Here is a 107,084-nt window from a genome sequence, read left to right on the forward strand (position 1 = left end):
TTCTGCACTAGATGCCCCCATTCCTAGAATGTTCTTCCCTTTTGCCTTTGTCTCTTAGTCATCCTGGCTTCCTTCAAGAAAAGCTTACATCTTACCTTCTGTATCTTTCTATTCTTCTCTCTGCTAGTGACTTCCCCTCTGACTATATTTCTCTTTTTTTCTGTAAAGACATAATTTCTTTTTCAGTCATGTTTGACTCTTTGTGAGCTTATTGGAGATTTTCTTGGTAAAGATACCAGTATGGTTTACCACCTCCTTCTCCAGCTCCTTTTACCAATGAGGCAAATGGGATTGTAACTTGTTCAGGGTCACATAGCTTATAAGTGTCTGAGGCCAGATTTTAACTCAGGAAGATAAGTCTTCCTGATTCCAGGCCTGGCAACTCTAACCAATTGCCACCTAGGCTGCCCCTTATACCTAATTGTTTACATTAGAATGTAAACTAACCCTAACCCTAACCCTTTGTTTTTCCCTTTTCTTATATCCCTAGTGCTTAGCACATACAAGTCTAAGAGTACCTGCCTGATTACTACTGCTCCTTTTGCTCCATCAATTATCTTCCACTTCCTTTGTCTTTCCTTAATATCCATACTTTGTATCATATTTTCTCTTTTGCTTTGCCTATGTCTTTTTCCCCCAAACACTTTCCTATCCTACTGATTAATTTTCATCAAATAAGCAAGGTAACTTTTTAGACCAACATTTCAAAAGCTCATTATTTCAATGGCAAGCCTTCCATCAATGCAATTGATGAGGTTTGTATCCCCTCGATTCCTGGTGATGAGGTTAGTGGCAATAAGAGAGTTGTTAAAAATCCCCTTTTGGTCGATCGCTGGTTTAAAGTGAAAGAATTCACTTATCCAGAAATATTAATTGCAAAAAAGAAAGTTTATTGTTAGAAACCAGTTTGCTAAGAGACTTACTTGTATATTGTCAAAGTCCTATCAGGGAAATGGATTCCGGCCTTGAGAAGAGAATGCCTTTTCAGTGGACAGAGGGTCCTAGCAGCTGAGCAAGCTACTTTAGTCCTTCTGCAAGAAGTGAGTCCAGAAAATGCCTTTTAAAAGGAGTCTTGAGATGTCAGAACTCAGGTTCCCAAGTTTAGATGTTTATCAGTATCTAGCCCAGATCTCCTACTGGAATTAACACTTCAATGGGGTGCTTTTTGACCAGGATTTCTAATTGAATCAAAGGGTTTGATCTTCCCGAAAGAGAACTTATCTGGGGGGATATGCCTTCCCTAGGAGGGGCTGAGACTCCAAAAGGAATCACAGATCAAAAGGAAATAGTTTCAGAGTGATAATCTCAAAGGGAACACAGGTTCAGTAAAGGGAACTTTCCCTCCCACTTCATAACCACTGTCCATTTTAAGTACATACTCAAAACTTTACGGGATGTGTTAAGAGTTTAGGTTGTATCTAAGTTTATTTTCTTCAAACCCTCTCTTCTTCCTAACCCCTTTGTTTTGTAGAGTTCTATCATCTGGTCAATCATCCAGGTTTGAAGCCTTAGGCTTTCTTTACTCTTCACTTCTTAACTCAAATTGGCTGCCAAATATCATCCCCTCTAGAGCCTCATAAGTTGACCACTTCACTTAAGACAATCATTTATATTTGCTTGAAATTAGTAGAATAGAATTTAAGTTTTTTGAGGGCAGAGATAGTCTTTTGCATTTGAATTTCCATTATCATAGTAACTACAGAATAGATCCTTAATTCTTATTGGCACTTCAAGTTCTTCATAATCTGATTCCAATTCACCTTTCCTAGATTATTACATATTTTCCTCTTTGAAGACTCATAGTTTCAGCAAAAATGACCTGTTTTTCCTATTAACATTACTTCTACTAAACTTTTTAACAGGTTAGATTGTCATGCCTGGAATACAATTCTTCTGCTTCTTATCCCTTTCAAACTCAATTCAAGTATCTCCTTCTTGAAGCATTTTCTAATCCCCTTAAGTACTCATCTACTATTAAAAATGCATACACACATATGTATAAACACACTTTATATTCACATTTGATACATAAGTATAAACATATTTTGTTATCTATTTATATGTACTGCATCATCTGAGAGAATAGACTTCCTTCAAAAAGTGGGAGTTTTGTTTTTGCCTTCACAGTCTAGGCAGGGGTCCTCAAACTACAGCCTGCCGGCCAGATACAGCAACTGAGAACAATTATCCCCCTCACCCAGGGCTATTAAGTTTCTTTATTTAAAGGCCCACAAAACAAAGTTTTTGTTTTTACTATAGTCCAGCCCTCTAACAGTCTGAGGGACAGCGAACTGGCCCCCTATTTAAAAAGTTTGAGGACCCCTAGTAGAGTTTAGTACGATGAATGATACAAAATACATATGTACAATGTTGTGATCTTTTTCTTCTCAAAAAGCAGCCAGGTGATAAAAGTTCAGATCTTTTATTATCTCCAATATAGCCCGGTTAGCTTAGAGGCCTATCTCTCTGCTTGGTTCCAAGAGCTCTTGCCGCTTTGTCCTTTGCTTCTGCCTCTGCTTTCTTCAGCCTCCAGAGCCAGTACCAAGTTGAATCTGTCTTGCCTTGAAGAGAGGGCTTCTGGCATAATTCTGCTGAAATCCCGACTTGTAGCTTCTTCACTCTGAAGAACTTCTTCGACTGGCCCATTGGCCTATTTATGCTCCTTCCAGAGAGAGGGATTATGGGTTTTCTCCCATAGTGCTCTCTGGCCCAAAGAGCTTCAAGGGAGGTATGAACTCATTGAACTCCAATGAGTAAAGGTGTGAACACAAGCCTTGTATTAATTAGTTCTACTTAGTACCTTGTTTCAGGTTCTGCCCAAAACATCTTCTTGTAAGATTAGATCAACTCTAAGGATTCCAACATCTCCCCCTGTCTTTTGTTTTAAAACATAGGGGGTTTCTGAGGGGGTACACATAAATCCATCAATATGGGCCAGAACTTTGTAACAGATATACATGGTATACATAAATCCATCAATATGGGAGGCATTATACATAATTTACATAAGCACATAGCAATATAACACAGGCTAGTAGTAATGTAACAAATAACATGAATCATCCTGAAAATTTACACATGTCCATAAGTCCTAGAAACAGTCCAATAGGATTCCATTGTCCATTAGTTCATGTGCCAGGAATCTAATAATTCCTGTAAGCTCTGAAGTACTGCAAAAAGTCTCATCAACAATTTTTCATCTCAGGGAACCCAATGATTCTTGCTGGTTTTTCAGGAACTGAAATAGTTTCATCTTGTGTTAGGAAATCCAATGATTTCTGAAGATTTTAAGAGTCCTTTTGACAGTCTCATTGTCAGCCATCTGATTCTTTCTTCATCTATGGAAATATAAGCAGATCCTCTTCCCCAAGCAGTTAACCTAATTCCCTTCTATTTACCAAATTTGGGATTTCTCCTCATCATCTGGTAATTACATTGGAGCTGTTTGCACTGGATATTGCCTTGTTGTCTTAAAAGGCCTGTATTCTTCCCAACTGTAATCCTGATTGCTTTTCTGTTGTCTGTATTCTTCCCAACTGTAATCCTGATTGCTTTTCTGTTGGTTGATGACATCAGAGTTACAACAGCTCCTGTTTGCCTATTGCGTTGGGCTTGAATCCTACATAATTCATGAAACTCTGAAAGCCACAATAAATTTTGTCCCGATTCAAGACATGTTTTAGCGATGGATTTCCAGTCATTCGGGGTTAAGATTTCATAAGACAAATTATCCAGTAACATCTTCACATAAGATGATGTAGCCCCATAAAGAGTGCAACCCTTTTTCAAATCTTTAATTTTTCCCAAATTAAAAGGAGTGTATTTTCTCTCTTTTTGACCTGAGGAGTTGAGCTCTTCAATCACAGGATATGCATTTATAAAATCAGATATATCTTTTCCTTCATTTTTTGCTTTAATTAATGCTTTTTCTAATCTTGTCAAATTCTGCTTTACAGGAGAAGCTGACTGTGTTTCTGTCTCTCTCCCTCCCCCTTGTTCCACCCATGAAGGGTTAATTGCGGGGGGAGGGTCATGAGATGTGGAATCACCTAATTCCTCCTGCTGTGAAGTATCATACTCAGAATTGTAATTAACTCCATTCTCATCTGATTCGTCCTCCTTTTCACCTAGTAAAGTTGGCACTTCTTCCTCCTGTACTTTCCTTTTCATCATTCTATCATTTAAATAACTTCTTATAGCCAATTGTATTACATTATATGTATTAATTATGTCTTTGGAAATTGAGTCAGGTCCATTTCTATTATAAAAAAGATCCTCTCTTTCTAATGTCCACTGCATTGAGTTTGAATTAGATCTGTAGCATTCACCCAGTTTTTCTCCAATTAACTTCCATTCATCTAAATCTAATTCCTTTTCTGTAGAAAACCAAGGACATATGTACTTATCTTCTGCCTCCAACCAAGACAGAACAGTACAAAGTACTTATTTGTAGCCAAAATTTTTGAAAACCCACCATACAATGTGATAAAACAATGGAATATAATGTTAGTGGAGGAAAAGAGTTTATAGGCCAGTAATATAATGGAATTTTAAAATGCTATTATTGTAAAATCAACACATAAAACATCCCGAATTCACTCTGAAGTTTTAGCATTTATTTTTATGATTTTGTTCATATTGAAATGAGCCATAAGGTACCTTTTAGTAGTGAAGAGTTAACTATTGAAACAAAACAAACCTATAATTAAATGCCGAAATGAAAGATATGGAGTTAATCAGCGCCATAATTCAAAAAAGATAGACATCTAGTGTAGTAGGAAAAATACTTTTGAAGGAAATAGAACTTTCATGAGGCATTAATGTAAGCTTTAGATGCTTAGAAGATAGGGCAAGGTATTCTAAGTCAAAAGGAAAAAAAATAAACAAAAGCTTGGAATCAAGATTGAATATGTGGTATTCAGGATCAGTAAGGAGTCTTTGGTTGGGACAGAAGGTGGTATTAAGGAACAGTGAGGTAAAATTGGACGGGTAAATTAGGGCCAGAGCATGGAGAATATCTCACACCAGACTCAGAAAATGAAGCTTTATTTTATCCTATTTTTCGAGCAAGAAAATGATGTGACAAAATCCATATTTTCAGGGAAAAATTAATTGTAGCAGTGTAAAGGATATATATTTGTTCCCTTTTTTTTTTTAAATAGGATACATCATAGTATTTTAAATAGTACATTCTCTCAATGCATTTAAAAGTTTCACTCATTTAAAAATGAATTTTTACAAATTTTTAAGAGTACCTCATACAAAATGAGGACTACTTATATTTTGTAACATAAGGAAAACTTGTCACTGTGGTAATTTGCATTTTATTTTAAATCCATTTTATGTTCATTATGCATTTCACACTTGTAAATTTTCATGCTTCTAACTTACATTTTATATAGCACCTTAATACTTACAAAGCAATTTCCTCCCAACAATCCTATGAAATAGGAAGAGCAAGAGAATTTCTAGTTTGATCATTCATTGTGTCTTACTCTCTCCTGACCTCATTTGGGTTTTTCTCAGCAATGATGTAAAGTGATTGGCCTTTTCCTTCTGCAGCTCCTTTTATAGATGAGGAACTGAGGTAAACAGGATGAAGTGACTTGACCAGGGTCACTCAATATGTGAGAACAGCTTTGAACTCAGGAAGATGAGTCTTTGACTTCAGGCCTGGTACTCTATCCATTAAATCACCTAGCTTCACAAATAAACATTTTCCAGATGTGGAAACTAAGACTCTGAGAAGTTCAATGATTTGGATCATTAGCATAATAAGCATCTTTGCTCCATTTCTCCCCTGGGATGTATGGAGTGTTCTGCATCCTTGATTGAAGCCTTATCAGCCCTTTTCAGGGCTGCTCATGTACCTTTTGTCCACTTGTTACTCAGCTGAGCAGATGGGCTAATCCGTGGACCAGGACTTAAGTGAATTAAGAAGGGTGTCTACTCTAAATTTGAGTAGACTTCCCCCAAGAGAATGGGCAGATAAGAACAAGCCTATGAAGGGGTTTGGCGAAGCAGGTGCTGTGGAGCACTCATTGAGAATGTCAGGGTCATAGACTGCATCCTGGGCCACTGCCACTTGCCTTACCATTGGATTTCAATGATTCTGGAAGAAAGAGTGAAGCTAACTGAGGAGTCTGTCAAACTCTGACTCACTTACATTCAATTCAGGAGCAAGTGATGTTCCTAACAATAGCATTTCTCTTCTGAAAGGGCAATTAGCATTCTTATCTAAAAGAAATAATAATAAACTAACAAGCTTAAGGTTTTTCTATGTTGATATTTCTAACAAAGTATTATACAATACTTAAAATAACAAAGTATTCTGATCCACATGTATTTATTTGCCTGATTCTGATTTTCTTAAGAGTAGATAACTTTTTTTTTTTATTCAGGTACAATATAGTGGTATCACATTTTAAATATACTGTCTTATAAGCATTTAATATGTATGTATAAGCAAGCATTGAATGAAATAATTTGTATATCTATTTACAGGCATTGCTGTGAACCTACAAGTTCATAAGATTCCATAGTTGGAAGGCTCATCCAATCCAATCCTTCATTTTATGGACGATGAAAATGAGCCAAAGTAGGGATCTGCCCAAAGTTATACTAGTGGTTAAGGAACAGTTGAAATATCCAATATTAGAAAGTAGTTTAAGCAGTAGGATGAACATTTATGACAGGTTTTATGCATTTTCAGTTTTTGACACTATTGATATTTTAAACAAGAACACCTAGTCCATTTACTGCTTCCCACTCCCGCGGTAGGGATTATTTTATTTTGTACTATTTATAAGCAAAATCTCTTAGCTGGTATTTTGAGAATCTGGATTTTCTGGTATATGCCTACTCCCACAAATTTGAAATTGATACACTATTCTTATTGCTATATTCACATACTCAGATATATTCCATGTAGTATTAAAAGTCAACATATTTTGATTATTGTGAGAGTAGTTAATAAGTGAACTCAGCTATAAATGCCACACAGATTTTTGTCAAATTACTTTTTAGAAATCTAAATATTGGATGACAAGAATGTTATAATTTTTCTGAATTCTCTAGACTTTCATTTAAATAATTCTGAACTTTCTTATGTGTAGTCCAAAATTCTTAATAATACATGGTATATTAACTTTTATAAATACATTAACTTTCTTGGAAATAGATAATGGTTAACAAAATGAATATTCTTTACTGTTTGATTTACAAAGCTCCCATGTCATACTTAACATACACCCATGATGATCAAGGCTTAAACAATCTGGTCACCAGATTCCTGTTGGCAACTGAAGAGTTCTATCTCATTATTTTGGTATGAAACAAGACCAGATGCTTTTTCCTAAGTGCTTGGCTCTTTCATAAGGCCATATTGATAGTATGCCTCAGGCACTGCCCAGTGCTGGAGCTGGATATATAGTAATTAACCTGAGCAATTAAAAATAGGTTCCTTTGAAAAGAACTCTAATCAGTTTCAAACCCATCATCTGTAACACTTAAGTAAAATTTTGTGGTTTAGATAACATGTATAAGACTTGGGAGGTAGGACAGTCATAGTAGGAGGAGCCAACCATTTGTGCTGAATAATCTACATTTTTTCAAGCACTGATAATAGCTGGCTGTTTCTTTTGCTAAGTTTTGCAATGTTTATGAGCAAAATGTAAATCATTAATCTATGTTAAATACCTATGAAGTTGGATAAACAGAATCTGAAATACTTAGGGGAGGATGGAAACACAGTTTAATTAAGAAAGCTCCAGAATAGAAATTTCTTGAGCAGGAACTGTTTTATGTTTAAGACCCTTATTATCTAACACAATACCTAAGGAGTAGTAAATACTTAATAAATGTTGGTTGATTAATATTGGTCCTTCACTTTGGAGAATTTACAGTAAAGTGGAGATTTATTCTTTTATCCCTTGTATGCCTTCAAAAGAATGTAAGTTTCATGAGGGCAGACAATTTCACTTTTCATCTTTTATCCCCAAAGCCAGTGCCTTGATGAAGCATTTTTTAATTGAAATAAATTAAATAACCAGATCAATGTAAAGCATAATATTACATGTAGTCAAGAATCCTGAGTTCAAAATTTCAATCTCTGACACTAACAAAGCACTGTGATCAATTAATCAATTAGAATGATTTCCTGTATTTTAAATGAACAAATTTTAAAATAAATTATGGTATATCAATGTCACGATATACCATTGGGTTGGGAGGAGTAAAGAGATAGTTTTAAGGAGATTGAGAAAGACTGATGATATAAACTGATGTAGTAAAATAAGCAGAACCAGAAAAGTTTTCTTATAACACCAATATTTAAAAAACAAAACAAAACAAAAAAAAAACCCTCTTTCTGATCAATGCAACAACCAATTATTATTCCAGAGCAATGATGGATATTGATCACTTCACAACAATGAAATGAATTAACAGGCAAAATGAGAAATATTTTAAAACCTGGCCAAGATAGTCACTTGTTTAACTTATCTTATTTTCCCTCCAGGGTGTGAGGGTGAGAACAAAAGCATAACTGATTTTATAACTTATTTTTAAAATGAGATAAGGTTGGAGTAGATTATTTGAGGTAACTTCCAATTCTAAATCTATGATCTTGTAAATCAATGTCATAAAACAGGTATGTGAACTAAGGGGGGGAGGGATGTTTTTCTTATTGGCTGATTTCTAGTATTTTTTTAAAAGCAAAACCCCTCTAATTTACTTAAGTATGGAATGGAGCTTTTTCTAGAAATATGTGAAACTGCATTTTACACTGCTTTTTTCTTTGCTCAAGAACTTCAATGGCTCAATACTAGTTTATTTATGTGCTGGTACATTCTTCTGAGGATGACTTGTTGTGCCATGGGGTGAAAGCCATTATTTTGAATGTTCCCTTTATCCTAAGAACATTTCAGTGACTTTACTAGCCCTCCAGATAGAGGCAGTTACTTCTGAAATTAGAGTGGAGGACATGTCAAGAAATAAGTGACACTATCACATAATTTTTCCCTCCTCTGAAACTCATATTTCTCTGTGATGTGGAGGTGAGGTTTTTCACAAGCATAGCAACAATGAGATAACATCTCTAATTCATATTTTATTCCAACAATAATGCCTCCTGGCCTCTATGATGCGTAGTTCTAATAAAAGACTTTTTCTTTTTTTTTCTTTTTTTTTTTTTGCTGAGGCAATTGGGATTAAGTGACTTGTCCAGGGTCACACAGTCAGTGTGTTAAGTATATGAGGCCAAATTTGAACTTAGGTCCTCCTAATTTCAGGGCTGGTGCTCTACCCACACCAGGGATCCTCAAACTTTTTAAAAAGGGGGCCAGTTCACTGTCCCTCAGACTGTTGGAGGGGCGGACTATAGTAAAAACAAAAACTGTTTTGTGGGCCTTTAAATAAACTTCATAGCCCTAGGTGAGGTGGGGGGGATAAAAGTCCTCAGCTGCGGCATCCGGGTCGGGGGTCTTAGGTTGAGGACCCCTGCACTACACCAACTAGCTTCCCCATGAGTTTTTATTTTCAAAGCTCCCCCAGAACTCCGTTTCTTTGACTCAACTCCTTTTTTTCTTAATTGACTCAACTATTAATTCTCTGTGTGGTACTTTGGTCTCCTTCTGGAAGTAAAATTCTTACTCTTTTTGTTTTCGTAATTGTGTGTGTGCGTGTGTGTTTTGGTAGAGTCAATGGAACCTTTTTCAGAACGGTTTTAAAGGAATAAAACGCAATGCCCGAGACTGAAAATTAGGCCGATAAAAGTGGGGAAGACCTACAAACGTCCCAATTTTGCCTCAGGGACACTTTTAAGTCGGTCTGGCTAAATCACTCCATCTCAGCCTCACTTTGCTAAAATGGGAATAAAAGTATGTAGACTACGGAGTTTGGAGAGGATAAACTAAATGTAAAATAGTTTTGTAGGCATTAAAGATCCATATCAAGATAATACCTAGATAATAATACGTTAGTGATAATCTCATTCATTTAGATTTTTGCAAACATAAGTTCGTTTGACCCTCAAAGCGAAGCCGGGAGGCAGGCGCAGTTAGGAGTCCCATTTTTCAGAGAAGGAAACTGAGGCAGATGGCAGCCGCGTGACTCGCGAGATAGTGTCAGGACCCTGCGTCCAAAGCTCGATTTGAATTGTTTTCAGTCAGGTACGACTACTTCTTAGATTCGAGCGAGGCGGCTAGTTCTGCGCCGTTCCCTCAGCACGCTGTCCGCGCCCTACAAGGTCGTCCCATTGAATTCGGGATCTCCGGTGGAACAGCGGTCGGGGAATCGGGCTTCGACCTCCCGCCTCAGAGGAGATGAGGTCGCAAGAAACGGCCGTCGGGGCCGTAGGTCTCAGCAGGTCGGAAACCCTAAAACCCGAACCAGCCCGGTAGCCGGTCCTCTTGTACTTTCTCCGCTGGGCTGGGAGCGTACCCGCGTGGACCAGCTGTCCGCGACGCGCCTGGAGGACCTCGCTCTCCTGGGAGCCGGCTCCCACGCCAAAGGAGAAAAATACAGATTACGTTCACGGTCAAGGACGGTTGTTTAAAAATAAGCTGAGAGAGTCGGTCAGTGGAAATTTTTTTCCGAGCTGAGATTGGGAGCCGGCAGCGCGTGGGCAACCCCACCTCCCGACATGCCTCGCAGCCAAGGCCCCCTGCCTCCCTACTGCCCTCGTCGCTCCTCCCCATCCGCGCCTCCCCTCTGGGCCCTTGCTACCTCCACCGCGGTCGCCTTCGCCGGGGGAGAGCCAAGGAAGCAGAGGAGGCGCTCACCGTGTCCGGGCGTCTCCGGGGAGGCGCCGGTGCCGCGGAGATGCCTCTCTTTGCCACCAACCCCTTCGACCAGGATGTGGGTAAGAGTCTCCAAGACCGCCCTCGGACCCCGGCGCCGGGCCCTAAGCCCCGGCCTCCGGCCCCCGCAGCTGTCACCGGGTCCCGGGCGGGGCGGGGGGCGGCGGCCTATCCCCAGCGCCCGGGCCTGGCGCGCACCGCGGAGCTGCTCCCGGCCTAGGGAGGAACCGCTTTTTGGGCGAGTGTAGACGGCCCCGGGGGCTCGAAAGTTGCTGCTTCTAGTCTCGAGAAGGGTGCCGGGAAAGGCTTTCTTTTATCGTTTATCTCTTATTTACCTTTGTGTCCTTCATCTCCTTCCCTCTGGGAGCTCCTGGAGATCTGGGACCATGTCATTGCTTTCTCCGGATTCCACCGCCTGGGACAATGACTGGCGTATCCTAGGCGCCTAATCAGTGCTTACTGACTAAATGGGTTGGGCTCCTGGCGTTTTAGGCTTGGGAAATCGCGTTGGGAAGGGGGCTTTCGGATCCTGACACTATCCCATAGAACCGTCCGTCTTATTCGTTTCTTTGTTTGTTTGTGATTTATTAAGCGCCTGCTGTGTGCTGGATATTGTGCTTAGCGCCGGGGGTACAGATGGAGGCAAGACAGCCTCGGACTCTTACAGCGCAACGGGGGAGATGACATGCAAACAAATACATACGAAACAAGATAAATCTATCAACGAACATTTCTATAACAGGTGTTTACTGTTCTTTGTCAGGCTCTTCGTTAATCGACCGGGGTACAAAAAGAGGCAAAAGATGGGCCCTGCATTAATTTGCAGTCTAATGGGGATAAATAGTATGCCCATGAATATATGCAAAATGAACTATATGCAGGATAAATGGGAGATAATTAGAAGAGGGAAGGCACTAGAATTTAAGGCTTCCTGTTAAGGTGAGGTTTTGGTTGGGATTTAATAAAAAAAAGTCTGGGAAGTGAGTGGTCAGCAGAGAAAGGACAGCATTCCAGACCTGAGGGACAGCCCCAGGAAATAAAAAAACATGAGGAAAAGTCTGTGTAGAGCTAGCAAGATAGGACTTGAGAGTTAGGAATTAGATTGAGAAAGCTTCTGGAAGGTAGAACTAGGCAAGATGGGAATTGAGAGTTAGGAATTAGATTGAAAGCTTCTGGTAGGTCGGGACTTCTGCCTCTTTGTATACCCAGTGCTCTTAGCACAATGCCTGGCACGTAGTGGTTGATAAATATATGTTGATATATAGATTGTAATTTGTGTTTGACCATGGTTAATTACTTACCTTAGCCTATTTCCTTATCTGTCAAGTAGGGATACTCTTATTGGGAAAGAATTAACATTAAGGAAAAGCTTCTTGCACAAAGTGGAATTTTAACTGTAGCTTCAGGAAAGCCAGAAGGCAAAGAAGAGGACTAGAGCATTCCTTGGCATGGGGAGCCAGCCTGTGAAAATGCAGGGTTTCTGGGGATAATATCATGTAGCATATATAGGACCTTATAAAGTGTACAAAACCTATTAAGGACCTTATTTTATTTTGTCTTCATGACAACCCTAAGCAAGGTAGGGGCTATTACTACCCCCATTCCACAGATGACAAAACTGAGGCACAGAGACATGCTTGTCAGTGGTCACATAGCTAAGGAGTGTCTAAAGAAAGATTCAAACTCAGCATTGTTTTAAGAACAGCCAGGAAGCCTGAGTCACTGGATAGAAGATGTGGATAGGAATAAGGTGTAAGAAGACAGGGAAGATAGGAAGAGCTTAGTTTATGAAGAGCTTTAAAAGCCAATAGGAAGATTTTTATATGCCATCTCTTCTTGGAGGCTGTTGTAATTTTATTGAACATCAGTGACATTGTCAGACCAAGTAAGCTTGAATAAATGCCTTCTAAATGTCAGTTAATTTGTTGCTTTTTTATTACTTAAGAACCCAAATATGATAGAGGGACTTTGGAACAGATGATAGCAGAAATAAAGGCAGATGGGTAGTAATTTGGGGGTAGAAGCTCAGACCGTGAAAGTGTTGTACCTTTGATAGGAGATCAGTAGAGAAGATCTTTTATGTTGGGGAGTCTGAAACGTGCTCATTTTTGTGTTATTGTGTGGGTGATCTTTCATTGTTGCTAGCAGCTCTGCTAGTTCTCTGGAAGAGAGTTTATAGTCTGATTTGGGAATGCCTTTGATAACTACACTTTGCACATAATTTCTCTGTGAGGGAACAGAAACAATACTAATATAATGACAGCAATCCTATAAGATAGAGTTGGATATTGCAATACAAAAAGTTAGATGTAAGGAAGAGGTTTGTGGTTCTTTGATGAAACTATAAAATACAGTTATTTTATAAAGGACTTTAATGTTATACTCTGTACCTCTGTAGATTTTAGGTGTTGAATTTTATTAAATTCCTTGTAGCTATATAAATACCCTTATAGGGTAGTAGTTCATATAAGGAGGGTTCAATTTTAAATTTTGAACTAATTTTCTACTCATCTTGATTTTAAGCAGCTACTTGATGATGCTTATCAAGCTTATCAAGAGTCTAGTGGACTCTTGAGAACTATAGGTACCATGTTTCCCTGATAATAAGACACTTGTCTTATTAATTTTTTTGGACAGAAAAACACCAGAGGGCTTATTTTCGGGGGAGGACTTATTTTAGAGGAATATTACACAGTAAGGGGAGGGCTTATTTTCGGGATAGGTCTTATTATTGGGGAAACACGGTATGAAAAAGTTACATGACTGAAGACCTACATTATTAACTACAGGCTTAATTTTTCAGTTATCAGTAGTGACCTTTGGGGAAAAGCCTTTGAAGAAGTTATCCACTTTGTCAAATGATATTTATTTTGGTCTTGGCACTGTGCTAAACTCTGGGGAAATTAGGGAATAAAAACACCAGTCCCTTCTCTCTAACGAATGAAGACAACACCTAAAAAGAAACCAAAAAGCAAAGAAATGGGGGGATGGGGTAGGAAATTTCTGTCCTTCCTTATCTCCAAGATTTGGGTGAAGCTCTCCATTGTCCACATCAGAAGGAGAAAAGGGATGTGTGCCAAAAATTCATTGAGTAGTGGAAGTGTCACGATCAGGTCTGTTCTTAGGAAAAACCATTATAACAGGTAAATGGAAGATTACCTTGGAGAGAGTCTTTTGTCTGGGAGACCATCCAGTAGGCTGTTGCAGTAGTCCAGTGGGAAGTGATGAAGGCCTACTCCAGGGTAGTAGCAGTATTGGAGGAGAGAAGGAGACCTGTTGGAAAGATCTTTGGAAGGTAAAACTGACAGGCTTTGGCCATGGATTGGATTGGGGGGAGGAGGAGGTGTAGATAAGGTCTGAAAGACAGTTAAAGAGTCAGGAATGGTACCAAGGTGTCTCATGCAGACCTAGGAGAATGAAAGCATGTTCTTTTCAGTAATAATAGGGAGGTTAGAAAGAGGGGCTAGTGAGGTTGAAGAAAAAGATAATAGGTTCCGTTTTGGACACGTTGAATTTAAGATGTCCACTGAACAATCCAGTTGGAAATGTCTAACAGAGAGTTGGAAATGTGAGACTGGAGGTCAGCAGGGAAATTAGGGCTAGATAAATAGATTTAAAATCATCAGCATGGAGATAATAATTGAATCCATGGGAGCTGATAAGATGATCAAGTGAAATAGAATAGAAGAAGAAGAGAAGAGGGCCTGTTGAAAATCTGGACTTAGCAGGCAGGATATGAATGAATGAAGATCCAGGAGAGAATGAAGAGGAGTTTTCACATAGCAGGAGGAAAACTAGGAGGGAGTAGTGTTATGAAAAATCTTGAGTGAAGAGAGGATCAAAAGGAGAGATTGATCAACAAAAGTTAAGTAATCCAAAAAAGATCCTAGAGGCAGAAAGCCTGTCTAAGTAGAGAATCAGGTTATTTGACTCAGAATTAGTAAATAATTCTATTACACCACAAACTGTGGTCAATTAACGAGTATTATTTTAATATTTTTCCTTTGTATAGTACTATTCTAGGCAATATAAGTGTGAAATACAGTTCTGTTTTATATTTTATAATAAAAGTTTGTCAGGTAAGCCTCCTGTTCTTAACTGTCAAGAATCCAGCATCTCTTTATTTCTTATTCATTTGTGTAAGGATTTAGTGAAATTAAACTCCCTCCAGTGGGAAATGCCTCATGGAGAACTGAGACATTTGGTGACTTGATCTTGGTCACACACATAGCTCATATGTGTTAGAGGCATTTGACAAACTCCCTGACTCCATGGATTTATATGTTAGAATTGATATCCATAGATTTAAATACTGGAAGAAATCCTGAGATCAGAGATCATGCAGAAGTTGGAACCATGGCACTCTGTCAGCCCCTAAGATTGGTTTTTTACATTTTTAAATGCAATAAAGCCTTGTTTAAATGGGTTTAAAAAAATTAATTTGGCTGTCCTCAGGTTGTTTGCTGATCCCTTCATCCAATCTATTTGTTCTGCCTATATGTACCTGAGATCTAGGGAAGTTAAGAGTCTTTCCAAAATCATACAAATAGAAAGTGGCAAAGTGGGTTTCTGAGCCTTGGTCTTCTCACTCCATATCCAACACTTTTTACTATAATATGCTGTGTATGCTTTGAGATTTTTCACAAATTGAAAATACATAAAAAAATTTTTGGAATGTATTTTGTGAAATTCACTTTCAAGAAGCAATTGTTTTAGCTTTAGCTTTTGAGGAAAAGTAACATTTTCTGAGAAATGCTTTGAAATATGTATTGAAATAGGACTTATTTCAAAGAAGAGGCTTATTGTTAATTGAGCACTAAATTTAGAGCTTTATAGAATATACTTAAAAGTTCTTGCTCCCCAAGTTGCCTGTATGTCTCTTCCTTTTGAAAAAGGATCATAACATCAAGGTGATGTCATGACTTGCAAATAAATTGAATTGAAGTGAGGGAAGGCTGTACAAAGTCACCAGCCTCATTTTTTCCTCCAAAGTCTTCTAAGTCCAGTGACAAGAAAAAAATCAGGATGATTAGAGATGACCTTAGATACAGTGAGACCTTTTTCAGCTAAGTCTCAGTTTGACTGAAGCATTGCCCAATCAATGATTAAGACTAGGTAAGAACAGAATCAGAGTATGCATGAAGGTTTATATTCTAAAGCTACATTGGCATTTTCTTATACTTTCCCTAGTATTTATTCACAAAGTATAAGAATAGAAAATAGGGAAGATGATGAGATCATCCCATTATAAAGATGGACTCAAGTGTTATCATATTACAAAATACTATGGTTTGTAATAAGAGTATTTTAGGGGATTTACCAAGAGATCACTATTTTGTTTTCTATTGGTAAAGAAATTAAACCAGCAATAGTATATATTCCAAAGAGTCAGTTTAGAATAGTATTTAGAGGACCAAGCTATAGGACAGAGAATTGGCTTCAGATACTGCCTCTTGGCACATACTAGCTGAGTGATCAGCAGCAAGTCATTTGATCATTCCTTGTAACCAGGCAACTCTTTTAAAACTCTAGATTGTGAAACAGTTGTCTTTGTTTTTTTAGATTCTTAGTGAGGATTTTCTGAGAGTTCCCTGTACTGATGAAATCAAGAAAGAATTTTGTTTTTGGTCACAGGACTGTCTCCTTACCCCTTTCTCTTCCAAAAAAGAAAATTGTATTCAATTTAACAAATGTTTATTGAATGCCTACCATGTCTGAGGCACTGGGGATTAAAAAAAAAAAAAAAAACAATCCTTTCCTTTAGGGAGCTTATTGGGGAGAAACAATAGGCATTTGGAAAACTGAAAACATGTGTCTACGACTTTTTTGGGGAGAGGACAATAACAACTGTAGAAATGGTTTTGGACTTATGTAGCATTTGAGCTGAGCTTTGAAGAAGATACAAATTCTCTGTGATTTGAGGAGAAAGCAGAGATGATATGTCATGTGAATAGCAAGCAAACTTGTGTGGCTGTATTTCGGAGTGCATGTAAAACAGATATGTGGAACCAGGTTAGTTACTACCAAGATAGTTAAATACAGTATATGATAGTTTGGGAGTTTGGGGATCAGGCAAGACTTCATGTTGAAGATGGTGCTTGATCTGTGCTTTAGGAATGAGGGGGACTCAAAGGCAGAAATGAGAAGGGAATATATAGGTTTGTGGACAGCCAGATCAAAGATATGGAGAGAGATGATAAATCGAGTTTGGGGTGTGAGACCAGTTTGTCTGTATTGCAATTTTAGAGAGGAAATAGAGAGGCTGGGAAGATAGTTGGGGAAAGCAAAATAGAGGAGTTTATATTTTATTATATAGAGAATTGAAAAGCCGTTGTTGGTGATTGAGTAAGGTAATCACTTAAAGAATCTTTGGCAGCAATTCATAGAATGGGTTGAAGTGAAGAGATTTGAGGTCTTTATTCAGTAGGCCTAAATTAAGATGGTGGCTTTAGGACTAGAGAGGATTTGCATTGGAGACATATTATAAAAGTAGAAAAGGAAAGATTTGGCAATTGATTGAATATGTAGAGTGAGGAAGAGTTACAAGTTGAAGATAATGCTGAGTTTGCAAACATGGGATATGACGATGCCTTTGAAAGAAATATACAGTTGGCAGGGTTTGGGGGGAAAGATGAGTTCAGCTTTTTATATGATCAGTTTATGATGTCTTCAGGAAATACAGTTTGAAATGTCTGTCCAATTCCTGGAATTGAAGCTTAGAGGAGAGATTGGGGCTAAAAAAAAGTGCATTATTATGTTACTGATAACTATATATCTTTTAAAAAAATCCATATTAGAAAATGAGACAGAAGGAGGAAGAGGTGGGAAGATAGGGAAGGGGAAAAGGGAGGAAGGGAATAAGTTAGGGAGCAAATTCCTTGCTCAATGGGGTTGAAAACTATGAATTTGTAATGTAACTAGTAAATATGGTTGTGAGTTAGAGCTGAGGAAGGCACAGGGTGGGAATAAACCAGTTCTCTGGGGTTTAGCAAAAGAAGAGGATCATTAGGACTAGAAAGTGAGAGATTTGAGAGCACAGAATAGTATAGAGTTACATGGCTAACTAATGTTGAGATTTAAGGAGGAACTAAAATGAAGTCAGGTCTTGTGTTCTGGAAAAATGATGGTGATAGAAGGATAGAATGAAGGTATAAGCCATGAGATTTAATACATTTTATTTGGTGTATTATTTATATGCATTTATACACATACACACACATTTATATGAAAGTACTTAGACTCCTAAGTCTAAGTCTAAGAACATGCTTCCTATAAGCTTTATGATGTACAGGCTAATGTGTTCAAGTGAAAGAAGTTTGCTATAATCTAGTTGAGGAGATAAGGCTAACAAGAAAAATAATTTTATTTATAAGTTGTAGAGTGTTAGTAAAAAAAGGACTTAAAGTGCTTATTTGGAACTGTGCTCAAAAAGTTATCAAATTGTGTATATACCCTTTGATCCAGCCATGTTTCTACTGGGATCATATCCCAAAGAGATCTTAAAGGCGGGAAAGGGAGACCCACATGTGCAAAAATGTTTGTAGCAGCCCTTTGTGTAGTGGCCAGAAACTGGAAACTGATTGGATGCCCGTCAATTGGAGAATGGCTAAATAAATTATGGTACATGAATGTTAATGGAATATTATTGTTCTGTAAGAAATGACCAGCAGGATGATTTCAGAGAGGCTTGGGGAGACTTACATGAATTGATGCTACGTGAAATGAACAGAACCAGGAGATCATTGTACACGGCACCAAGAAGATTGTACGATGGACATGGCTCTCTTCAATAGTGAGATGATTCAAACCAGTTCCAGTTGTTCAGTGGTGAAGAGAACCATCTACACCCAGAGAGAGGACTGTGGTCTCTGTTGTTATTTGCTTGCATTTTGTTTTCTTTCTCAGTTTTTTTTTCCTTCTTGATCTGATTTTTCTTGTGCAGCAAGATAACTATGTCTATACATACATTGGATTTAACATATATTGTAACATATTTAACATGTATTGGACTACTTGCCATCTAGGGGAGGTGGGAGGGGAAGGAAGGACTTATTCTTAAATGATAGGCAGGTTCTATTTAGGGGGAATGGAGTATGAAGAAGGAAGTACCTAACAATAGGAATTATTACTCTGAATGTAAATTTATAGTATATCATCTTCTAGGAAAAGCTAAGTTAAAGCCTTTCCTGATCCTGTCAACTATTAGTACTTTCTATTTCCTCAGATAATCTGAATTGTCATTTGTTTGGTTCACTGCACATCTTGTATTGTATCTGTCCCTATATTATTCCTCTAGTGAATGTGAGTTTCATGAAATCAGTGACTATTTCATTTTTGTCTTTGTATCCCCAAGGCCAAGCATGGTGCAGTTATATAGAAAATGCTTACTATTTGTTAAATTGACTTAAAAAATGAGGAAGCCAGAAGTGTCAAATACAAGAGAAATTTAAGAAGGATAGGAACTGAAGGCATTGATTTGACAGTCAAGAAATCATCATTACTCTTACTCTAGGCATCTTAATAAATTTAAACTTTATTTTTCACTTTCATTGGGCTATTTTTTGGTATCGCTTTCATATGTGTAACTTAGCTATTTAGAGAGCTAGCCACCTCAAAATTTTAATAGCCTTTTCTCAGTTCTCATTAGTGCTTCTATTTTAGGCAGTAAAGCTAGATTAGAAATGGTTTTGAAATGTACAAGTCAGTTTGCTTGGGTAAATTATTTAGTTTCAAAAGAATCTTGACTGTAAAATGAATAATTGTGATGCATTTTAAATTATTTTGAGAAAGTATTTAATATTATTCCAGCCTTATTTTTTGTCTTTTGTCTTTTCTATGTTAAAGTATAAATCAAATACAATATATGTATACATGTCCTTTTCTTTTCTTGTTTATTAGAATGTTATCTAGCAGTTTGTGTTCTAATTTAAAAAAAAATTTAAATTTATTTTTGATGTCTGAAAAAATCTGTTTTATTGTCACCTCCTATTTTACTTTCCTTGATAATGATTTCCTTGATATTACTGACAATAAGACGTTATTAAGTAGCTACTTAATAATATGGATCTAGAATTAGAAGCAAAACGGACTTTCTACTTATGCCTAATTTCCCAGTTTGATTAAATGCTTTCTTCACTTAATGCATAGACCAAGGAAAGTACCATCAAAGTTCTTGTTGCTATCAAATGGTTTAATATCAGAAACCAATATGGATTTACTAATGAAAATGAAATTAGGAAGTATTACCATCTAGTATTACCATTTGAGCTCCAAACTAGAGGAAAGGACCTAGTCCTTATTGTACTACAGGTCCTTTTCTTTGGTTTGGAGTTCAAGTCTCCTGTATTCCTGTGTGTATTTTCTGCCTATGTTAGAGAGATAAGACTACCTTGCAACTGTAATGCTTAGCACAAAGTAAGTACTTAATAAATGCTTCCTTACCTTCCCGCAATGTATTCCTGTATGACTAGACTCAGACAAAAGACATCAAATCATCATCAGGTCTTTTTTGCTTCTAGCAATCTAACATAGCTTGCATTACACTGGAAAAGCCTTTGCAAACCTAAGCTAATATCTAACCAGGCATCTGAGTAGGACTTTAGAAGAATAGGATCTTTAGCAGATCCTTTCCTTCCCCCAAAGGAAAAGAATAGAAATTACTCTTTAAAAAAATGAACTAACTACTTCAGCTAATTTCTTCTGAATTTTTCCATGCTAAGAGTCAAACCACCATGATCATACTTTTTAACAACGATGGATAAGCTCAGAAAAGAAGTCTGCTTACAGGTGAATGTACAATGACTTCAGGATGCCAGGACTGATTGTATAGATTTGAGTCATTTACAAAGAAGTGAAAATTGAGCCAATGGGAGCTGGTGAAGTCACTAGGAAAGAATAAAAGAAAAGAAGACGACCCAAGAGAAAGTGGGTAGAGTGTTGTTGGGCATGACTTGGATTATGAGCTAGTAAATGAGATTGAGAGGAATGGCCAAATGAGTAGGAAAAGAAACAATAAAGCAAGGTCCCAAAAATCCAACAGGAGAAAGTCTTCAGGAAAAAAGGGAAAGTCAGTAACATCAAATACTGCAGAGAGGTCAAGGAGGAGGAGGAGGATTGAGAAAAGACCATTAGATTTGGTCATTTGAAAATCAGGAATAACTTTAGAGAGAGCAATGCTAGTTTAGTGATGAGATTTGGAAGAGGTTGAGAATTAAGAGCAAAGGAAGTAGAAGTCAATGACTATAGAAGTTTGTGAAAGGGAGAAGAAAAACAGGAGTGTGTGTGTGCACATGCACTCATGTTTTAAACACATATATATTTAAAAAATATTTTTCCCTATTACTTAGATGTATATAAGAAAACTAAAAGTGCCTTCAACAGTTCAAACTACCTTGCTTTTCAGCTGTGGAAATTTTTTTTTTTAATTATGAGAATTCACACACACACACACACACACACACACACACACACACATCCATATATGTTATATAGAGAGTATATGTTTTTTTTAATTTTCTAAAATATTTTCTTTTTTATTATATAGCTTTTAATTTACAAGGTATATGCATGGGTAATTTTTCATCATTGATAGTTGCAAAACCTTTTGTTCCACTTTTTCCCCTTCTTCCCTCCAACCCCTTCCTCAGATGGCAGGTTAACCAATACATGTTAAGTATACATGTTAAAGTATAAATCAAATACAATATATGTATACATGTCCATATAGTTTACTGTATAAAAAGAATCGGATTTTGAAATAGTGTACAATTAGCCTGTGAAGGAAGTAAAAAATGCAGGCAGACAAAAATAGAGGGATTGGGAATTCTATGTAGTGGTTCATAGTCATCTCCCAGAGATTTTTCACTGGGTAAAGCTGATTCAATTCATTACTGTTCTATTGGAACTGATTTGGTTCATTTCATTGTTGAAGAGGGCCACATCCATCAGAATCGATCATCATATAGTATTGTTGTTGAAGTATATAATGATCTCCTGATCCTGCTCATTTCACTGAGCATCAGTTCATGTAAGTCATTCTAGGCCTTTCTGAAATCATCCTGCTGGTCATTTCTTACAGAGCAATAATATTCTATAATATTCATATACCACAGTTTATTCAGCCATTCTCCAATTGATGGGCATCCATTCAGTTTCCAGTTTCTGGCCACTCCAAAGCAGGCTGCTACAAACATTCTTGCACATGCAGGTCCCTTTCCCTTCTTTAAAATCTCTTTGGGATATAAGCCCAGTAGTAACACTGCTGGATCAAAGGGTATGCACAGTTTGATAATTTTTTGAGCATAGTTCCAAATTGCTCTCCAGAATGGCTGGATGTATTCACAGTTCCACCAACAATGTCTTAATGTCCCTGTTTTCCACATCCCCTCCAACATTCTGCATTATCTTTCCCTGTCATTCTAGCCAGTCTGACAGGTGGATAGTAGTATCTCAGACCTGTCTTAATTTGCATTTCTCTGATTAATAATGACTTGGAGCATTTTTTCATATTGCTAGAAATAATTTCAATTTCTATGTCTGAGAATTGTCTATTCATATCCTTTGACCATTTATTAATTGGAGAATGGCTTAATTTCTTCTAAATTAGAGTCAATTCTCTATATATTTTGGAAATGAGGCTTTTATCAGAACCTTTGATTATGTAAATGTTTTCCCAGTTTATTGTTTCCCTTCTAATCTTGTCTGCATTAGTTTTGTTTGTATAAAAACTTCAATTTGATATAATCAAAATTTTCTATCTTGTGATCAATAATGATCTCTAGTTCTTCTTTGGTCATAAATTCCCTCCTCTTCCACAGGTCTGAGAGGTAAACTATCCTATGTTCTTCTGATTTATTTATAATCTCATTCTTTATGCCTAGGTCATGATTTGGTGTAAGGTGTTAAGTGTGGGTCAATGTCTAGTGTCTGCCATATTAATTTCCAATTTTCCCAGCAATTTTTGTCAAACAGTGAGTTCTTATCCCAAAAGCTGGGGTCTTTGAGTTTGTCAAACACTAGATTATTAAAGTTATTGACTGTTTTGTCCTTTGAACCTAACCTGTTCCATTTATCAACTACTTTATTTCTTAGCTAATACCAAATGGTTTTGGTAACCACTGCTGTATATAATTTTAGATCTGGTACAGCTAGGCTACCTTCATTTGATTTTTTTTTTCATTAATTCCCTTGAAATTCTTGACATTTTGTTTTTCCATATGAACTCTGTTGTTATTTTTTCTAGGTCATTAAAATAGTTTTTTTAGGAGTCTGATTGGTATAGCGCTAAATAAATAGATTAGTTTAGGTAGTGTTGTCATTAATAAAGGTGACTTGCCCTATCCAAGAACATTTGATATTTTTTGTAGTTTTGCTCATATAGTTCCTGAGTTTCCCTTGGCAGATAGATTCCTAAATATTTTATACTATCGGTAGTTACTTTAAATGGAATTTCTCTTTGTAACTCTAAGTGTTAGATTTTTTTTTTAGTGATATATAAGAATGCTGATAACTTATGTGGGTTTATTTTGTATCCTGAAACTTTTCTAAAGGTGTAGATTATTTCTAATAGCTTTTTAGTAGAATCTCTGGAGTTCTCTAAGTATACCATATATCATCAGCAAAATTATCACTCTTTGCCTATTCTAATTCCTTTAATCTCTTTCTCAACTCTTATTGCCAAAGCTAGCATTTCTTTTTTTTTTTTAATTTTATTTTATTTAATAATAACTTTATATTGACAGAATCCATACCAGGGTAATTTTTTACAACATTATCCCTTGCACTCGCTTCTGTTTCGATTTTTCTTCTCCCTCCCTTCACCCCCTCCCCTAGATGGCAAGCAGTCCTATATATGTTAGATATGTTGCAGTATATCCTAGATACAATATATGTTTGCAGAACCAAACAGTTCTCTTGTTGCACAGGGAGAATTGGATTCAGAAGGTAAAAATAACCCGGGAAGAAAATCAAAAATGCAAATAGTTCATATTTGTTTCCCAGTGTTCTTTCTTTGGGTGTAGCTGCTTCTGTCCATCATTTATCCATTGAAACTCAGTTAGGTCTCTTTGTCAAAGAAATCCACTTCCATCAGAATACATCCTCATACAATATTGTTGTCGAAGTGTATAATGATCTCCTGGTTCTGCTCATTTCACTTAGCATCAGTTCATGTAAGTCTTTCCAAGCCTCTCTGTATTTATCCTGCTTGTCATTCCTTACAGAACAATAATATTCCATAACATTCATATACCACAATTTACCCAGCTATTCTCCAATTGATGGGCATCCATTCATTTTCCAGTTTTAGCCACTACAAACAGGGCTGCCACAAACATTTTGGCACATACAGGTCCCTTTCCCTTCTTTAGTATCTCTTTGGGGTATAAGCCCAATAGTCAAAGCTAGCATTTCTAATACAATATTAAATAGTAATGGTGATAGTGGGCAATCTTGTTTCACTCATGATCTTAATGAGAATGGTTCCAGTTTATCCCCATTATACATGATGCTTACTGATGGTTTTAAATAGATGCTACTGATTATTTTAAGGAAAAGTCCCTTTATTCCTATACTTTCAAGTATTTTTAATAGGAATAGGTGTTGGATTTTATCAAATGCTGTTTCTGCATCTATTGAGATGATCATATGGCTTTTGTTATTAATATGGTCAATTATACTGATAGTTTTCCTAATATTGAACCAGCCCTCTGCATTCCTGGTATAAATCCTACTTGATTGTGGTGTATTATCCTGGGGATGATTTTCTGTAGTCTTTTTGCTAATATCTTATTTAAGATTTTAGCATCAATATTCATTAGGGAGATTGGTCTATAATTTTCTTTGTCTGTTTTCAACCTACCTGATTTAGGTATTAATACCATGTCTGTGTCATAAAAGGAATATGCTAGGACTTCTTCATTCCCTATTTTTTTCAAATAGTTTATATAGCATTGGGGCTAATTGTTCTTTAAATATTTGGTAGAATTCACATGTAAAAATCCATCTGGTCCTAGGGATTTTTTCTTAGGGAGTTGATTGATAGCTTGTTCTATTTCTTTTTCTGAAATGGGACTATTTAAGCAATTTACTTCTTCTTCTATTAATCTGGGAAGCTATATTTTTGGAGGTAGTCATCCATTTTACTTAGGTTATCAAATTTATTCGCATAAAGTTGGGCAAAATAACTCCTTTTTGCTCTAATTTCCTCTTCATTGGTGGTAAGTTCTTCCTTTTTCATTTTTAAGACTAACAATTTGATTTTCCTCTTTCCTTTTTCTAATCAGATTGACCAAAGCTTTATCTATTTTATTGGTTTTTTCATAAACCAACTCAGTTATATTTATTAATTCAACAGTTTTTTTTTTACTTTCAATATTATTAATTCTCCTTTAAATTTAGAATTTCAAGTTTTAGTACTTGAGAAGTTCTTCTTCTCAACATCAGAAGGGGTTCTTAATTTGGTCTTTTTCTAGCTTTTTAAGTTGCAAGCCCAATTCATTGATCTTCTCTTTCTCTATTTTATTCAAGTAAGCCTCTAAAGATATAAAATTTTCCCTTATTACCGCTTTGGCTGCATTCCACAAATTTTGGTATGATATCTCATCGTTTTCATTATCTTGGGTGAAATTATTAATTGTGTCTATAATTTGCTGTTTTACCCAATCATTCTTTGAGATGAGATTATTTAGATTTAGATTATTACTTTTTGGTCTATTTACACCTAACTTTTTGTTGAATGTAGTTTTTATTGCATTGTGATCTGAAAAGAAAGCATTTACTATTTCTGCCTTCTTACATTTAATTTTGAGATGTTTATGTCTTAATATATCAGTTTTTGTGTGAACTGCTGAGAAGAAAGTATACTCCTTTCTGTCACCATTCAGTTTTCTCCAAAGATCCATCAGACCTAATTTTTCTAATATTCTATTTACCTCCTTAATTTCTTTCTTGTTTGTTTTGTGGTTTGATTTATCTGATTCTAAGAGTGCAAGGTTGACATCTCCCACTATTATAGTTTGGTTGTCTATTTCTTCTTGCAACTCTTAACTTCTCCTTTAGGAAGTTAGATGCTATACCACTTGGTGCATATATATTTAGTATTGATATTGCTTCATTGTCTATGCTACCCTTTAGCAAGATATAGTTTCCTTCCTTATCTCTTTTAATTAGATCAATTTTCGTTTTTGCTTGATCTGAGATAAGGATGGCTATCCCTGCTTTTTTGACTTCACCTGAAGCATAAGATTCTGCTCCAGCCTTTTACCTTTATTCTGTATGTATCTCGCTGCTTTAAATGTGTTTCCTGTAAACAGCATATTGTAGACTTTTGATCCAGTCTGCTATCTGCCTCCGCTTTATGGGAGAGTTCATCCCATTCATCTTCATGGTTAAAACTACTAATTCTGTATTTCCTGCCACCTTATTATCCCCAAATTATGCTTTTCCTTTTTTTGCCTCCCCTTTCCCAGTATTAAACTTATAGGCTCCACTTGCATCACCCAGCTTTCCCTCTTTAGGATCCCTCCCATCCCCTTTGAATCCCTTCCCCTTTCTTGTACCCTTTTCTTATTACACTTTTCCTTTTCTCTTTTCCCTCTCCCACTTTTTAATGAGGCGAGAGAAGTTTCTCTGTAAACCATATATGTCAATTATTTTCTCTTTGAGCCAACTCTGATGAGAGTAAGATTCACACAATGTTCCTACCCCTCTCTAAATTCCCTCAGATATGATTGGTTTCCTTTGCCTCTTCGTGGGATGTAATTTCTCTCTTTTTATCTCCCCTTTTCCCTTTTTCTGCTGCTATCCCCTTTCTATTTCTACTTCCCTTTTTTTTTTTTTTTAATGTTATATCAGTAAAACAAATTATAGATGTACTTTTTATGTATATCCACAGCAGAAATACAGGTCTCAAGAGTTCTTTTTACCTTTTTCTGCTTCTCTTGAGTCCTATGGTTGGAGATCAAATTTTTTATTTAGATCTGGTTTTTTCCTTAGAAACAAATGGAATTCATCTGTTTCATTAAATGTCCCTCTTCTTCCATGGAAGAAAATGCTCAGCTTAACTGGGTAGTTTATTCTTGGCTGCATTCCAAATTCTTTTGCTTTTTGGATTATCAAATTCCAGGCCCTTAGATCCTTTAATGTGGAGGCAGCCAGATCTTGAGTGACCCTTATTATGGCACCATGGTATTTGAATTGTTTTTTTCTGGCTGCTTGTAATATTTTTTCTTTAATCTGATAGTTCTGAAATTTGGCCAAAATATTCCTTGGAGTTTGTATTTTAGGGTTTTTTTCAGAAGGTGTTTGATGAATTCTTTCAATGTCTATTTTACCTTCTGGTTCTATTACTTCTGGGCAGTTCTCTTTGATGATTTCCTGTAAAATAGTATCTGGCCTCTTTTTTTCATCATAATTTTTGGGAAGTCCAATAATCCTCAGATTATCTCTCCTAGATCTATTTTCCAGGTCTGTTGTTTTTCCAAGTAGATATTTACTGTTTTTTTTTTTCCCCTAATTTTTCCTTTTTTTTTGTTTTGTTTTTTTTTTTTTTTTTGTTTTGTTTTGCTTGACTGATTCTTGATGTCTTGATGAATCATTTCTATTTGTTCAGTTCTGAGTTTTGATGAGTTATTTTCTTCATTAGGTTTTTTTTTTTTTTTTTTACTTCTTTTTGTATATGTCTTTTAAAATGAATGGTTTTGTCCTGTGGAATTTTTTTCCATTTCACTAATTTTTTTTTTTTTTACTGAGTTAATTTCTTTTTCCAATTCACAAATTCTACTTTCTTGGGAGTTACCTTTTCCAATTCACATTTCAGTAAGTTGTTACTTTCTTGCATAACTTCTCTTTCCTTTCCCCACTCTCTTAAGATTTTTAATAGTCTCTTCTAGGAGAGCCTTGTGTAATGTGGACCAGGTTTGATCCGCTTTTGGGTTTTTATCTGGAGACTGTCTGCTATTAGTCTCCTTGGGGTTGAAAACCTGCTCTCTTTCTTATAGAAGCTATCAATTGTCCTTTTGATTTTTTTTACTCATTTTTTTTTAAAGCCTGTAGAGTCTATCTTCAGGGCCAGGAGGTTACCAGCTTCCTCTGCAGAGCAATGACAGGTGTATGGATGGTAGCTGTCTTGTAAACAGGCTGCAAAGAGCAGTTGAGGTACGGGAGTTCTGTGGGAAAAAGTTCCCCACCGGAAGTGACAAGGCCTGGCTATCACAGCAGAACTGCTGAAGTTCCTAGTGAAGAATCCCTCTGTGTGGATTAAAGACTGCCCTGGGGCTAGAGGCTGAGCAGTGAAAGTGTCACTATCCCAAGCCAAAGCCGGCCCTGGGGCTGTGGGTATTAGCAGTTGCCCAACAAATAGTCCTCCAGGGCACTGGAAGTGGCTCTGCCCTGGGAAGTGCAGACTGCAGAAGTTTATTGCCCCAGACTGAGCCCCGCACTGTGCAGATTAGAGGCTTCCCTGGGCTGTGGGGCCCTCCCCCTCCCCCCCACGCCATGCAGATGTGTGACTGCCTCAGCCGTGCTGCAGAATGTAGCTGCACAACTGTGCAGTGGTCTCTTCTGAGTCATTTCCAGGTGGGTATAGCCAGATCTTGTTAGGTTCTGGTGTTTTTAGAGTATCCTCTATCTTTGGCTTTAATTTCTCTGCTAGTCTGCTTTGCAAGCAGAGCAGAGCAGTCAGCCTATGGCAGAGTCGTCTCTGTAAATTTTCTAACCTCGGAGGCCACCCCCCCATTCCGGCTGCTCAATATGCTAGCCTTTAATTCTCTATTCCTGTTTGCACTGATATGTTCCCCCTGCTCAGGACAAACCTTTCCTGGCGATGTCCAGATTATCTTTGGCTGGTAAGTTGTTGTGCTTCTAAGCTTCGTGGGTTTTACCAGTCAAGAGCTATTTTTGAGGCTGAATTTTATAATTGGTATTGAGGGTATGAGAGAGCTCAGAAAGTTGCAACTTTTGACTTCTGTAAAATAGTTAGGAAACTGAGGGAGGTGTCTTGTATCCTTTTTGGAAAACCATGCTTCTTATTTGTAATTTTTCAGCATTCATTTTCATTTGCTGATTTTAGTAGTCATTGTTTATATTGTTTTCCTGGCTCTGCTTGTTTTACTTTACATTAATTCATATAAGAACTAATGCTTTTCTGTATTGATCATTTGTTGTTTTTTCTAACAGTGATATTCTGTTTATGACAGTATTATGTTCTGTTACATACATGTACCACAATTTGTTTTAGTCATTCCACAGTGGATAAGCATCTACTTTGTTTCCAATTTTTTGATACCACAAAAAAAGTGCTATTATAATGACCTCACAGCATATTGGTAGTACTAGAATACTCAGAATTGGTAGTAGTAGAGTCAAAAGGTATGATCATTTTTGTTACATGATTTGCATAATTCCAATTTGATTTTCAGAATGGTTGTGATATAAGTTCCACCAAAAATTCAGTAGTGGGCCTGTCTTTCCGCAACCACTTAGACATTGACAGTTTCTTTCATTTATCATCTTTACCAGTTTGGTAGATACGAGATGAAATCTTAGCATTGTTTTTTTTTTTTTTTTTTTTTTTTTTTAAATTTTTTTATTTAATAATTACATTATATTTACACTCATTTCTGTTCCGATTTTTTTTTCCCCTCCCTCCCTCCACCCCCTCCCCTAGATGGCAAGCAGTCCTTTATATGTTGGATATGTTGCAGTATATCCTAGATACAATATATGTTTGCAGAACCGAACAGTTCTCTTGTTGCGTAGGGAGAATTGGATTCAGAAGGTATAAATAATCCGGGAAGAGAAACAAAAATGCAGATAGTTCACATTCGTTTCCCAGTGTTCTTTCTTTGGGTGTAGCTGCTTTTGTCCGTCATTTATCAATTGAAACTCAGGTCTCTTTGTCAAAGAAATCCACTTCCATCAAAATATGTCCTCATACAATATCGTTGTCGAAGTGTATAATGATCTCCTGGTTCTGCTCATTTCACTTAGCATCAGTTCATGTAGGTCTCTCCAAGCCTCTCTGTATTCATCCTGCTGGTCATTTCTTACAGAACAATAATATTCCATAACATTCATATACCACAATTTACCCAGCCATTCTCCAATTGATGGGCATCCATTCATTTTCCAGTTTCTAGCCACTACAAACAGGGCTGCTACAAACATTTTGGCACATACAGGTCCCTTTCCCTTCTTTAGTATTTCTTTGGGATATAAGCCCAATAGAAACACTGCTGGATCAAAGGATATGCACATTTTGATAATTTTTTGGGCATAATTCCAGATTGCTCTCCAGAATGGTTGGATTCGTTCACAACTCCACCAACAATGCATTAGTGTCCCAGTTTTCCCGCATCCCCTCCAACATTCATCATTATTTTTTCCTGTCATCTTAGCCAATCTGACAGGTGTGTAGTGGTATCTCAGAGTTGTCTTAATTTGCATTTCTCTGATCAATAATGATTTGGAACACTCTTTCATATGAGTGGTAATAGTTTCAATCTCATCCTCTGAAAATTGTCTGTTCATATCCTTTGACCATTTATCAATTGGAGAATGGCTTGATTTCTTATAAATTTGAGTCAGTTCTCTATATATTTTGGAAATGAGGCCTTTATCAGAACCTTTAACTGTGAAAATGTTTTCCCAGTTTGTTGCTTCCCTTCTAATCTTGTTTGCATTAGTTTTATTTGTACAAAGGCTTTTTAATTTGATGTAATCGAAATTTTCTATTCTGTGGTCAGTAATGGTCTCTAGTTCATCTTTGGTCACAAATTTCTTTCTCCTCCACAAGTCTGAGAGATAAACTATTCTATGTTCCTCTAATTTATTTATAGTCTCGTTCTTTATGCCTAGGTCATAGACCCATTTTGATCTTATCTTGGTATATGGTGTTAAGTGTGGGTCCATGCCTAATTTCTGCCATACTAATTTCCAATTATCCCAGCAGTTTTTATCAAATATTGAATTCTTTTCCCAGAAGTTAGGGGCTTTGGGTTTGTCAAACACTAGATTGCTATAGTTGACTATTCTGTCTTGTGAGCCTAGCCTTTTCCACTGATCCACTAATCTATTTCTTAGCCAATACCAAATGGTTTTGGTGACTGCTGCTTTATAATATAATTTTAGATCAGGTACAGCTAGGCCACCTTCATTTGATTTTTTTTTCATTAATTCCCTTGAGATTCTCGACTTTTTATTGTTCCATATGAATTTTGTTGTTATTTTTTCTAGATCAATAAAATATTTTCTTGGAAGTCTGATTGGTATAGCACTAAATAAATAGATTAGTTTAGGGAGTATTGTCATCTTTATTATGTTCGCTCGGCCGATCCAAGAGCACTTAATATTTTTCCAATTATTTAAGTCTGACTTTATTTGTGTGGAGACTTTTTTATAATTTTGCTCATATAATTCCTGACTTTCCTTTGGTAGATAGATTCCCAAATATTTTATGGTATCAACAGTTATTCTGAATGGAATTTCTCTTTGTATCTCTTGCTGTTGGGTTTTGTTGGTGATGTATAGAAATGCTGAGGATTTATGGGGATTTATTTTGTAGCCAGCTACTTTGCTAAAATTATGAATTATTTCCAATAGCTTTTTGGTAGAATCTCTGGGGTTCTCTAGGTATACCATCATATCATCTGCAAAGAGTGATAGTTTGGTTTCCTCATTGCCTACTCTAATTCCTTTTATATCTTTCTCGACTCTTATTGCCGAGGCTAGTGTTTCTAATACGATATTAAATAATAATGGTGATAGTGGGCAACCTTGCTTCACTCCAGATCTTACTGGGAAAGGTTCCAGTTTTTCCCCATTGCATATGATGCTTACTGATGGTTTTAAATATATGCTCCTGACTATTTTAAGGAAAAGTCCATTTATTCCTATGCTCTCAAGTGTTTTTATTAGGAATGGATGTTGGATTTTATCAAATGCTTTTTCTGCATCTATTGAGATGATCATGTGGTTTTTGTTTGTTTGGTTATTGATATAGTCAATTATGTTAATAGTTTTCCTAATATTGAACCAGCCCTGCATTCCTGGTATAAATCCTACTTGGTCATAGTGTATTATCCTGGTGACAATTTTCTGTAATCTTTTTGCTAATATTTTATTTAAGATTTTAGCATCAATATTCATTAGGGAGATTGGTCTATAATTTTCTTTCTCTGTTTTCAGCCTACCTGGTTTAGGTATCAGTACCATATCTGTGTCATAAAAGGAGTTTGGTAGGACTCCTTCAATCCCTATTTTTTCAAATAGTTTATATAACATTGGAGTTAATTGTTCTTTAAATGTTTGGTAGAATTCACATGTAAATCCATCTGGTCCTGGGGATTTTTTCTTAGGGAGTTGATTGATAGTTTGTTCTATTTCTTTTTCTGAGATGGGACTGTTTAGGATATTTACTTCTTCCTCTGTTAGTTTGGGCAAGCTGTATTTTTGGAGGTATTTTTCTATTTCATTTAAGTTGTCGAATTTATTGGCATAAAGTTGGGCAAAGTAACTCCTAATTATTGCTCTAATTTCCTCTTCGTTAGTGGTGAGTTCTCCCTTTTCATTTTTAAGACTAACAATTTGATTTTCCTCTTTCCTTTTTTTAATCAGATTTACTAAGGGTTTGTCTATTTTGTTGGTTTTTTCATAGAACCAACTCTTAGTTTTGTTAATCAATTCAATAGTTTTTTTACTTTCAATTTTATTGATCTCACCTTTTACTTTTAGAATTTCAAGTTTAGTGTTTGACTGGGGGTTTTTAATTTGTTCCTTTTCTAGCATTTTTAATTGCAAACCCAATTCATTGACCTTCTCTTTCTCTATTTTATACAAATAGGCCTCTAGAGATATGAAATTTCCCCTTATTACCGCTTTGGCTGCATCCCATACATTTTGGTATGATGTCTCATTATTATCGTTTTCTTGGGTGAAGTTATTAATTATGTCTATGATTTGCTGTTTTACCCAATCATTCTTTAGTATGAGATTATTTAGTTTCCAATTATTTTTTGGTCTACTTCCCCTGCTTTTTTGTTGAATGTAATTTTCATTGCATCGTGGTCTGAAAAGGATGCATTTACTATTTCTGCCTTACTACATTTGAGTTTGAGGTTTTATGTCCTAATATATGGTCAATTTTTGTATAGGTTCCATGAACTGCTGAAAAGAAAGTGTATTCCTTTCTGTCTCCATTACATTTTCTCCAGAGATCTATCATATCTAGCTTTTCTAGTATTCTATTTATCTCTTTGACTTCTTTCTTATTTATTTTCTGGTTTGATTTATCTAATTCTGAGAGTGCAAGGTTAAGATCTCCCACTATTATAGTTTTACTGTCTATTTCTTCTTGCAGCTCTCTTAGTTTCTCTTTTAAGAATTTAGATGCTACCCCACTTGGTGCATATATGTTTAATATAGATAGTGCTTCATTATCCATGCTACCCTTTAGCAAGATATAGTGTCCTTCCTTATCTCTTTTAATTAGGTCAATTTTTGCTTTAGCTTGATCTGAGATCAGGATGGCTACCCCTGCTTTTTTGACTTCACCTGAAGCATAGTAGATTTTGCTCCAACCTTTTACCTTTAACCTGCATGTATCTCCCCGCTTCAGGTGTGTTTCCTGTAAACAACATATTGTAGGATTCTGGCTTTTAATCCATTCTGCTAACCGCTTCCTCTTTATGGGGGAGTTTACCCCGTTCACGTTTATGGTTAGAATGACCAATTCTGTATTACTTGCCATCTTGTTAACCCCGGTTTATGCTTTCCTCCCTTCTTTCCCCTTTCCCCCCCTTCCAAGTATTAAGCTTGTGAGCACTCCTTGCTTCTCACAGCCCTCCCTTTTTAGTGTCCCTCCCCCCGCCTTAGAGTTCCTCCCCCTATCTTACCCCTTTCCCTCCCAGTTCCCGTATTCCCTTCCGCTTAGCTTATTCCTTCCCTTTCCACTTTTCCCTTCTCACTTTTCAATGAGATGGGAGAAGTTTCACCATAGATTGAATATGTCTTAAGATTTTTCACTTAAAGCCAATTCTGAAGGCAGTAAGATACCCACTATATTCATCCCCCTCCATTCTTTCTCTCAGATATAATAGGTTTCCTATGCCTCTTCATGAGATGTACTACCCCCACTTTACCCTTTTTCTGGTACAATGTCCTTTCCACATCAATTTCTAGAACAAGGTATACATGTATTCTTTATACATCTATATAGTCAAAATATAGTTCCCAAGATTAATCTTTACCTTTTTAGATTTCTCTTGAGTTCTATATTTGTAGATCAAACTTTTTGTTAAGTTCTGGTTTTTTCATCAGAAATAGATGAAATTCGCTTACTTCGTTGAATGTCCATCTTCTTCCCTGGAAAAAGATGCTCATTCTCGCTGGGTAAGTTATTTTTGGTTGCATACCAAGTTCCTTAGCCTTTCGGAATATCATATTCCAGGCCCTTCGATCTTTTAATGTGGATGCTGCCAGATCCTGGGTGATCCTTATTGTGGCTCCTTGATACTTGAATTGGGTTTTTCTAGCCGCTTGCAATATTTTTTCTTTCACCTGAGGGTTCTGGCATTTGGCCACTATATTCCTTGGTGTTTTGATTTTAGGATCCCTTTCAGTGGGTGATCGATGAATCCTTTCAATGTTTATTTTTTCCTCTGTTCCTATGACTTCTGGGCAGTTCTCTTTGATGATTTCCTGGAAGACAGTGTCCAGGCTTTTTTTTCATCATGTTTTTCTGGGAGTCCAATGATTCTCAGATTGTCTCTCCTGGATCTGTTTTCCAGGTCTGTTGTCTTCCCCAGAAGGTATTTCACATTTTTCTCCATTGTTTGATTTTTTTGGATTTGCTTGACTGATTCTTCTTGTCTCCTCGAGTCATTCAATTCCACTTGTTCAATTCTGATTTTCAGTGAAGTATTCTCTTCACTCACTTTTTTAAAATCTTTCTCTAATTGTCCAATTGAGTTCTTTTGTTCTGTGGAATTTTTTTCCATTTCGCCAATTTTGTTTTTTAGAGAGCTGTTTTCTGTTTCCAGTTCACTAATCCTATTTTTCAAGGATTTTACTTCTTTATCCACTCTCTCTTTAACTTTCTCCAGACTCTTTTCCCATTTTTCTTCTAGCTCCCTTGTGAGAGCCTTTTTAATCACTTCTATGAGGTTCATCTGTGCTGAGGAACAGATGATTTCCTCCTTTGGGGATTCACCTGGGGACTGCCTGTTTTTAGTCTCCTCAGGATTTAGAGTCTGCTCTCTATCTGTATAGAAGCTGTCAAGGGTTAAAGTCCTCTTCAGCTTCTTGCTCATTCTGTCTATTAATCAGAGATAAACTACCAAAGAAAAACAGAAAAAACTGGAGTCTTTCTTTGGGGGGGGGGCTGGGTGTGTTATCGAGCTTCCTCTACAGACTGCAGGTGGCAGTAGTGAGGCACTAGCAGGACTGTGCTGCGCCTGCGCTCTGAGATCCCAAAGCGTGCTGAGTCACTGAGGGGGGGGAAGGGGGGGGGGCCAGGTCCTGATAGACTCCAGCTGTTTGCGGTTGTATTCTTCAGCCCCGGTGTTTTTAGCTTCTCTGCTGGGCTGTTGACTTGCTGCAGGTTCCAAACCTGTAGCGAAGCTCTCCCCGCAGAGACGGCTACGATCACTCCCCACCCCCTCTCAGCTTTGCTCCCGTGCTCTCACTGCCGCTGCCCTCAGCCTGCGCCCGATCTAAAACCGCCCCAGCCCTCCAGTAAAGACAGACCTTTCTTGGCGGATCTCAAGGATGGCTTCTCTTGGTAACTATTTGTGGGTTTTTTTCAGTCAAGCATTGATTCAGAGGCTTGTAATGAAGTGGATAGTGAGAGAAAGCGCGGAGCTTATGCAACTGTGAGCCTCCTCTCCGCCATCTTAACCGGAAGTCCCTTAGCATTGTTTTGATTTGATTACATTAGGTTGATTTGATTTGATTGTATTAGATTTGTAGCTCCTTGAAGGCAGGGAAATGTCTTTTGCTTATTTTTGTATCCCCAGTATTTAACAGAATGTCTGGCATATAGTAGGTTTTTAATAAATATTTATTTTATTTTTTTGTTAATGATTTGTAGCATTTTTTCATATAGTTGACAGGAGTGTGTAATTGTGCTTTTGAAAACTCTTTGTGCTATCTTTTGAAAAAATGCTCTTTCTCATATTTATTATTATTTATGTCTTCTACTGCAATGTTCAATAAATGTTTCCTTTGCATTGATTGAGGCAGTGTAATATGGTGGATTTGATAAAAAGGGTTCAGCTCAAACTCAGGCTCTGCTACTTACTAATTGCTGATGTTCAACCTTTCTTAGCATTCAGTTTCTTCTACTGCAATTGAAAAGATATTTTAATTTATTTTGAGAAAAATTCAGGATTCCAAGGTACAATACAAGGAGGGGTTGGACTATCATCAGACATAATAGCATAAGACAGAAGCTAGTAGAGAAAAAGTAAAGTAAAGCAAGAAAGCTTTATTAAAAGGAAATACAATAATACAAGGAGAGGAGGGGGCCATTAGGGATGATGGAAACTGATATGATATGCTGGGGAATCATTGGAAGGTGTCACCAAAACCAGTAAATCCTGATAAGTTTTTATAGGATTCAAATACAACCAGATTTTGGATAGCAAGGAGGAGGGATGAAGAGCCTGGCATGTAGGTCAAAGATCTGAGACTAGTGCTGATTCATGTTATTTCACATGAGGAGGGGAAAGAGGGAAGGCAGGGGAGAATCTGGAGAATTGACTGTTGATTTTTAGATTCCCTGAAATGGAGCTTTCATCTTTTACAATGTGTCTTATTTTGGTAAGATAACTTAGGGAATTTAATTCCCGGGTTTAATGCTACTGAAGTCCTTCCAATAGAGTTTAGGTGAAATAACCTCTAAGTCACTAGATATCTCTAAACCTATGACCTTATGATTCTCTAAGCTACGTTTTCCAAATATGTTATATGCATATATCCAAGAGTACAAGAAGCTTATCAAAGAGGATACAGGGAATAGTTGGTAAATAATTTATTAATCTGTTGAAATGTTTCCATGAAGTGCTTATTGTGTGCCAGGTATTATGTTAAGCACTTACTACTCAAAAGTAGTAATAGAGAAAATAGATAGCTTCTCTGTGAATTAGGATTTGCTGATACTATACAAAGAATTACATTTGACAATAATTGAAAAATTGACAATAAACAGAATCAAGGATCTCATCCATTAATTTATTTGACTTTGCTTTAAAAAACATTTAATAACTATATGGTACTAAAGTATTTATATGTTGAAGTTTTTAAATTAAAAATTAATACTTTAATTTTGTTTCTTGTGTGCATGTGCATGGTAAATTCTAGAACTTTCATTTTTGAGTAGGGAATACAGAAAAGGCATAGCAAAAATCAAGTCAGAAAAAAGTTGGGATGAGCACTGTCAGTGGAATATTTATAAGTGCCTTTTCTGGATAAGACACTGTTACATTTTATAATTAAGAAATGAATTCAGTTATGTGTGGAGTTTTGTTTTTTTCCCCCTCCATATAGACATGCATGTCTGAATAAGTACCATAATTTAATGGGAAAATAGCATTTTACATAAAAATTTTCATTTACACAAAGAACACCTAAAACTATTATATTATTAAAACTATTGTTTATAATTTTATGTATGTAAAGTACTTGGGGAAATGAAAAAAAAAGAATTACAAAGATGTTTAGAATGATTGAAATTGAAACCATTTTGAGTTACCATCTTCATTCTGTCAATTATCTTCAATCTCTCTCTGTCTGTTGGCTACTTTCCTACTGCCTTCATTCAAAGCCATGTTTCCCCTATACTAAAAAAACTCTCACTTGACTCACCCATCTATAGACCCATCCAACTATCCTTGCCTCAGTCTTGCCTCGGTGTCTTTTCCTTTTATTCTCTCACAGGCTGTCTTCCAGACACAACATTCAATCAAAACTAATTCTCTTTAAAGTTATTAAAATCTCTCAATTGACAAATTTAATGGCTTTTTCTCAATTCTCATCCATCTTATATCTCTACAGCTTTGGTGTTCATAGTCCTTTTTTCTCCTTGATATTCTCTTCTAAGTTTTTGTGACACTGCCCTCATCTCCTATCTAACTAAATCTCTCCTTTGAGCTAGATCTTTATCTAGTCATGTCTGATCAGCCTAGATTTTTCACACGGGGCTCTTCCTGGGTCCTCTTTTCTTCGTCATCTATACTATTTCAATTGGTGATCTCATCATTTCCCATGGATTTAATTATTATCACGATCCTGATGATTCTCCAATCTACTTATCTACCCCTAATTTCTGCTGATCTCCAGTCTCACATTTCCTACTACTTATTACACATTTCAAACTGGATTATCCTGTAGTTATCTTAAATCACTTTATCCAAAACTAAATGTATTACTTTTCTTCCAAGTTCTCTCTTCTTCCTAATAGGATATATATATAATCCTATGTAGGATTATAGAATCCTATATATAATATTTATGTATATATAATCCTATATAGGATTCTATAATCCTATATATAATATATACATATATATATATATATAATGTATATATTATATATATATATATAATATAAGTTCCCTATTACAGCTGAGAGGACCACCATCCTTCTGTGGGGCAATCTTTTTTTTTTTTTTTTTTTTTTTTTAAATACCTTTTAATTGACAGAACATGTCTGGGTAAATTTTTTTACATTATCCCTTGCACTCACTTCTTTCCAACTTTTCCCTTCCCTCCCTCCACCCCCTCCCCTAGATGGCAAGCAGTCTTATATATGTTAAATATATTATAGTATATCCTAGATACAATATATGTGTGTAGAACTGAACAGTTCCCTGTTGCACAGGAAGAATTGGATTCAGAAGGTAAAAATAACCTGGGAAGAAAAACAAAAATGCAGTTTACACTCATTTCCCAGTATTCCTTCTCTGGGTGTAGCTGCTTCTGTCCATCATAGATCAATTAGAACTGAGTTAGATCTTCTCTTTGTTGAAGATATCCACTTCCATCAGAATACATCCTCATACAGTATCCTTGTTGAAGTATATAATGATCTTCTGGTTCTGCTCATTTCACTTAGCATCAGTACATGTAAGTCTCTCCAGACCTCTCTGAAATCATCCTGCTGGTCATTTCTTTTTTTTCTTTTTTCTTTTTTTTAATTTTTATTTAATAATTACTTTATATTGACAGAATCCATGCCAGGGTAATTTTTTTTTTTTTTTTTTTTACAACATTATCCTTTGCACTCGTTTCTGTTCCAATTTTTTTTCCCCTTCCTCCCTCCACCCCCTTCCCTAGATGGCAAGCAGTCCTTTATATGTTGCAGTATATCCTAGATACAATATATGTTTGCAGAACCAAACGGTTCTCTTGTTGCATAGGGAGAATTGGATTCAGAAGGTATAAATAACCTGGGAAGAAAAACAAAAATGCTGATAGTTCACATTCGTTTCCCAGTGTTCTTTCTTTGGGTGTAGCTGCTTTTGTCCATCATTTATCAATTGAAACTCAGTTAGGTCTCTTTGTCAAAGAAATCTACTTCCATCAAAATATGTCCTCATACAATATCGTTGTCGAAGTGTATAATGATCTCCTGGTTCTGCTCATTTCACTTAGCATCAGTTCATGTAAGTCTCGCCAGTCCTCTCTGTATTCATCCTGCTGGTCTTTTTTTTTTTTTTTTTTTAATTTTAAATTTTTATTTAATAATTACTTTATATTGACAGAATCCATGCCAGGGTAATTTTTTTACAACATTATCCCTTGCACTCATTTCTGTTCCGATTTTTCCCCTCCCTCCCTCCATCCCCTCCCCTAGATGGCAAGCAGTCCTATATATGTTGGATATGTTGCAGTATATCCTAGATACAATATATGTTTGCAGAACCGAACAGTTCTCTTGTTGCACAGGGAGAATTGGATTCAGAAGGTATAAATAACCCGGGAAGAAAAACAAAAATGTAGATAGTTCACATTCGTTTCCCAGTGTTCTTTCTTTGGGTATAGCTGCTTCTGTCCGTCATTTATCAATTGAAACTCAGGTCTCTTTGTCAAAGAAGTCCACTTCCATCAAAATATGTCCTCATACAATATCGTTGTTGAAGTGTATAATGATCTCCTGGTTCTGCTCATTTCACTTAGCATCAGTTCATGTAAGTCTCACCAGTCCTCTCTGTATTCATCCTGCTGGTCATTTCTTACAGAACAATAATATTCCATAACATTCATATACCACAATTTACCCAGCCATTCTCCAATTGATGGGCATCCATTCATTTTCCAGTTTCTAGCCACTACAAACAGGGCTGCTACAAACATTTTGGCACACACAGGTCCCTTTTCCTTCTTTAGTATTTCTTTGGGATATAAGCCCAATAGAAACACTGCTGGATCAAAGGGTATGCACAGTTTGATAACTTTTTGGGCATAATTCCAGATTGTTCTCCAGAATGGTTGGATTCGTTCACAACTGCACCAACAATGTATCAATGTCCCAGTTTTCCCACATCCCCTCCGACAGTCATCATTATTTTTTCCTGTCATCTTAGCCAATCTGATAGGAGTGTTATGGTATCTCATAGTTGTCTTAATTTGATTTCTCTGATCAATAGTGATTTGGAAAACTCTTTCATATGAGTGGAAATAGTTTCAATTTCATCACCTGAAAATTGTCTGTTCATTTATCAATTGGAGAATAATTTGATTTCTTACAAATTAGAGTCAATTCTCTATATATTTTGGAAATGAGGCCTTTATCAGAACCTTTTAAGTGTAAAAATGTTTTTCCAGTTTGTTGCTTCCCTTCTAATTTTGTTTACATTAGTTTTGTTTGTACAAAGGCTTTTTAATTTGATGTAATCAAAATTTTCTATTTTGTGATCAATAATGATCTCTAGTTCTTCTTTGGTCACAAATTCCTTTATGGGGCAATCTTGATGTTATTCTTTACTCTCTTTCACCCAGTTTCAACCCATCTGGACTATTGAAATTTGTTAGTCTCCCTGCCACAAGTCTTTCCCCATTCCAGTCCATCTTCCATTAAGCATCAACATGGTGCTTCCTAAAAGAAAGCATAGCCTGACTATGTTGTCCGTTATTGTTTTTGTTATGTCCATCTTGGCATAAGATACTGGGATACTTGCCCATTTTTTTCTCCATTGCTTGATCATGATAACCTGCCCTCAATAAAATCTAGTGACTTTCACTAATTGGATCAAATATAAAACCTTCAATTTGGTATTCAGAGCCCTTTATAACTCCCTCTGCCTTAACTTTCTTATTTCTTATAAGTAATTATGTAATTCTGTAGCTCATGATGCTGGTGTCCCTTCTGTTCCTCCAACAAAACACTTGATCTTCTGATTCTTGGCTTTTATATTACCTGTACTTTTTACTTGGAATACTCTCATATCCAATTCCTAACTTCCTTGAAGTCGCAGCTAAAATTCCACTTTTTATAAGAAATCTTTTTTGGTCCATAATACTGCTAATTGTTGATTTTCTGTTGATTTTCTCTAGTTTATTGTCTATATAGTTTATTTTATATAGTTGTATTTATGTTATCTCCTCATTAAATTGTGAGCTCCTTGAGAAGATAAACTATCTTTAACCTTTCTGTATATCCTCACCTCAATCACTTAGCACGTAGTAAGAAGTTAATAAATATTTATTGATTTAACTTTTTATTTATTGCTGTTATTAACCATATTTGAAACTTGAAAGGAGTCAAAGAACTATAATCGACCATAAATTGTGAGCTTTACTATTTCAGTAGATGAGGATTTCTAGTCAGTTCTTAATAATGAAATATAAGTAAACTAGTGTTGATTATTCCATTTTGGTAGTAATAGATGCTTTATGTATCTTTTTTTTTTTAATATATATTTTATTTTATTTTATAATAACTATATTGACAGAATCCATGCCAGGGTAATTTTTTTTTTTTTTTTACAACATTATCCCTTGCACGCGCCTCCGTTCCGATTTTTTCCCTCCCTCTACCCTCTCCCCTAGATGGCAAGCAGTCCTATATATGTTAAATATGTTGCAGTATATCCTAGATACAATATATGTGTGCAGAACTGAGCAGTTCTCTTGTTGCACAGGAAGAATTGGATTCAGAAGGTAAAAATAACCTAAGAAGAAAAACAAAAATGCAAATAGTTTACATTCATTTCCCAGTGTTTTTTTTTTTTAGGTGTAGCTGCTTCTGTCTTATCATTGATCAATTGAAACTGAGTTAGGTCTTTTTGTCAAAGAAATCCATTTCCATCAGAATACATCCTCATACAATATCGTTGTTGAAGTGTATAATGATTTCCTGGTTCTGCTCATTTCAGTTAGATGCTTTATGTATCTAACAAAATATGTTGTAACAACTTGATTACAAAACATTAACTATTGATAGATTTATTCTATTCTGTTTTTAAATTAACAGAGAAAGCAACCAGTGAGATGAATACTGCTGAAGACTGGGGTCTTATCTTGGATATTTGTGATAAAGTAGGACAGTCTCGTACTGGGTAAGTATAGACTTCCTGGGGATTTCCATTCATATTTTTCTCATATTTAGGGTACTACAGTAACAACAGTGATTAAATACTGTAATGTAGGTAGATTAGACACTGTAATATAATTTGATTTCTAAGAAATCTAGGAATTTTTAAAATGTCTATTAGAACACTGAAGGACATTGATTTTAGTCTAAATAAAGATAAGAATTATTTTTCACCTTTCTTTGCCTGGCACTATGATTGTTTTAGTGAATAATAGTTGTTTAAGATAGTAACACTGGACTGAATGTACAAAGAAATAAGTATTGTGTTCTGGGTTTGAAAATTAATGTAATCATTAATTCCTCTTTCCCTTCCCCTCCCCAATAATACTGTCACCATTTATTAACTGAATTTATCTATCACATTTGTCTCAAATAAATTGTTTTGTCTTGATTTTGTAGAACCATGAGACAAGAGAAAAAATTGTTATATATTGGATTCATAGGATGACTTTATCCTTTTTGAATTAAAGGACTGTCTTTAGTAATAATAGAATTTGCTATTCTAATCTGTAGTTGTTTTTTTTTTCCCCTCCCTTTCAAATCCCAGATCTGTTCATCATAATCAAAAAATAATTTTTATATACCTTTTTAATGTATTGTTCATCATTTTACTCTGCTAGGCCTGAAGACTGCACAAAGATAAAATTTAATAGTGTTAATAGTTTGAAGAAGCTTTTACTCTGACTGTTTGGACAGATCATAGGTCCAGAAATTCGTGAAATTATGTTTTTATTTTGGATGTATATGTGATTGTATCTTTCAACAACACATTGCAGTTTAGTTCAATTTGAAAAATACTTTTTCAATACCTGTGAAGTGTCAGGTACTGTGCACTGGGGTTACTTTTAAAAATGAAGCAGTCCCTGTGATCCAGGACCTTTTTATATTCTACTGGTGACGGGAAACCACAGAAGCTCATATAAGAAACATGAGCACTAATAACTGGGGGGATTGAGATGAGTTTCTTGGTGGTAGTGTTTGAGCTTAGACTTAAAGGTGAAAGCAGAAGTGAACAAGGAAAAGCCCTTGCAGGAGAGATGTGATCATAAAGTAGGCCAGTTTGATCTAGAGTATGCTTGAGGGAAGTGAGATAGATTTGAGTCAGATAGTAGGGATTTTAATTGTCAAACAGGGAGATTGATATATTTTTTTCAAAGCCAATGTCACTGAATCACTGTGATGGAGTAGTTACTGAATATTCTTTGCTGGAAAGGTAAGAGGATCAGATTTTTCTTTAAGAATATTTTGCCAGCTTTGTAGAGTATAGATTGGAGAAGGAAGAAAATTGAGGCAGGTTATGTCAAGTAGGAGGCCAGAATATTAATTTAAATGAGAAGTGATGAGGTCCTAAACTAGTCTGGTAGATAATTGAATGGAGAGAAGAGGATGGATGAAAGAGAATTTATGGAAGTAGAATTGACAATGCTTACCATGTTAGGTGGAAATGTGAAGGTCTTATACTGAAAGACATTTGGTCTATGTCTTTTCCTAAGTAAGTCTTCTACAGAAAGTCCAACTGATATTGTGAGAGAATTTCTGTAGAACAAAAATTTTTAGCTTTTTTTTTTCCTATCATAGACTTTTTTAGCAGTCTAGATAAAGCCTATGAATTCCTTCCCAAAATTATGTTTTTAATGTTGAAGGAAATGCCAGCTTTCACTTAGAGATTAGTGAAAATAAAGGTATAATTTTTTTCTCCATCAAACTTCATATATATCCTGAAATCTATCCATGGCACCTTAAGGATCTCATTCCATATTAATAATCCCTGACTGAATCTTTTTATATCTTATAAGAATATCAATGGAAAAAACAGGGATGTCCGTTAATTATCTTCCCTCATACTACGTGACCAGTCCACATGTATTTCCATTCTTATAGCTCTCTGATAAATCTCACTTATACCTCTCCTTTGCTCTTTTGGTGACCTTTGATTTTTAGTTCTTGGGAGACTGTTAATAGTAAAATATTAGCAAGATAATATTAACATTTTAAAAAACATGGGCTTTTGTCTGAAAGTAAATCTTGGCATCCTTAAAAGTACCATATAGGTCTTCAAATGAAACTAAGTTCCCCTTGCCTTTTCTTGTCCTCCCTACTTTATTTATTATCCATGTAAAGTGGATATCTAGTTCACTGGACTGGACAGTATATTTGTCCAGATTTCAGGTTTCTAGATTGTCCTTTCAACCATATAATCAGGAAAATAGAAAATAGGCATTCTTTATTCCTTTGGTGTTCCTTGTATGAACTTATTTGTCAGATTCTGGCTCTTATTTAGAAGATCTGTTTTGGAATTTGATGCAATTAACACAGTGATATCCACAAATAGGGGCATCTGAAGTACTTGTCACCTTGTATATGGAGTCCCTCTTTTTTTTTTTTTTTTGGACTCTATACTTGGGCATACTCCACTCTAGCAATGAACACTTTGTGATGAGCATATGTCTTTCTGCTTAATTTGATCTAAATAATCTGAGTATTGTGAAACAGCATGCTCTCTGATGGAATATCATTTGAAAAATGATGGAAAGGGAGATACCTTTTTGTTTGTTTTTTAACTTTTTAGTAGTATTTTTTTTTTCCGGTTACATGTAAATGTAGTTTTCAGCATTCATTTTTATATCACCCTTTGGGGCTTCCTCTGGAGATGATCTGCTTTTAGTGACCTCAGGGTTTGAAATCTGTTCTTTTCTTTCACCATAAAAGCTATCTATGGTCAGTGTTCTTTTTACTTTTTTGCTCTTTTCTTTCTTTTTTAAGTTGAGGTCTGCTTTTAGGGAAAGAGATTGTCCAAGTTTCCTCTACAAGCTGCAGTGGCTGTGCAAGGTCAGTACTGACTGACTTCCCATGCTGGATGGACATGGTCAGGTCCTGTGAAATTCTGGCATTTAGGGGCTCACTATTTGCCTTTTGTGTTCATATGCCAACTGATGGGCATTCTTTTAATTTCCAGTTCCCTGCCACTACACAAAGGCTGCTACAAATATTTTTGTTGCATATGGGTCCTTTTCCTTTTATGATCTCTTTAGAATAAAGACCCAGTAGTGGTATTGCTGGATTAAAGGATATGCACATGTGTAATTTGTCTTAATTTAACTTTTAAAACTTTTAATATTTGAAGCAACTAGGTTTTAGCTGATTGTTGTTGGGTTTTTTTCCCCTGAGAGGGGAGGCTTAAAATACTTGTGTGATTTTTTTTTTTTTTATCTGTAATTACAGCATATGGTAAAAGTTCTCAAAACTGCAGGCAGCTAAGTCACATGAAAGCTTAAAAATTATTATTTGTTAAATTGAATTGTAGAACTCAAGAAAACTTTAAAGTGACAATAACAAATTTAATGTGTGCTAATATACTTTAATGATTGAATGAAGCTGTGATCTCATTGATACAGATATCATCCTACCAGGACAGGTAAGCTAGTTTAGTTAGTGTCATGGTACCCTGAGGGAGCCAGTCACATCTCAGTAGAGATCATACACTGAAGAACCTTGGGAATAGCAATGCCCTCTGAACTACCAAAATAGCTTCTGGACTGGGCTCCATCATTATGGGGGATGGGAATAGTTATTTTGGAGAAGAGGTGCAGCATCTTCTTTCTTACCACAAATCTCAATTACTAACCATTTGTATAGGAAGTAAACCTGAGTCCTAGAAGCAACAGCATCTCCAGATTACTGTTTCCAACACAGGCCTTATAATCATCTAAGGTACCAAACCTGTAGAAATGTTTTCTGGATGCTACAGATTTTTGCAGATGCTACAACTATTAGCTATTGACTATTCAGAAAAGAAAGTTCTTGACAAAAAAGCCATTGGTGTTTTCAAATGTTTTAGTATCAGAAGGTGCCATGATTTTATCATTGAAAATGACATTAAACAAAATGCATTTCTTACTTTTGTTTTGCCTCTGTGCCATAAGGAACATGGAACTTTTCATTTGACTTACAGTCCAACTTTCCTATATGATTTTTCTTTTGCATCAGAATATGATCTCCTTGAAAGCAGAGTAAGTCTCCTTTCTATTTGTGTCCCTAGGTCTTTGTACATGTGCTTGCTTGATCTTTATCTTATTTTTCTTGCTTCATTCTTTCTCTCCTCCTCTTCTTCTTCCTCCTCTTCTTTTCCACTTTTGTAGGTGATAACTCCTACTGTGTGATTTTTGTCTCTTTTTTAATAAATCCAATATGTAGGATCCATCCAGTTGACTAAAGGCCCTTCTTTTAGTTTATTATTTTGTATATACTCATACAAAATAATAAATAATGTATTTTGTATATACTCATACAAAATAATAAATATATATTTTGTATATACTCATACAACACATGGACTGTCCATACCTCTTGTATATCTAGCCCCCATTCCCTTTTAATCTTATGTCATTTGTACTGTTTTTAGTAGGATATGATCTTTAGTAAGAGTTGGCTAAAATACATCAGATAAAACACATCTGTCATGCATTGACAGATAGACGGCCATATTTACAAATCCAGATTCCAAAATAATATAGGAGCTGATGTTGTCTTATTGACTGCTCATGATCTTCAAGCTATGTGGATTGGAAAACTATTTAAAATATAGATATGTAGTGGAACACATGGGCACCTACTTTTTTTTAAGAATATGAGGCCTGGATACAGGAATAATCATCTTCCTTAAGTCAAATCTTGTTTCAAACATTTATTAGTTGTGTGACCCCGAGCAAATTATTTAACCCTATTTGCCTCAGGCTTCTCATCTGTAAGAGGAACTGGAAAAGTAAATGGCAAGCCACTCTAGTGTTTCTGTCAAGAAAATTACAAATTGGGTTGTGAACATCTGGACACAATTGAAAAAACTGAATTTCTTCTGACAATACCTAATATTTATATTGGCTTTTTTTTTTTTTGGCATATTTTTTGTTTTACAAACTCTGTATCTTGTGTAGTCCTTATAAACACCCTGTGCTGCAGCTACTTTATCTCCTTACAGATTAGGAAACTTCCACTTAAAGAAGTTAAATGATTTGCATGAAATAGCAAATGGTCTAAGATGGAATACCAAGTGGTTCTTTCTTATTTTAAGTCCAGAAACTTGACCACTATACCAAATTGCTTTTTAAAAAATCTAGAATTCCTAAGTGTTCTTTTCATTATACCAATCTACCTTATCTAAAATACTAGTTTGTTTGAACAGTGATTGAAAATTTGATGTGGCATAAAATTGAGATTTCTCTCTCCCATTATCAGGGTTTATGGTACTTTCTCACAATTAGCTAAATTGTAATGTTTTCCATGATTAAAATAAACTTTCATCCTTCTGTGGTCCATGAACTTAAATTTAAGGATCTAGGAGCCATTATTAGATATCTTGTATATTAAATACTCAAATTTCTTTTTTTCTTTTTTTTTTAGTTAAGAAATTTTGTTAATCCCTTCTTCCAATGAATTCTCTCTGGATCATGAACTTGTCCTCTATATTTTGATGTGTATTTGTCTAAATTTATTCATAATTTATAGATTTCTTGAGTATAAAAGTTCAACATTAAATAGTACAATAGCATTGAACTTCATTGAAAGTAACTTAAAATATTTCATGCCTTTTTATTTCAGATACTGAATATAGCATATGGCATATGTTCAGTTACATTTGCATTTAGAACATTGGTGTAAATCAGGATTTCATTATAGACTTTCTTTTCTGTATTTCTTTGTTGCTGCTTGAAGCTCCAGTCAATGGATCTGAACATTTGAAAGTCATTTATAATATATTTAAAATAAGTTCTCAGTATTCTTGGAGCATTTATATCAACAACCAGTGTTTTTTTTTTAATTTAAATTTTATTTTAGTTAATAATAACTTTGTATTGACAGAATCCATGCCAGGGTAATTTTTTACAACATTATCCCTTGCACTCGCTTCTGTTTCGTTTTTTCCCCTCCCTCCCTCCACCCCCCCCCCCAAGATGGCAAGCAGTCCTATATATGTTAAATATGTTGCAGTATATCCTAGATACAATACATATTTGCAGAACCGAACAGTTCTCCTGTTGCACAGGGAGAATTGGATTCAGAAGGTAAAAATAACTCGGGAAGAAAATCAAAAATGCAAATAGTTCACATTCGTTTCCCAGTGTTCCTTCTTTGGGTGTAGCTGTTTCTGTCCATCATTTATCCATTGAAACTCAGTTAGGTCTCTTTGTCATAGAAATCCACTTTCATCAGAATACATCCTCCTACCATATCGTTGTCGAAGTGTATAATGATCTCCTGGTTCTGCTCATCTCACTTAGCATCAGTCCATGTAGGTCTCTCCAAGCCTCTCTGTATTCATCCTGCTGGTCATTCCTTACAGAGCAATAATATTCCATAACATTCATATACCACAATTTACCCAGCCATTCTCCAATTGATGGGCATCCATTCATTTTCCAGTTTCTGGCCACTACAAACAGGGCTGCCACAAACATTTTGGCACATACAGACAGGTCCCTTTCCCTTTTTTAGTATCTCTTTGGGGTATAAACCCAATAGAAACACTGCTGGATCAAAGGGTATGCACAGTTTGATAACTTTTTGGGCATAATTCCAGATTGCTCTCCAGAATGGTTGGATTCGTTCACAACTCCACCAACAATGTATCAGTGTCCCCGTTTTCCCGCATCCCCTCCAACATTCATCATTATTTTTTCCTGTCATCTTAGCCAATCTGACAGGTGTGTAGTGATATCTCAGAGTTGTCTTAATTTGCATTTCTCTGATCAATAGTGATTTGGAACACTCTTTCATGTGAGTGGTAATAGTTTCAATTTCATCATCTGAAAATCAACAACCAGTTTTTAAAAGTTCTATTCTTTCTCATCCCCCTCCATTTTAAAGCCCATGTTAATTACTAATTTGAAACATACATCTTTAAAATGTGTGTCTTTAAAAATGTATATTTTTAGAATAGTATTTGAATATAGTTTCGAGAATACATAAATTCTTTTTGTTTTTAGCACCTTGCAGCACAGTTTGGCAAGTTATTGTTTGTAAAATACTACATTGCATGCCTTTTAGACTTTTTCATTTCAACTTCATTTCTGAAGTTGACTTATTCAGGAATACTTTATTTCCTGTTATATGTATTCATTTTTCCTAAAATACAATGATTTATTTATGTTTTTATGAACTGAGATTAATTGCTAATTGTTATAATTTTTAACCTATTACTAGGAGGAAAGAAAGAAATAGTTGTCCTCATTTTGGAGAGGTTGTTTTGCTGAAGTAATAGATATAAACAGTAGTAGGACCATAAATCGAATTGGAATGGTTTAACATGGAATTTACAGTTTATATTCCATAAAAAGTACTCCTGTGAAATTTAAGAATAAAATTAAAAGCAGTCCTTTTTGTAAGATGATGTCTTGAGTCAAGAAAAGTCTTTATATAGCTATATATAAGACTATATATAGCTTTGTAAAATTTATGATGTTGTTATTACAGCTGGGCCCTGATTAATATTATTGTTAGGTTTTCTAAAGTGGTCACATGCATTCAATTTTGCTTTACTTGAAATTATACTTATATGAAATATGGTAGGTAATTGGTTCTAGCCCAGTGGAAGTATGTTATGCAAATGTGAATAATTTTAGGGGATCCATTATTCGTACTAATCTGAACCTTGCTTGATATCTGGGCCTTTTAATACAAAGTTTTCTTCTTTGCTACTTTCAGTAATACTATCCTTTCATTGGCTCATAGATCTTGAATCCCAAACAGAAAACTGTTGCACACAGTAATGTGAAGTTTCCTCTGCATTGTAGATAAGTATTTCTTCTTTAACAAGAAGACAAACTGTCCATTTTATGGAATCAACTTTAGTACCAATGAAATAAATTTAAAGTTTTAAGAAGTTTGAGTCAATCAAGAAGTATTAATTAAGTTCCTCCTATGTGCCAGCACTATGCTAAGTGATGGGGATGTACAGATACAAATGAAATTCCCTTCTCCAAAGAAGCATACATTCTTTTCAGAAGGGAATAAGCGCTTATCAGAACTTGATAAAAAAAAAAACACAAGAATCAGAACAGTGAAACCTTTGGAAAGTCCTTGTGAGATATGTAGTATTTGGGAATTTCTTTTTGAAAATATTGATAAAATGAGATCTTTGTGAAGTTTTGTAAACATTAAAGCACTATATAATACTAGCTCTTATCTTGTTCCTTAAGGAATTCTTTGACAAACTGACAGCTCGTGAAACATTGGGCAGCCTGCAGTCATGGGCTGTTTGAGTTCCTCTCTGGGCTCAGATACTCCTGGGCAAGTCATTACAGCTTTGCTGTCTTAGTTTCTTCAGCTATAAAATGGTGATAATAATGGTATTCAGAGAATAGTTCAATAAGATAGTAATTGTAAAATATTTTGAAACTTTAAAAATTGCTGTGTGTGGGCCACAGAATTCCAATCTGTAACAAGTCACTTAGACCTCTGAGTATATTCGGTTTATTAGGGATACTCTAATTAATTGCATCTAAGAACTTCCTCATTTTGAGGGACCCCTGCACTTGAGTGCTAGCAACTTTTGTACATTTGGGAGAACCTTTTATTTTTAGTATAAAAGGAGGCATTATATAGTTCACTGATTGGTTGATTAGAAGTGCGGAAATCTTATGGTCCTCTAAGGGAAATGTCCATCAATTATAACCACTTTGTCAACAGGCCTTTCACAAGTTATGATACCTTCCACCTATCATCAACTCCAGGTTATCTCAGCAAAGACTTTCCAAAAGTCAGAGGATCCTTTCAACAAAATCTTAGGGCCTTTCATAAGTCCTAAGATCTTGGTGTTTGATAAATAATGTGCAAAAATCCAAGGAAGTTGTGGGTTTAAAGCATAAGGAATAGATGGTAGTGATTCATCAGGGTGAGGGCTATTGCACCAATAAATGAACCTTATTATAGCACATTACTGGGAGTTGACTAATATAAATCTAGCTGATAAATCACACATGGTGGATTAATCATTCATACATTTTATAACATAAGCTAACATATAACTAACCAAAGATTAATTTTCTTCTGCTTAATTCATTTATACAATTACTGATACCCATCAAATGATAATATTTATGATTAACATACATAGATAGGGATATCAATTATCATTATATATATATATATATAAATCATATAACTATTATTATATGCAAAGTGTTGAGAAAGCTAACATTAATATCTAAATGCAATTTGACTGAGATTTGTGTGTTGGAATCCTAGTGTTAACTCAACTTGAAACAAGGTGATAACTCAAGGGAGATGTTAGAATCCTAATGTTAACTCAATGGAATTGATACAATGCTTTTGTTCACACCTTTAGAGAGCTCATATAAGCAAGAAGTATTTAAGTATTCATTGGAGTTCACACGTTTGGGAGATTTCAGGGTTTAGTATGAGATATCTGAATTCACACCTCCCTTGAAACTCTTAGGGCCAGAGAGCACTCTTGGAGAAACCCATAATCCCACTCTCTCAGAGGAGATCATATATAAAAAGCAGATAGAGGCTCTCTTGTGGACTTCAGCTGAATTAGATTGAGAGGGCTGTGTCAAGTGAGTTCAGCCAGAAGCCCTCTCTCCGAGGCAAGAAAGATTCATTACAACTTTTACATTGGTACTGGCTAGAGGATGAAGAAAGCAGAGGCAGAAGCAAAGGACAAAGCTTCAAGAGCTCTTAGAACCAAGGAGAAAGATAGGCCTCTAAGAAAAACTAACCAGGCTATTTTGGAGGAAACAATAAAAGAGCTGAACTTTTAACACCTGGCTGCATTTGGGTGATTATTACTTTTAACTGAAACTAAGGCTGCCTCTAGAAAACCTCCCCAAGAAACTTGCTCCCAGAGAGAACCATTATTATTTTAAAGAAGAAAAACACCACATTTGTGCTATTTTGTTTTTAGTAAATGCTTACCACAAATGACTGTAGTTACTCATAAGTATAAGTAAAATTCTTAAGTTTTGTGGAGTTGCTGCTAGGTAAAATGAAAGCACAATGTTTTCTAAATAATAATAGAAACAACTCACCTTTTATGCAACTAAGGTTTGCAGAGTATTTTTCATTTTAATCTTCAAAATTTATGAGGAAGATGCTGTTATTTATCACCCTTCTTGGGAGGCAACTGCTATTTCCAATTCCTCACCAAGGTCATAGAGCCCTCCTGCAGGAGCTAAGTCAGAATTAGAACCCAGGGCTCTCTGATTTCAAATTCCAGTACTTTACTTGAGTATACATATAGAGCAAATCTAATTACAGATGCAAAAGTATTAATTTGAAAATTTAAACATATTAGTATTATTGTATTTTTAAAAAATGTCAATACATGATATAAACTGTCATGATCATTTTAAAAATTGCTATTAATTTTTTTTTAGCAGCACCATAATTTGTAGAAAATATTAAGTGCCCTACATCACTTAGACTGACTTTGAGTTGTGCTATTGTTATACATGTTTATTTATACTAGCAATACGGAGTTTATACTGGCAGAAATTTTGATTGGTTGATTTCCATATCTAACACTCCATTTGTGTACTTCTTTCTGGATGCCATTGAGAGGAAACTTAGTGAACGATTAATTTTCTCAATAAACTGTGGTCTTTCAAGAGAAAGCTGCCATTAATCCTACCAAATGTTGTTTCCCCTCTACTATAGAATTGCTCTGCTGCTTTCCTTTTTTTTTTTTTTTTTTTTTTTAATGGTGTCAACTTGTTAGGGCTAGAAAATTAGTGATATGTTTCTATTTTTGCTTTTTATCCCAGGATCAAAGGTGACTAAAGGCAAATTTTCACTACCTTTCAAGTAAGAATTAGAAGAGAGATTTAACTCATCACCACCATGGTTTGAAAGATAGGATTGAGGGAAGAGGGTTGGACCAGGATAGAGAACTAGGAAGAGAAGAGGCCTTCTTTAAAGCTTTGCATCTTTGAAGCTGATGGCACACACTATAGGAGTAAGGTAAGGTAAAGAGATTAGTTAGTAGCTGAGGAAATTGAGCTGAAGTTAATTTTAATTCAGGATACAGTCATAGTTGATATATGAAATCAATACTAAAAATTTTTGAAAATTGTGTCCACTGATTATTCTTTTTAAGACTATCAAAATTAAAAGTAGTCTTTGAACAACTTAAATTTCATTAAATAGAATTTAATAAATTGAAAACATATAGATTAAATGTAGGAGGTATGAGAAATGGATAATGCTTCCCTTAATTTATTCCTTTCTGTATGAATATTGACTTATATAATTCTTTAAGATTTACAAAGCACTTTCCTCACAAATAATAATCCTGTGAGATTAGTAAAGCATCCCAGATTTAGAATTGATGGGGAATTTAAAGAGGCCATCTTGTTTATGCATTCATTTTTCAGATGAAGATTCTTAGGGCCATCGAGGTAAATTATTGCTCAATGTCCCAAGGTAGTAAGACATTTAAGTGAAGTAGACATTTAAGTGAAGTGCTCTGATTCCAGAGCCAGTATTCTTTCCTGTGCATCAAACTGATAAGTAGCAAAGTTTTATTCTCATTTTTTACAAATGAGATGCCTCAACAATAGAGAAGTTAGGTGACTTTCCCTGGAAGCTAGTGAGTGTCAGGGTGAAGAGGTTAATTAGGTTTTCTTAATCTTGGGCCAACGTTCTCTCCATTATGACATGCTCATCGGTGCAGCAGTTTTGAATATAACAAGTTCTTAGATATCCTTGAATCATTACAGATAATAATATTTTATTATATATATATATATATAATATAATATTATAATAATATTACAGATAATACTAATTTAATTTTAATAAAGTCAGACTTATGAGATCCCATGGGGTCTTGTGGAAAAATAACTGATTTGGCATCAAAAGACCTGGGAACCTGGGTTTAAATACCTAATGTATTGCTTACTATTAGAGTGATTCAGGGCAAATTGCTTAACTTGTCAACTTTTCAGTTTCTTCATCTGTTAAATGAAAGGTTTGGACTTTCTGTTGGAGAGGGAGCCCTTATCAATGAGTTATCTATTGAAGTATAATCATACTGATTTTTTTCTCATTTGTAATATTGACTCCCCCATATAACTAGATGGTTTCCCCAAATTGGCTTATGAGGTTAGAATGACTTTACCCAACTATAGGTTCAATTATTCTTCTAAACTGTTCACTTTCTTGTGAAGAATAAGTGAGAAAAACCATGGAATAGTAAAAATGCATGCCTAAAAGAAGAAATAGGATGAGGTTCTGGGATAAATCAATTAATCTGTTTCTGCATAATTGAGAATTGGTGTTTTGGCAAGTAAAAATACCAGTAGTTTTTATACACTATTTAAAAAGAATATTTAAACTGTGTGTAAGTCTATGTACATACACACATATATGAACACATACATACATATTCTTAAAAATTAAATTTACATTTTTCAGTATTCCATGCTGAGAAATAGAATGTTTTCATTCTTACATTTTGGAGCATTCTAATTTGATAGGTACCTGTGAGTATTAGGAAGAAAATCATTGGGTTCCAATGTCAAAGGCTAATTTATTTTTATGCAATCACTTTGATAAACCAAAGTTAAATCATTGACTAATAAATTGACTAAGACATAATTAATAAGTAATAACCACAAGGTACAAGTTTTTAAGAAATTTTTCTGTTGAGTTTGGTCAATTCAAATTTATTCTTTTTCTTGATTCATATTTTAATATCTAATTGTGTATAAATCGATCTTTGAAATGAACATTTAAAAATTTTATAATTTGTATGCATACAATTATTAATTTTGTTAATAACTTTTTACTTAATTCATTTCCTAATTTTCCCTCAAAGAAAAATAATTTAATAAGTTCTACTGAGAGCTGTAATCTGAAAGGGTATGCAACATTTCAAATGCATAGGCTTTTTAAATTTTTTTACAAAGAGGAAGGAGAGTTTTATTTTCTCCTGAAGCAAGATAATAAAAATGATCTTAACAGTTATGACAATTTGGATGGGACCACAAATTCTGCATCTTAAAAAATTTTTTTTCTGTGTGTGGAAAATAGATAATTTAAATGAAAAATAAAAAATCATAGTGATTGTTACCAAGTTACTTGAATAAGTTTTTAATAATTATAGACTTCAGTTACATCTGTATTGCAACTTAAGTGTGATGTACACAATAAAATATTTTTTACATACTAATTTTAAACCAGGTTAGTCTTGTAGATAGTTTCAAAATTGACTTTCTTAATTTTCAATAAGGTCATTGACTTTTTTAAGGAGATGGAAACAATATTTGTTTTTTTGTTCCCTCTTCTACCTCCTTCAATTAGATTTGCTTATGCAGTGCTATGATATTTTACCCATCTCTCTGGATTGAAAGTAATTATATAATAATTGTAAGGGACTTGCCCAAAGTCACACAGCTAGATAGTGTCTGAGACTGGATTTGAACTCAGGTCCTCCTAATTCCAGGGCCAAAGTTCTATCCCCTATGCCTCCTAATTGTCCCATTCTTTTAATTCTTACCACTTATTCCCTCTTCCCCCTCCTTTTTTTTTTTTTTTTCTTCACATTTTTCCAAGTTTTTCTTTTCTAGGACCAGTGCAACCAATACACTTTTTTATTGATTATCTCATTTGATTCATGCAGCAGCCATTCGAGAGTTTTATTCAAGTCATTAAGGTTTTACAATTTTGTTTTAGGCTCATGGATTTAGAACTGAAAGAGACTTCGGAGATCATCCATTCCAATTTCTTTATTCATGTCTTTAAAAAATATGTAGATATAGATATAGATATGATAGATACCTCCTAATAAATAACTAACTAAACTGCACCCTCAACACCAAAAGTATGTTACCTAAAACATTATTGTGACTTATGATATGTGATTCTTAATGGAAAGGAGAGGAATGTAGTTTTAGTTTTAAATTGGGTACCAGTATTTTCTATTGTATTTGATAAATTGCTGCGTTTTACAAAATATCAAACATTTTAATGAGACTAACTCTGATACAGGGATTCCTAAACTTTTTTTGTTTGTTATGGGCTATGTTGACAGTTTTATGAAGATGATTCCCAGACTGATTATAAATGTAGTTATCAAAATGCTATTTTAAAAACAAATTCACAATTATCTCTTTAAGAATACCTGCTTTGGTAGAACCTCACATTATTTATCAATAGATAGAGTGATCTAAAGTGAAGTGTTGACAGAGAGACTAGTGATGCTATTTCAATAATCTTGATGAAAAGTGATGAAGAACTGAAATAAAGGTAGTTGCTGTGTAAACAGAGAAGAGGTCAAATGTCAGAGAAATTTTAAAAGTAGAGATGGCAAGATTTAACAAACTGATTTACATATATGCCGTGAGGGAAGAGTTGAAGATGTTGCAGAGATTCTGAATTTGAACCCCCCAAAGAAGTGTTGGTTGCTTTTAAGAAAAAGGGAAGTTTAGAAGAGAGGAGAGTTGAGGGGGAAAATAATGAGGTCATTTTTAGATATGGTGAATTTGAGATATCTCCATGACTTGCAGTTTGAAGTGTCCACTAGGCTGTTAGTGATTTTAAAGTGAAATTCATAGCAGCTGAAAATACAGATCTGGAAGTCGTCTATTTTTAAATGCATAGAAGCTGAGGAGAAAGCAAAGAAAGACAGGAGAAGAAACAAGAGGTGGAAAGAAAAAGAAGAGAAAGGTTGATTAGGTAGTTAGGGGACTGAGCAGAAGGAATTAGAGTCATAAAAACCCAGAGGGGAAGGAGTACCCTGGAGGAGAAAATGTGGTTGGCAGTGTCAAATGGAGCAGCATGGGCCAAGAAGAATTAATGCTGAGAAAAAATCTTTTTTTTTTTTTTTTTTGCCATTTGCCATTAAAAGATTATTTCTAATTTTAGAAAACAGGAGTTAAGGGTTGAAAAGTAAATTTCTCCTCAGAAAGAGGAGATACTGAATGAAGGCTATTTTGAGGAGATAATAGGGATGTAGGAAATTTTTTTTTTTTTTTTAAGAATGAGTGTTACTTGGATTACTAAGGATGAGTGGATATACTTGAAAGGCATTGGAAAGAAGCAGTTTGTTCGGGAGAGGTTGAAGATTTGCAGGGAGAAGATTGAGGAAACAATCTGCTGAAGAAAACAGATTATTGCTCATCTTAAGATTCAGTGGAGAATTAAATTTGACTTTAGGATCTTATTTGGATGTAGGTCTTCTCCTAAGAAGAAAAGGTGATGGTAATGGAGTACAAAGGATTACTAATGGGCAATTCATGTTTTACATCGATAGCCTCAAAATGGCAAAATAAATTTGAGAAAGGCCTCTAGAATATTGCATGGACTCCCTTCATTGAACTTACTGGACATATATGAGTGGTTGGTTTAGTCAGCAGAATTAGAAGGGAGTGCTTACTTCAATGATGTCCATTGGCGTTTTGGAAATTGTGATATATACTATGTTTTTAAGCCATAGGTTTTTTTGTTTTGTTTGTTTCTGTTTTATTTTGGCAAGGCAATTGGGGTTATGTGATTTGCCCATGATCACACAGCTAGTAAATATTAAGTGTCTGAGGCCAAATTTGAACTCAGGTTCTCTTGGCTTGTGTTCTATACACTGTGCCATCTACTTGTCCCCATATAGTAACATGAAAGAATAAATTAGTGTTTAAAAAAAAAGATAGGGGAGGCAGTGAGGTTTGATCTAAGAATTGCATAATTTGTAAACATTTTATAAACTATTGGCAATTTAAATGTGAAATCTTTGTCAAGTGAACAGTGTGTACTAATGTACTGCTGGAGAGAACATGAATCTTGTATATATTGGCATTCTTACTTTAAATGAAACCAGATGAAACCCAAGCAATAACTAAATGGAGGGATAATGCATAATTTCTCTCCAAAATAAGAGGGTATACTCTACAAAATTCAAAACTGAATTGATTGCTTGATTAATTATGTCACATCTTAAGGTGATATCTGTTAAGTAATAATTTGCCATAAAGCCTGAAAACATTCAGCTTATCTCTCTTGTTAGTTAAGTGGTCTGATGGTTTTGTTAAAATATTTTAAAGGGAATTTTTAGAAAAGTTTAAAATTAAGTATCTCAGTTATATCAAATACTAGCTTTTTGTATGACAAGTTACTTTAAGTAAGAAAGAAAAAGCAAAGGAGGGTGACTGAGTGCCCCTTTTCTCAATTTTTAGGCCTAAAGACTGTCTTCGGTCTATTATGAAGAGAGTGAATCATAAAGATCCTCATGTAGCAATGCAAGCACTGACTGTAAGTATTTTCTTTCAAAGCTATGTTACAGATTTGCTAACTAAAACTAAGCCTTTTTAAGCTTATTGATTTTTTTTCTGCATTAGCTTCTAGGAGCATGTGTATCGAATTGTGGCAAAATTTTTCATTTAGAAGTATGTTCAAGAGATTTTGCTAGTGAAGTCAGCAATGTATTAAATAAGGTAAGTACTTATTTCAGTAAAGAAAGTTCTTTTCTGTCCTTATTTTTCATGTGTGTGTTTTATTTATGCTGAGTTAAAAAAAAATTACAGAACTTTTAGATTACTTATCTAATCACCAAAAAAGTAGTTATTTCATTTTGCTGAAGAAGCAGAGTATTATAAATCTTAGCCCCGAACTTGTTGCTTTTCTAACTGTTAGTATGATCTTTCTAACTAACTCTTTTGTTTCCATTGTTCCTCCAATTTATTGAGAAAGCATGGAGAATTCCTTTTTTTTTTTTTTTTTTTTTTTTTGGTATAATCAAATAATATTAACTTTATACAATTCTCATATCTTAACAAAGAAATTTTTATCTTAAACAATATCTATCCATATTCCAAGTAGCTAGCAAATGTTTACCTTACTCTATATATTATAGATTGTGAATCTGGCAGTGCAGAGTATTGTGGAAATCCCCTTTTGGTCAACACAGGTTCTTTGTGAAAGAATTCATAAACCCAAAGAGTTTTAGATGGCAAAAATGGAAGTTTATTGTTGGATAGGAAGTCAGTTTTGCTAAGAGACTGAATTCTTTAGTGGCAAAGTTCTATTAGGGAAATGGAGGCTGGCTCTGAGAAGAGAATATCTTCTCAGTGGGCAGGGTCCTACTTTGGACATTCTACAAAGAAGTAAGTAAAAGGAAATCTAATTTATGAGCAGCTCTTGGCAGGGGATTGGGGCAGCCTGAGCTGATTAGACCAGGATCTCTCAATTGAATGTGAAGTCTTTTCTGACACTATGACATCTGGGAAGATCAATAGGAGTTTGATTTGCCCTTGAATGATATTGCTTATCTCTCTCTTGAGAGGATATGAAACTATTTGGAGTCTGGGTTTTTGCAGATTAAAGGGGACATGGTTTTTGTGATTTCACAAGATTTTTACAGAGATAACTCAGGTCATACAGAGTTCACTCACATCAAATCCTCAGTACAGAGCACATTATTTTTTCTAATGTAGTAACTATAAGTAAAAAAGCTGAATGATATTTATCATCTCACTACATGAAACTTTGGATGATGGGGGTTTTGTGCGTTAGTTTTTAAAGGGATCCTTGAATTGACATTGTGGATAGGAGTAGTGGTGATATGGAGAATACCGAAACTGTCTCTCTCTCTCTCTGACTTTGGGGGGAACACTTGATTAAACTCCTTGAACCCTCAGAGAAGCTCTCCCCTGAGAGACCCGCCCCAGGGAATCAAGATAAAGTGGTTTCATTCTGTTATCTGGGAGGGACTAGTTGAGTCCAGGACTATTTCTACTTAGCCTGAGCTGGAGATCTAGATTTCTATAAACCTCTATTGGAGATTAGTCCAGGGATACTCATTCAAATGGAATATTTCTACTCAGTTTAAAGATTTAGATCTGATTTCAACTCAAACTGCACCTGGCCCCTAGTTAAAGTTTCAGATTATAAAAAGGGGCAACTTGGGGCTCATTCCTTGCAGAGGGCCAAAAGCAGGACATGCCATGCCAAGGAACCTCTCTCTCCTTGGTATAGCTGCCTTCAGGACTCTGCCCACTGAGAGGATAGTCTCTTTTCAGCTTTAATCCCTCTTTATCTCTCTCACCTATTTCCTAACAGGACCACACCCCTCTTCACTTCTCTGTCTGGATTTCTCTGTAAGGAACTTTACCTTGCTTCTGAGGAAATCAGCCTTCCTAGCAAAGGCTGTCTTCTCAGTTCCAACAATAAACTATTTTTGGCAGTCTAACTATTCTGGTTCGCAAATTCTTTTACAAAGTAACCTGCGGGCTGACCAGAGAGGATTCCCACAACTCTCTGCCCTGCGCCAAACCTCATCAGTGGGACTATCAGTAGGTTCTATAAGATGGAGTTTGTTAGAAATTATAAATGTAATATTTTACCTTTATTGGCAAGAACAACATAAATAAAGAGTTGAGATACATATAACAAAAGGTAAGGATACTAGGCTGCTGCTGATGGTATGTGGGGAGGGGGAGTAAAAAAAAGAGAGAGACAGACAGACTGACAAACATACACAGCCAGAGGCAGACAAAGGGAAAGGGAGAGAGAGTTGGGAGACTCTTGTTGGAGAATCATGAGGGAAAATTGGAACTAATTAATAGATAGTCTTAAAGAAAAGAGTGAAGAATTTGGGTATAATGTAATAAACAATAGGAAGTAGGTGGGTGCAGTGCATAGAGTTCTGGGCCTGGAGTCAGGAAAAAATATCTTCCCAATTTCTAATCTGGCTTCAGACACTTCCTAGGTATGTGATCCTGGGCAAGTCAATTCACCCTATTTGCCTCAATTTTCTCATCTGCAAAATGAAATGGCAAAGCACATCTTTGCCAAGAAAATGGGGTCCCAAAGAGGAGGACTTAACTGAAATGCCCGAACAACAATGACAACAACACAGTATAATCTTAAAAGTTCTTAAATAGTGTAGAGTCTTGAAAATTGCATTTTAAGAAGAATAATGAAGCAGGATATCTTAAATTGCAGAGCTTATAAAGGCAGAGACACTACCCAATGGGCTGTTAAAGTAATTTAGTTCAGAGATAGTGAAAGATTGTCTATGGAAACTATGGAAACAAGATGAAAGTCGTTTAAAAAATTGCTGGGGAGAATCTACAGGAAAAAAAAAAAAGATGTAGCAAGAAAGGAAAGTATGAGCACCAAAATTTATACCTATTTGCCTTAGTTGATAGCCGTAGAGAAGATTCAAAAGGATACCATTTTGGGGGGATGGGGTAAGGAGGGAAACTTCAAAAATTTTATTTAAATTGAGTTTTAGTGATGGGACAACTTTGTGTACCTATTCTTTAAGTTACTAGAGATGCAAATTTGGTAATTATCATCATAGAAGGCTATATTGAGAGGTAGTTTCTTTTACACATAATACCCCACGCTCTTGCTCTAAAGATCTAGAAAAAAACTTTTTCTTTCTTCTTCTTCTTCTTCTTTTTTTTTTTTTTTTTTTTGAATTTTGGTACTTATTAAGAAGAATGACAAAGGAAGACTAGCCTAGAGCCCCAGAGAGAAGAATCATCAAAGGAGGCCCCTAGAGGTCCCAGAGGTAAAGTGGTAGAATAAAGTCTGAGGGGCTGAGAGGTAGTTTAGAGGGAAGTGGAGGAATGTTAGTAATGGCTGTTTCAATAGGAAGACTGGAGAAGATTAAATCTGAGTTAAAGAATTCTCTTCAATTATAGTTTTAAAGTTTAGATCCATTTCATCATTTTAGTAGTAACTAAACTACTAGTAGTTTGGTTGCAATTCCAGCTTTTTTTCCCTTCATATATGTCATCTGTTTTTTCCTTAATAGACATAAATAATAATAATAATAGTAGCTAACATTTTATATTTTTTTAGCTTTTACAAAGGGCTTTACAAATATTATTTCATTTTTATAATCCTGGGAGTTAGATACTCTTTTGTTGGAATCCTTACTAACTGCTAACTAATTAGAGTTGATCTAATCTTACAAGAAGATGTTTTGGGCAGAACCTGAAACAAGGTACTAAGTAGAACTAAGTTCAATGAGTTCACACCTCCCTTGAAGCTCGTTGGGCCAGAGAGCACTATGGGAGAAAACCCATAATCCCTCTCTCTCGTATCCCACAATTCCTCCCTCTTGGATAAAAGAAACAGACAGAAGCTCTCGGTCAGATTTCAGTAGAGTTACGCCAGAAGCCCTCTCTCCGAGGCAAGGCAGAATATTTTCCACTTGGCTGGCTGGTGGCAGAAGTGTTCTGGAGAGAGGAAGACGCTACAAGTCGAGATTTCACCGGAATGACATGAAGACTGGAACTGGCTGGAGGCTGAAGACAGCAGAGGCAGAGGCTGAAGGACCAGACCTTTGGATTTAAAGACATTTGGAGAGAGCTCTTGGAACCAAGCAGAGAGATAGGCCTCTAAGCTAACCGGGCTATATTGGGATAATAAAAGATCTGAACTTTTATCACCTGGCTGCTTTTTGAGAAGAAAAAGCTCACAACATTTTGGCGCCCTGAACGTGGGACAAACAGACCCCTCAGTGGATTTCAGTGGAAAAGCTACGATCCTGATTCAAGTGGAAAAGCCTCTGATCCTGATCCAGTGGAAAAGACTCTTCAACCCAGAAATTAGAGTGAGTACAACAAAGAAATTTTGTTAAAAGAGTTAAAGTAGAATTTCAGCTAAGATGGGACAGATATTTAGAAAAGAGCCTGTTTCTGTTCAAGGAAAATGTTTAGAGAGCATTATCAAAATTATGAAAAGCCAAGGTTTAATTATAAGTTTACAGCAAATCACTGAATTTTTACAAACTGTAAAGGACATATGTCCTTGTTTCTCTCTTGATAAGGAATTAGATCTAGATGAATGGAAATTGGTTGGAGAGGATCTTTGTCAATTCTATCATAAAAATGGGCCTAACTCAATAATTAATACATATAATGTAATACAATTGGCTATAAGAAGTTATTTAAGTGATAGAATGATGAAAAGGAAAGTACAGGAGGAAGAATTGCCAACTTTACTAGGTGAAAAGGAGGACGAATCAGATGAGAATGGAGTTAATTACAATTCTGAGTATGATACTTCACAGCAGGAGGAATTAAGTGATTCCACATCTCATGACCCTCCCCCCGCAATTAACCATTCATGGGTGGAACAAGGGGGAGGGAGGGAGACAGAAACACAGTCAACTTCTCCTGTAAAGCAGAATTTGACAAGATTAGAAAAAGCATTAATTAAAGCAAAAAATGAAGGAGAAGGTATATCTGATTTTATAAATGCATATCCTGTGATTGAAGAGCTCAACTCCTCAGGTCAAAAAGAGAGAAAATACACTCCTTTTAATTTGGGACGCAATAGGCAAACAGGAGCTGTTGTACAAATCACTTTTGACCAACTAGCTGGTGAAGGTCAGTATGCAGAGAGTTCAGAACAGATTTATTATCCCATAACAGTGTATGAGCAAATTTCTAAGGCTGCAATAAAAGCCTGGAATTCTCTCCCTGGACAGAAAGATGGAAATAATGCTTTCACAAAAATAGAGCAAGGTCCCAACGAACCTTTTGCAGATTTTGTGGGACGTTTACAAACAGCTGTAATAAGAACCATTGGAGACAATGCAGCAACAGAAATAATGACTAGACATTTGGCTAAGGAAAATGCCAATGAGATTTGCAAGAGAATTATATGGGGGCTAGACAAAAATGCTCCTTTAGAAGAAATCATAAGATGCTGTGCCACAGTGGGCACAAATGCTTATTATGCCCAGACTATGATGAACATGGAAAGACAAGGTCCTTCTTGGCAGAGGAATTCTAGAGAAACTCGTCGATGTTTTCAGTGCAGAAAAATTGGACATTTGAGAGCTCATTGTAGATATGGAGATAGAGTGAGAAGACAGGGTGAGAGAAAACCCAAAACCCCATGTCCAAAATGTAACCAAGGCTTTCATTGGGCCTCTAAATGTATATTGACCCAGAAGAATGAGAGGCAGGCCCAGCTCCAAAGTATCAATCAAAGGACAGGTGGGGCATGATAGCAGCTGAGGTTACACCCAGAGAGACTTTAGAAATTCAGGATTCTGATGTCATCAACCAACAGAAAAGCAATCAGGATTACAGTTGGGAAGAATACAGGCCTTTTAAGACAACAAGACAATATCCAATGCAAACAGCTCCAATGTAATTACCAGATGATGAGGAGAAAGCCCAAAAGTGGTAAATAGAAGAGAATTAGATAGGTTAACTGCTTGGGGAAGAGGATCTGCTTATATTTCCACAGATGAAGAAAGAATCAGATGGCTGACAATGAGACTGTCAAAAGGATTCTTAAAATCTTCAGAAATCATTGGGTTCCCTGAGATGAAAATTTGTTGATGAGACTTTTGCAGTACTTCAGAGCTTACAGGAATTATTAGATTCCTGGCACATGAACTAATGGACAATGGATTCCTTATGGACTATTTCTAGGACTTATGGACATTTGTAAATTTTCAGGTCGATTTATGTTGTTACATTACTACTAGCCTGTGTTATATTACTATGTGCTTATGTATTTTAAGCAATTGCAAGAATCATTGGATTTCTTGAGATGAAAGATTGTTGATGAGACTTTTGCAGTAGTTAAATTTTCATGTTGATTCATGTTATTTGTTACATTACCACTAGCCTGTGTTATATTGCTGTGTGCTTTTGTAAATTATGTATAATGCCTCCCATATTGATGGATTTATGTATACCATGTATATCTCTTACAAAGTTCTGGCCCATATTGATGGATTTATGTGTACCCCTTCAGAAACCCCCTATGTTTTAAAACAAAAGAAAGGGGGAGATGTTGGAATCCTTACTAACTGCTAACTAATTAGAGTTGATCTAATCTTACAAGAAGATGTTTTGGGCAGAACCTGAAACAAGGTACTAAGTAGAACTAAGTTCAATGAGTTCACACCTCCCTTGAAGCTCGTTGGGCCAGAGAGCACTATGGGAGAAAACCCATAATCCCTCTCTCTCGTATCCCACAATTCCTCCCTCTTGGATAAAAGAAACAGACAGAAGCTCTCGGTCAGATTTCAGTAGAGTTACGCCAGAAGCCCTCTCTCCGAGGCAAGGCAGAATATTTTCCACTTGGCTGGCTGGTGGCAGAAGTGTTCTGGAGAGAGGAAGACGCTACAAGTCGAGATTTCACCGGAATGACATGAAGACTGGAACTGGCTGGAGGCTGAAGACAGCAGAGGCAGAGGCTGAAGGACCAGACCTTTGGATTTAAAGACATTTGGAGAGAGCTCTTGGAACCAAGCAGAGAGATAGGCCTCTAAGCTAACTGGGCTATATTGGGAAGAAAAAGCTCACCACACTCTTTTCTCTCTGTTTTACTGATGAGGAAACTTAGGTAAACAAGTGTTAAATGACTTGCCTAAGGTCATACAAGACTGGATTTGAATTTTGGTTTTGATGCCCAGTCTGCTTTGTTGGTCAAAAGATACTATGGCTTTCTTTATTGCCTTTATGATGAAAAGCATTTGTTTTTTCATTAAAATGTCTTCTCTTTCTTAGGGTCATCCAAAAGTTTGTGAAAAGTTAAAAGCTCTTATGGTAGAATGGACAGATGAATTCAAGAATGATCCACAACTTAGTCTAATATCTGCAATGATAAAAAACCTTAAGGAGCAAGGAGTTACATTTCCAGCTATTGGCTCACAGGTATATGAAAAAGCATTAGAAATGTTCTTTGAATATAATAAATAACCTTTATTTGGAAGCTTCTTTTTAATTATGTAGTTAAAACAAAAACACACTTTACAGTAAAGTTAACAACTTAACATGTGAAAGTAAGTTGAAAGGTAATTTGCCTGAGAATATCAACCTACAAGAATCCCTATTTCCCATCATTTGCCTCCTTCAAAAAATAAGTATTACTCTAGACATCTATTCAGGGCTAAATAAATTTCAAAATCCTGAAAAGTTTTAGTTTTATTATTGTAATTTCTATATATTAATCCATATAGCATTTAAAAACATGCTATAGTTTTAATTGAAATAATATACCAGGTATGGGCTTATTACTATACAGCACTGGTTTTCATGATTCATAAATTCCTTGGAGTTCTCAATAATGCTTTGAGGTAAAAATTCTCTAATGGGGTTTTTGGTAGTAATTAGTGAAGTCTCATTATTCTCATGTTTAATTTCACAACTTCAGTCATTCACATGATTTTTCAGTAACCTCATTTTCACTTTGACATTGGCAACGATTTACATTTGCAACTATTTGTAGCAGAGAAAGAAATGAGAAAGTGGGATGTATGCAGGTTTGTGGAGTGGCTGTCCTACCCCTGCATACTTCCCTGGTCTTGTTTACTATTGTAATGTCAGAGGCGGCATTAGCAATCTCAATGTCTTCCAACAACAGTGACTAAAATCTTAACAAACCTTAGTTTTCAAAAGGTGGCCACAGTAGAGAAATTTCCTACCAGTATAGTATTGTCTGAAATAATTATTTTTAATTGAGATATTAGCACAAAAGGACACAGAATTCTAGAGAATTACTAATAAGTATTGCCTTTTGCCAATTCTGTGTACTGTATTTTTTTCAGTTATTTCATGGTAACTGTATTAGGGAAAATGTATATTATTAGAATTCAATGTTCTAAAGAGATGTCGGCAGAAAAGTGTATTTTCAGCAATCTCTAGCAAATGCTTAAGCTTTTGGTCGTTGTGGGAACCTAACTCCCTATTTTCCAAAGGTTCAGAATATCAACATTTGTGTTTTTAACTTTTACTTTGTATTTTAGAAACTTTGCTCCTATGAAAGTTGAGTATTGACAGCAACTACAAAATATTATGAGTAGTATGGTAATTTATCACTAGGGTTTCACAACATAATTTTTTGTTGTTGTTGTAAGGTATATGTGGAACAAAAACTTTGGAAACCATCATTTATTAAAGTAAAAGGGGGGGTTGGGAATCTTTCATTGAGCTCTTCATTTTCTCTCATAATGACTTTCTAGGTTTTCTAGAACCTTTATTAGATGCCTCTAGAACCTTTATTAGATGCCTATGCCTCCCATTTACTGAGCTTGAAGCTTTCTGATATGAACTCATTTGTTTTTTGATCTTTATAAAACTCTCCTTATTGATATTCTTTATCTTTAATTAGAAAAAAAATTTTTGCACAAACTTGATCATTTCTGTATATATAGCAGAATACAAAGAGAAGATTGCACATGAGTTTTTATTTCATTTTGCATATTTTCCTGTATCACTATTGCTAAGTCTTCCTTTCCTCCTTCAAAACATTAAAAACAAGTGGGGGAAATCCTTGTGATAGAAAAAATAAAGAAAAAACTTAAGTAAAATGTGCGCATGGTACCATGTCCAAAAAGGTATGTCTTTCAATTCTGAGATGCCACTACACATCTCTCAGATTGGCTAAGGTAACAGGAAAAGATAATGATGAATGTTGGAGGGGATGTGGGAAAGAAAACTGGGACACATACATTGTTGGTGGAATTGTGAACAAATCCAACCATTCTGGAGAGCAATTTGGAACTATGCTCAAAAAATTATCAAACTGCATACCCTTTGATCCAGCAGTGTTACTACTGGGTTTATATCCCAAAGAGATCTTAAAGAAGGGAAAGGGACCCACAAGTGTTAAAATGTTTGTGGCAGCCCTTTTTGTAATGGCAAGATCTGGACATTGAATGGATGCCGTCAATTGGAGAATGGCTGAATAAATTATGGTACATGAATGTTATGGAATATTATTGTTCTGTAAAAAATGACCAGCAGGATGATTTCAGAAAGGCCTGGCGAGACTTACATGAACTGAGGCTGAGTGAAGTGAGCAGGACCAGGAAATCATTGTACATGGCAAGATTGCAATTCTGATGGTTGTAGCTATCTTCAACAATGAATTGATTCAGACCAATTTCAATGATCTGAGGAAGAGAGCCATCTACAACCATAGAAAGGACTGTGGGAACTTAGTGTGGACCGCAACATAGCATTTTCACTCTTTTTATTGCTATTTGCTTGCATTTTATTTTCTTTCTCTTTTTTTTTTCTGTTTGATTTGATTTTTCTTGTGCAGCAAGATAATTATATAAATAAGTATGCATATATTGGGTTTAAAAAATAAGAAAATAAAAATTATATAATAATATTATATTCCCATGCCACAGTTTGTTCCACCATTCTGTAGTTGATGGTGGCTCACTTTGTTTATACTTCTTTGTTATGACAAAAAGTACAAATTTATTTGTGTGCTTATGGGGCTTTTCCTTCTTTGATCTCTTTAGAGGCTAGGTCTATGATTTTTATGTATCTAGTACATTAGAATGACTTTAGATTTGTAAGGGCCCAAAAAATTCTTTTAGATCTAAAATTTCTTTCAGTTTTATAAAATGTGAAAAGTAAGCTGCAAAGCTCTTTTCCATCTGAAATGTACAAAAGCCAATTTTAGTTGGCTCTTTTAGTTCAAATTTTTCTCATTTGTGAACTGTTAAAAAGATTTCTTCCAATTTGGAGAGTTGTTTCTAATTTGTTGCCTCCAACTTTGATCTCTATTTTCTTGCAATGTGGATATCAATTATCCTTGGTTTGCTTTTTTTTTGGTTGCATTTTGTTAAAGATAAATAGGAAAATCCTGTCAGAGCATTTGGTATATAAAATAATGTTTTAGGACAATTATGAAGCATTTTGTTTGTTTCTTTGGATTAGGCTGCAGAACAAGCAAAAGCAAGCCCAGCTCTTGTTGCCAAGGATCCTGGTACTGTGGCTACCAAAAAGGAAGAAGAAGATCTAGCAAAAGGTGAGTGCACTAAGTGATTGCTAATGGAGAGAATATCATTTTTCAAATGAGATCTAGCATGTCTTTATTTATAATTAATTCATGTGAAACTTCAGAATCAGTGATTACAGCTTAATTTTAAAATCAAAAAGGTTGTTTTGTGTGTGTAAATAATGAGTACATTTTTCTTTCTTTTTTCTTTTCTTTTTTTTTCTTTTTTTTTGGCTGAGGCAATTGGGATTAAGTGACTTGCCCAGGGTCACAAAGCTAGGCTGTGGTAAGTGTCGGAGGTCAGATTTGAACTCAGGTCCTCCTGACTATAGGGCCGGTGCTCTATCCACGGCACTACCTAGCTGCCCCAAATTCATTTTTCTTAAAAAATAAACACCAGTGCCTCAAATATTATTAGTGATAGAAATAAAGTGTAATTGCATTACAAGTACATATATATTTTATGACTTCTATTATATGTGCTATTTAGAGAGCAGGAAGAAAAAAACAGATAAAAGTAAACATCAATTCAAGAAACATAGACTGTTCTCAATCTTTCCACTTGATGAAAATATGCCTTGGCGTAAACTCAAAATGTGATAAGTAAATCTTTTCTGTCAGTTTGCCTTAATCACATGCTTCTTGATGTTTGAAGATCTCACTTAAATGAGTGGGATTCTTGAATCTCTCGTTTATCCACAGAGTCTATTTATTGACTCTAAGCTGGTAGAGCTTTAGTTGACCTTTCTAGCATTCTTGGTCATCTAGAGGATCCCTTCCATGTTCCTCTAATTCCTTTTGTCTGTCTCATGGCAAAGTTGGAGGAAGAAACAATTATATGTAATCTACTATGATCAGGGTACAATGTGAAGCAATTTTAAGATTCTATTTTTACCTGATCTTCAGTTTACTTTTTTTTTCCTTTCTACCTGAATAGAAAACTTCTTATAATCAATAGCTTAACTGGGTATTGCCCAAAATAAAAAGATTTGCAAGCATTCCTTTCCATGGCAACAGTTCCAGATCATATTCTTTTGACTAATAGCTGCTTTTTAAAAAAGAAACCCTTTGAGTATACCTGTTTAGAAATAATTATTTTATCATAGTTGTTTTAAAGAATTTTAAAGTGTAATTATAGCAATACTAATTTTACTTTTATTAGGCTGACTTTAGAACCTAAGCTCTATTAGCTTCAATCCAGCATGATTTGGAAGGTGGAGTTGGGGGCAGAATGTGTGTGTGTGTGTGTGTGTGTGTGTGTGTGTGTGTGTGTGTGTACACACCACACATACATGCATATATATGTAATTCTTTGATCTTTATGTTATTTAGTTAAGCTCAGTGCTGTGATGCTGATTATATGCAGTGGCCTCAGTGCATGAATATGAAATTAGAATTCTAAGTTGTTCCCAACTGTTCTTTGTTTCTTGATTTGGCATGCATAGGAAATTACTGAATAATATTTCCTCTTATGGAATTGTAGATATTTAGAAACTTATCTTTTTCATTACTGCTTGACCATCTACTTCCTACAAGGTCAGGGGAAGAGGAAATGTATTCTTGATTTACTGAATTAGAAATCATAATATATTTTCTCTATAAAAATAGCATTTTAGCTAGTTGTTAAAAATAGCTAAACAACATTGTTAACTGTGCTTTAGGTGCATTATGGATTAAATAGGAGACAGTGGCTGACCTGAGAAGTTACCACTGAAATATGTTTCCAGGGTCTGCAAAAACTTACTTAGGATCACTTATGTCATGGTGACTTACCTGTATAGTCTAAAATTTGGAAGTGTGTATCTATAGTTTTATTTCTCTGACGACTATTGTAGAGGACTATTAGGGAAATGGCTTTCCACCTTTCTTCATTTTAATTTCCAATTATAAAATACCATTTCTTTTAATATAATATTCAAGTAAGAACTTTGGTTAACTAACTAATAAGAAAAGAGCTTACCACCCTATCCATCAGGAAATGGGCCAAATCATTTCTCTGGTACTTCATGAAGGTTACTTAACCTTTTCACCTTTCCTTATCTTTGAAATGAGTATTATAATACTTTTGAAAGTTGTTACAAATTCTATTGTAGAAATGAGAAAACGTATTATAGAAATCAAATTGTAGAAAATTTGTTTCTACAATTTGATTGCCTTTCTGCATTGAGGTTTAAGGCACTGACTGGATTAATTTCAGAAATGAGGGTACTGTTTATCATATTAGCAAAAAACCCAAATTTCTTTTCATTTTCTATTTAAACTTTTGTCTACGATAAATGTGTAAGTCACCAGTGAGCTTCAAAGATATGATGTACAGGTTTCAGTGAAGGAGCAACTTCTGCTCCAGACATGTGGGGAGCAACTCAGATTCTTGCCAGATGCTCCTTTTTTTTCCTGCTTGGCTGTTCTTCATTTTAAGAGGCCAGAAATGCTTCTGAGAAGGTCTCCCTGGGTCACTGATGGTGACTGTCTTTGCTTTTGAGAATCTTATGAGGATTATCATAAAATCAGGATCAGCCCCAAGCCAAAAGTGGCAAAGGAAAGGATTTCTTGTCCTCCCTCTGGATAGACAGACAGAAAAGGTTCACTCTCTTTCCATCTTTACTTCTATACTTCATACTCTTCACAGGTTTCCTCCATTTAGTGCCACTATGCATAGTTGAGGAACATATAGTTCACATAGGAACTATGATTGATCACATTTTATGGAAAAATTCAATAATTGCTAATAGTTTAAAGAACTAAAGAAAACCATGTAGGGAATTAACTGCATTTACAGGTACAGAGAAAGAAGAAAGGTTCAGCCTTTTTCGACTCTTAAAACTGAGTTCATCATAGGTAACTTTTAATATTTCTCTCCCTTTGCTAACTCTCTTGCTAACACAACCCCAAAACAAGGCAGCATGGTATAGATAATAGAATGCTGGACTTCATTTCATTAAATGAATTGATTTCCGATCCCATCTTGGACACTTGCTAGGTGAAAATGGGCAGACACGTAACTTCTTACCTTCTTTCAGTTTAGTCATCTCTAAGTTGGAGATATAATTTTACTGTCATAAGGAAAGTGTTTTCTAATCTTTTGTGTAGTCAGAATTACTCTTCAGGATGCCTTAAATTGATGACTTTGAATTCCTTTTCAGTGAAAGGTTATATTTCATTGCAAAAGCTAAGCAGTTTTTCTTGCAAAGGTTATATAGTTCATGTCTTCCTGCCAAATTGTGGCAAAACAATTCAACTCTACTGTAAATGTGAATGTTATAGCAAGGATTGATTAATTCTTCATTATCTGTCTAGAAAAAATATAAGAAAGAGAATGTTTTAAAATTAAACAATGAGATCAAAAAGGTTTGATATGAGGGTCTTATTTTTGATTTTTATTAATTTATACTTTGTGTAAACATATGCCTTTTGTGGGTGGTATGATTTTTTTTTTTTTTTTTTTTTTTAGTTACAGTAAAAAGATGTAATATTGCAAGGACTAATCATGAGATAATTTAAGCATTGTAATTGGCTAAGCTATTTGCTTTTCTGAAAGGGTATAATCACATATTGCAAAATTTCTTATTTTGCATTGAATTGTCCTTTTACTCTTTTTTATCATCTGTGTGACCTTGAGCAAGTCAGCTAACTCTTCTGTATCTTAGTTTACTCTTTGAATGGAGAAAATTGGAATATAGTGATTTACAAGAGTCCTTCAGACTCAGAATCCCATGTTAATATCAAATTCAAATGACCTCCTGATATGTTTAGGAGTATATAAGCCAAATATTTTTAAAAATTTAATTGTTTTTCAGCCATTGAGTTGTCATTGAAAGAACAAAGGCAACAGCCAACCACACTTTCCAATTTGTATCCAAGTACATCAAGTCTCTTAACTAACCACCAACACGAGGGTAGGAAAGTTCGTGCTATCTATGATTTTGAAGCTGCTGAAGATAATGAACTAACATTTAAAGCTGGAGAAATCATTACAGTTCTCGATGACAGGTAACTCAGTTAAGTTTTTATATATAAATTAGAGTGTTTTGGACTTAAATGTTATGTCTTTATATTGAGAGGCATAGTGGCGTGTTAGAGAACAGACAAAAGAGTCAAGAAGATGTGGCTCCAGGTCCTGCCTCTGATACATTGGCTGTCTTAGGACATTTAATTCCCTTAATCTCTTAATGTCCCCTAGCAACTCTCCAAGTCTATAAATTCTTCTCTCTTGTTTTCTTACTTTACTCTTTTTTCCATGCTGGAGCTATTCAGAATCCATCCATTGATGTAACCTACTTGAATGCTCACATGGCTTGGGGAGAGATGGAAATCACCAATTTATGCATGAAATGGAGGATTCTCAAGCACATCTACCATGTTTCTTTCATTCAAGTTTCTTCAGACCTTACCATCTGTCCTACCTCTCTATGATCTGCATTGTTCCTCTTTCCCTGTACTATCATTTAAATACTATTAAAAACTTAAGGACTTACTTCTTGCACCCTTGAAATTTAACTAGAATTCCTAAACACCCCGCAACTGAATTTTCTTCTAATTACTGTCTGTCCCAATTAGAATGTGAACTTCTTGAGAACAGGGACTGCATAATATTTTCTATGTCATCACTAATGCTTGGCACTTAATAAGTATTTTTTTATTTGTGTTCATTCATTGATTTATATCTTTTTGAGTGAAATCATAGGTCTTGACAGATATACCTCTTTACATTTTGTTGTGTGTGTGTGTGTTTCATTCTGCATAATCTGATTGAATATAATTGTCAGATGTTACATTTAACAATTTTCATTATTAACTAAATCATTTGACTACAAGTTTTGTCTTAACAGCATCTCACACATCTTTGTTTCTGCTTCTGCTGATGGTACATGTTAACTTTTATAGAAAATCTTTTGTCTGTTGTATATTTTATTTTTTGTTGTAATTTTATTTTCTGTTTCTTTATATTTGTAATTTCTTTATTTCAAGCACATTTATTTCACACAGAACTGTCAATTACTTTGTCACAATGTTTAATGTTTTTATATGTGCTTTAAAGGATCTTTTTTTTAAATTTTAGTGATCCTAACTGGTGGAAAGGTGAAACTCATCAAGGTATTGGATTGTTTCCCTCTAATTTTGTGACAGCAGACCTTAGTGCTGAACCAGAAATGAGTGAGTATTACATAAAATACATATTAAGGGTGCTGTTTGTTGTGTGTAGAATAATCTTGTATATAATAAGGAACTTTTCAATTATTTCTTTAAATATTAGAACTTTTTTCTTTAAAGAAAATTCTAAGTATCTAGTAACCAATCAGAAGTAGATATATACTGTTTGAATTCACAGGGGTAGAAATTTGTGCTAGGTCAACTATTACCACATAAAGCCTGAATGATTCTTTCTTTTAGGCAAATATCCAGTGCATTGCTTTTCAATTATATGCTTATTAATATCCTGTAAATACTTTCTAATACTTTTTTCAGGTAATATTTCCTTTAAAATTTCTTTGTATTTTAAAATTTTCATTAGCCAGATGTTTTAGTGATATTGGGATTATATAGTCATTACAAACAAATCTAGGCTAGAACAACTACATAGTTTTCCAATATCCAGGTTAATTAATATATTTTTTTCTTAGGGGATGGTGGGGTGGATTCATTTATTGTTTTTTCTAGAAATTTTTGATGTTTTATTTTAATCTCACTATATGAATGTATTCCTCCCCAAATCATAGTTATATTGCTTGTAACAAAACATAACAAAATAAGGAGTTCACCAAAACTAACAATATATCAATTGAGTTTGACAGTATATGTAGATTTTCATAATCTTCCACCTTTGCGAAGAAAGAGAGCTTCATTCTCTTGCTTTCTTTTTTGGGTTAAGTTTGGTTATTATAATTATAGAACATACTGTGAATTTTTCTTTCCAGTTACATTGTTTATACACAGAGATTGTACTGGGCTGAATATCACAACCCTGAGCTGATTAATAGATTATTTTGTGGTCAGGAACTCCAGAAAGTGTTTCTCACTTTCCATTTGCTTAACAGTATAAGCAGAGAGCCACATATTCTTGACATGTCTGTTTTTCCAGTGGTCATTTTAGTGGAAGAACGTCCCTGTGGCTGCCTAAAATTTAGCTTGTGTTTTAAAAAGAGCCAATTGCAATACAGAATTTTACTTTATAATCAACATAGCTTGAGAGGGTGGGATAGGCGTGGGGCAGGGAAGAAGAAACAAGCATTTATTAGATACCTACTGTATGTCCAGAACTGCACGTTTTGTTTTCCTTGTTTTACAAATAAGAAAAACTAAACATGTGACTGGCAGGGGAAAAAATAACTGGCAAAAGTTCTGTTGATAATTTTCTTGTGGAAATTATCCACTTTATAGCATTTTAGTAATGTGAATAAAAATTCTGTTGGTCAAGGCTTTGTTGATTCCCTAGTTTGTGTAAAATAGTGGGATAAGCGGGGTGGGCAGCAGGGAATGTCTAAGCCTCCAGGCAGATGTCAATTGTTGAGGAGACCACAGGAGGTGGTGAGCTGAAAGGTAGGTGCAGCAACCTGCCACTGCTTGGCTTCTATGAGTTGGTAATTTTGTATGGCCAAAGAATGATGCTATAGATCCAAAAGGCCCTTGGAAGAATAAAGTTCTCCCATCTGGGTGTAAATCATTGGGGTCCTAGGGAATAGCTCCAGGAACTATCCCTTCTAGGGGATAGCTGTAGCACATGCACATACACACATAAAGGTGTGTTTACAAATATAAGTGTGGGTAGGTATTTATGTATGCTTATGTATCTGTGTGTGTGTGTGTGTGTGTGTGTGTGTGTGTGTGTGTGTGTGTGTGTGTAATACAGAGAGAGAGAGAACAAACAGAAAAGAACAATTAGCTTCACTGAGGAGAGAGCAAGTGATGGAATTCTTGAGGCTATTTAGGCAGCTTTTCCACTAATCCTAGTAAGAACATATGTTCTGATAACTGCATTTTCAGTACTATATGTACTATATAAGGGAAGTAACCTAATATGTATAATTTACCAGTGAATGTAATAGTTGTTTTAGACAGAAGATTTGAGTGGTAGGAAAGAGCAAGATGAACTTTCTGCTTCCAGCAAGTGCCAAATGGCTTTTAGGTAATTTAACTGAGTTGCTAAAATGTGGTTTGACAAATATAAGCAGATAGATTAGCACACTGTTACCATATCCTACCAAAAGAGTTCATTCTTTACATGGAATTTTCATGTACTCTTCATCCATTTTGGTAGCTACATAGGGGTTTTATTTGGTTATTTTTCTTCCGGCAGGGCTCATGCATTTACTTAGTACCCTATATTTTAAGAGTATATTTAAAAAATTTTGGTTCCTAAGTAACATTTTTACATTTAACTGTTAATAGTATAAACAAATGAGCATGTAAAAGATCATTATGATTTGAAATTGCTTTTTCTTAGTATCTTATAAATTGTTTAGTTTCAAGATTAAAACAAAACAAAACAAAACAAAACATGGGAAAACAGACATTTACAAAATAAAATGAAAAAAGTTAGACAAAATCATCACTTAGTATGAATTTGTCATTTTACCTGGCTACTTGATGCAAATTAGAAATTTATGATGCCTCTTCAAGGACTATAAGGAAAATTGTAGCTATTTTTTAAGTTAAATGCTTCTGAAAATGGAATTTTAAGATTAGTAAGAAATAGTGAATTATCATAATTGTTCATATTATGCTCTAAAGCAGGGGTCCTCAAACTATGGCCTGCCAGCCAGATATGGCAACTGAGGACGATTGTCCCCCTCACCCAGGGCTATGAAGTTTCTTTATTTAAAGGCCCACAAAACAAAGTTTTTGTTTTTATTATAGTCCGGCCCTCCAACAGTCTGAGGGACAGTGAACTGGCCCCCTATTTAAAAAGTTTGAGGACCCCTGCTCTAAAGAATTAGAGGTTCTCCTTAGCCTTGTTGCCTTTTGTGGTAGAGTTTCAATTTGAACAGCTAATACTTTTGGTATAACTGAAAATATTTTCTAATTCATATGTTAAAAAAATGTTTATATATTACAGTTAAAACAGAGAAGAAGACGGTACAATTCAGTGATGATGTTCAGGTGGAAACAATAGAGCCTGAACCTGAACCAGTGTATATTGATGAAGTAAGTCATATCATCTTCATAACTTTGTTCCCTTTAAAATGAAATTAATTAATAAGGTGATTGTGTATAACTAAAACTTGTTTTTAAAAAATAACATCTATTTGCTGAATATCATTGAAGAGAATCTATTTCTGCCTTAGGAACTTAACATCTACCAATAGATTATTATAAAAATAAAAAAAATTAATAAAAATTGAAACATTAAAAAAAAGACAACTTTAGAAAATTAATAAAAGTGGAGGAGAATTTATGGAGAAAATATTTTGTTATCATACACACACACACACACACACACACACACACACACAATTTTATCCTCCAAATGATAAAATATGTTTTTCTTGAAAATACTATAATTTCTGACATCCCCCACAAACACACATGCATGCAACCATGTGCGCGCGTGTGCACACCTCTCCCCACCAATCCCTTGTGTGTGTTTTGTACACAAAAAGCAATGCATACTTTGAAATGCCATTTGAAAGCATGTCTGTTATAATGGGAATTCAAATTTTAATTAGTTAGAATTAAAAGCTTAATTTTTCTATACTTCAGGCATTCTTGAAATGCATTTTAGTAATTTCTTGTTATAATTTTAAGAATTAGCATTGTAATAGTTTTATCATATAATACTTTCTCAGTGATTTGTCCTTCTTAACTACTCCATAAATTTGGATTTTTTTTAAATTTTCAAAATAAGTGAAGTATGCATCTCCCTTGGATTTAGGGAATTCAGAGACTTAGGGATTTTGTGGACTAAGCCAAAGTCAGTATGGGCATAGTAATAGATGACATTAACTATTTACAAAATAATTTACGTATGTTATCTCATTTGATTGTCATGACCCTCTGCATGAGTATCATTGTGATAATCCCCCATCTTACAAACAATAAAATTAGCGTTTAGAGAAATTAAACAATTTGTCCCTCATCATGTAACTGGTGTCATAGGAAGGAGTCATACTTAAGTTTCTGCTCACTCTTAATTGCAAAACACTTTCTTTCAAGAACTTTCCACTACGTCCTATTGTCCCCAGAAGATCAATCCGGGCTGATGTGGGGGCATGTATGTGTGTATACATACATGTATAAACACACACAAAAACATATACATACATATACATAGCTATCTATAATCATACATAATTTTACCTATTTGCTTTCATATGAATCTTTGTAATACCATGCCATGTTTGTTTGTCCTCTATTTTTCTGAGATGGAATCATGTCATCCTTCGGTCCAGGGCTTTCCATGTTTTTCTGATTCCACAATTCATCATTTTCTATGCCATTAGCAATATTCCAGCTCTTTATTTCTTTATAAATTTAGAAGATTTTTATTCCTTTCTGAATGTATATGTTCTCTTTTTAATCCAGATCTGATGTGAAGAGGGTTCCCACCCTTATCCTCTCCCCTGTTCCCATTCTCTTCCTTTTTATTTCTTTCAGAATTTAGAAAACTTTTATTCCTTTCTAGATGGATATGTATTCTTTCCTTTTAACCCTCTTTAACCCATTCCTGAAGGCAATAGAGTTCCAGAACTACTTGCTTCCTTCCTTTCCCATGTAATTCTTGTGTCAAGATAATTACTTTTTTTTATCTTTTCTACATGGATTTTGTTTTTTAGAATAACATCATACTCAGCTCTACTCCATTCTTTCTTTTGAACCTCCCAATTACTTATGACAATCTTATATACATGGTTACATTTCCATGTATTAAAAATGAAGTTTGTCCTTATTGGATCCCTTGTAATTAGTCTTTGATATTTACTTTATATTCTCTTGGATCTTGTATGTCAAATTTTCTATTACGTTCAGGTTTTTTTTTTTTTTTTTTAATAAAAAAATCTTGGAAATCTGGCAATTTATTGAATGCTTCCATCCCCTTCCCCTCCTCCCTCCTTTTTCATTCTGGATTTTGCTTAACTTTGCTGGATATGTTATTTTCAGCCACAATCCCAATTCTTTTGCTCTTTTGTACAGTATTCCAAGACCTGTGGCTTTTTAATGTAGCTATTGCCAGGTCTTGTTTGGTTTTAATTGTGGTTCTACCATATTTGAATTGCTTTCTTCTTGTTGATCATAGTATTTTCTCTTTGATCTAGGGATTCTTGTATATTTTCTTCATACGTTCTCCTTCAGGTGGTGATTGGTGTTTTTGCGTTTTTATTGTTTTTTTTCCTTCTCACTTTCCTCTCTTCTAACACTCTGGGATAATTTTTAAAAAAATGATTTTTTGTATTATTGCATTAAGATTCTCTTTTATTATAGTTTTTAGGTAGTCCTATTATTCTTACATTTTTTTCTTTTTGATCTGTTCTCCAGATCAGGTGTTTTTCTTATGAGATATTTTACATTCTCTTTTATTTTTTCCCTCTTTATATTTTATTATTTCTTGGTCCCATAACTTCTCTGGCTTTCCCTTGTCCAATTCTAGTTTTCAAGGAGCCATTTTCGTCCTTAAAATTTTAGATTTCTTTATCTAGTTGATTGACTTTGATCTTCTTGTTTTCTATGCATTGTTTTTAACGTTTAAAAAATAAATTTTCTCCTTAATCTCATTTGAATGTCTTTGTTGAGTTCTATGAATTCTTTTTGGACAGGTGACCATTTGACATTACTTCTTGAGGTAGGAAAGGCTTTTTTTTGGGGGGGGGAGGGAGGGGAGGGCAGCGCTTAAGTATCCTCCTCTGAAGGTGAATCCTGATCTTTATTCCCATAGTAATTTTCTGTGGTTGGATTCTTCCTCTTTTGCCTGCTCATTTAAAAAAAATTACAGCAGCTTGTTATTGTAATCACCTTTAGTTCCAAGGTATGGGGGATGGTGCCTCTGTTCTCACTTTTCCCCTCTGACCTAGAATCCAAATCTAACAACTCCTCTAAGTATCTACCACTAGCAGAGTCCCTGCCCCAGTGCTTCTGCATTCACCAAGTATGTGCTGGTTCCTTTTTGACCAGGATATAGTTGGGCCTGGCTTCTTTTATCAGTGTAGGTCCCTTAAGCCTTCCTCAGCTAAGAGGCCTGATTCCCCATACTCTCTGGCTGAAGTTTGGGCAATTTCACAACCCAGCTATCCCTAGGGCTTGCTATTTCAGCAGAACTACCCTGGAAGGTGTTTACATTTTAACTGTCTCCTCTCTTCCTGGCCCTTCCTCCCCCCCAAAAAAAACCCCCTCAACCCCTCCAATCTGGTATCTTTTTGGGGATCTTATTTGATTGTTCCAGGAGGACTACTATTCTTCCCCAGCTCTTGTTTATTTTAAATTCTCTACATTCATCCTGAGGCACTATTTTGTCTTGTTTGTGGCAGAAATCTGGAGAGTTTGGACTATTCTGACCTACTGCCCCATCTTCCCAGAATCCTCTCAATTCTTTTGACTTTCTAAAAATGTAGACAATGAGAGGTCACTAAAATTTGAGGATACGTGTGCACTGTCCCTAAGAACTATTTTTGATGCTGCCACTAACTAGCTGGATATTCTTAAACTTCTTTGTTACTTAATTTCTTTGGGCTGATTTTGTCTTTGACAGAAAAAAATGGGTTGGCTTAGATGATCTCTAAGATTTCTTTTGCTATGACATTCTGTGGTCTTTTTATAAGAAATGCTTATTTTCATTTTTTGGGAGGCAATTGTGGTTAAGTGACTTGCTTAGGGTCAAACAGCTGGTATCTATATCTGCCCAGATTTGAACTCAGGTACTACTGAGTCTATCAACCCATCTAGCTGCCCTTTTAAATAATTTTTTGCTTATATTTTGATGACTTATTTAAGGCTTTTTATGGTGCAAAAGGATTCAGGAATCCTTTCAAAACTGCACAGGGGAAAAACAGTATTCTGTTTATAAAATAAAGTATTTTTCATAGGAAGGCAGTCTTTCTAGCAACTTTTTAAATATAGGATAGTGTGTCAGAGGTAGTTTTGATGATAGAAAGACAGTGATTCTATGATCACCCATTTGAACCTGCTGAGTTTAAAACCTTTAAAACTAGGCTGAGACACATAGTAAAGATACTCAAAATCGTCAAAGACATTTAAAATAAGAAAATGGCTGAAAATATCTGGGCCAGTACTTGCTGAAGCAGATGCCAAAACTCAGCTTACTACTAGGCACAGTGGAAAATGAACTGATGATCAAGGCATTGGTCAACAGAATTGCTGTCTTTAGTTAGAAATGTGCTTACTAAGTGTTAGCAGTTCAGCTGTTCTCACACTAAAAAGCTGCACAAAATCTCACTACCTTTATAGGGGATATAGATATTATACATCTGCATTTATTTCTACTTTCAAGAAATTGCATTTTTAGTGTTAAAAATAAGTGAAAATTCTAAATGACTTGGTAATCACATGATAATATATTGGGTGATACTTGGGCATTATAAAGTTATAGTGAAAATATCACTTACACTGGCAAGAAACTGGAAACTGAGTGGATGCCCATCAGTTGGAGAATGGCTGAATAAGTATGAACATAAGGTTTTACAAGAGTTAATGTTGAAAAATTATCCATGCATATGTTTTGAAAATAAAAAGCTTTAATAAAAAAATAAGAATTTAAGTATATGAATGTTATGGAATATTATTGATTTGTAAGAAATGATCAGCAGGATGATTTCAGAGAGCCCTGGAGAGACTTACATGAACTGATGCTAAATGAAATGAGCAGAACTAGGAGATAATGATACATGGCAACAGCAAGATTATGTGATGATCAATTCTTATGGACATGGCTCTATTCAACAATAAGATGATTCAGACTAGTTTTGATGATCTTGTGATGAAGACAGCTATCTACACCCAGACAGAGGACTGTGGGAATTGAGTGTGGACCACAACATAGCATTTTCACTCTTTTTGTTGTTGCTTGTTTGCATTTTTTCTTTCTCTTTTGATTTGATTTTTCTTATGCAGCAGGATAATTATATAAGTATGCATATAATGGATTTAATATATATTTAACATATATGTTTAACATATATTGGATTGCTTGCCATCTAGGGAAAGAGATGGGGGAAGAGAAGAGGAATTGGAACACAAGGTTTTGCAAGGGTTAATGTTGAAAAACTATCTATGGATATGTTTTTCTTATTTGTTTATATTATAGCTTTTTATTTACAAGATATATGCATGAGTAATTTTTCAGCATTGACAGTTGCAAAACCTTTTGTTCCAACTTCCGTCCTTCCCTCTACCCCTTCCCCCAGATGGCAGGTTGACCAATACATGTTAAATATGTCAAAATATATGTTAAGTACAAAATATATATATATATATATACACATGTCCAAACAGTTGTTTTGCTGTACAACAAGAATTGGACTTTGAAATAGTGTAAAATTAGCCTGTGAAGGAAATAAAAAATGCAGGCAGACAAAGATTGGGAATTCTATGTAGTGGTTCATAGTCATCTCCCAGAGTTTTTTCGCTGGGTGTAGCTGGCTCAATTCTTTGCTGCTCTATTGGAACTGATTTGGTTCATCTCATTGTTGAAGAGGGTCATGTCCATCAGAATTGATCAATGCATATTTTGAATATAAAAAGCTTGGGGTTAATGTTGAAAAATTATCCATGCATATGTTTTGAAAATAAAAAACTTTAATAAAAAAAGAAAGAATAAGAAAATATTACTTACCTCAGATAAGGAGAACTCATTGTTACTATGTTCTAATTAATTTATTACTAAAGGATAAAATGGACCAGCTTCTGCAGATGTTGCAAAGTGCAGATCCAAATGATGACCAGCCAGATTTACCTGAATTGCTTCATTTGGAAGGTAAATATTATTTTTTCATTAGAGCAATAGTTTCTTATGAATGGAATTTGGGAACATCATTATGATTGGTCAGTATTATCCTGCTACACTATATCACATATTAAAATAAAATGGAAGCTAATGAATAAAAAAAAAAAAAAAGATGAAAGTGTTTGGTTAGAGACTATTTTGTATCTGATAATATCTTGTCAGTCTTTTTATGGTGTAATTTGGTTCATTATATTTTTTGTTCCTTTTTTTTTTAAAATTTAAGGAAAGTGTATTATTCTAGGTCTTAAGCTATTTCATTCATAAATCAAAGAATCATGATTGTTTTCTGTTTCGACATTTTCTATGTATATGAAACTCACTTGACTTCTATGATTAAGATCTCATCCAAACTATTTTTAGTCTATCAGATAATTTTAGTTAAAATTTTGGGGAAATAAATGCTTCAACAAGCATTTATTAAGCACATTCTATGTGCCGCCCAATGTATGAGACACTGGGGATAGGTGAAAGGATGAAAAATAAGTTGGTCCTTGGGAGGGGAAAAGAAGCATGGTAAAATGTGGCTATGTGATATGTGATCATATCTTTAATGAATCTTTTATTCTCAGCAATCTGTCACCAAATGGGACCACTTATTGATGAAAAACTGGAAGATATTGACAGGTAAAGAACAAGTACTTTTGTATTGGCACTATGTTTTTTCCTTTTTATGCTCTACCAAAATTGGGTAGTGTCATATCTATTTATGTTGCAAAATATGAAATAATCATATTCTTTACCAGTATCTACTAAATCTTTGCAAAGGTAGTGAAGTAGGTTCAAAAAAATAATAGTTGATGTCACATAGGATTTTTAAGATTTGGAAGGAATGTTCCTCACAGTCAAATTCTGTAGGAATTATCCCCATCTTTCAGATGAGAAAATTATGACTCAGAAATATTAAATGACTTAACCTGTTTTCATATTCCTACTATATAATAAAGTAAGAATTTGAATCTAATCCTCTGCTGATTCCAAGTCGGACACTGCTATATTGCTTAATCCACTTGGGACTTAAGAAAGAAAATTCACTAACCTCTTTTTCTTATTGAAGTGAGAATTTAGTTGGTTTTCTTCTTAGCTCTTCAGAAATCACTTAAGAATACTGTTCTTGTTAATAAAAGACTATTTCACTCTGGTCATTTCTTTCGCTAGTAATTAGGGAAACCCTCAGTTGTGGTTGCATAAGCCCATAAACCACAAGAAACTCCCAATTAGGCTTCTGTAGCTTTGAATTTAACTTGCCATAGTGTCGGACTATGAGAACAGAGATTCTTTGCTAGTTTGTAAGAACCACAGGCTAACTTTTACAGTACAGTTCCCTATTGTATTTTATTGTTTATTTTTAAAGGTTATCATTTAAACAGCTTAGTTTTTAAGTAACACCTTGGTTTATAATTATATATAATATTGCAGGAAACATTCAGAACTTTCAGAACTTAATGTTAAAGTGATGGAGGCTCTTTCATTATATAACAAATTGATGAATGAAGACCCAATGTATTCCATGTATGCAAAATTACAGAACCAGCAGTATTATATGCAGTCACCTGGTGTTTCTGGTTCTCAGGTATGGTTCAATTTTTTAAATAGCTTGCTGTTTTTTGCGTGATTTAAAAATTGATTAATGAAATTACTAAAGAGTTGTTTTCATCTCTATTGTTAGTTTTTTATTAGATTCTCACCTTTTAATGCCTGTAATGTAAAAAAATTAGATACAGGTTAACATTGTTAGGATAAATTTGAGTACTTAGTAACATACACTGTTGCTTTTGAGTATTATAGTAGAAAATGCCATGTTAAAAAACAGGCATTTTGATTGCCTAGAATATTCTTGGTCTGTGGTCTTGGTCTGCATTCTGTGGCCTTGTAATTCTTGGTCTGAGATGGATCAGGAGGTAACTAGCTGCATTATTCTGAATTTACTTAATTCCTGTGAATTTAAAATAAAAATATTGCTGTTGAATTTGTAAGATAAGTAAAATTTCTGCAAAATTAAACACTTGCTGTGCTATTATAGATTTGGCTACAACTGTCCTTACTAGTGCAAATAATAAAACAGACTGGGAATCATAGCTGTAGAACTAGAAATGGCGTCCCCTCAGACATGCCCTGGGCCTACTGCTTTTATAGATGATCAAACTCAGTTGCAGAGAGGCTAGGCTGCGTGCCTGAGCTCATGCTGATTACTTTAACTATAGGTGGGCCTAGGGTTTGGGCCCAGGCTTTGGGCTTCACTCAAAATATAGTGTCCTTCTCCCTGGTTCCTCGCAGTCAGAGTAGGAGAGAGAGGTCTGTGTCTCCTTGTCACATAGTTAATTGTGAATGTAGGTAAGAGACCTCACTCGGGCTTTGGCAGTTAGAAGTCCATCTCACTGCCATGTGTTAGCTCTTTGCCAGGTGGAACTCAGATTCATTCATGTGTCATAGACACATTGACTCTTTTGAAACACTTTGTCTCTTGAAAATATTTTTAGTTGTTCCTAATATTTTAAAGATAATGATGATTAAGTTATGGTCAAAATGGATCTTTTGGATGTCTAATATTTTTATTATGTATATTTTTTCTAGGTATATCCAGGGCAGCCTCAAAGTGGTGCTTATTTGGTGGCAGGAGGTGCTCCAATGGGCCATATTCAGAGCTACAGTCTTCCCCCAGAGCAAATATCTTCTCTCAGCCAGGGAGCAGTTCCTCCTTCAGCAAACCCAGCACTTCCTAGTCAACAAGCTCAGACTTCTTACCCTAAGTAATTGCAATTTTTTGTTTTGAATGAATTCTAGGAAGAATTTTACTTAAATTTTCTGTTTGCCATCCAGATAGGTACATTTAAATGATTAGATTAGATTTAGCTTTTTGGATCAAAATTTCTCTGTTGAAAAGTAATTAGTTGCTCCTTTTGAAAACATACCTAAAAAATGTCTTTCTGAAATTTAAATCTACTAGTATTTATGGTTTAAATTACATTGTTCACTTAAAACTTCAAGTTGACTAGAATTTTTTTTTAAACATAAGAGTTAAGATTCATGGACTGTACATCAAGAAGCATGGTCAGAAATCAAAGTGGATGAATTATTTTCTTTTTCTTGGAAATGATGTCATTATAACAGGGAGATTAAGTACCTCTGGACGAAAGTGGGAAATGAGTTCCATTCAACAAATTCCTTTGACATAGATGATGAAACTGGTGTAGCTTTTTACCTAGACGATGTTTTTGTAGTGCTAATACCTTGATAAGTGTCCTGTACATAAGACAGGTTAAGTAAACGTTTTTACCTAGCTGCCTTTTCAAGATCTTATGAGAATTTAAAAAGCCATTCAATTCAAGTATGCATTAATCATACACTTTCTATGTTTAGGACACTATGTCTTGTATAAAGACATAGCAAGCCTCTTTCTTCCTGGAGCTTACATTTTTCTAAGGTCTACACCATGTGAATAAACAAATAAAAGATAAAAAATAAAAGGAGGGAGAAGACACTGATCACCTGGGGCTGATCAGGAGAGAATTCCCTTAGAAGTAAGCTTGAACTGAGCTTTGAAAGAGAATAAGGATTCTGAGGAGCTTGAGTAAAGAAGGAATTTATCTCAGGCCTTTCTGTGCAGTCAATGAGGAGGGCATTGGAGGGTTACCAGAAGTCCTTTCATTGGCGTTGAGATGTATATTACATCTGGACACACATACTATGTGAAAACATTGTTGTTGCATTTGTTCTGGGATAGCCACACATGCTCTCTTCTACTAAGGTCATAGAGAACTTGGTCCTTGAGATATTAAGTAATGGCCAGCTGTTTTCTCTACAAGTTTTTTTGAAATGACTTTTTGTGTTCCCAATATTTAAAACTTCAGAGAGTTACTGTAACAGCTGGGATTTAAAGCACTGTATCAGATAGGTGGGAAGGCATTTCATTGTAAGCTAACTTTAGCTCACATTAAAGTGAGCTATAAAACTGGTCCTACAATCCACAACACACAAACATGCTTTCAAACTTACTTTAATCTAAATTTTTATCACCTTAGGTCAACGTGTCTCAGTCCTTGCTCAGAGTACTGAGAAAATGAGCATGGATTGAGATTTCATTTTCTGACTTTTGACCTTAGAGAATGAATTTGTTCTTCCATTATCAAGTAGAAATCAAACATTGAGACCCAAATGATGAGTTGCCCCTTAAAATATGCTTAATTGCCTTAATAATTTAAAACTCTGCAATTTAGGTAAATGCTTGAAAATAAATTTTGTGGGTTTTTTTGCTTCTCCCCTTCTCCCCCCCCCCCCTTTTACATGATTTTTACTTACTTTTTTTTTTTTGAAAAAAGGTTTTATTTAAAGCCAGTTGATATATATTATAATGGTTTCTCAGCCCTACAATTAACATACATTAACAACTTTGTATTTTTTCTGAAATGGATCTAATATAGAATACTAATGGAAAATTCAACCAAATTTGTTGATCAAGTTGATATCAAGGTAAAAACTTGGCCCTATTTTTAATAATAATTATCTTGGAAATGGTCCTGTAATTTTGTTTATGTATAGCATTTTAGCATTTAGCATTTATCACCTCTAAATGATATATAAATTAATATTTGTCTAATTTTTTTTCTTTTTCAGCACAATGGTCGGTTCTGTACAAGCAAACACATACCCCAATCAGGCTTCAGTATATAGTCCTCCTCCTGCTGCTGCTACTGCTGATGTCACAGTATACCAGAATGCTGGAACTAGTCTGTCCCAGGTGCCAAACTATAACTTAGCATCTTCTACACTGCCTCAGCCACCCGGTAATCAACAACCACCTCAACCACAACAAACATATACCCAGAAGGCTCTTCTATAGGACCCGAAGTTGAGATTCCTAATTATGGCTAACCTCTGCTAAGTCCAGCTGACAACATTAAGAGTTTCTTCCTTTAAAATCTTAAGATTTGTTTATCCTCCACTTATAGGAATCCATCTTGAGAAACAAATGCAGTGCTTGAAGAAGGTAGAACTATGTTCAATTTGCACTGACTTTTTAGGGAATTTTCATTTTTTGCAGAGGAATGAAACTATTTAGAACATTTAATTCCTTTCAAAATGCCTGAAAATTGGTACAAGATTATTTATATCTGGTAAAATTGGCTGGTCTGTGAGAAACCCAAACTTGCAAAACTTGTGGGATATATGTACATAGTATTGTGTGTGACTTCATTAGTGACCATTTTGAATTGTAATGGTGATCATGTGAATATATTTAACACTTAAATTAATTTTACTTCACTATTTTATTTTTGTCATAAGCAAACTACCATGTTTCATAGAGTTTTATGTGGACTTACTGAGATTGCAATATCTTTTTAAAAGACAAGAGAATGAAATGTTGTAACATTAATATTTGAGAGCTTTATGTTGTCTGTATTTTGTTTCACACTAATTGAACCTACGTTTTGCTAATTGTAAACAGAACATAAATGTATCATGGCTTCCTATAGCCTTTGATTACTATTAACTGTCATATCAAGATGAATTAGCCAAATTTTCAATGTGGTCGTAGAAAATGATAACCCTCTTTTTAACAAGTTATTAAATTTAATTTTGATATTTTGAAAATACTCATCATATCATGGGACCATGAGATAAGTTAAGTAGAATCTCATACCTTACATCTTATTGTTTAAAATATATGTTGTGGGATTTTTTTCTTAGTGAAAATATGTAATTAGATTTCTGAATTGTTTTCTGTGTTTATTGGTGGCAATGACACCAAAGACGAAGGGGAATGAATGGAAATTTTTAAACTGGAAAGAAAACATAAAATACACTACATTTTCCATGTGTCGTGTAATTATTTAGAGGTTCTTTAATCTCTTGGAAGTTGAGAACTTATAAACGCTTTTGGAAATTAAGAATTTGATTCATCTCTTTTATCCTTTTTGACTATTTAAAAATCTTATTTCTTTCCTTTAACAGTGTGTTCTTTAATTCATTGAAGGGAGAAGAAAACATAATTCAAAGTAATTTCTATTCATAATTTCCTTAGTATCTTATGTATTTACATACAACTATAATCTTTGGACTTAATTTTTTTTTTAGTTTTTTGTCTGGATTTTTTTTTTATTATATTTTGCTTCTTCTTTGTAAATAATGCCATTTTATTTATTTCATAATTTTGTGATTTTGAATATTAGATTGAAAAACTTTGGCATTAATAACATCCCAGCTCTCCTTATATATTTGTGGTTACTCTGGTTGTATTACATTATATTACTAAGCATTAGTACATCACTGATAATATTCAAACTCATAGATTTTTCACATCTATATGAATATTATTATATTTGATTTGTATTCTTCATAGCATATTTTCACTCCTTGACATGGCTTACTAAAATTTCAACAGATTTACTTTATCATTCTTGGAATGCTGGAAATCTTAATGGTTTTAAATTTCAATATTTTGTTGCAGTGGTATGCTTTTACTACATTTGACATTCTGTTGGTCTCATGACAAATCTATTTTTAAATTTATTCACTATTTATTCTTGACATATGTTATCATTGTCTTTCTTGATATACCTTGATACCTAAAAGATGTTTTTTTCTTTCCCACTTGAATAGTTTAACTCTATTGACAAACCATCCCCTAAGTTAGAAATTCTTATTTTACCTAGTATGTATCTGGTAAATTCCAGTTAGCTCTTTGTGAATATTGACTTCCTTACTGAGTTTGTCTTTCATGTTTTTGGTAGCCAGCCTTTATATCTTGTAATCCTCAATCTCTCTGTGGTAATATTTATACTTGTAACAGACTCATGCAGATCATACTCCTCATTAGAGTATTAGGTTCGTAAATTCAGCAATGATTGTCTATCATAGGACAGAAACATTTTAAATGGTAAGTACTTAAAGCTAAAAATATTAATCTTTCTCTTGTTTATTACATTTATTAAGAATCTAAATATGAAATCTATTTAATAAGCAAAATTTAGCTTTTCCTTCTTCAGTTTAATGTTTCATGAGTTCTCTTCGATTTTCCTCTTGCTATTAAAATTTCAAATATCAATTTCCAAAGAATTTGAATAAATTGTTCAAGTAACTTAGTTTTTCAATTAGCTTTATACTTATTGCTGCTGTTGCTTTTCCTGCAGAAATGTGTATCGAGCTTGGCTATAAAACTATTTAGAAATCCTTAATTTAGGATGTCCCCTATATGATAGATTAGTTTCTTTTAAAAAGTGTAAATTAAATTGTCTGTTAAGCAAATTTCTTTAAAACAAATTCCATATTTCTAAATTTATAAGATTCGAGAGAGATTCCTGAGGAAATACCCTCTTCTAATTAAAACCTTTGGAGGAAGGTTACTAGACATAGCTTGCTATGCTAATTCAATAGTACTATTTTCATATAGGAGCATCTCTGTAGTAGCCAGTAGACATCTTTGCATGAGTTTCTAGTCCCTTTCACTGTTCTAATCCTGTTTATCCTGACAAAAATATTTTTATCATGTCTATATAAGAACTATAGACCTTTCCACATAGCAACTTGCAAATTTTTATTTTCTTCATTAGTGCTTAAAATACTGATAGTGCTTGGTTATAATAACTTGACATAAGTACCAGGTACCATGTTTTATATCTGCCTCTTTCAGTCTGAAAATAACTCTTTAAGTTTTAGGTTTTGTCTTCCATAATATTTAAGCAAATCCAAAACTTTAAATATCAAATTTACTTAAGAAACTGGGTCATTTATGGAAATTTTAATCTTTGTTTTAATTAGTGTTAATCAAACAGGTGGAATTGTCTGTTTTTTTCTTATTAATTTACTTAAAAATCCCACTTCATATATATATATATATATTTCTGATTATATTACTCTTTATTTTTGATAAAAAGCAACTATTTTTGCAAAATTTTCATTATTGAGGCCTCATTTTTTTGTAATCCTTCTCTTCATTGAACTAATGTCTTATGGTCTTTAGTATGAAGATTCTTTTACTTTAGAACAAAACTTTGCTAAAGTACCCCCTGAAAGTAAGTAAAGTAACTAAGATCCTCCATTTTAATATTGTGATCCACTTGATTATAAGTTGTTTTTAATTGGTATTTTTTTTCCATATATTATATGTGACATGTTTCAGATTTAGAGGTCTTATTTTTTCTGTAGCATATTCATCTTTTAAAATAATGACAGGTTTCAGCATGCTCCACTATATCTTATCTCATTTTCCAGACATCCTTTCTCCCTCCCCTCCCCGGACAGCTACCTTGCCATTCTGGGGAATGCTGTTCTCTTGATTGCAGACTGCTTTCTTAGTTCCTAGCTCATTGCCTGGCACATATTAAATGTTGTATCTATTTTCTCTACATATTCCCTAGATACATAAATAGTAAATATAGGTAGCCTCTTGTTCATTCTAAACATGATACTTCATTAGTAATAGATATATTAACATCTTACTTAGATGAGATATTGAAATCACTTGAACTGCATCATTAAATTCTTTAATTTGTGAATTTGTAAATAATTGAAGTGTGTTCTGTTTTTACTTTAGCCAATCTTGATAAGCAAGCTTTCTAAGCTATATTTTATTCTTCCTTAGAGGGTTCTAATCATAATTTAATCTAATCTTTTTTTTGATGATTTCCAGTGATCAGTATAAATAGCCATTTTACCTTTGCATAAAAGTAGCATAATTGATCTATTTTTGAAATTTTGTCTTTTTTCTTTTTATTCAGTGTTGTAGGTTTCTGTTAATTTTGTTGCTTTTGTTATGCAATCTGTTAAGAAACCAGATAATTAAGCTTGTGAATTTTCAAGCAACAGCCTTTTCCTGAGTGAGAACTTGAGAATGGTAATGGCTACTTAGGGGCTTAGAAAACCTTTTTTTTCCACTGCTAGAGTTATATCTGGGAGGATTCTGGCTTTGCGTCTGACCCAGTTATTGTTTATTAGACATAATTTTTACATATTAGATTTTGTAACAAAAATCTAAAATAATTTTTAAATAAATTCTTCAGATTTAAATAGCTATCATCCTACATAAGCAGCATGTGATGAATAGAATTGTGGCCTGAAGATCAGAAAGGATCAAGTTCTGTCTCTGATATATCCCAGCCCTTTGATTCAATTCAACATCATTTATCTAATCCCTCAAGGCCATTGGCACCTCTGCAGTTCAAGTTCCAGGGGAAGTATTGATCTGCTTTCCCCTATCTTGATAAAAATTACAATCTTCCATAAATATTTGGATAACTTCTCTTTACATCATCTTTAAGTGGTGGAATCCTTACAAACACCACATTTAAGTCCATAGTATTCTTCTTTAAGATAAATAGGATCTTGGATTTGGAGCTGGAAGAAAACTTAGAGACCATCAAGTCCAACACTTTCATTTAATATATGAGGAAACTGAGGCACAGAGAAATGAAGTGAATTGCCCTGAGTCCAGTTCCACATCTTCCACGCCAGGGTTTATTAAACTTTGTCCACTCATGACTGTCTCGAACCTGAGCCAAGTTGTTTCTGGCAGCGTTCGGATGTGTGCAGTACGGAATGAATCTATGTGTTCAGAACCAAGGCTGTAGCAAAGTCATGTGATATAGGCAAGTACTGCTAGAAATAGCTAGGATTCATTATGCATTTATTCTAATTTTTGGCATTTTGTTCAGAAACCTTTTATGATCCCACATTCATCTGGGATTAAGACCTACAGGTTAGGAAGCTTTGTCTGGGACCACACTGCCCCACTATGTTTAAAAGCTTCTTTTGGTTTGTTAATGCTTACGATGTCAAGGTAAAGATCCTGGATATGTTTATTTTAGATGAGCTTACTCCCATGGATAGTAGCAACATTTCTAGCATTTTAAAATTTTATTTTTTATTTTGAATAGATATATGCATATTTTAAAAATATAATTTGTTTTGCTACTTTTCATTATTCAAGCCTATTTCCTAATCTCTTGGTGACTGTACCTTAATTGCCCCAGGCCTTTACAGTTATTCCTTTGAGATCCTTGGGCTACTATATTCTATAAGGCCTTGTAATAGCTTTAACAGTTTTGTGTTCTTTGTCCTGTGTAATACAATGACCTTTATTAATAGGCTATGCTGACCTTTTCCCCATGTTTATTCCCTAATACAAGCTTATTGTAATATATTGTCCTTGAAGTGATTTGACTTGCTCTTCAAGATACTGTTGTAAATCTCTTCATTTGTCTTGAGTGGATTGAGAGCAACTTTATAAGGTATGACTAAAGTAATGTGACTGAATTTTAAAATTTTCCCTTATATGCCACAGAATTTAAGAGTTAGAAGGGCCCTCGGAAACTATACAGAGCAGACCTTATATAACACATAAATGCATCTTGTATCCTTTAAAATAACCAGCCTATGGTGTCTAATACACCTTTCAGTTATGTCTTGACTTCTGACAATTTCAAGAAACCCACTGGCCATTTCCATTGTGAAGGATGTTAGCAGTTTCTTAAAAATGTTTTGAACAATGACAGTTTAGTTTGGGGTAAGTATACAAACTGTTTTCTTTGAAAGGATAAAACACATTTGTATATATGTTCTCTGTTTAAAATTGTGGTGTTCTCTTCTTTTGTATATAATGGTTCTCTCTGGGAGCAGGTTTCTCAGGGAGGTTTTCTGGAGGCAGCCTTAGTTTCAGCTCAGAGTAATAATCACTCCAAATACAGCCACCTGATAAAATCCAAACATTTATTTCTTACCTCTTTCCTTGGCCTTGGGTAGCTTTCTTAGAGGCCTCAGCTTTCCTTGGTTCTAAGAGCTCTCCTTGCTAGTCTTTTGCCTCTAGCTCAACTCCGAATGTCTTCAGCCAGCACCAAGGTGAAAGTTGGAATGAATCTGTCTTGCCTTCGAGAGAGGGCTTCTGGCTCTCTCTGTGTCTGTCCCAGAGTGCTCTTTGGCCCTGAAAGCTTCTTGCTTATAGGAGCTCTATAAAGGTGTGAACACAAGCATTGTTTCTATTAGTTCCACTTAGTACCTTGTTTCAAGTTCTGGCCCATAACATCTCCTTGTAAGATCAGATCAATCCTACTGGACCATGCTAAATTAGATAATTATTGTCTCTATCAACTCTAATGAGTTTACGCTTTGTGAGGATTCCAAAATAAAATAATTTTTGTTTCTTTATAACTACACATTATATTCCTATCCTCTTGAAATAAGTCTGAGAAAAGGAAAAGAATGAAAATACTGTCCTTTACTTGCTAGTAACTTTGAATGTGTATGAATTAAAACATAGTCATCACACCTGATAAGTATCATTAGCACAGACATTGCCAACACATTGGTTATCTGTGAAGTTTATTTAGTTACTATGTTATTTTCTTTGACATCTTGAAAAGTTTATAATTCTGTGCTGTTATAGCAGAGAATTAATAGATTTTCCATATGGGTATCTAATAGATAGTTTGTTAGTTAAAATAAAATGTATTTGAAGTGTTGAGTCTATAACTCTTAAACATTGAACCAGACCTATTTAAAATATTTCTAGACAAACTAATGTTTTTTCTCTTTCTAGAGAGGAGATTACATGGGTAAATTTTATCCATATAATCCAAAATATGTTGTATTATTCTGATTCATCTCTAATACCAAGTATAATGATGAAGGAAAACTGCATTTATTAGGAATTTTTGATATTTTTGTCAGTTTATGGCAGTTGTGTAAGTTATATAATCGCTTACATAAAAGAATATCTCCCTACTTGCCTCTACCAGACATTAACATCATTATGGAGGTCTGCTTATTTTGATATATTTTGACATTAGTGTCAAACTTGAATGAAGATAGTCATTTATTAATAGTCTGTATCTTTTTACAGTTCTACAAGGATAGGATAAGACAAAGCAATTTCTATTTTACTCTTTTTTTTGGTTTATTACATTTTTTAAAAAATAAAAATTGTATTATTATTTTTTAACATCAACTAACGATCTTCTGTATGGCTGCTCATTACCTCTCAGAGAGCTATCCTTTGTAGCAAAAAAATTTTTGTTTTGTTTTTTTTTCATTTTGGATGTCATTGTTATTCTGGAAAACTTGTAATACTTCAAACAAAAGAATGAACTTTGTAATGAACTATCTCTGAAAAACCTAGAAAGTTCTTCAGTTTCGGCTTCCTTTACTTTCTTCATAAGACCCTTTCATAATTTTCTTTTTATGCTGAAAAGAACATACTGACTCATAAAAAATTGAAAACCTAGATGCATTTATTTTGCTACTTTCATTACTGGGAGAAAGGAATTTACATTTTTTCTCTTAAAAGATCCTTAGTCCAGCATGTTGAATGTTAAAGTGAAAGAGTACAAAAAAAAGCCTCAGTATCTAATGCTACTAGAAGAAGGCATTCTGTATAGCAATTGTTTTCATGTAGTAATCACATTATTAATTTGTTACATATAATATGCATGCATATATTTTTTATATCTTTTTTCCACCTATAATAAGATAATCTAATTATCTTGTTTGTGTTTTAAAGGAATGGGAAAGGGTGATGGTGATAGTGGAACTGAATTTTTACCAGATAATATTGTACCTTAAGGACCTAATTTGTTATCATATCTTATTATGTTAATGTTAAGCACAGTACTTGAAAATAATCAAAAGTCTTATTCAATGGTTCTCAAAGTATGGTCTAGAGAATCCTGAGGATCTCTGAAACCCTTTTAGAGGGTCTACAAATTCAAAAATAGTTTTTATTTCCAATATGATAAATGTCTATAAATATAACCCAGATAAACAAAAACACTTTAGAGAGATCCTCAATAATTTTTAGTAGGATAAAAATACTGAAAACAAAAATTTGAGAATCACTGGTCTTACTGATATGTAGCGATTATTCTTAACTGGAATATGGAAGAGAAGAAAAAAGATCATAATCAGGATGTGAGGGAGACAGCTCTCAGAGCCATTGATAAATTTTAATGGAGAAGTCTGGGAATATGATTCTTAGCAAAATTGTACTTTTGGAGACACTTTTTCTTCAATAAGCTCTTGTCTTGATTCCTTAGTTTTTACTTCATAACCTTGGTAAATAATGAACCTCCTGGGAAAGGGATACTTTAATATCTGTAAGGCTTAATATCTCACATTATTGGTGCTGATTTTTTTAAACTATATTTTTACATGGGTGCTTTTGTTCTTTTTTTGTGCACGTGGCTGTAAACAAAAAGTTAAAAGTTTTCACCAAATGTGATTAACTTCACCAGAATTAAATATACTCTGGGCAACACAACACCTTAATCTTCCTATTTATTCTGAGCTTTTCATATTTCTGAGGCAATAGCTTCCTATTAATCATTAAGTGACCAAAATGCCTCTGACACTAGAGTATTTTGCATTCTAATGATTAGTTTTTTCCTTAGTTACTAGTTGGTAGAATAAACTTAGTATTTTTACATCCATGAAATCCTAAAACTTGACCAAAAAAAATTAAATGAGTACTTAATTAAGTATGAAAACACTAGAAAAATATATTTTACTCACAATATGTGCTCCCAGAATTGCATCTAGATTATATTTTAAAAAATAATATAGTGTCCTTTTTCTTCACAGTAAAACTTGTGAATTTAGTTTGGAGACTTCTAGAAGCTAGATGAGGGTAATTTTAGGATATTAGTCAGCCACAGTCAAATTCTGTGGCATATAAGGGAAAATTTTTAAATTTAGTCACATTACTTTAGGAAAAAAGGAAAAAAAATTTTCTCATGTTCCTGTTGAAGGAATTGAAGAAAAATTAAAATGGACATGAAATATTTCTCTACATCCTGTTCATTCATAAAAAGTGAATAATTGTACATCACATGTAAATTGGTGATTTATCCTTAGTTCAACAAAATCTATTTTTAGAAAAAGTATTTAAATTTTACTTATGAGTTTTCAGGGGGTGGCATGCCTATGTTGCACAGAATAGTTGAAAATATGCTTTTAAATATCATATATTTGTCATTTGAATGAATGCAATTCAGAGTGGTAAACCTAAGGTCTTTTATTAGAAATGAATTAGCCTTTAATTTATAACTTGATAAAGAGTTATATTACAGAAATAATGTATGCTTCTGTTATTTATAGGATTAATGATAGCAGTTAATAATGTTGAATTTTACACATGTTCCCTTTCCCCTGCCAACCCATCACAATTTGATATTAAGGAATCTAGATTTCTCAGATAATCCAATTTTTGCTTCATACTCTTTCCTTAAGATACTGCCTAAAAAAAGAGTGGTGAAATGAATTATATTTTATTTTATTAGTTCTTATAATTTATTTCCCCAGAACTTTGAGATTCACTCCATTCATTCAAAGATGAGACCCAGAGAAGTGATTTTGGCCCAGCTGTCTACCATCAGCATAGATATTTAGTTATAGAAGCTATCAGATCGGGCTAGCCAGAACATCTTAATGTTATCTGCATAGTCTATCCCCAACTTAATTAACAGACAGACAAGTCAATGTGTTCCAGTGAGTGATCGTTTTTTAGAGTGGGCGTTTCTTTTTTCCTTGTTCTTACTAGACAACTTGAAATAAAATACTTTTTCATTTTCTTTTGTAAAGGATCTTGGTATACATACATCGTAGGAAAAAATAGATGCTATCATAAGTAAGTTAATGTATATTGAAGTATGACATTCCTTTCAGATTTAGAAGATAAAATTGTTGAAGGTGAACAATAAGTGGACATAGTGAATGGTACATTATAGTGACTAAATTGTAATTATATGCCTATAATTTTAAATTAATGACAGACTTTTTACAAATTATCAGCTAGATATGTAGTAAGCATTTACTATGTGTCAGATACTAGGTGTATTAAGTTTAGAAGGGACTTAAGAGGTAATTTGATTTAACTTCATTTGCTATATAAGGAAACAGGTTCAAAGATTTAATGCCAACATTTGAACCTAATTCTTTTTACTCCAAATCCTGTATTATATTCCTTGCATTATATCAAATACAAATTTCTGCAGTCTTGTTCATTTGATTTGCAGATAAAATAGTTCCCAGCTTAATGAAATCCATATATACCAACTCAGCAGAGGTTTTTTCAATGCTGAAATTATGACAAGTACTTCAGATGATGGAAATGTAGCAAGATGTAATAGAATCTCCAAGATTCAAAGTAAAAATATTAGTAAGAACTACTATCTCTGGTCTCAGACACTTACTATTTCCTAGCTGTGTGACCCTGGGCAAGTCACTTAACCCCAAATGCCTCAGCCAAAAAAAAGGTATATCTCCTTGACTATCATTCCTTTTTCCTTTGGCACTGCTGGCTGCCAGCAAGGTAAGAATTGGGATGCAACTTGGAATGTGTCTTCCTTCAGTATAAACTGAGAAGAAAAATCCAAATTCCAGCAGCTGAGAAATCTCAAAGAAGGTTGCCTGTAGCTGAGGCAGTTTTGTAACATGGTGGTTATTCAGTGACTACCTATATTAATGATTCAGGGACTACCTGTATTAATGATTATGCATTTTTCTCAAACTTCATTTTCTTCTCAGATTCTCATTTATGTGCTCCCCTCATCTACCTCTTGTGGAATACCAGTCATTAGTGCATGTCTAGAAAAGTTCATGTTAAACCTGATTATAATGATTTGTTTTTCTTAAATGATGTCATTGCCAACTCTTACATATGAAAAGTGACGTTAGAAATCAAGGATGAACAGCATTTGACAACAGATGGACAACCTGAATGTTGCACCAGGCCTCCAGAATATGAAATGAGCAAAAAAAAAAAAAAGATATACCAACTCACTGAGTGGATCTGCTATGAAGAATTAACTGGAAAATACTAACAGGAGTTACCTAGAATGAAGAAAAGTAAACAGGGTTACTTGTGTGCACAAATGGTGGAAAAACAGGAGATTGGATTTGTAGAAATATATTTAGGGGAAATAAAACACTTAGAGAAAGTCTCTTTTGAAAACTGAAAATACCTTTGAGGTTTTAAGGTTTTATATAGTTAACATTTCACAATGCTGTTATTCTCATAGAATTATTAATTATAAAAGGTATCCCAAAAGTCAATTCCTTACTATTAACATGTCCTGTATTTGAGCTTCAGTAGCCAGAGCAGAGCAATGAAAATATCTTGAGTTCCTTCATTTGCAGAAATGGGAAACTTTTCCCATATTCTTGTTCTTTGACCAATCACTTGATAAGTTTAGAAGCTGAAATTAGGTATAAAATGCAATTATTGGAAGCATGAGAAATTTGGTAATTGTCTTTTAAATTGCAAGATTTTGAAATAATTTCTAGTTTGTTTGGTGACCTTCATTCCTCATTACTTTGCTGTGATGGGTGCGGGTTTTGAAAGCATAGTTATTTTCTTCATTCTATTATATTAGCATCTACTCTATTAGGTGGGTCCTTGTGGGCATATTTATGTGCACACACACTTAATGTAAAAGTGTTAATTAACTAAGGTGCTTGTCTGCTGAGAGATCATAGATCTGTGGATGAAAAGAACTTTGGAGACTTTCAAGTCCAAACTCATGCCAGTGAGTCAAAATGGGGACATGGGAAGAGAGTGGAAACCCAACTGCATAAGAGAGGAATTTGTTATGTCTCAGTTCCTTTGACTCCTGGACATCTGCTCTCTCTGCCTATTTCCCTTTCTCCACTGCACTTCCTGGACATGTGAGACAAAGAGAGGAGGAGACTGACTCAAACAGCTTAATGGTCCTATGTGAAGGGAGTTAGGGGAGGGATCTTTTGGAGGCAAAACAAAAGGTAGAGGGGAGTGTTTGTAGGGATGATGCCATGACTATGTAAAATCAGATAAACCTGCCAATGATGATATTGGGGTGGGAATGATCAAAGTATAGACAAATATGGGAATTTCTACAGGTTCCTCAATCAGGGTTAGTTCCAGATAAAGGCCACAAAAGTAGGATGGAATTGTCATGGGAAATCTGGAGATTATTATATCACCTGCTCCACTCTACGCAAGTGATACCATAATATTATAGAGGGCTGGCTTCCTTTTGTGGTTCTCCATTGATCTTTTGAGGGACCTGTAACATTAATTCTTTGGAGACTCTAATATGCCATGACTGCAGCCATGTAACAACACTGGAAAAATATTGATATTAAAAAGGGACCTTTATTTTAGGAAGAAATCTAGGATCACTAAAGTAATAGACCTGAGGGAAAACGATGATATTCGTAATTAAATATTTCCTTTATTTCTGTGGGAAGTAACTACAATTTTTTTCAGGGCTCTATTGAAACATGGTACATCTTCCATCTAGAGTGGAGATCTATGATTGGTAAAGTATTGAAGCTTAGGGAGTTTAAATTGTATCCATTTTCATAAATCAATAATAAATGGTTTCAGTTGTGTCCCATGTAAGAACAATGTATATGTGTATGTGTGTGTGTGAAAGCGGGAGGGAGGGAGATTTAAGTAAAGCTGTCAGATTAATGAACTAAGAAATGACTTCTAGTCTCATTAAATTGAAAATTAAGTTTTCTGTGAACAATATTGTTGGCCAATGCTGCCTGAATAATTTATCCCTTAGGTTTAAAGTGTTTTAGGATTGCATAGTAATAGTTTTCAAAAGTAATTTTAAACACACTATCTCATTTGATTTAACAAATATTGGGAAATAAAATCAGCTTTTTAGACTTGGAAGTGATAAAGGAGATTATCCTGTCCTGGGATTGGTATTATACTCATTTTATAGCCAAGGAAATTTTAAGTGTGGAAAGGAGAAACTTGAGTAGAATCAAACAGATAGCTTAAGCCATGAATGGAACCTGGGTCCTATTGGCTTCTTATCTACTGTTTTTCCTTGTCATATTGTTTATCTTCGAGGGAGGGGGCATAAATGATATCCTTCAAGAGATGCATGATTAGAAAGGGAAGTGAGCTGGTTGTATTGTGAGAGTACTGTTCTAGTCAACGGGTTGATTTCTTAGCCAGTATTTTGGTGGACTCTCCTAAGAATTATTTAGAAAAGGAGAAAAAATCATACAGGATTAGAATGTGTAATTAGGCTGTGGACTGCACCGTTGCCTTGGAGGGGAGGATATACTTATCAATGAGTGTAACCCTATTGAAATATCGCAGTCTATATTTTTTATGCATAAAAAACAAGCTCTTGACCTAACCTTTGAATTGTATTGCTAGTAATGGTAATAACTTTTGCTTTAACAACTCTACACACTCACCTTGTGATCAGTGATACTCATTTATACCAATGATGTCATGTGACCTCATGCCTCCTGAAATATTCTGTGACCATTTCCTTATCTAAAATGCTGTCCACCTCTCATCCCTCCATGATTCTGAATAGTCACTTCTAAGTTTTATAGCATTTCCAAAACAACCTCTGATAACGAAATCCTACATGTTTTTCATAGAAAATACGTCATGATACAAGCAGATGAAATAGAGTTGCTTAATGACTGTCAGAATTAAGAAATGCATTATGTACAAAAGTCTCCTGTCAGTAGATAGTGCAGTAGAGATGGGATCTTGAAAAGACTAAACTAGAAATATAATTGAAAGCCATTTATTAGTCAGTCTGCTTGAGAGATGGCTTGTTTTCAAAACAGTTTCAAATCATTGCCTTCCTAGGCAACCTAGGCAATATTATACTTTTTAGGATTTTGATTTGAGATTTTAAATTTGCAGAATTTCAACCTGAAATAGTGGGGGGTGGAGGGGTGGGGGAAAGCCCTGGATTAGTAGTCATAAAACCTGCATTCTAATCTAAGCTCTGTTACTTTCTTATCTGGAACAAGTCATTTTAACTTTGGACAAGTCATTTTAACTTTTTTGTTCTTTAGTTTTTCCATTTGCAAATTGAGAGTATTAGACTCACTGGTATCTAAGATCCCTTCTAGATTTAAATCAGTGATCGCTTTGTTTAGGATGCAAAGTCTTGTTTAAATTCATGCTGACAGACTGTTTTGAAAGCTGATCTCTAAATGGTTATGTGGCAAACTGCTGCTAAAGAAGGGATATCTGTATCACCAAAGCCATATGGATGGTATAGTCTCAACCTTCTGAGGAAGGAAAGAACAAAGAATTGCACATCACCCTTTGTCACCTTCCAGGTAGCCTTCAGCACTGAAGGGACTGTAGATCATCCTCATTGGAATGGACAATTATAATAAAGGAGAAAGTAGACTGTATCTAATATTTTAAAAAAGAGAACATACATAAAAACTATGGATTAGTCACCCAACATCCATATTTCCCTATTTAATTCCCAGTTTACTTATATATTTATAAATATATTAATATACAATAGTAAATATTAATATATAAATAAAATTAAACCTTTTTTAAAATAAACATTTGGCACCTATTATATAATTCAAAGAAAGATGGGGAGGAGACAAGAGATCAGAGAAATAAAATCATACTTGAGTTTAGGAAAAGCGTTTTGGCAGCTAAGTAGAGGATGGACTTAAGGCAGAGTCTAAGCAGATGGCATTTGCAGAAGTACAGGTGAGAACTAATGAAATTCTGTTAAAAAAAAAAAAAGGTAGTGACTATAAGTGGAGAGAAGAGATTATTTATGAGATGAAGCAAAAGAAGAAAGGACAAGAATTCACAATAGATTGCATATATGGGTGTGTAAAGAATTGAGCTTGACTTTGAGTTCATGAGCCTGGATAATATATAGTCTATTAGACTGTGAGGTCCTTGAGGATTCGTTATCTTTTGCCTTTCTTTGGCAAAGAAAACACTTAAAATTGCTCTTAAGACTTTTTGGGGTAGGAGCAGCTAGGTGAGACAGTGAATAGAGCACCAGCCCTGAAGTCAGGAGGACCTGAATTCAAATCTGGCCTCAGACACTTAACACTTTCTAGCTGTGTGACTCTGGGCAAGTCACTTAACCACAATTGCCTCAGTAAAAAACAAAACTTTTGGGATACACTATAAATGTGAGTTGTTTCCATTATACTTAGTACTAAGGGGGGCAAAATGATATGGAGTAATTAGAAATTTTTTTCATTGTTCCCAATTATCCTAGAATCAGCCTCACATTCTCAGTTTTTGGAATTCAAGTTTGGATTCTGAATTCAAATTCAAAGCTTGGAATTCAAGACCTTTTGGAGTCTGGTATCATTTTAGCCACTCAACTTTGTCTAATGTTACTGTCTAATGCTCAAGCTTTAAGATGAATCTTCCCTTTACCCTTTAAAAATCATTATGTTCCCTGTACATAGCTTCAAGTCTCTCAATATTCAGAGATTGGATTTGAGTCAGATGAGTTTGAGAATGAATTCTAGCTCTGTCATCTTTTTATTTTTTACTTTGTGCAGATCACTTCATTTTTCTGAACTTCAGTTTTCTAATCAGGAAAATATAAGACGATTGGATGAGACTCCTTTCCCCTTGAGTGCCTTATATCCTTCCTGCCTTTGGTCCAAGTTCTGACACTTAGTTAACTTGGAGCAAGGCTCAGCTTCAGTTTTCTCCACCACAAAATGACAATAGTTGTACTTCAGAAATAAGGGAAATATTGCTTTCTCTGAAGGAGAGAACATCTACTATTCATTCTACTGGATGAAGATTTAGTCATGTTTTGTGAATTTAATGCTTCATATTAGCTATTTAACAAGTATGTACTCATTAAATTGCCAGCATGCTAATTAAATAGCTAATTAGCTTATTATGTATGTGCATATATGTATATTTAAAGCTATTATGATTAATACACCAGTTGAAAGTTCAAAATAAAGATGGAAAAATAACCTCTGGATTTCAGAGTATAGAGTACAGAGAATCTCCAAATATTAAAATATAATATGCTACAATAATCTCTTCAATAAAAGAGATAGATATATATATATATATATTTCTCTATGAGAATTTCCCCTCCCCCATACAATATTGTAAGCATCTACATGTAGTACAAGGATGCTGTCATATATTTTTATATTTTTGTGGCCCTGAACGTGCCAGATTTAGTGTTGATTTGGTGTTGTTTAATACGTGTTAATGTAATTGATTTTTAAAAAATATGCCTTTGGAACGTGTTCTGTTTCATAGTTCAAACTGAGTATGCGGGTCATCCAAAGCAGTGGAATGGAACATGGTCTGTATGAGCAGGCTGTAATACCTCTCACATGAGAGATTATGAAGAAGCTGTGTAAAGCATCTCATTGATGAAACTCAGAACTCAAAGAAAATAGTTTGGTCATGTAATGGGAATGAGGGTAAGTGATCAGCTCATGACCTCTGTTGACAGCCATATGATGTCGGGGAATTCAACAACAGCTTCAGGCTATTGAGTGGATTCCCTGTGATGAACTTAAAAGACTTGGAAAGGCAATACAGAAAACAGGGAAGACATGGAGAGATTGTTATCTGTAACACTGGAGAATATCCGTGGAGCCCAGGTGAATTTTGCCTTTATTTTATTGCTTTTGAAAAGATCCAGGTCCTTGGAGGATTCATCTGAGATTCAGAGACCCTTGTAACAACAATCATGTTGCAGTGAGCAGAATGAGTCTAAATAGGACATTCTGCTTTGAGTCTCTTTTCTATTAGACTTAAGGAGTACTGAGCTTTGAAATACAGAGGAAGAAACTTGGGGGATTCAGATGTCATCTTTACCCAAAGTCCACTGAGTTACTCCAAGGTGCAATAATCACATTGGAAAACCTAAGGGCTTGTGTCTGTCTGTCTGTCTTTGTACTTTTCTCCCTTTCTTTTTCCCTCTTTATACTATGTATTTAAATCTCTAGGTGCCAAGTAAAGAGAATCAAAAGATTGAACTTTTTCAAAGAAAAGCGCCAGGAAGCAACATTTCATTTCCTAGAATAGGATGCAGGAACAAGGGGAAAAATGATACTTGCCATGGTGTTAACTGGGAAAATAGCCCAGTTTTTCTTGGGCTGTGAAGATAATCTAGGCTTCGAGTTCCCTCTAGGAGCCACAGGGGATATTGCAGCCTGTTAACAAGTGAGGTCCCACAAGTGAGGAATAGTTGGAGTGCATCACCTCCTGGTGGCTTACTCAGAATTGCACTGAGTTAATCGAAGCGTGACTGAATTTTTGTCTAAGTGACAGACCACTGAAATGAGGCTTCTGTATCCCAGTTGAATCCCACAGGGAGATGAGTTGGTAGGTATGGTTAGAATGTGAGACCTGGAATCAAGAAGACCTGAAATACTAACTGCAGGATCCTGGCAAGTCAATGTCTTTCTGCCTTTCTTCCCTTGTTTGTAACACAAAAGTAATAATGACACATACTTCCAAAGAGTTGTTGAGAGAATCTGGTGAAACATGAAAGTTCTTTGGGACACATACTTCCAAAGAGTTGTCTAGAGAATCTGGTGAAACATGAAAGTTCTTTGGGAACCTTAAAGCATTTTATAGCTGCTGGTTATTATCACAGTTCTATTTGAAAACGAGTCCTTCAATTGCTAACAAAGCTCTTTAATTCTGCATAATGTAGAAAATATATGTTTCAAATTAATCTTTAAATTGTAGCCACATCTCTGAAGATATGATAGGTCTTATTCTTTTAAAGCTATTGTGACTCATAACATACCAGTTGAAAGTTCAAAATGAAGAGGGAAAAATAACCTCAGGGACTCTTTCAGAATATAAAGTACAGAGAATCTCCAAATATTCCAAAATGTGATCTCCAATAAATCTCCAACAAAAGAGATAGGAAGACAGATTAGTAGCCATCGAAGTTTGTCACTGCCTTCTGTCCTCTTCATTTGGTTACTTCACTGTAGAATATGCAACTCAAGCCATGATAGATATGATACTGAGTGTTAGACATAAAGCACACACAGACAGTGGTGAGTGATGAATTGAAAACCAGCTTTGAAGCTAGAAGAGGCAGATTCAAATCCTGTCTCTGACAGATACAAGTTGTTTAGCCAGAAGCATGTTAATATTTCAATGCCTCATGACTCTATGTGACCAAAAGTCATAAATGGGTTGATTGTCTATACCTTCAGAGGGAAGTTTATGTATGATAGGATCATAATTTTAGAGTTGGGAAAGATTTTAAAGACCATCAATCCAACCCCTTTATTTTAAAGTTGATGCCCCCCAGGGGTCTTCAGCTTGGTAAATGCATGTGGCAGAATTTGAATTCAGGTCTTCTTGATTCCAACTCCAGCGCAATATCCACTGTGCTATCCAATTACCTCTAATTTTTACAATGGAATCAAGGTTCCTTTCTCTATCCCACCTCCCAAATAAACCATACAAAAAGCCTTCTTAGTATGTCTGTTAGTATGTCAACAGTAAGCCTGGACTATATTAGCTACTAAATTTGTAATTCCCCCAATGTTTCTCTGAATCCAGAAGTTTCAACATGGTGGTTCAATATTCAGTATTCATCCATTAATTGATAGCACCAAATGATCTCATTTTTAGTCACTGAAGATTGAAACAAGATAGAAATAGGTTGTATTATAGAGATGTATTTAGAAGAAACCTAGCATTCACACACTGGCTTTGTCTACACATTAAAATCATGTCAAATAATTATAGATTGTCAGTTACTAAGCACTTTGCACTAAAATCTGTTAGAACTAACTAGTAAACTAGCAATTAAAGTGGCAGTATAGATATCAAGATCATAGAATCTTCATTGCAGAAAGAGAAACATATATAAATTACGTATCTAAGGTGAGTCAATGATCAAGAGTTAAAAATAGAAACAGTATCTACCTATTATCCCTTCACATGATACTCTAACCAGCAGACTTTGTTCTGTTCAGGTTTATTGGTGTGATTACCTTATGTGTTTCTAATTAGCCTGCTTAGGTTTGTGTGACTTAGAAGAACTAACTAACTATGGTACATTTTAACTAAGATTTCAAAGTCAGCAGAGAGCATATTAATATCAGTTTTCTTTAATATAAACAATATAATGTTGCATGGGTGTGACACTTTCCAAGAGTTAGTTCCCATTTCTTTTCACTTTATCAGTTTGGCTTTACTGCAATTAGAAAATGCTCTCCCTTTTAAAAACGGCATTTTTTTCCTTGTTTTGGTGGTTTCTGTTCTGAAACTTGCTTTACT

The 107,084-nt window shown here is 34.8% G+C and overlaps 1 protein-coding gene across 1 annotated transcript; it reads left to right on the plus strand.

Annotated features, from left to right (window-relative positions):
• Positions 1–10,675: 10,675 nt before the first annotated feature.
• STAM (signal transducing adaptor molecule) lies at positions 10,676–88,871 on the plus strand. Its single transcript, XM_052000200.1, has 14 exons — positions 10,676–10,861; positions 42,268–42,352; positions 58,569–58,644; positions 58,731–58,826; positions 65,883–66,029; positions 69,051–69,141; positions 72,909–73,101; positions 74,171–74,265; positions 77,165–77,253; positions 82,942–83,029; positions 83,629–83,683; positions 84,476–84,629; positions 85,631–85,806; positions 87,671–88,871. The coding sequence occupies exons 1-14, from the start codon at positions 10,822–10,824 to the stop codon at positions 87,894–87,896; spliced, it is 1,611 nt and encodes a 536-aa protein (XP_051856160.1). The 5' UTR covers positions 10,676–10,821; the 3' UTR covers positions 87,897–88,871.
• Positions 88,872–107,084: the final 18,213 nt, after the last annotated feature.

The sequence above is a fragment of the Antechinus flavipes genome, chromosome 5, assembly GCF_016432865.1.
Source record: "Antechinus flavipes isolate AdamAnt ecotype Samford, QLD, Australia chromosome 5, AdamAnt_v2, whole genome shotgun sequence".
Classification (NCBI taxonomy): Eukaryota; Metazoa; Chordata; class Mammalia; order Dasyuromorphia; family Dasyuridae; genus Antechinus; species Antechinus flavipes.

Coding starts and splice junctions, on each gene's coding strand:
- STAM (XM_052000200.1), top strand. CDS start 10,822: ATGCCTCTCTTTGCCACCAACCCCTTCGACCAGGATGTGG. Junction 73,102..74,170: donor ATTACAGTTCTCGATGACAG/GTAACTCAGTTA, acceptor TTTAAATTTTAG/TGATCCTAACTGGTGGAAAG. Junction 83,030..83,628: donor TGAATTGCTTCATTTGGAAG/GTAAATATTATT, acceptor TTTTATTCTCAG/CAATCTGTCACCAAATGGGA.